Genomic DNA, 137,666 nt, shown 5'->3' on the forward strand with positions numbered 1-137,666 from the left:
TTCCCTGATGATTAGCGATGATGAACATCTTTTCATGTGTCTATTGGCCATATTCATATCTTCTTTTGAGAAATGTCTGTTCATGTCCTCTGCCCATTTTTTGATCGGGTTGTTTGTTTTTTTGTTGTTAAGCAGTGTGAGTTCTTTGTATATTATGGAGATTAACCCTTTGTCGGATAAGTGGCTTGTAAATATTTTTTCCCAATTAGTGAGCTGTTTTTTTGTTTCAATTCTGTTTTCCCTTACCTTGAAGAAGCTCTTTAGTCTGATGAAGTCCCATTTGTTTATTCTTTCTATTGTTTCCCTCAACTGAGGAGTTACAGTGTCCGAAAAGATTCTTTTGAAACTGATGTCAAAGAGTGTGTATGTGCCTTCTTAATATTCAAAATATAAATGAAATTTTAGGCAACTGTGAAAAGGCTACATTGATATAAAAAACAATCATGACATTGTGAATGTACTGATTTGTTCACTTGAGAATGAACAATTTTGATCTATTTAGAATAAACAATTTATATTATGTGAATGGCACTTGAATTTAAAAAATTATTAGATTCTTTGAATAAATAACAAACCGCTCTCAAAAAAAAAGGGAGAGTTTTCTTAAGTGGTAAGCTCTGCTCATCTTATTAAAATATTCCAATATACACATTGAAAAATTTATTGACAATACATTTTTTGACAATCTAGTATAAAATAAGGTTGCTTATAAATGCATCTTTCCTGCCAGGCAAAAGAATACTTTCACTTGTAAGGAATGTGTTTTGAGAACTCACTGGCCCTTGCAGGTGGGTCTCTGATTTCTTAAAAAAATTCAGAACTCTGAAGTGGAGGGCCTGCCTAGTCCCCTTGAACCGAATTCCAAGGAAACTGATTACTACACATGGCTCTAATAAAGTTTTGCCATAAACATCTGTGGGAAACCTGAGGGTAATCTTGTAGAGCGATATTAAATTTGCAGGGCCTGTTAGCTGTTTACCCCTGAAGTGTTAGGTCCCCTTCTGGTAAATGAGGTGAGTTCTTTGACACTTTTTTCCTAAGGAGGCTGGAGAGCTCTAGGGATTGGTAAAAGGGCTGCCTTTCACTTTTTAAGCTCTGGTTTGAATCTAATCTGGGTTAACCTTGTGACCCTGAATTGTTCGTGTGAAATGAGGTGGTGATCTCAGTCCTGACTTAAGGAAACGCCTTTCTCTTAGAAATTGGCACTAATTGGTCTCTCTGTTGACAGGCTTAGCTGAGAGGCTCATGATTGAATGGGCAGTGAGAACAGAAACTGAATCACCCCAGTCAGCTCAGCGTGTTGGCTGGAGGACACGTAGGGCAGCTACCAGTTCTCCTCTCTTCCAGCAGCATCCAACATGTAAAGCAACTGGGTTGGACCAGGAGGCCTACCATTTGTGCACTAAGAATACTTTACAAATATCTGGCCCTGTTTAGTAAAGCAGTCTTGACACTTGACTCTAGACCCAGGGTCTGCAAACTTTTTCTGTAAAGGACCAGAGAGGAAATATTTTAGGCTTTGCAGACCATACAGTTTCTGTTGCAACCATTCAACTCTGCTGACAAAAGCAGCCATAAAGAATACATACATTGGGGCCAGCCTGGTGGCTGAGTGGTTGGGTTTGCGCGCTCCACTTCGGCGGCCCAGGGTTTCACGGGTTCAGATCCTGGGCGCAGACATGGCACCGCTCATCAAGCCATGCTGAAGCGGCATCCCACATGCCACAACTAGAAGGACCCACAACTAAAAATACACAACTATGTACCAGGGGGCTTTGGGGAGTAAAAGGAAAAATAAAATCTTAAAAAAAAAAAAAAGAATACATACATGAATGAGTGTACCGATATTCCAGGAAAACTTTATGGACACCGGAATTTGAATTTCATATAATTTTCACATGTCAAGAAGTAGTATTCTTCTTTTGATTTTTTTTCAACCATTTAAAATGTAAAGATTATTCTTAGCTTGCAGGCTATACAAAAACAGGCCATAGGCCAGATTTGGCTCCCCAATGTGTAGTTTGCCAACCTGTGTTCTAGACCAAGAGTTAGAATCTCCCTCACTTCCACTCCTGGCTCCACCACTCACTAGCTATGGGACCCTGGGCACTTCTGTGGGCCTCAGTTTCTTTATCAAGTGTGTTTGGACAGAATGGGGAGGAAGAGGAACAGATGAAACAAAGTTCCTTTTAGCTATAACAGATTTCCTGATTCTATTATAGGAGCATAAGTCAATTGAAGCAAAGTTATATATGTGGAATGGACATTGGTTTACTCAAAGGAAACAAATAAATCTTAATATTCTCAATGTTAGTCTTTGTCCTAATATGAGGAGCAATGTCAATTCTGATAGCAAGAGCAAAATTTGTAGCCTCCTGTCTCTATTTGAAGGCTCATACTACTTCTTTCTGTTTTTCCCGTGCTGTTCTTTTTTTTTTCCTGATTTTTTTCTTTTCTTTTTTTTTTTTTTTTGGTGGATAGAGAGAGTATGATGCCAGAGTTTATTGGAAAACAGACACTTTTCTTTTTTTTCCTGTGAGGAAGACTGGCCCTGAGCTAACATCTGTGCCAATCTTCCTCCATTTTACGTGGGATGCTGCCACAGCATGGCTTGACGAACAGTTCTAGGTCTGTGCCAAGGATCTGAACCTGCAAACCCGGATCGCTGAAGTGGAGCACACAAACTTAACCACTGTGCCACTGGGCCAGCCCCCAACATTCTTCTTCTTCAAAGATGTTATTTAAAAATATTAATGTTTTGAGTCTTATTGGCAAGTATACTTTATCAGCACCCTGCTACACAGGTGTACCTTATTGTAAGAGGTGATGACTGATGGTTAGTAATCATTTCACTGAAGAGCAGAAAAGAAAATCCCCAAACAACTTACCTAACACACTGATTTTTTTTAAAAAGGTGGACATATTTTAAGAGCATATGCTTTCTTCATAAGTCACATTTTGTATATCCCTTTCCTTTTATTCTTTATATCAAATGTCCAGTCAATGTGGAAATTTCTTACGAATTGTTTTACATTTGATTTGTTCAAATTAGGATCCAAATAAGGTCCACACTGTCTATTGCATTGGTTGACATATCTCTCAGTCTTTTTAAATTTATGTTCTCTCCTCTCCCCGCTTTGTTGTTCTTGTCGTGAATTTGTTATGAAGGCTCTGATGTTTTGAAAAACATGATTGCAAGATATTTGAACGAATGGAAATGCTTCTTTTATCTTTGTGTCCTCCTCTTTATCCAAAGCAGTACCTGGAATTTAGCAGGCTCAGTAAGTATTTGTTCTTGTTGTATTATAGGTATTTCTATAAAGCCTCACGTTTCATTTGGATCCTCTGTGGAATGTTGAATGAACTACAGCTGTATAGTCCTAAACCAGGGTTGGTTGGTACTGACTTGAACATCTAGGCCTCCCATAACACTTTTGTTCTTTACCATCTTGTTCAGGGAACAATTTTCTTGCTTTTGAGCAGTATTGTGGGGGCATTCTAGAGGATATTTAGATGAATAAGAGGTAATCCTGGATTCCTGCTGTTGAGAAGCTTAAACAACTGGTAATAGGTAGATTGTGAGAAGGGAGAAAGCAACAGTTTGTTTCCCAGGCCATGGTTATTCCCATGTGTGCGGAGCTGCCATGACATCTTTTCTCCCTTCCCCCCATACGAAAGCAGAGAGAATTGTAGCTTAAAGGCTCAAGGGGCCTCACTGGAAACAGAATTCCTTTGAGATTTGGGCACCTGGCGTGGGACCAACTCATTTTTGATGGGATTTGCATGTAAATAATGGGATATGAGGCCCAGCTTTACACTCTCTGCTGTGATAAAACTGAGGGGAAGTGGTTTCTCTTTTAAAATCCTGATACTGGGTTTGGCATCTTGCCTTAGGCCTTCATACTTTATTCTTTTTCTTTTTTTTTTTTTTTTTGGTGTCAGGAAAGAGTTAATCTGATTTTCCATGTTTCAAATAATAAGAATTTTGCTGACTTGGCTCTGGCTCCAGGGCACCTAGTTGCATGCCTGTTTGAGAGGCTGGTTCTCCAGCTTTCTTTCCGGAAGTAATTTTTCCAGCTCTGAGACCTGCCCTCTAACCTAGTTCAATGGGGGCTGGAGTGATGGAGTCTCCTCATTTTGATTAGAAAGCTTATTGGCTTTGATGCCCCCAGTGCAGAAGAGCCAGCTGCCTTAACTTCCTTTAAATCAAAAATTATTGGGGCCTTTTTTTATTACAAAATTTTTGGAAAGTAGAGAAAAGCTCAAAGAAAGAAAGAAAAATTGCTTATAACCTCACCATCAGGAAATAATTTCTGTTAACATAATGATAATCATTCCAGTTCTCCCCTCCCCAAATGAAAATGGGATTATGGGGTATTTTAAATGCTTAATGGGTGACGAGTATTAGTTCCTTTAATGAAGTGGGGAGGGGCAGAGTGAGGGGAAGTTTTGTACGGCTCCTGACAAAGACTCTCCTTGACCAGACTTTAGTCAGGCTCCTCTGAGCCCTGTTTTTGGACTAGGCCTTAACCTTAGGCCCCATCCTGTCTTCTGCCTACCCAGCCTTAGCGAAAATCTTGCTGAGTCAGTTTAGTGCAAGCCCCCCCGCCCCGCACATTGATATCTGATCAAGTTCTTCATTCCCACATCTTTCTAAAAATAATTTTCTCTCCAAAGTCCCAGTACATTGTTGTATATCCTAGTTGCAAGTCATTCTAGTGCTTCTATGTGGGATGCTACCACAGTATGGCTTGATGAATGGTGCATAGGTCCTCTCCCAGGATCCAAACTGGCGAATCCTGAGCCTCCAAAGTAGAACGTGCGAACCTAACCACTGGGCCACGGGGCCAGCCTCCAATCCATCTTTGATGTATAAATCTTTGACCTGACTCTAGCAAGAATCCTGTTAGGTCAGTTTAGTAAGAATCCCCTTACTCTTGATGTCTCCTAATAGAAATTTTCTATCCACCGACTCCCTTACTCTGCTCGTTGGCAAAAATCCCTAGCTTCTTTGCTTTCTTCGCTTTAGCTGGCTTTGCTGTCTAGCCTTTGCAATAGTTTTTGAATAAAGTCTTCCTTACCATTTTAACAAGTGTCAGAATAATTTTTTCTTTAACACTTCCCACATCAGAATCATGGGGTTTCTAGTATTCTTAGCCTTTTAGTGTTCCAAGCGAAAGGACCTTTTTTCTCCAGTATTTCTTTCTTTGTTGGCCTCTTGCCATTGGGAAAATAAAGAAGTGAATTGTTTAAAGAGAAATCAGACACAGCTTTGGGAATATCTGGCTCTCAGGTTCTGATTTTGCATCCCTTCGTACCTCAGTGGACTCAGTAACTGTTTAAACTACGTTAGGGTTCCTGTCTTTGGGTGTGAAAGTGGCGGTGTAGAATCATGAAGCTGGAAGGGACCCTAAGAAATCCTTCAGGTCGGCTACGTATTTTTACTCCAATTTTACAGATAATGCCACTGTGGTCCAGAGTCTTGTCTAATTTCAGCAGCTAGAATAAAGGCGGAAATGGTTTTTTTAATTTAAAGACATGAATATTAAATCTCCTCCCCCGCCCCACCTCCTTTTCTCTGCCCTTTGAGTCAACACAGTTGCTTAGCAAAGCCTCACATTTCCCTTTGAGAAATAGAAACAAAAGTCTCCAGGGCTTTTTCCTTTTCTTTTTTCTCTGTTAAGGGAAGAAAGGTGCTATAGAAGCAGAGATGGTCATAATAAAGAAAACACAGATAGGAAATGCCTTCTAAATCAGCCTTAAGTATCAAGACTTGATTTTCTGAGTAAAGGGGAAGAACTTCAGCCTGATAAATTTTGGTGTGGAAAAAATTTTGAGGCAGTTAATCCAAACATCATCCTTAATATAACATGTGTGCTGTAAGCAGACTCCAGAGACCAGTGAAATCCAGATGCCCGAGTGTGTGAGGCCTGGGTTGGCCTGTCCTTGAGGCTTTGCCCCTCTGCCCTGCCATTGACTTGGCTAACCAGGTCTTCCTGTGATCCACCCTCAAACCATAAATGCTTTCGTGTATGGTAACATCAGGCTAGTGAGGAAGCAGCAAAAGCAGAGTTATCCTAGATCAAGTACTAGTTAAACTGAATTTAATTCAGGTGGAATGAACCTATGGCCCAGGCATGGGGCTACATGCTGGGTCACAGAGTTGAATCAGGCAGGAGCTTGGCCCTTAAGGAATCTCACATTGCCCAGTGAGAAACATAACTTAGTATTATAGCCCTTAACACACCTGTTACAAAAGGGTTAACAATGTGCTCTGAGAACAGATTAAATCTTCCTGCATGTGTCATAGGTTTTATGAGCTAGGCTTTGGAGAATACCACCTGGTGGAAAGAGGAAAGACCTTCTAGGCGGACTAAATAGTGCGAGCAAGACATGGGAGCATCTGTTTGGGAAGGTGTGTAATTTTGGGTAGCCAGAACACAAGGTCCTTGGTGAAGATTGGAGGAAGATGGTAAGAATGGAAATGGAGATGAAGCCAGAAAGACAGGCTGTGGTCGGAGTGTAAAGAGCACTGACTGCTCCACTTAGGACAGACACCTGGCAGATGTGAGCATCAAATGACCATGTTTATCATCTATAGCGATTATCATGCAGCAGGCATGCATTTGTTCCCCTTCAGGTTCAGTTTTCTAAACCAAATAAAATCTAACTCTAAGCTCCATTTGCCAGAGTTGGCCAAAAATGGAATCTTGGCTATGTTTTGGGAAATCTCCTTGGAGTTGTCAAAACAACTTGGGGGTTTACATGGTACCCAGAAAATGGGGAAAGGGGGCCTGGTGTTTTTCCTGGGGTCTTTATTATAGCTACCTTAGCACCTGCTGCCACACAGTCCTGATGTCAATGGCTGCTCCTCCACCTCCACTGACTACCAAGCTCTGAAGCTCTAAGTTGGCTCAGAGAGGCCTCTGCAATGGTCCTAACTGTGTTGCCTCAGAGACCCTCTCACTGTTGCTCTCAAGGCTGATGCCTTGGAGTCTAGTCTCCAAAAGCATGAGCAAAAATCCCTCCACATGGGGTACTCGAGAAAAGTACCTCCCAGTAGTGCCACTCCCTCAACTCAATCAAAGGCACTAGCTTCCTTTCCTTTCTCTCTAGGACAAGCCATCTTAATCTCCCTCAATGGTCCTGAAGCCCAAAAGCTCTTTACAAATCCTGTGACCTGTCCCATGAAAGACCACTGTACTTTTGAAGTCAACAGCAAATTGGATGAGCTAAATAAATCTTCATAAAAATGTGATAATGAGAGGGGCAATGTATGTGCCCTTAACAGTGACTTTGGAGGCATGGTCTTTCCTAAAGTGGGATTATCTGGGCAGGAATTTCAGGCCTGACAAGGTGGGCAAGGGAGGGATCATCTGTAAATAGGAGACAAGGAAAGTGAAGTAAGTCATTAGCCATTCTTTACTCTGGAAGGAATAAATTGAATGGTTGTTATCCTATTTCTCAAAATGATCAGAGCTAATCTCTTATTGTCCTGATAGATGTTTTTAAGAGTATTTTTGGAAAAAGTATTTGCACATGGTAGTCACAGTGAAAAAAGAAGCCTCCCTTTCACCCCTGTGCCTCTCTCTAGTAACCACTGTTATCCCCAGCTTCTGACATACCTTCCAGAGATTTCCCAGCCACACGTGAATATACATGCCCTTTTTTTCGCTTTTTTAATACAAGTAGTGGGGATAGCATACTAGACCTATTATTCTATTTGCCTTTTTTTTTTTTGGTGAGGAAGATTAGCCTTGAACTAACATCTGTTGCCAATCTTCCCCCCTTTTATTTCCCCTTCTTTTCCCCAAGGCCCCCCAGTACATAGTTGTATATTCTAGTTGTGAGTGCCTCTGGTTGTGCTATGTGGGATGCCACCTCAGCATGGCCTGGTGAGTAATGCCATGTCCGTACCTGGGATCTACACCGGCGAAACCCTGGGCTGCCAAAGTGGAGTGCAAGAACCCAACCACTTGGCCATGGGACCGGCTCCCAGTCTTCCTCTTTTTTGCTTGAAGAAGATTGTCACTGAGCTAACATCTGTGCCAGTCTTCCTCTATTTTGTATGTGGGACGCTGCTACAGCATGGCTTGATGAGCAGTGTGTAGGTCTGAACACAGGATCTGAACCCTGAACTCCAGGCTGTTGAAGTGGAGTGTGAGACCCTAACCACTACACCATTGGGCAGCCCCTACTTTTCTTTTTTACTTAAAAATATATCTTGGTTATTGTCTTGTATCAGTACATAAAGTTCTGTCTCAATCTTTTTAACAACTGCATACCATGCTGTTTGAATTTGTATATAATGTTAGAATTACTTTGTTCTTTCTCAAGCACAGGGTCCACTGAAAATTTTTAAAAAACTCTCGAGATTTTTTTTTTGAGGAAGATTAGCCCTGAGCTAACATCTGCTGCCAATCCTCCTCTTTTTGCTGGGGAAGACCAGCCCTGAGCTAACATCCATGCCCGTCTTCCTCTACTTTCTATGTGGGACACCTGCCACAGCATGGCTTGACAAGTGGCGCGTAGGTCCACACCTGGGATCCAAACCAGCAGACCCTGGGCTGCCAAAGTGGAACGTGCGCACTGAACTGCTGCGCCACCAGGCTGACCCTCTTGAGACTTTCTAGTGTAGTGTTTAGTTTGACCACTCTGTGCCTCTTTAAGGGGAGAATGATACCAAATCTGTCTTCTAAACTGTTTCTGTGTCTGGTCTGCAGAGACCACAAAGATGGAAGACACTTGAGAAGTTCCTGTTTCACTAGTTTTGCCGTGTAGTACAGGACCATTCAGGTTCGAGGCCTACAATATTCCGCTGAACTTTTAAGACGTTCCATTTTGTAGGAGTCTGGGAATATTGGGGAGTAGTTGACCCTTTTGGAAAACAAATGGATAAGTATTTGGCTGTACTTGAAAATTTTCTCCTTACATTCTTTCCTCCTTTTGTTAATTGGACTAGTTTAAGTAAAATGATAAGGGGAATTTTGTACATCTGAACTAAAGTTTCCAAGTTTAAAAGAGTTCTAGCTCCTAATTTCAGGTCATGAAACCTCATAGCCAGGTCTACCTTGCAGCTACAGGCCCTGCTATTAAGGGCCTGATTGCCTCTGCATTTCCAGTTCAGATTCTTGGGAGAGAATCAAGCTCAGACAACTTTGCACACCAGGCCACAGCCCTAAGGAGTCTGGGCATGGTCTCCTGGGCTCCCCCTCTGGCCAGGTGTGAGGGCAAGGAGACGCCGAGATCTTGAGATCTCTGCTTCACTATCTATTAGCTTTGTCCTCATGGGCAAGCTGCCCAAACTCCCTAAGCTTTTGTTTTTCTTGTGTAAGATGAGACTCAACAATATTACCTGTTTCAAAGGATTAATTTTTGAGGGGCCAGTCCCGTGGCCAAGTGGCTAAGTTCGCGCTCTGCTTCGGCAGCCCAGGGTTTCGCCGGTTCAGATCCTGGGTGCAGACATGGCACCGCTCGCTCATCAGGCCACACTGAGGCGACATCCCACATGCCACAACTAGAAGGACCCACAACTAAAACGTACAACTATGTACTGGGGGGCTTTGGAGAGAAAAAGGAAAAATAAAATCTTTAAAAAAAAAGGATTAATTTTGAGGCTAAAATTAGATGACTCATGTAAACCTCTTAGTACAGTTCTAGGCACAGTCTGAGCTGAGAGTAAATGGGAATTATCATCATCCTTGTTATTCTGGAAAAGACTGTACTAGATGCTAGAGATATGGAGATAAAAGTCATAGTTCTCTAGGATGGGAACGTGGGAAGTTTACCTTCATCCTGCAAGGAGAGGGCCATGATAGCGAGAACTCAGAGGAGGAAGCCCTGCCCTCCCATGGAGATTACACAGACATCGCAGTTCAGTTCATTTGGGCTCTCTGCTGTATTTACCCATCCATCCATCTCAGAGTCAGAATTCAGGTGTAAGACGGTTGTCTCAGGTGTGCATGCTTATTTGAACTGAAAATTGTGTCAGACTTTTTTGTCATAGGGAATCCTGACTTAGTTGTCTGACTCCATTTCTTACCATCTGGGTGATTGGGAAACACTTCTGAATCCAACCTAGCTGCAGTTTTCTCATCTGTAAAAAACACCAAAAACCAAACAGAGATGATAATAGTAGTTAACACAAAGTTGTGAAATTAATGCCCCCAGCATATAATGTTCAATAAATGTTAGCTATCATTATTTAATAACATCATCTATCACTTATTGTGATAATGATTTACTAGAGGCAGGGTTCAGATTATCTCACATTATTATGGTTGTTATTGATGACTGATGAGCCGAGGGAGTGGGAATTTTGGAATGACCCCCAGGTTTTGCCCAGCACCGCTGCTCCCTCTTATAGTGCCGATTTCTGGTAGAAATAATGCCCTACCTCTCCTTTTCCCCACTCTGTCCTCGAGGAGCTCTCAGTGCCACAATCAAGGTTCCAGATTCTTTGTCCCTCAGCAGCGGAATTGTCCCTCACTGCTCCGAGGCCCTGGCAACAGTCTGCTGGGACAAATCACAAGCTCCTCTCCCTTCACTCCTGGGGCAAGATGGTGCCTCAGTCTTTTCGGAACCTCGAAATCCAACCCAGGGCTGAACCCCACGGATTTCATTTCTGGGCCTCGCCAAGCGGGGTGGTGCCTCCGGAACTTTACTTCTTTTACCGCTTAAGTGAATGGGATATCCCAGGGGCGGGACCAGATCCTAGAATCTCAGAAAGTGACGGATGAAAAGGTCCTTAGAATTGAGTCCTAACTCATTTTACAGATCAGTAGACTAAGACTAAGAGGGGAAGTAGCTTGCGTAAGCAGATTAGGAGCAGACCGTGACTCCAAACTGGGTCTCCTGACTCCCGGCCCGAGCGAGGTCCACGACACGCCAGACTGTCCCTCGCGGCCTCTCTCACTGAGGGCGACCCCAAAGACAGGGCGACTGCAGCGATCCTGGTCCTCCGGGCTCTGGGGACCCCTGGTTGTGCCGCTTGCGCCGCGGTTGGAGGGGGCTGCGGGGCTCCCTGAGGACTTGGAAAAGCCCCAGTGCGGGCCCACCGGGAGAAGGGGAGCCCCGGGCTGCCGGGGGCCTGGGGAGTGAAGAGAGTCGCGGGGGCGGAACAGAGCCCTGGCTGGTGGGTGGAGAATGACCTGGCAGCTCAGCCCTTGGAAACCCCGTTGGGCGCCACACGGGGACAGCAGCGGCCGCCCCCGGGCTGCAGTCCCGCCCCAGACCCGGCCCCGCCGAGCCCCGTCGGCCCCGCCCCCTCCAGCCCCGTTCCCCCGGCAGCCGGCGCGGCGCGCAGTGAGCCGATCGCTCCCGCCGGGCGTGCGGCGCCCCAGCCGCCGCCGCCGCCGCCGCCGCCGCCGCCGCCGCCGCCCCCGACGATGCGCTAGGCTGCGGGCCTCGGCCGCCCGCCGCAGCATGGCCCGGCCCGTGCAGCTGGCGCCAGGCTCGCTAGCGCTGGTGCTGTGCAGGCTGGAGGCGCAGGAGGCCGCGGGGGGCGCGGAGGAGCCGGGGGGGCGAGCGGTGTTCCGCGCCTTCCGCCGCGCCAATGCGCGCTGCTTCTGGAACTCGCGGCTGGCGCGCGCCGCCTCGCGGCTGGCCTTTCAGGGCTGGCTGCGGCGCGGGGTGCTGCTGGTGCACGCGCCCCCTGCCAGCCTGCAGGTGCTGCGCGACGCTTGGGGCCGCCGTGCGCTGCGCCCGCCCCGCGGCTTCCGCATCAGGGCCGTCGGTGAGTGCGGGTCCCGGCGGGGAGGAGTGCCCGCGCGAGCTGCGGGGACCGAGCACTGGCCACAGGGGTCTGTGCTGTCCCGGGCTCAACTCAGGGGGCGGGAGCGAGTGAGGGGATGGGGGGCCAGGGGCGGATGAGAGGCCAGGCCGAGTGGCTGGAGGAGGACTGGCCTCCCAAGACATTCCCTTCCTCTAGGACACTGAAGCTTTGGCCCCCAAGATGTGCCTGTCCGCTGCTCTGGGCCGACTCCAGAATGTCTCCATTCTTCAACTCTTTCAGCCAGTGGAGCGCACAGGTTCTTGGCCGAAGGAACTTTCTACGTGGAAAAGTGATGCTCTGGGGAGAGAGGGTTTGGGCCTGGGGAGCCAGAGCTGCGGTCAGGAGACAGTGGCCTCTGCCTCAGCTCCATGGGGATGCTTAGCAAGGGGCTATGAGTCTGCTGATTCTCAACTGGCTGCTGTTTTGTTTTGGTATTTAACTGCAGACTTGGAGCGGCCAACAGTCTGTGATTTTCATGTCCTTCTGTACTGGGTAGTTGTGGTCTTGGATCAGGATCTAGTGGAAAGTTTGGGGTCTTTAACTCCTTGGGAAAAAGAAATGACAAAAGGCGCTCTGGACACTTCCATCCCCATTAGCCAAGTAGAATTCTGCCTTTCCAGTTTTTTCAGAGAGCCCGTTTGTTAGAAGACAGCAGCTTTTTGCCTGCAGATAGCTTCTCATTTGAGAAACTAAACGACTGCACCAGTGAGTGGTCTCTGACACCCGCCACTAAACTCTCTGGCCAGCGTACCAGCTCCCTGTAACAGCCTGGTTCTGTCTGTCTGTATTTACATGGAGTTGTGAGGCCATTTGATGGTGTGCTGTTGACAAGTCACCAGTTGTTCCAGCCTTGAGTTTTGACTCCTATCAAGGAACCCCTCTCTGTCTTAGTCCATAAATCACCCTCCTCTTCCATCTGAGGAGGAGGAGCAGCAAGTAAAAAAACATTTAGTCCCCAGGGGGAAGGAAGGCCAGCAAGAGGCACTTAATGTTGTGTATATCTACTGAGAGATGATGTCTCCACAGCCAGGGAGCCCAGGCCAGGAAGTTAAACCTGGCTTCTCACCTCCATGCATTCCCATTCTGTCTGCATCCCGCCTCAGCCCCGCTCCCCTTTTTCTTCCCTCAAGAGCAAAAAGAGCTCATCGCAAAGCCACATACACGTGTGTCGTCTCCTTTTAGTTGCAAGAGTGAGGCAAGAAAATAGGTTTCTGGGTCTGAAAGCAGTGAGCGCGATGGCTAAGCCAGAGTTCTTACGGGGGAAGGGGTCTTTCCGACAGGCTGGATGAAAAACTCCTGTCAGTTCTGTGTCCTCGGTTTTTCTGGTTTGAATTAGCGGTTGCATTGTCTGATTCCCCCACCCCCTTTCAAAGGGGGAGCATAGAGTATATTGCAGAAAGGGAGTGGGTGGAGTGGGGGTCTAGACCTGAGAGTGAAATAAGAGAGGGCTTGTGCTAAGCCAGAGGCAGCCATGATGCCCCCACGGGGTGGGGGGTTGGGGGTGCAGTGAGCAGAATGCTGGTTCCTGGGTTGGCACTGTTGCTGCCCCCTGAGAGATGCGGTGGACAAAGTGAACATGTCACCAGGTGCTCCAATTCTCCACCCAGTAGGTAATGCTGCTTCATCACACAGCTCAGGATGCAATGGACACTGTATTCTGTGGAGTGTGTGCTTCAGTGGCCTTTACTCTGGGAGATCACCTTTGACTTGGATCTCTTGGCAGGAATGATTTTGAGGTTTTTTTAACAGAGTCCTGATAAGAATTTGGACATTTAGGTGGAATTTGTACAAAACCACCTCTTGGGACATTTTGAGGAGCAAAATGGGGAAAGATCTTATTTGATGCAGGTCATTCGATGCACGTGGGGAGGGGGGTTTGTTTTGAATAGAGTTGCTAATTACTGGTCTAACTTGGGGTCCCTGAGTCAGATCAAAGGAGAGAAGGCGTCAGGGCGGCTCTTGGGCCATCTCAGAGCCCCAAGAAGGTAGTGAAGGCAGGCAGAACTCCCTTTCCCCAAAGGAATGGGAAGTTTCAGTCCACTTGCTTTCCTGAAGCTGGTAGCATTGGCTTCCAGAAGCTAAAATAGGCTTCCAGGAAGGCAAGGCAGGAGCAGCTGTGCGTATTGCAGGGTCTTGCTCCATTCTTGCTGTTACTTTGTGGGAAAGAGCAAAATGCTAGGAAAAGACAGAAGGGATCAATTTGGTTTCTTTGCTGTGGATTTTTTTTTTTAAAGGCTCATTTGCTCCTACATAAAAGCGATTGGACATAGGGGATGTTGCTCGCCAGCTCAGACAAAATACAGGGAGGGAGGGAGGACCACCAGCTTTATAAACCCACTGTGCCCACGTGAGTCTGGGCTTCTGGGCCTCCTGAGGCTTCATAAGATAAGAGGAGGGTGCGCCCTGGCCAAGCAGGCAGGAGTGACTCGAGCCCCGGGTGCAGACCTGAATTTAAGGCCTGCAGAGTTGATGTTTTCTCTGTGTTTTGCGCCTTTTCTTTCCCTCTTCACTTTCTCTACCTTAGCTTCCCTCTTGTGAGAAAGAGAGTTCCCAGGCTGAGAGCATTTCATTGAAATGAGGGACACAGGATCCTTAGCATGATAACCAGGAGCTGACTCTTATTTTGTGCTCTAGTCCGCAAGTGTTTTCTTTTTTTGGCAAATGACATGAACACATGAAAGGGGTGAGCTCTGGAAGCTGAAGGGAGCCGTCAGTCTGTTTCCCAGGCTGAGCAGCTGCAGGTGGTAGGGGTGAGGGGCACCTCTATTCGTTTGGGTGAATGAGTTGTTGCTCTGGGACCACACCTACTGGGGAGGTGAAAGGTTAATGATAGCTTCCTGGGGTAAGGGAGGGAAGGCCACTTGGCCAAACAAGTTTGTTCCCTTCTGAAATTTATAGCTGAGCTATCCCTACTCTTTTATCCCTAGCGTGGCCTTCTGTCTTTTCTCATTGAATAAAAAGGCCTGTGGCTCTTCTTTTTTGAGGAAGATTGGCCCTGAGCTAACATCGTGCCAATCTTCCTCTGTTTTGTATGTGGGATGCCACCACAGCATGGCCTGACGAGAAATGTGTAAGTCCGTTCCTGGGATCCGAACCTGCAAACCCCAGGCTGCTGAAGCAGAGCACATGAACTTAACCACCATGCCACTGGGCCGGCCTGCCTGTGGCTCTTTTTAAATACTTGCTTCATGAATTCATTCATGTGCCAGATTCTTCTCTAGGTGTTTCTGTGTTTTAGTGCATCTTTCATTTAGAGTTGCATGTGCTCAAAGAGAAAATGGGAGTCAGCTTGTTTCCTCCATACTCAGTTGAAGAGGGGATGGCTGAGGGGAAGGCTGTGTTCTGGAAGTCGGCTGGTTCACACACAGTCCTCTCCATCCCACGATGACGTGTATGGGCACCGCAGGTTCTGCCTCTGGTTTAGTTGGCTGGGCAAGAGTTCCCTGCTGTGTGCTTTGGTGGGTGTTGAAGATCAGGCAGTTCAGGCTGGTGAGGGGGAGGTGATGAGAGGATCTTCCTGTTTCTCCTCCTGTCCCCCCTTCCTGCTCCCTGCGACATCTCTGAGCACAGAGAGATATCAAGGCAAAACTGCAAGTGCTCCAGAAGAGTAGAGGCCAGTCACTAATTTATGCTAGGTGTGAATGACTGATTTCAAAGTCTGTTCTGAGATCTGGTTTGGAAGAAGAGGAACAGCTCAAGGGTACCTGGTGCCTGATGATACAAGAGTTGGGCCAACATCTGATATGTTCTGACTTATCCTGTGATTTAGGGGATGGCGTGGGAGTGTGTACAGGTGACAAGGAGAGGGAGTGGTCCAACTCCTATTCTGCCTTGTTTCTGAAGTCCTACCTTGAATTGGGCAGGAGGACATCTTGTAGGGTTTAGTAGCTAATGGAATTTTTAAGGTGAAATTTACATTGTGAATTTGTGAAATGCATAAATCATAAGTGTAGCATCTGATGCCTTTTTCAAATACATACATGAGTGTGACCCAAATTCCTAACGGGATTTAGATCATTACCGTTACCCCAGAAAGCTCCCTCTTGCCCCTTCCCAGTCGGCTGTGCCCCCACCCTAAAAAGTAACCACTATTCTGATTTTTTAAATTAATTTTACCTGTTCAGGAACCTCACGTAGGGGCCAGCCCCGTGGCCAAGTGGTTAAGTTCACGCACTCCACTGTGGTGGCCCAGGGTTTCACTGGTTCGGATCCTGGGCATGGACCTAGTGTCGCTCATCAGGCCACGCTGAGGCGGCATCCCACATGCCACAACTAGGAGGACCCACAACTAAAAGAAAAATATACAACCATGTACCAGGGGGCTTTGGGGAGAAGAAGGAAAAGTAAAAAATAAAATCTTTAAAAAAACCCTCACGTAAATGGACTCATATAGTTTGTACTCTTTTGTTTGAGGATTCTTTCACTCAGCTTGATGTTCCTGAGATTCATTTCTATTGTGCTAGTAGTTTGTTCCTTTTTACTGCTGAGTAGAATTCCATTGTGTGAATATAACACAGTTTATCCGTTTTCCCTTAGATGGACACCTGGGATGTTTCCAGTTTATAGCTAGTATGAATAAAGCTTCTGTGAATATTTGTGTACAAGTTTTTTTGTGCTTTTATTTCTCTTGGGTCCTTACCTAGGGGATGAATTGCTGACTCATTGAGTAGGTTGTGTTTAGTTTTATGGAACATTTTTCCAAAGTGGTTGTACCATTTTACATTCCTGCCAACAGAGTGAGATGGTTCTGGTTGCTCCACATCTTTGTCAGCATCTGATGTTGTCAGGCTTTCTAATTTTAGCTATTCGGATGGTATCTAGTGATATCTTGTAGTTTTAATTTGCACTCGCCTGGTGACTAATGATATTGGTCATTATATTGGCACACTTTTTCATGTGCTTATCAACTTCCTTTGTGAAGTGTCCAAATATTTTGCTCTTTTTTTATTGGATTGTTTGTCTTTTTATTATTATTTATTATTTTATTATCTAATTTTAGGAGTTCTTTATTATTCCAGAATACCAGTCCTTTGTTAGACATATGCTTTGTGAATATGGTCTAGCTTGTGGCTTGCCTATTTGGTTTTTCAGTGGTCTCTTTTGGAGAGAAGTTTTAAATTTTAAGTCTAATTTATCCACTTTCCTCCTTCAGAGATTGTACTTTTTGCATCCTCTATAAAGAAATTTTGCCTAACTCAAAGATTTTCTCCTGTGTTTTCTTCTAGAAGTTTTATAGTTTTACTTTTAGGTCTATGATCCAGTTTGAATTAATTAATTTTGGCAATTAGTATGAGGTGTAAATTGAGGTTTATTTTTTTTGCATATGGGTGTCCAATTGTTCAAGAATAATTTGTTGAAAAGAGTAGCCTTTCTCATTGAACTGCCTTTGCAACTCTGTTGAAAATCAATTGCCTGTGTATTTGAGAGTCTGTTTCTTTTCTTTTCTTGCTGAGGAAGATTCACCCTGAGCTAACACCCACTATGAATCTTCCTCTTTTTGTATGTGAGCTGCCTCCACAGCATGGCCACAGAGAGACCAGTGGTGCAGGTCTGCACCTGGGAATAGAACCCGGGCCACTGAAGTGAGGTGTGCTGAACTTAACCACTAGGCCACCGGGGCCAGCCTGGAGAGTCTATTTCCATTGATTTTGAGTCTGTCCTTTCATCAATACTGTACCATCTTATTGTACTTTATAGTAAGACTTGAAATCAGATATTGTGAGTCTTCCAACTTTGTTCCTCCTTAAAATTGTTTTGGCTGCTTTAGGTTTTCTGTTTCTCCACATAAATTTTGGAATCAGCTTGTCTATTTCTAAAAAGAATCCAGCTGGGATTGATTGGGATTGTGTGGAAACAATAGATCAGTTTGAAGTCAGATGAGAAACTAACGGTTTTGGTTTGCCAAATTCGATTTGCCTGAGACTGCCCTCGTTTTAGAAATGATAGTCTTGCATCTTGGGAACCCCCTCAGTGCCAGGCAAACTGGAACGATTGGTCACCCTAGTTTGGGGAGAAATGACATCTTAACGATCTATGAACATGGTATGTGTCTCTGTTTATTTCAGCATTCTTACTTTCTCATTGCAGTGGTTTGTACTTTTTAGTATACAGGTCTTGAACATCTTTTGGCAAATTTATGTTCCTAAGAACTTTGTGTTTTTGGGTGCTATTATAAATGGAATTATTATTATTTTATTTTTTTGAGGAAGATTGGCCCTGAGCTAACATCTTCCACCAATCCTCCTCTTTTTGCTGAGGAAGACTGGCCCTGAGCTAACATCTTTTCCCATCCTCCTCTACTCTATATATAGGATGCCTGCCACAGCATGGCTTGACAATCAGTGTGTAGGTCTGCACCCGGGATCTGAACTGGCAAACCCTGGGCCGCCAAAGTAGACTGTGTGAACTTATCCACCGTGCCACTGGGCCAGCCCCATAAATGGAATTATTTTAAGATAAATTTTTTATTTTGGAATAATTTTAGATTTGCAGAAAAATTGCAAAGATAGTACAGAGTTCTGTATTCATCACCCAGTTTCCTATAATGTTTTTAACCTTACCTTTTTTAAAAATTGAGATATAATTCATATAACTTAAAATTAACCGCTTTAAAGTGTACAGTTCAGTGGGTTTTAGTATATTCACAATGTTGTGCAACCACTACCATTATCTAGTTCCAGAATATCTTCATCACCCCATAAAGAAACCCTGTACCCACTAGCAGTCTATCCTTATTCCACACTCCCCAGCCCCTGCCAACCACTAACCTATCTTCTTTCTCTATGAATTTGCCTATTCTAGACATTTCAAATAAATGGAATCCCACAATATGTGGTCTTTTCTGTCTGGTATTTTTCACTTAGCATAATGTTTTAAAGGTTCATCCATGTTGTATCATGTATTAGTACGTCTTTTTTTGGTTTTTTTTTTGAGGAAGATTAGCCCTGAGCTAACATCTGCCGCCAATCCTCCTCTTTTTGCTGAGGAAGACTGGCCCTGAGCTAACATCCATGCCCATCTTCCTCTGCTTTATATGTGGGATGCCTGCCACAGCATGGCTTGCCAAGTGGGGCCATGTCTGCACCCAGGATCCGAACTGGTGAACCCCGGGTTGCCGAAGCAGAACATGTGCACTTAACAGCTGCACCACCGGCCCCAGTACTTCATTTTTATGGTTGAATGATATTCCATTGTATGGATATACCACACTTGGCTTATCCATTCGTCAGTGGATGGTTATTTGGGTTGTTTCCACTTTTTGGCCACTATAAATAATGCTGCTATGAACATTTCTGTGCAAGTCTGGGTGGGGACATATATTTTTGTTCTTTCATAGAGTCTGTTTGGAAATCTCATCAGAGAAACAAATTATTCAAAAAATAACCAATTTGTTCATTACCAGTGTCTTTTCTTTTTTTACTCTTTCAGCGTAGTTATACCAGATTCTTTAAAGTCCTTGTGATTCTAACATCTCAGCCATCTTGCGTCAGTCTCATGGGTTGCCTTTTGTTTTGAAGGGGTCGCATTTTCCTGTTTCTGTGTTGTTTAGTACTGTGGATTCTCTCTCTGTCGTCATGAGTGATGTGTTGTGGAGACTCTGGGGTGTGATGTTACTCTGTAGAGTGCTGATTTTTTTGTTTGTTTATTTTATCAGGCAGTTAATAAAAGCTCTGAACTCGCTCTCTCCTGCAGTAAACGGCAGCTAAAATTTCTTAAGTAGGCTCCTTGTGCCCTGTGCATGCATAGTTCACAGTTCAGCCATAGAATCAAGCTGGGTTTATATGCAGAATTTGGGGTTCTGCCTCTGCTTCAGCCCTTGCCAGCATCACTTCCCTGCTATTGCAGCTGTTCTAAACTGTGTCCTTAGATTCTTTAAGCCAATAAGACTGTGGGTTTCTACCAAAGTTTTAGTCTCCTGGCCTGGCTCCTACTGGTGCCTGCCCTTAGGTGAAGAGCTGTAAAAAATGGGAAACTTACCCAGTGCCATTTCCTTCCGAGAGATCCTCCCCTTCACTTTCTACCTGGTTTTGGTTGCTTTTCAGTATCTTTAGGTAAAGGTTTTTATATTTTTTCCAAAGTTTATAGCTATTTACAAGAAGGTTGGTATAACAGGATCTCATTGACCTTTATTAGAAGCAAAACCCCTTTAATGAATGTTTTTAATTCCTGTCTTTTCCTCTTTTAAAATGTCATTCTTTTGGTGAGAAATGACTAGCCCATAGAGAAATTAATGGTCATGACAAGATCACTTAGATAGTCACCAAAACCAAATGCCTGTGTTCCATCCCTTAATTCTCCCAGATGGATCTTGGGTATCTCCCCAGTCTTTTCTAGCTTGATCATCCCTTTTCTTCTGTTGAGTGGTAAGCTGGAATAATTCTGCCCATTTTGTAGACAGGAAATGGAACCAAGGCTGTCCTATGATGCCTCTGTGATGCAGTTGGTATTGCTTGGGTTTCTTGCCTTCCTCTCTATTCGCCGCCAGTCCTCCCAGGGTTCCTGGGAAGCCTCTGGTATTTTTCATCAGCCAGTGCGCCGGTACTCATACTCCCTGTGAGGCTATCAGATTCCCACCAGGCCTTTGGTCCACTCCAAGGGCTGGAAAATGGCAGAAACAGCTGCTCTGACCATGCCCCTGCTCTCACCTCCCTCCTTTCTACGCAGGATATTTCCAGCCACGTTTCTCTGGCTTTGTTCTGCCAGATGTTGCCCTTTACCTTATTCTATGCAGGGGCGGCCGAAGGGTTCCTTCTGAAAGAGCCAAGGGGTTCACACCAGGGTGTCTTGTAGGCGTATTGTCATCAAGCTGGATGATCTGTATGTATCATCTGGGTGCTTAATAAGGGTCCCTGGCTCCATGTTTTGATTTGGCAGCTGGTGGATCAGAGAAGACACCTCTAGTTGCTGCCATATAACATTGATGTCCAGGGGGATGAACAGAGCCATTAACTTGAAAATCAGCTTGGATTTATCTGCCCTCTCCCTCATGCCCCAGGCCAGTAGGTCACCAAGTTCCAAGAGGCTTAACTCCTCAGTGTCTCTCAAACCCATCCCTTTCTTTCCATCTCCACTGCTAGGAATTTTTCCACCCAGGATCTCGCCATTTCCTACCTGATTATGGCTCCAGCTTCCTCCCTTTTTGTGGTGCCACCTCCTGTCTGGTCCTGTACGTTCTGGTTCATTCTCTACCCTACAGGTGGGCAGACTCACAGCATCTAAAATGCAGCTCTAATTCTGCTCTTCATCTGCTCAGATCCCTTCTGCTGCTCCCCTTGGCTTTTCAGGAAAAGTCTGGAGCCTTAGTGTGCACTGCAAGGCTCTCTAATCCACTTCCAGCCTGAGCTCTTCATCCTCCCTAGCTGCTGAAAGGTGCCTGCCTTCCTATATCTGTCAGGGTTCAATCAGCAAAACAAACCAGTATAAGATATAAAGAGATTTATTGTAAGGAATTGGCTTTGTGTGATTATGGGGGCTGGCAAGACAGGTCTGAAATCTGTAGGTCTGGCCATCACGAAGGGCGGGCTGGAACTCTGAGGCACAAGCCAAGGCTGCTATGCAGAGGTGGGATTTCTTCTTTCGGGAAGCCTCAGTTCCGGTCTTACGACCTTTCAATTGATTGAAACCTAGATTATGTAGGATAATCTCCCTTGCTTAAAGTCAACTGATTATAGACTTTAATTATGTCTATAAAATAGCTTCACAGCAATGCCTGAGTTAGTGTTTGAGTAACAGGGGCTGTAGCTTAGCCAGGCTGACCTAAAAGACTGACCATCACACTTCCCTTCACCCAGGCCTGGGTGCTGTCCTCTGAACCAGCTGGGCTCTTGCACAAGCTGTCTTTGCATGCTGTTCCCTCTGCTGGGTGCCTGAGATGGGTGCTGTTTGGTTTCTCCCATGCTTGCCACTAGTAGAGTCTCCCACCACTGGGTGTACTTACATGTCTGTTGCTCTTCCAGGAATAGCAAATTATTGAGTCATCCTTGAGTTTTAGATGCTTCAGTCTTCCCTCTGCTGCTGGCTGAGAGGTGAATGTCCCAGAAAGTTTGGTGGTCCGCTCCAGGCTATTTGTTTGTTGATTTTTAAACGTGGTGATGACTATGTTTCTCTCATTGCACCATGCGTTGAGCCTTTTAAATATCCTTGTGAATCTCACGTGCGTCACTACTAAAGAACACCAGTGCAAAATTATTTTTAATTTCAGACCGCAAAACTGAGAATTGAAGCGTCACTGAAAGCTGTAGTTTAAAGTTTCCAGATCACTCAGAAACACTCTAGTTAGGGGAGAAAACTCAGGTTCAAATTCCTGCCTTGCCTCCTACTAGCTATGTGACCTTGAGATAGTTACTTAACCCTCAGCTCTGTTATCTTCATGGGTACAAATGAGGATACAATAGCTACTTTGCAGGTTGTTTTGAAGATAAGGTTCCTGAGAGCACTCGGCCTGTGCCTTGTCCAGAGTCAAAGTCAGGAAAACAAGAAACAGTTGGCAACCCCCAGCATGGAAGGAGAAGAAGACGTGTCTCTGGGTTCTCTTTCTCCAGATAGCCTGTCTCCACTGGGGCCTGTGCTAATCATTGCTTGTCCGGCGCATGTTTATGTTCAAGATCTCGGTCTGTCCTTTTGCCCTGTCCTTCCTATTATCTCCCAGACTCCTTGGTGCTGGTCAGGTCTTCAGCCCTTTGTTATCCTGGGCCTTAGATCACATCCCAAAGGGTGCCTGGTGCTGTAGAAAGAGCCCTGAACTGGGATTCCGATGCCCGAGTTTGGAACTAACCCTGCTGCTAAGTTGTTGGGAGCCTTCAGGTGAGCCATCTCACTTCTCTGGACCTCTGGGTCTTCACTTTCGTTCTCCTGACTGCTGAGGTCTCCCAACTCCTGGCTTGGCACTATTCTGAGGCTTGATCAGCCTTTCTTAAAACTTAACCTGTGTCAGGAGGCCCAGGGAAGAACAGGTGGAGGCTCAAATGGAAGTTGCTTAAGATATTCTCTGCCAACAGGGAAGCTGCACCTTCCCCTTAGTCCCGCCCAGACGTCTTGTTCTCTAATGCCCTCCTCCCATTGTGAGGCATCTGAAGTATCGCTGCTGTCAGAGCACCCACACCATGCTGGGTCCCCCTTGCTCGCACAATCATTTGTTAGGTGTGCATTTAGCATTTATTGTGTACCTGGCCCTGTGCTGGCCGATACAGAGAAGCAAAAGACTCGTGCCCTGACCTCAAGGAGCTCATAGCATAGAGGTCAGATGGATGAATAAGTGAGTCATAGGGAGCATTAGAAGGAGAGCTGACCCAGAGTCCTGTGCGTGCACAAGTTTCCAAGGAAGGCTTCCTGGAGGAAGTGATGCCTAAACTAAGATAGGAAGAACAAATAGATGTTAGCTTGATGAGAAGCACATTCTAAGCAGAGGGAGAGGGCATGTGTTCCAGGGCCTGGCCCGCATGGGGAACTACCGGCAGCTGAGCACAGCCAGAGCGTGGAGTGGGAGGTGGGCAGTGGCGTGAAGGGCCTGGAGAGGGACTGGCCTGTGACAAGCCTTGACTGCTATCCTGAGGGGTGTGGATTTGAGCCTGAGGCCACTGAAGAGTATTAAGCAGTAGTGTGCATATATGTGTATGTGATTACATTTGTAATGCTGTTTAATATGATACATGGTAGATATTTCCCAGCCTTATGTGTGCATTCTCTTCCGTCGAGATTGTTGCCTGCAGTGGCGGCACCTTTGAGGGGTTACAGAACCCCTGTGGACCTACTGCAGTTTATGTTGTTCGTGCTTGCTAAGTGTGGTCTGTCATCTGAGCAAGGCTGTGGAAAGAGCCCACGGGCCATGCAGGACACCCAGGATCTGATTCCTCTGTCACCGGTCAACTGAGTGACCAGCCTCTCCTCCGGTCCTCTTGGGGCCTCGGTTGCCTCATCTTTTGGCAAGCATTCTACCTGCCTCTGCTTCACAGAGTTGGCATCAGGCTCAAATGAGATGCTATCTGTGAAAACACTTTGAAAAGTAGGAAGTATAAGCACCAAGATGTCTTTTCCATTTATTATGTCTTCTTTATCTTTCATCAATGTTTTATAGTGTTCAGCATACAAGGCTTTCCCTTCCTTAGGTAAATTTATTCCTAAAGATTTTTATACTTTTTGATGCTGTCATAAATGGCATTATTTTCTTAATTTCCTTTTTGTGTAGTTCCTTGTTAGTGTATAGAAATGCAACTGATTTTTGTGTGTTGATTTTGTCTCCTGCAACTTTACTGTGTTTGTTGATTAGTTCTAACAGTTTTTTTTTGGAATCTTTAGAGTTTTCTACATATATGATCAGATCATCTGCAAATGGATAATTTTATTTCTTCCTTTCTGATTTGAATGCCTTTTATTTTTTTTTCTTACCTAATTTCTCTAGCTAGGACTTCCAGGGCTATGTCGAATAAAGTGGTAAGAATAGGCATCCTTGTCTTGTTCCTGATCTTATAGGCAAAGCTTTCAGTTTTTCCCCATTGACTATGACGTTGGCTGTGGGCTTTTCATACATGGACGTTATTATGTGAACTTAATTATGGTTAATTTAAGGGAACTTTATCCTGTGTTCATGGATTGGAAGACTTATTTTTTCAATGTCCATCCTGCTCAAAATGATCTACAGATTCAATGCAATCCCTATCAAAGTCTCAATGGTATTTTTTACAGAAACAGAAAAAACAATTTTAAAATTCATATGGGATCACAAAGGACCCTGAATAGCTAAAACAGTCTTGAGCAAGAAAAACATAGCTGGAGGCATCACACTTCCTGATTTTAATATGTTACAAAGCTACAGTAATTCAAACAGTATGGTACTGGCATAAAGACAGACATATGCACCGATGGAACAGAATAGAAAGCCCAGAAATGAACCCACACATATATAGTCAACTGATTTTTGACAAGCGTGCCAAGAATACATAATGGAGAAAGGATAGTCTCTTTAACAAATCATGTTGGGAAAACTGGATATCCACATGCAAAAGAATGAAGTTGGACCCTTTCCTTATAGCATACACAGAAATCAACTCAAAATGGATCAAAGACTTAAACATAAGACCTGAAACTATAAACCTCCTAAAAAAAACATAGAGGAAAAGCTTCATGATATAGGTCTTGGCAATGAATTCTCGAATATGACACCAAAAAACGCATGCAACAAAAGTAAAAATGGACAAGTGGGACTGAAGTACAAACACTAAATATGAACAGTGGTTATGTTGTCTCTGGTGTTGATTATGGCAGGGTGTTTGTGTGCGGGGTGTGTGCACGCGCACTGGTGAATGTTGTTATATTTTTAAAGTATTGCTTTTTTTAGTACCTGTTTTTTTAATTTGATTTTAATTTAATGGTTGCTTAGGTAACATACTCACATGGTATAAAAGGGTATACAGTAAAAAGTCTCTCTTTCCCCTGCTCCCAGCCACTCATTTCCCTTCTCTGGAAACAGCTGCAGTGAACAGTTCCCTAATCCTTCCAGAGAGAGTTGACACATCTGCAGGCAATATGTATGGATAGATCCTCCCCCATTTTTATGTAAATGTTAGCATATTTCATGTATCTTTTTTTCTTGGAAACAAAAGTTTTCTTAAAAGGCTGTTAAAAAAGGGAAAAGTATAAATGCAAGGAAGTTAACATTGATCTAAGTGTGTGCAGAAACACGAGCTCTGTGGCAGATAAATAAATATTATATGAAAGAGAGTTTCCCGGCTAAGTGAGTTTGGAAACCACATCTAAACAGGTTTCGATAGTGCAGAGACTTCTGGGAAACCTTAATATGCTGATTGTCTACATCCAGGAGGCAGAAATCTAAGTTCTCTGAGCTTATTCTAGCATGGAAACCCCTTTCTAGAGGAGATGTTTGAGGCGTTCTTGGGAAACTCTGGGTTCCTGTGGAGCATCTTCCTGTGGAAAGAGCTGATCAGCTCATCGAGTGGGCACAGCGGCCTGCCCTACAGAGGACCACTGTCTCAGAGCAGTAGTGATGGTGGGATGGAGAGAGACTAAATAAAAACTTCCAAAGAGCCCCTCTCCCGGGGAGGTGGGAGTATTGGAGGATGGGGCATGGGGAGCGTCGGACAGAGTCTGGCTGTTTTTAGAGTATTAATCGTGTGGCCTGGGCAGGGTCTTCCCAGCACTCTGCTCCTGCTGTCTCCCATTAGAAATGGCAGTTGCCGTGCTTGCCCTGCTCCGGAGTTGTGGTGGGACTTGGGTGTGGAAATGTTCTCTTCAGAACGTGTCATCCCCCCTCACACACACACCATGGAGGTTTCAAGAAGGGGTAGAGTGACTTCCCCTGAGTTCACAGGTTTCCTAGATTAGAGGCTTTTCAAAGGCCCCCTGGAGGTTCAGCTAAACTATGCTAGTAGGAAAGTCAGACTTACGCTTTAACCACGCACAGAGCTCTTTGGTCAGCTCACGTTTTACAGATGAGGAAACAGAAACTGCTTGCGCAAGATCATTTACAGTATTAAGCTCATTACATGATAATTGACTTTAAAAAAAATTTATCTGTTGGGGAAAAAATGTGTGAAATGATCCTCTTCTTGTTGATGCAAGGCACCTCTCTACGGCTCTGCCTCATTTCTTTCGCAGTTAATTAAGGATCAGGAAGTCCCTTGTGAAATTCTTTTTAAATCAAAACAGCTCTTGTCCCTTCAGGTCTAAAACCATCAGTTGTAACTTTATTCATTTGATGGAAGGGTCACAACAGATTTTTCCATAGCTGATTAGTCTTACATAATTGCAATTACCCATGCTTTTAAAATGAAATATTTGGCTTCTTTTTTGGAGGTTTAGTGAGGTATAATTTATATATGGAAAAATTTATCCTTTTTAGGTACACAGGTCTGAGTGTTGACAAATGTAAACAGTGATGCACCACAACCACAATTGAGATATAGAATATTTCCATCACCCCAAAAAATTCCCTAGTGACCCTTTGTAATCAATCCCATCCTCCTACCCCTGACCCCTGGCAACCGCTGATTTGATTTCTGTCCCTATCCTTTTGCCTTTTCTGGAATGTCATCTATGAATCATACAGTATGTAGCCTTTTGTGTCTGGCCTCTTTCACTTTGCATAGTGCTTTTGAGATTCATCATTGTGTGTATTAGTCATCCATTCCTTTCTGATGCTGAGTATCCCATCACGTAGGTGTTCCACAGTATGTTCATCCATTCACCCAGTTGGTGGACATTTGGGTTGCTTACAGATTTTAGTGATTATGAACAAAGCTGCAATAAACATTCACTGACAGGTCTTGGTGTGGACATATGTTTTCATTTCTCTTGGGTAAATACTTAGGCATGGGGTTAGAGGGCCATTTTCCAAAGTGTCTGTACCATTTTGCATTCCCACCAGCAAGATATCAGTGTTTCAGTTCAGCATTTGATATTTTATTTTTATTTTTGGCTATTCTAATAAGTGGATAGTAGTAGTTCACTGTAGCTTTAATTTGTATTTCCCTAGTGCCTAATGAGTTGAACATCTTTTCATGTGCTTTTTTGCCACTTGTATCTTCTTTGATAAACTCTCTGTTAAAATCTTTTGCCCAGGGGCCGGGCCCCTGGCATAGTGGTTAAGTCCTGGCGTAGTGGTTAACTTTGCACACTCCACTTTGGTGGCCTGAGGTTCGTGGGTTTGGGTCCTGGGCGTGGACCTACACACCACGCATCAAGCCATGCTGTGGCAGCGTCCCACATACAAAATAGAGGAAGATTGGCACAGATGTTAGCTCAGGGCCAATCTTTCTCACACACACACACACACACAAATCTTTTGCCCATTTTTAAACATTGGTTTTTTCCTCTTGAATTGTAGGAGTTCTTCATATATTTTGGATGCAAGTCCTTTATCAGACGTGTTTTGCAAATGTTTTCTCCCAGTCTGTGACTTGTCTTTGTATTGTTGTTATTATTTTTACCAGCATCTTGTGAAGAACGGAAGTTTTTGGTTTTGGAAGTCCAACTTGTCAACTTTTTCTTCATTGTTTGTGTGTTTGCTGTGTCCTATCTAAGAAATCTTCATCTAACCAATGTCTCATAGATTTTTATCCTTATGTTTTCTTTTAGAAATTTTATATTTATAGGTTTATATTTAGATCTATGATGCATTTCATGTAAATTGTTGGGTTTTTTTCTTTTTCTCCCAAAAGCCCCAATACATAGTTGTATATCCTAGTGGTAGGTCATTCTAGTTCTTCTATGTGGGATGCCGCCACAGCATGGCTTGATGAGCAGTGTGTAGGTCCGTGCCCGGGATCCAAACTGGTGAACCCCAGGTTGCTGAAGCAGAGCATGCAAACTTAACAACCTGGCCACGGGGCTGGCCCGTAAATTTCTGTATATGGTGTAAGTGGGTTAAAGTTCATTTTTTCTGCGTATGTGTCCAATTTTTCAAGAACCTTTGTTAAAAAGACTGTCCTTTCTCTGTTGAGTAAGCTAGACCCTTTGTTGAATATCAATTGCCCACGTATGTGTTGGTCTATTTCTGGACTCTCTTCTGTTCCTTTGATCTATATACGTGTCCTTTCACCAATACTACACTGTCTTGATTACTGTAGCTATGTAGTAGTTCTTGAAATCAGGTATTGTGAGACCTCCGACTCGGTTTCTTTTTGTTTGGGCTATTATACGTGCCTTGCCTTTCCATACCAGCTTTAGAATCAGCTAGTCAATTTCTACAAGAAAAAATCCTGCTAGGATTGTGTTAAATCTTAGATCAGTTTGAGGAGAACTCGCATCTTAACAGTATTAAGTCTCCTGATGTGTGGACACCTATCTCTTTCTATTAAATCTTCTTTGTTTCCGACTGTGTGTTACAAATGTAAATTTTGACCTTTGACTTTTGGAGCCTTTGAAAGCCTTCTGTGAAACCAAATGCCTTCCTAGGAGGAGTGAGCAATGCAGGTACACAAGGAAGCAGAGAAAATGGAAACCCCCGAAGACCCATTTAAATTCTCGAGCGGCTCAGGGACACTGAGGATCAAAAAGGAACAAATCCCTTGGGAAAAATTAGAAAATCCATATCCACTGAGGGGAAAAATATTTTGAAAGGCAACAAGAGATGACCCTGGTTTAAGTGTTAAGAGCATCAGCAGATACGTGTTTATCGTGGTGGGGAGCTTGTTTTGTCTGGTCGGGGTGGGTTTGGGGATTAGAGGGTAGAAGTTTTCCCAAGTCTTCTCTTCTCCTGCCTGCACCCTGCCTGGAATTATCAAGGCCTTTCCGTTAGTGGTTGATCAAGAACCATGCTCAGCCAGCTCCGCCTGGGTGCCAGGGAGGGCACAGTGAGTGAGGGGTGCTGGCTCTCCTCGTCCCGCAAGCATGGCTGAGCGGCATTTCCTGTACTGGAAAACATATCTGTTTCTTTTCTTCTCATATCTCCTTCAGGGCAGAGGCAAGGAGCCTGACCCTAGTCCCTGCTAACTGGCCGTAACTGAAAGGTGCTAATCCAGCCAGACCTCCTCAGCCAGGTCAAGCCCCACCTGGCTTCACTGCTGCCTGCCACCTGAGTCCGGGTGGCCTGCAAGGCCTCCTTTCACCTGTCCTTTGCTTGGGCTCTTCAGGGGCCTCTGATGCCACTGGTCAGGGCTGATGTTTAAGAAGTGGAAAGAGGGATTTCAGAACTTAGCATTCAGTAAATATCAGTGGTCAAGAGCGCCAGCTCTGGAGCTCGACTGCTGGCCTTCAAATCCTGTCAAGGCTGTTAACTGAGACAGTGGGAGTTTACTTAACTCTCCATGTCTCTGCTTGCCCTTCTGTAAAACGTAGATAATAGTACTACCCTGGGTTGTTGGAGGAGTAAATGAAATGATAAGGTACTTAGCAGAGTGCCCAGCAACGTGAGCTCTCAATAAAAGTTAGCAATTTATTACTATTGTGGACCTTGCAGGATGCCAGGCATGCTACCTGCATCTGCCATCTCAGACTGTCCTAGAGGCCTCGTTCTGTCACTCTGGAGAGAGTACTTTGGCCATCTTGATTCCACATGCTGAAAAATCACTACAGTGTTAAAACAGACGCAGAAACAACTTTCTTCTTCTTCACTGGGACTACACTAGTGTGACCCAGGCTTGGCTGTTTCAGATTCAACTAGGCATTATTGGCCTATGAGTCCATGACACCTGGATTCTAGTCCTGACTCCTCCTGCCATGGGCCAGTCCCTGACCGTATCTGGACGTCAGCCTCAGTCTGTGGAGTGGGCTTGTTCCATACAGTAATGGACTTCTCTCATCCCATTGAATCACTGAATGATTCTCATAGGCTGGTAATTCCTGACCTCTTCCTATTGTTTAACTTATAAATCACTATTTCCTAAAAATATGGAATAATTCATATTATTTTTAATTTAGAGTGAAAGAATTATATTTTGAAAAATTGAAAATTGTGTGATTTCCACCCATTCCCCATCTAACAAAGGCACTTTCAGCCTCTGGGAGCTGAGGTAGGAGTCCTCAGCCAGAGGAAGCCCATCTCTGGGTCAGACTGGAGACCCAGGCGCTGGTGGCATGCCCCCGCCTTGGCCTCTGGTGTGGGAGGCCTCTGCCATCTGGCTCGGCCGAGGGCCCTGTGCACAGAAGTGGAGAGCCGGTCAGGGTGGAACCCAGCAGGACAAGGTGTGCGTGTTTGTCCCTCAGATTCCTTTCGTGATTGTTCTTTCATCTCTGTTCCATATTTTGATTCCTATTGGAATACAGGTTAAAAAATTACCTGCAAGGTGCAGTGCTGTTTTGTTTTTTTTCCCCCACAAGGAGCAGTTTGGATGTTTGCTTTTGTCATTGTTTTTTGTTGTTGTGTCACAGCCTTTGCCGGAATCCGTTTCTCTTACATTTTCCGTCATCTGGCTCTCCACAACACTGAGAAAGAATAACGGGATGGAGTGCCCTTTAAATGGTAACTGTGAGGCACATGAAATGGCCTGTCTCTGGAGAGCAAGAGCATTCAGTGATTGTGCTTTTCAGAAAGCCCAAGGCCATGTTTTTTGTTTTTAAACTGAGCTTAATTGTCTAGCCCTGCAGCTGCCCATAGTTATATTTGCTGGTTGAAAGCCCTGGTAATAAAAAGAACTTTTTTTTTTAATGTTCTGCTATAACTGAGTCGAAGCACTGTAGAGGTTGGTGGTTACTTGATGTGCCTTTAGAAGGAAAGTTGGTGACAGTCTTCCCAGAAGGAAGCCTGGCTCTCAAACCCAGGGCACTTCACAAGGACAGCGCCTCTGTTTCGCTTCTTACCCTTTCATCACACACAGTGGGTTGGGGCGTTCTCTCTCAGAGTGTGGCTGTATAGCGTTGGTGGTGGCACACAAATTGATTTAGATGTACATTAAAATTTTCTTTAATGTAAGAATTTATATTACTTTAATTTACTTTAATTTAAGGTATACTTTCTATTATAGCAAATGGTACTGATTTTCCACTTAAAGTAAGCACATAAAGTTTCATCAGTAATGATATTAGTACAGTTGATTTGAAGATAAGCATTATGTATGTGGGTAAGTCCCAAATCTCAAAGGTGACCCAAATGATTGATGTTTAGGAAACAATGGACTAGGGTTTCTAAGACACTAACTTTTCAACTGCCCTAAACTAAAAGGAAATTCCTGGTGGGTTTTATGTTACAAAAGTTTCCTTGGAGTTGAATACTGTGTTACACACTCATTTTAAAGTTGACACTTTGTCCGTAGCTGAGAGTCCATGACATCTTATTTATACTTAGACTTTTGTCTGGTTTTGCCAGGCCTCTTGGAGGAGGGGCCCGTGGGGAGGGCTGCGATTACAGGACATTACTGAATTGGACACCCAGCTTTGATTACGCGGGGTGGAGGCGTGGAGAATGAGGGGAAAGCAGAAAGGGTGAGAGGAGTTTCTTCCTCCTGACACCTACTCATTCTCCATGCATATGCCAACTGCGTGTCCTACAGTTCACTTCTGACACTAACGACTTGGAGTTAGTGTCAGACTCCAGGTTTAAGGGTTCACTCCCACAAGACTGTCCCCACTTCAGGTGCCAGTTGAAAGTATTGGATTTTCAGGTTACTGACACTTTTGTCCAACTTGGCTGCAGGGTCAGGAGTTCCCACAGCCACCCTCCTCATGTTCAATAATTTACTAGACTGACTCACACAAGTCAGCAAAGTGCTTTACTTGCTGCTGCCAGTTTGTTATAAAGGACGCAACTCAGGAACAGCCAGATGGAATTGATGCACAGTGCAAGGCATAGGGGAGAGGGCTTCAGAGCTTCCATGCCCTCTTCAGCACCTTGATATAGTCACCAACCCGGAAGCTCTCCCAGCTCTGTTGTTGAGGAGTTTTTATGGAGTTTTCGGTACATAGACATGATTTATTAATGGTGATCAATGCAATCTCCAGCCCCTTACCCATCCCTAGAGACTGGGGAGTGGGGTTCCAAGCTTCCAATCAGGGCTTGGTCTTTCTGGCAACTGGCTCCCATGGTGAGGCTATCTAGGGGCCTGCCAATCACTCTTATCACTCAGGAAATTCCAAGGCTTTTAGGAACTCTATGCCAGGAACTGGGGACAAAGACCAAATATCTTTCCATGATACGATAAGGGGAAATAGATCTCCACACAAAGTCAACACAACTCCATCCTTGCAAAAAGACTGAGAGGAAGAGGGAGCCTCAATTTTCTAGAAAGTTTGAATGCTCCTTGAGTAAACTTAATCATATGGATCTTAACTCACTTTCTCATATAATTGTCCTCCAACTGTGGCAGTAAAAATTCACTGAATTTTAAAATCTTTTAATTAGAGCATTGTAGAGGTTTTTTTTTTTTTTTAGTAAGATTAGCCTTGAGCTAACATCTGCTGCCAATCCTCTTTGCTGAGGAAGACTGGTCATGAGCCAGCGTCTGTGCCCATCTTCCTCTATTTTATATGTGGGATGCCTGCCACAGCGTGGCTTGACAAGCGGTGTGTAGGTCTGCACCTAGGATCTGAACCAGTGAATCCAGGACTGCTAAAGTGGAACATGTGAACTGAACCTCTGTGCCACTGGGCCAGCCCTGCATTGTCGAGTTTTTAATATTCATCTTTATTAGATTGCACACATGAGGTATTCTGGATCACAGACAAAGTATTTATTCTTTTATCCCCTTAAACATGTTATCATGCTGCCTTCTGGCCTCTAATGTTTCTGGTGAGAAGTCAGCTGTTAATCTCTTTGGGGCTCCCTTGTATGTGGCGAGTTGTTTTTCTCTCATTGCTTTCATGATTTTCTTTTTGTCTGCGGCTTTCAGTGTTTCCATTTTGGTGTGTCTGTGTGTAGCATTATCCTGCTTGAAGTTCTTTGAGCTTCTTGAATGTATAGATTAGTGTTTTTCCAGCAAATTCAGGAAGATTCTACTATTATTTCTTCAAATATTTTTTATGCTCCTTTCTCTTTCTCCTATCCTCCGGTATTTCTTGTTACACGTAGATTGGTGCATTTGAAGGAGTCTTGTATTTCTGTGAGGCTCTGTTCGTTTTTCTTCATTCTGTTTTTGTTCTTTGGATTGCTTCTGTAATCTCTATTGATCTATCTTCAGGGTAACTGAATGGTAGCCTCAGGTCTTCTCAGCTTGCTCTCCCAGGGTGGAACCCGTGCCCTGTGAGTGAGCTAGGGTGAGGGGGGTTGGGGTTCCAGTATTCTTCGCCTGCTGCTGCTGGAGTAGAGCCAGGACTACGTGGGTTGGGACTGAGTGGGGAAAGGGAACCCCAAATCTCTCAGCCACACTCACCAGGAATTTAAATTTAGCCTCTTCAGCTCAGAGTTGGAGGGGATGGAAAATGCTGGCAGCCTGCCCCTCCCAGTGAGATGTGGTGAACCCTGATTGGGAGCTGAAGGAGAGGGAGCCCTGACTTCTTGGCCGTACTCGCCTGGAGTGGAGTTTTCATCAAATTGAGCTGGAATTGTGGGAAGGGGAGGGAGGGGGAGGGTGGTGGCTCAATTGCCACAGACTCTCATTGTTCCTACCAAGATTTACTAGATTTTCTTGAATGAGTGTTCCCCATTTGGTGTATGCCCTGGGAAGAATTTCCAGAGACTTTGAATGTTTTTTTTTTTCAATAGTTTCCACCAGCTTTGTTTTGCTAGGAAGTGGTTCACAGAGTTTCTCACACTTACATCTCGAAGTGGAACCGTATTAGTTATTACTTACATAAAAACTACATCAGTCCTGGGGCGACGCCATGAGAAGCAGTTGGAAAAACCTCCCGGACAAGTGGCTGGACTATTCCAGAGGCATGGGACTGAGAAAAATCAATTTTCTCTGCTTGTACACAGGAGAAGGGCAGTTGCCTCCCCTTCCTCTCCCAAAAGGAGAAGAACCTCTGCTACTTGGAGACAGGATGGAAGGCATTCTGGGTTCTCTGACCTTTTGCAATGTAGACACATCTCTCTGGGGCTCAGATAACCTCTGATTTTTTTTTTTTTTTTTTTTTTGAGGAAGTTTAGCCCTGAGCTAACTACTGCCAATCCTCCTCTTTTTGCTGAGGAAGACTGGCCCTGAGCTAACATCCATGCCCATCTTCCTCTACTTTATATGTGGGACGCTTGCCACAGCATGGCTTTTGCCAAGTGGTTCCATGAGTGCACCCAGGATCTGAACCGGTGAACCCCAGGCCGCTGAGAAGCGGAACGTGTGAACTTAACCACTGTGCCACTGGGCCTGCCCCAACCTCTGAATTTTGACCTAGAGATGTATACAAGGTCTTGGGCCTCGTTTTCCCTAAAATATAAACACATACCCCCAGAGCTGGGTGAATCTGTTTGGAATTTTCTATCTGTACAGTTGCAAATTAGTTTTCCAAGACTTGCTCTTAGCCTAGGATCCCAAGTTTTCAATAGATTTATTCAGAAAACCCCAATTGTACAGAAACACAAAACTCTTTTCTCTCTATCCCATGATTCTACCTCTTGTGTTTCTCCATAGTTGGCTACTGGTAAGGTTTTCCATAATATGCCACTTTGTGGGTCATTTTGTTTTAACCTGACCAGTAGGAGCTAGGACCAAGTCCATTGGGCTCATCTTAAACAGCACACCCAGCTATTGCCAGCAGGACTCCAAGGGCGGGATGAGCTCAGTCCCTTGTGTTGATCTTGGCCTCAGCCTCCAGGGCGCCTTCTGGTTTTACTCAGTTGAACAAATCTCATTTACCATAAAGGTCTACCTTAGAATGCCTGGTGGCTTCCTCAGGTTTCTGTATTAACCTTGCCCACCTGGCCTGAGGCATATATGCAGGTACAGCTGGTTATATTAATACTTTGCACGAACTTTGCCATGGCCTGTAAGAAAGAAATCTGTGGCAAATTCTGTCATCCGTGTAACTGGCCCCAGTGAGCTGGAGCTGATGTGAATACCTGTGAGGCAGGGCCAGGCCATGAGTCACATCAGCTCAAGTGAGGGACAAATGTCACACCGTGGTGCTCAGGACACCAGTTCGTGTGTTCCAGAGGTGTGCGTGGACAATGCAGGAGCTGGGGCTATCTCCTGCTGTCTGTGGTCAGCTGTCAGGCAGCAGGAGCGTGCTTCGCAGTCCCTTTGAATTTGGAGTGCCCCCAGCAACAAGGAAGGCAGTTAGGAAAAAGGGCACAAGGCGGCAGGTCCGGGGTGCAGCGCGTGTTCCCCTTCTGGGAGGAGGGCTCCAGGAGCAGATTCTGAAAAACAGATTGTTAGCCCTCTGTCTTCTGCCCTCCATCTCCCGAGTCTGAAGTTTTCCCTTCCCTGGAGCCTTGCTTTTTGCTTTCCTTCCATTGTTACAGGGTCAGTAACTTCACAGGTTTTTTCCATCAACCACTCCTCTCACCCAGACCTTTCTTCCAGAAGGGTTGGGTGCAAGAGAGACAAAAATCCTCTTTACAGAACATTTTCACACAATTCGAACAGACTTAATTATTGAGTCTAAATTTCCTAAGACCCTTTTCAGGCAAGCTGATCTGGGATTTTGGTTAGGGGGAGAGAGAGAAAGATATGCCTTGTCCAGGAGAATGGTCAGGGCAGAATTCTGAATTTAAGTTTTTTCTGAAATAACCCTATACTGCTCCTGCCCTGATTGCCCTGACCATGACCCAGTGAAAAGCCTCCAGAGAGGGTCAGCCCTCCCTGGTGACGGCTGAGTTGCACAGTCAAGCTGCCTCACTGAGGTGTGTGTACCAGGCGAAGGGTGAGTCAGATGTCCTCCGCCACAAGCAGAAAAGGCACGGATTGCCTGACTGCAGAAGTCAGAAAGGCTGAACACGGAAGCCAATAGCAGTGACATCTCCCCGAGAGACGGCCCGAAGTCCCATCTGACTTAGTCTGCTGAGTGAATGGAGGGGCCACACTGGTGATTTGACCTCCTCAGCCTTTCGGCTTTCCTAGGAGTCCCTCCATGAGAGAGTCAGGCTCCAGCAGCACGGCCTCCTCAGAACAGCCCTCTCTGCAGGCATCAGCGTGCGGTCCAGACAGGCCCACCGGCATTCATGACCCATTTCCACATCTCATGGCGCCACAAAGAGGTGTCTTTCAACAGTCTCAGAGTCAGAATTCTGCTCAGGGAGCAGGGCAACCATGCCAGTGTTCAGCTTAGCAGAGCTGAAGACCATGACAGTGAGCCAGGCCAGGCAATTAAGGGAGACCTTGTGAAGCTAGGATTTCCTCTGACTCCCCCAAAAAAGGCAGCAGCTTTTCCTGGCGTGGGACAGCAGAAGGGGATAGCTGCCCCTTTCTCATACCAAGCTGAGACACTGCCTAGCTAGCAGGGCCTTTCTTGCAAGGATTTTTTAAGAGCTCCTTTCGCCTGTCAGTCATAGAGTCCAGCATTGACCTGTTCCACAAATGGGTGCCTCTGATTTCCACAAGAGCTCATTAGCAAGCTTAAAGACTGCTTTTCAAAAAGGCACATGTCTAGTAACCACGTCAAAACCTCCTAAAGTGTTCCTTAATCTGGAAACCGCCTCCCTGCCTTTTCATGCTGTCTTGGCGTCCTACCTGTCCTAAGGCAAACGTCACAGCAAAAATCCAGCACGGGGAATTGTTCTGTCTCCCACATCTAGAGTCCAGTAACATGTCAGGCCTCTAATTTGATGGTAAGAAGCCAACAGTTTTCTCCTTTATTGCCAGAACCTCAGGGTTAGGAGTCATCTGTGCCAGCCATAGTGGCAGAAAGCAAGGGAGTCCCGCTAACAGTTCTCTTTGCAGCTTTCCCTGATTGGGAGGAGATGAGATGGTCCCTCTTGAGCACTTATGACAAGCGTGTAACATCCAGATCAATTTCTGCCATACATTCAGATGCAGAAGCACGGAAAACAATACAAAGCTGTTTTTAAACTCCTCTTCTCAGTGCAAAGTTTTGCACAAACTGCTAGCAGTTGAAGTCAGCATTTACAGGGATAAAAATCACAGCTGCGGGGAGAAGCTGTTTCCTCCCTGGTGGGGAATGCAGAAATGAGGCAAAATGCGGGCTGGTGGGAGGCATTTTAGAACAACTCTCTCCTTCCCCCTCCCGTTTGGCCTATGTGAGAAAGCCCCAGGACTTGCTCACGGAGGTGTCGCTGCACACTCCTCAGCGTCTCCATCAACCCTGTGCTCTGTGTTCTCTCTCCACATGGGTACATGGGTGCTACTATCCAACAGAGCCATCCACATTCAAATCTCCCATACACCCCCCTCTTTCTGCCTGTGTAAAGGGACTAGTGTAGTGCCTTCTGAAACAGGAAGATCAGCGGGCGTAGAAAGGGAGCTGAGGATCAGAGGGGAGAACAGAGGTGCCCCCAGGATGGTAATGCAGACACCTTCCCTGCACTGTTGAGCACTTTAGCTCTGCACTCCTCATAGACTTGCTCTGGCTGTGGGGCTAATTAGGGCTAATTAACTCTCCTCTCACCTGTAGGAGAGAGAACCAGAAGCGTCCCTTGTCCCACCTAAAGCCCACCTTTAAGAATTTCTGGGCCCACCCAGGGGAGAGAGCAAAAGCCAGAACTGCCATTTGGGCTGCATTTTCCAAGCCTGTCTCCTAATACCTGGCTAACAGATTTCCCAGTCCTTTCAACAGGTCTGCTGCTGGTTCCCATGGATGCTCTTGAAATCCTGCCCACCAGCCTCAGGGCTCTCATCCGTCTTTCCCAGTAAACCGTGTGACAAACAGGATCCCGTTATCCTTGCTGCTGTAACTGTTGGACTTTTAATATTTATCTCTATTAATTTTATTCTGAATGCACATGAGATGTTCTAGATCAGAGAGATTAGTTTTTACTTACACAATAATAAAAATATGTAAATAATTATAACTGCATCAGCACCCCTTGTCCTGGTCCTTACCCCTGGGGTGATGTGATGGAAGCCAGATGGAAAAATCTTCAGCATGGACAGTCAGACCCTCCATAGGTGAGGGATGGAGAAAAATGAATTTTCTTTACTTATATACAGGAGAAAGGGGCAACTGCTTCCTTCCCCTTTCACCGAAGGAGGGGGGAAAAACCTTTGTTGCTTAGAGACAGGATGAAAAGAATCCTGGGTTCTCCCTCTAACATTTTGGAATATAAATACATCTCTGCAGGAGCCAGAGCAGCCCTAGTATCTCCAGCTCTGACCTAGAGCTGTCTTCAAAGACTTGGGCCTCATTTTCCCTTGAAATGCAAACACACCTTCAGAGTTAGGTCAGTCTCTTTAGAGTTCTCTCACTATATGGTTGTAAATTAACTTGGCTAAGGATCCCAAGTTTTCAGCAACATTCATCCAGAAAGCCCCAACTCTTCAAAGCTTCTGCTCTCTTGCTAATGATTTACTCTTTTGGGCCACGTTGAGAGCAGGACGGATGCATGACTCCCAGGACCCAGTGGTCTGTGCCGCTCTAGGCAATTCCACAGGAACTGGCTTTGCTCTCTAAGCTGAGTTTAGGCACCATGCGCTGGGCTGCCAGGCTAAAGGGGGAGGTGGCAGTGGAAAGCTGAGGAGGTGGCTTGGACAAGTGGGTTGGTGAAGTGAGTAGAAGTTGAGACAACCTTTGGCATGTTGGCGGTGGGAGTGGTTTCTGTGTGATCCTTGGGAGAGGGTGTAATTCAGGAGTAAATGGAGAATGTCAGTCTGAGACTCCTAAAAAGAAGAGGGGACTAGAGTAGCAATAAGCTAGGAAGCAAGTGTGTTTAAAATATATGTTGGGGGGCCAGCCTGGTGACATGGTGGTTAGGTTTGTGCGCTCCGCTTTGGCGGCTCAGGGTTCGCAGGTTTGGATCCTGGGTGTGGACCTACACACTGCTCATCAAGCCATGCTGAGGCAGCATTCCACATACAAAACAGAGGAAGATTGACAGTGTTTAGCTTAGGGACAATCTTCCTCAAGCAAAAAGAGGAAGCTTGGGGCCGGCTCCGTGGCCAAGTGGTTAAGTTCGCGCCCTCCGCTGCGGCGGCCCAGGGTTCGGATCCTGGGCGTGGACATCGCACCGCTCATCAGGCCACGTTTAGGCAGCTTCCCACATCCCACAACTAGAAGGACGTGCGACTAAGATATACAACTATGTACAGGGGAGGATTTGGGGAGATAAAGCAGAAAAAAAAAAAAAAGAGAAAGCTTAGCAACAGATGTTAGTTCAGGGCCAATCTTCCTCACTGAAAAAAAAAAAGGATACGTTCGAGCCCCTTTCTTGGGTTGAAACCCAAGAGAATGAGGAGGAGACAATGTGCATTTGTTTTGGGTGGAGTTTGGGAGCCAGGTCTGTGTGGAGGGCAAGGGGAGAGGTCAGACGACCTCTGCAGATGGACCCTGGTAGTTTCTGCCTGGACACACTCGCAATATGATGTGCATAAACCTGCATTCCTTCTATCAGAATGTAATCTGAGAAAACGTTCTGGCTGCCTTGGGTCAAAGGTGCAGTAATGGACGGCTTCGAGTGCAGCAGGTGGTTGGCTCCTGGAAGCAGTGATCAGACGACCCTCACATGTAAAGATCAGAGCCACTGATATTGAGCAAGACCTACAGCCTCTTTTCAGATTTCTCAGGGTGGTGAACTTTACATTTCATTTCTAAGGCAATGACCGTGTGAAAATATGCACAAGTCCTGCTGAGGCGCAGTCGCATCTGCCCAGATGTAATATGAAGCCTTCTATGCTGAAGAAAAGGGAATTCACAATCTTAAAATTGCAGAGTTTGTCTTTAAAGTTTCTGTCAGCCTAGAAGTGCTTCTCAGTAAATCTACATTTATGTGAATTGTATCCCTGGAGTGGCTTTTATCTTTTAAAAGTTAATATTTCAGGAAGCCAGAAGAGTCTGTAATCAACTTGAAAGCAGCCGGAGCACGGCAGACAGTCTGGGAGGAGAGAAAGAGACCATTGATGCAGAAACTCAGTGATGCTTTCCAGACTGGGGAAGAGTGGTTCAGAGGTGGGAGCGAGGGCGGCTGACTGGGCAGAGCAGCCCTGCTGAGAGGGCATGGGGAGCACCTGTGGGCGTGCACCAGCCTCCCTGGGTTCCAGGGCACGTCCTGTTCGTTATTTTGGGTCACCCAACCCCCCGCCCCCTTCAGTAGGAGAGGAGTTGGCAAGGCTGCAGTTTTTGTGATGCTTTTTGGTAAAGTGTATGTGTGTGTGTGTATAGTCTAGAGTAAAAGGCAGCATGATGTGTGTTTATCTCATGATGCAAAGTAGAGTCCTCTCCCAGTTTCCGTCTTCACTGGAGCAGGCGGCCTCTGCTGGGCTAATCCACCACCACGCAGACCCAGCTGGAGAGACCTGGGGCCCAGGTGGATCCAGGCTCTTTCAGGACCAAAGGCAACTTTCTTCAACAAAAGGCAGGGATTATCCACCCCTGAAATAAGAGTGGGGTTATTCATTATTTGCCTCTTTAAATCCTGAGTTAATCTTACGTTGATGTTAACGGTGATACTGACTTATTGGCTCCATTTCACAGGCCTTCCTTTCAGGACAGATTGAAAGGCATCCCATTCTCAGGGCTGTAACTGTAGATCCCCATTTTGAGAGCGAGCTGTACAGCTGTGACTGTTCTTATCTTCCCCTATGTGATTTGTACATGCAATAAGAAATCCTCCTCATTCATGGGAGAGTGCCTATTGTAATTTTTTTAGTACAGATTTCCCCAAGCAGTTAAACATTAGCAATACTAGCTAAAGCTTCTGCATCTTGTTCTTTTCCCAGCGTATCCCAGGCTGGAGATGACATGGGTAAAGCAGCAGGAACCCTGACACCTTTTCTGTAAATACCATCAGTGTGGCATTCTAGCTTCACAGCAGTTAAGGGGCTGAAATAAAAGCATCCAGCTGGTGTAAGATCCAGAAGCTTTAATCAGGCCCTCAGCAAGACAAACATTTTACTCACAGCAGAAAATATGAAGAGGAAATAAATGTCAAATGCCCTTGACTAAGTATTTTGGTTAGAGATGTGTTTTGTGGCAGATTATAGAAAACCTTCTAAAAATGGCATGAAGAAATGAAGGGTAGATTTGTCTCATGACAAGAAGTTTGGAGGTTGGCAGCCTGGGGCCAGGCACAGTGGCTCAGCAAGGCTGTTGGACACCTGGGTTCGTTTGTTCTTTCTGCTTTGCCTTCCTTGGTGGTCTTTTGACATCATGCATGTCACTTCATGGTCACAAGATGGCTGCATCCTCTTCATAAGATGAAGGAAGGCCTTTTTCCTTGTGAGGTCTCTTCTCCTGGCAGTGGCAGCTGACTCCCTTTATTTTCTTGACCACAATGATGTCACATGTCCACTAGTTTTCAGTAAGTCTGGGAAATTGAGTATTATGCTTTCTTGCCTCCACACTAGAGGAAAGCAAGGAAAAAGGTGATTGGGAATGTGTGTTAAATGTGCCAACCTACAGTAGTTGTCACAAGGAGTCATGATAAAATATTATTGAATAGAATAGACCGCTGAGGTATGCCTCTCAGAAATGATGCAGGGCTAGCAGTAGGCTTTACCAACATAAATTGTTTTCTCCCGGATGGAGAGAAGATCATGGGCAGGACTAGTGTCGGGATTTGGGAAAAGAAAAGTCAGGATTGGCTGCGGAATCTGTCCATGTGCAGAATCAGTGCCCTAAAAGTACTAATACTGACATGAACAAGGGATGATCAAGTTTAATATCCCTAATTTGGGAAGAAAAGTTAGAGTGCTGATATCAATAGAAGAACTGATGTGTGTCAAATCCTATTCCAGGTACTTCTGGATGTTTTCCCGCAATAACCTTTGAGCTCGACACTGTTATTTGTCTTGAATGGTTGAGGTCACTAATGAATACTCGAAGAGGCCACACAGTCAGTCAGTGGACATGGAGGATTTGAGCCTGACCAACTCCAGGGCTCCTTTTATCATCCCGTGTTGCCTTAGGTACTCCAAGGCCCCACAGGGACAAGCCTGGCTTTTCTTCCTCATGATAGTCCTGCCCAGGCATCCACAAACTTCTGCAATTGGCATTCAGGAGAGGGGCCCAGGAATGCTAAGTCCCAGGCCTACCAATTACCGCCCTCACGTTGAGCTATGATTGCCTCCAACCACCACTCTTCCACTAGAATAGGAGCCCCTCGAGGGCAAGGACTGTGTCCTGTTCACCGTTGTATCCCCAGTAAGTGGCATATAGTAGGTACTCAATAAATATTTGCTGGATAAGGAATGCTTGAAGGACTGTGCTATTATACTATCAATGTACCGTGAGTGGCCAAGGCTAAACTGTGGCAGCCACTCGTTAAGTGTTTCTTAAGTGTTCTGTGTAGGAAGGAGAATATATCTTCAGCTGATGGGATCAGAGAACAGTTCATGGCATTTGAGCCAGTCTTCGTGACAGGACTTCATGACAGGAAACACTGAGGTGTGGGAATAAGTGCTTTCGGTGGAGGAAACGGACAAGGTCACAGCAATGAGAAAGTAGACTATTCAAGGAGAGGCCAGGTGTTTTTTTTTTTTAAAGATTGGCACCTGAGCTAACATCTGTTGCCAATCCTTTTTTTTTTTCTGCTTTTTCTCCCCAAATCCTCCAAGTACATAGCTGTGTATTTTAGGTGTGGGTCCTTCTAGTTGTGGCATGTGGGACGCCGCCTCAACATGGCCTAATGAGCAGTGCCGTGTCCGCGCCCAGGATCCGAACCGGTGAAACCGTGAGCTGCCGAAGTGGAGCGCACAAACTTAACCACTCGGCCACGGGGCCGGCCCAAGAAGAGGCCGGTTTGAATGGAGAGATGTCACAGCTGAAGGGTAATAATGGGTATTGGCAAAAAGAGATTGTTGCCAAATATGATTGAGGAACGTTGGCGTCAGTAAACTAGGTCGTCTGTCACAGCTCTCAGAGCCTTTCACAAGGCCGCTGTGGCTCCAAGCAGCATTTCTCAAACCTTTGGCCTTGGGACCCTTTTCTTGCAGAGCATTTCGTGGAACGAATTTTCCACAGAACACGTTTTAGGAAATGCTGATCTAGCCCAGCCCTACACTTACAGACAAGGAAACTGAGACCCAGAGAAAAGCGGTGGCTTCCTCACTCGGAGCCACATAGCAGGATCTGGGTTAGTCCCAGGTTTGCCTGGAGGGCAGAGAAAGGCTGTTCTCCTGCACAGCCACGGAGACGCAGGGCCGACCGGTTTACCACCTGTGCCTCTCCTCCGCTGTTCCTGCCCCTTTCATTCCTGCTGTGGTAGTCAGAATGCCCCCGAAGATGTCCACCTCCGGATCCCTGGAACCTAGGAATGTGTTCCCTTCCACGGCAGAAGGGACTGTGCAGATGTCATTAGGTTATAGGTTTGAGCCAGATTATCCTGGATTATCTGGGTAGGCCCATCTCATCACGTGAACTCTTCAAAACAGAGAGCTTTCTCTGGCTGGAAGCAGACACACAGCAACAGGAGAGCAAGTCAGAGAGAATTGAAGTGTGAAGAAGACTTGGTGCTGTGTTGAGGATGGAGGGGGCAGCGTGACAGGAAATGCAGGTGGCTTTAAGTTGCTGAGGACAGGCTCCCATCTGACAGCCATCAAGAGAATGGGGACCTCAGTCCTCAGTCCTACGAACACAAGGAACTGAATTCTGCCAAAAACCTGAATGAGCATGGAAGCAGATTTCTCCGCAGAGCCTCCGGTCACAGCCAGACTGCGAGACCCGGCAGAGTAACCCACCGGACTTCTGACCTGTAGACTGTGGGATAAGAAATCTGTGTTATTTTAAGCCATTAAGCTTATGGTAATTTATTTTGACAGCCTTAGCAAACTAACACACCTGGATAAAGTCGTTAACGTATCCAAAGTGGAAGTTTTGGGGCTGGAGGGCTTTGGGGCTGAGTGTGAATGAGTTTTAGTGTTTTTAAAAAATCAGCTGATTTGAGTCATTCGCATCCTTCCCTCCCAGCCAGGTGTCCCTGCCTCTCTACCCGAAGTGAGGGTGGTGGTCGTGGGGGAAGGATGCCAGAGGCTGGAGGGGCTCCCTGAAGCAGAGCCATCTCTGTGTCTTTTCCACATATCCACGTGTCTGACAACCAAATCGTGGGGTCCCGTCATAAATGGCCCAAGGCCTCTCCCCCTCAACTGATAGTCGACATTAGTGGACGTATTGCTTGAAAAGAAAAGGCTGCTGATTTACTAATCCTGACAGGTTGAAGTGTGGTTATTAAAGAAGGTAGCGCTAAGGGTTCCTGCTGTTTAACAGCCCAGCCTTCTGAGGGAAGCCTTTAGCTTTATCAACAGAGGGCATTCCCAGAAGGGAAGCCGTCTGTCCAGGAGTCCAAAATAAACACACTGTGCTTGAGAAGGGATTTCAGCCTCCGTGGCAGATAACCGACGACCCTTAGATCTACAGCCGGTTTCTGAGTCTTGGTACTCTTTTGTTTCTAAATGCGGAGGAAAGTGTTTGCATTCTTTTATTTTATTAAAATAAAAGGGAGGCATGGAGAGGGGGCTTGGTTTTGCTGGCCTGAAACCTTTCTTCTTTTTGTTCCCATTTTGTTTGCTTTTCTGAACCTATTTAAAATTATAGCACAATAGATCTAATTATTTAAAGCCATGGAAATTTTTGCACAGCCTCTTATCTCTGATAAGATGCACTTTGTTACAAGATGCTTTCATCTTTTAAAAAGTTCCAGATTAATTTTAATGTTAAAGAAACTTGGAAATTCTGTATTGGGTGAAAGTGTGGTTTAAAATCAGGGAAGCTTCTTGGGTTACTTAGAACAAAACATCCTTTTTGATTAAACATGAGTGTATCTGCAGGCTGTTTCATTCAGGCTCTATTGTCATCTCTAATGCACGCAGATGATACCTTTCCCACAGTGATTCAATACAGGTGCCCAGAAAGACGGTCTCGGATTTCATGTGTCCGGGTAATTAGCTGAGTTTGAGCGGCTCAGTTAAACCGTTTGAAGGTCAATAATGCATGAATTTCTGGCAGACTGCCCAGCACAGAGTCCGTAAACACACTTGTATAGGGACTAAACATTTTTATAGTGGAGAAAATTTTGTTTTGAATGTGAAATAAGTAATGTAAGGATTAGTTTTGCCTAGAATTTTATTGCAAATTCACATTTTAGTATGACACAACAAAGTTCTCATGTGGATGCTTTCCAGATTTCCAAAGAAATCTTTCCTCTGTTTTGCATATTTGGTAGCACAGTCTCTTATGGACCTTAAAATCAAATGCGACCCCCTGAATTCAAATGTCAGAATTTAGATTCCATGAGGGGGCCCTCTTGGAATTTGTTTAGATGCCTTAAAAATATAAATGAAAGTACTGCACGATAGTTAGTGATTTTGTTTCTGCCTTTCTCACCTGGACACCTGAGGTCACGTGCTTTCTTGCATCTGGCTGTTTCCTCTAAAATGGTTGTGATACCAAACCTCACCTTAAACTAATTGATAATCACCTTCAAGACGTGGAGTGAATACATCATTTGAACTCAGGGGTTGCTGCCCTTGCCTCAGATCTTCACTAGGTGCTGGGACCGATCACTGTCACACCTCTGTTGGCCTGTGCTCCCCACACCCACCAGCCCTGGGGAAGATAACCTTGCTGGACAGGCCACTGTGCTGACACCAGCGCTCCCATTTATGACAGTGCAAAGTTTAGGCTTGCTTTAATTTTCCTAAAGCTTCCAGCTGATGCTCTGTAACTGGCAGATTTAGGAGTTCAGTGGCCCTGGTCGAAGATTTCTCTGCAGTCTCAGGGAGGGTTTGCTTGGTCTACCCCAGCTGCCTTCTCTAGGCCTGGTGAAAGGCAATCTTGCTGTATCCATATTTGTCATGAAGGTCCCTTTTACCATTTTGCAATGGGGCATGAGTATTCACGACTCATGAATTGGCCAGGAAATGTCTCTTTCAGCCGCTTTTCTTCGCTGATAGAAAACAGCCAGGATAGGGTATTATTCTAGAGGCCTTCCACTTGAGGCATATGGAGGAGGCCTTTGTGCCCTGACATAAGGAAACCACCCCTTTTCCTCAGAATTTTGATGAGGTCTTTGATTGCACCGGGTTATTGTTGAGCTATTGTCACCAACTCCAGGAGCAAAGCCACACTTTTCCAGGGTTCTGCTCCTATTGGCCAGGGGCCTTCTAGGCCACTGTCATTAGGCACCAGGGGGCCGGGATTGATTGCCTGGGTTATGTGAATTTATGTCCCTCACACAGGAGGCTGATTGTAGTCACATTTTAGGATCCCAAGCTATAAGGGGCCTGCCCTGGACTTTACTGAATGTCATCAGCTTTTTTTTTTCCTTCTGCTTTTTCTCCCTAAATCCCCCCAGTCCATAGTTGTATATTTTAGTTGTGGGTCCTTCTAGTTGTGGCGTGTGGGACACCGCCTCAGCATGGCTTGATGAGTAGTGCTATGTCCATGTCCAGGATCTGAACTGGTGAAACCCTGGGTCGCCAAAGCAGAGCACGCGAACTTAACCACTTGGCTGGGGAGCCGGCCCCTGTCATCAGCTTTTTTTTTTTTTTTTTTTTTGAGGAAGATTAGCCCTGAGCTAACTACTGCCAGTCCTCCTCTTTTTGCTGAGAAAGACTGGCCCTGAGCTAACATCCATGCCCATCCTCCTCTACTTTATATGTGGGACGCCTACCACAGTATGGTTTTTTGCCAAGTGGTGCCATGTCTGCATGCGGGATCTGAACCGGTGAACCCTGTGCTGCCGAGAAGCAGAACATGCGAACATAACCGCTGTGCCACCAGGCTGGCCCTCATCAGCTTCTGATAGTTAAGAGCTTTACGTTTTCATTTGCTGGTTGGGTGTCTACATGCTACATACATTTGCCTTCCACTATTTTTTCCTCCCAAAAAGGTGGACTTTTAAAGAAAAATTGTTTTAAAACTCATCGTAATTTGCCTCATCATAGCTTGGAAATTAAAAAAAAATTATATACCAAAATATTTTTAACTTTGGAAACACAGCAAGGTATCAATAAATTAACAAAAATGTCCTTTGCGAAAAGGTGGCGTTAAATGTAGCAGGCCCAAATCTATATGGTTCTCCTTTGTTGGTATTTTTTGTGAAACCGGTCTTTCAGCCTAAACACTTTTCTCATTTCCCCAGCACCAAGAGTACAAGACTCTAAACAGAGAGCACATTGTTGTGAGCTGTTTACTCTGCCCCACAGCCTCTCCTAGCCTTCTCATCTCCGCTCCAGCTCAAGGGTCAGACAGAGGTCCACAGCAGGCTTGGACTTAAGGGTGCTCTTCCGTTACTCCATAGTGGTTGAGGATAAAGCCAAAAAGCTAGCCTTCTTTTATTGGGAAGTCTGGTTACATCTGTAAGTGGGATCTTTAACAGAGAAAGTTAATTTTTGTATTTTAACTATTCCAAAAACCCAAGAAATGCAGAAGTAACTGAAACAATCTGTGGCTGTAGCTTAAAAATGATTCCCCACTCTGTCACAAATGTTCCCATCAGGGTTTACTCTGCTTTTCTGCACAAAAATCTCCTGATGATTTACGCACCTGAAGACGTGTCTTAGCAACGGCTGTGAAGGAGACACGTTGAGAACCTTTCTCTAGGCTTTGTCTAGAGGAAGCTCCAAAGCAGAGGTTAAATGCAATTTAACATGTTCTCTAAAATGCAGCTGACATATAGTTGTATTACTTTTAAGGAGAAAAAAGGGCAATTTGTCTTTCTAGTTGATAGATTTGTTTACTCTTTTAAAATCACATCTCACACCGTGGTAGGAATTAATGAATAAAATTTCTAAGAATGTCTTTGGATCTGGAAGCAGTGTTAGGATTCTTTTTAAAAAGTTATTTGGAATTTTAAAAAAATGTAGGAAAAAAGTTGTTTCTCATACATTTCTGCTTGTTAACTAAAAGTAGTGCTTTCTGAAAATGTTTTTAACTTTTATTTTGAAATAATTATAGATATTGTTAACCTAAAAATAAAGAGCCAAATGAGAGGCAGAGAAGCATTTATTTTGGGATGAAAGAATTGCAGTTTAGGGAGCACAGATTCAGGTAGAAACCCAAATAGTGTCCTGATTACAGGAGAGGGGCTCAGGGTTTTTATGGGGAAAAGGGAGGAAGATGAAGTTGTATTAAAGAAAAGTCCACTGGTGCTAGATGAGTTAAGGCTAGATTTGTACTTTGTTGATTGGCCAGTGATTCAGTCATCAGCTAAAGTCCAATTTCATCAGTCCTCACAAACAAGATATTCTTGTCCTTATTGACTTCTTGGAATGTTGGTGGTTTGGTCCAGTTTGGAAGAAAACAAGATGTGCAAGACAATTCCTCTGAAATGGCTGCTCCAGCTCTGTTTTAATATGGCTCCACTCATGTCATCTTTCACATTTTTCCCTTTTGATCAATATCTTTCCAAAAGCATTGCTGATCAAATACTGGGAAGCATTGCTGATCAACTGTTGGAAAACATTGCTCGTCAGCCATCAAAGCATCACTGGTCCCTCATCTCCAGGAAGGTTCATTCCTGGTAGTCATGTCCCACCCAGGAGGGAACGTGGTTTCCTTAGGAGTTTTTAGAACATGGTTGAGCAACAAGAGCGCAGAGCGGAATAAAGCTCTCCTTTCAAGTCTTTTTAAGGATAAACATCTTCTGTCGTTCTGTGAAGTTTCATAAGCCTTAGTAATCATTTCAAAGTCCTGAGTGTCCATTATTCGAGTGGTGTTTTTATAACATCGAGCTATACAGAGGAGACAAAGTTTTACAATGAGAATTACTATAATAACAAATGAAATGCTAAGTCCGAATTGAAGAATGGACCTGAATCAAGCAGCTAAAGAGATGAGGGCAGCCAGCTAAAGAGATCAAAGAAAGACTGGATGTCAGTGGGCTCTGCATTTAACCATTTGGCTTGTGCCTGAATTCTGTTCTTACTCTAGCTTGCCAAAGGTGTTTACCCAAGCAAACCAAGAAGTATTTACAACAGTTACAAATGTTCTCTCTTAAGTCTCTGGAGGTTTGATTAGTTAGGTGAGAAGTTCTAGACACATAGCACAAGGAATTGGGGAGGAATGGTAGACAGATTGGTAATTAAATGCACTAAAGGATTCTCTAGATTCATGTACAGAATGAGGCTACTGATGACAAATTCAATAGTCAGAAAGATTTTCCCCTTTTTTAATAGATTGGGAGATGCCAATAAGAGTATTATCTTTCCAAGAAAGAGAGGGAGAAAATAAGGTGAGAAGCAACAGTGATTACAAAGTATAGACCTGGTCCAGCCATCTTGGGAAAGCTGTCTGCCTCTAATGTCGGCTGCTTTTCTTCCTCATCAATTAGATTTGGAGGTCTCCAGCATTTATACAGGAGCAGATCTCAGGTGGAGCCTTCATTAGCTGTGAGATGTGTCTCCAAGGTTCAATGCCTTCTAGTTCTGCAGGAGTGCCAGTGGTCAGGAGCACTTGGTAAAGTCCTTTCCTATGGGGCTCTAGGGCTGTCTTCCTCTGATGATGCTTCCAGAATACCCAGTCACTAGGCTCTAGACTGTGCCCAACAGGATCCTTCAAATTGGGATCCAGGAAAGCTTCTTTAACCTGTTGATGATAGGCTTGAGCATAAGACATTAGAGAGCTGGTTATACTAGCATAAGACAACAAGGAATCAGTAGAAGTTTGCATACCAATAGACATTGATCTGCAGGTGACTTATGAGTGAATTTATGTTTTCCAAAAGGGGGTACCGTGAACAGTCAATGAGAGTCCAGTCTACAGGTAGATAATGAAATCTCAAAGGCAGTTAGTGGAACTGGTGTCTAATATCTACAGAGGTGCAAACATAATTCTTCTCTCTACAGTTACCCTCATTTTTTTTTAACCAAAGATAATCACAGTAAAACTAATTTGTTTGTATTAAAACTTGGCCTGATTATTTATATAAATGAAAATAAGAATATTCACTCAGTTTCTGAATTCTGCAGGGATCAGGTAGGGAGAAAAAGTAAATGTTCCTTCTTTGTTCACAAAGGTATATCTTACCAAATTGTTGATAGCCTAAGAGAAAATATTACTTTAAGTTTGGAAAAACAAAACATTAGCATCCTCCTCAGTTCATGTAGTCCGACGTAATTAATATTTATTCTTGATCTTTTGTTAGCAGTTTTATGAAGCCATCAGTCTCTCTGTTAGAGTTCTGTAATTTCTTACCCAGTTCAGTTTTATGATCTGAAAGTTTATCAGAAACCTGTGTTCTGGAGTAAGTGTCACAGTCCTTTCCATGAATCTCCCTGAAGATGAAACATTTTTGCAAAGGGATCATTAAACCGTAACTATCCATAAATGACAAAAGACTTAACATTATAATGCAATTGACAAACTTGGTTATTTTTATGACATACACATTTTGTTTTTAAGATTTTATTTTTTTCCGCCTTTTTCTCCCCAAAGCCCCCCAGTACACAGTTGTATACTCTTAGTTGTGGGTCCTTCTAGCTGTGGCATGTGGGATGCCACCTCAGCATGGCCTGATGAGCGGTGCCACATCCGCGCCCAGGATCCGAACCGGCGAGACCCTGGGCCTTCGCGGCAGAGCGTGTGAACTTAACCACTCGGCCATGGGGCCGGCCCCTATGACATACACATTTTAAGATAGTAACTAGACTTATAAGTGATAATATTATACCAGGACATAGGAGAATTTTTAAAATTTCGTATAATTTCTAGAACATTGATATTAATAATATTCACCCACACAATATAACCCAAGAAGGTTTATCATCACTTATTTGACAAAGCTTCCCATGTAATTTAACATATCAGATAAGCCTAATTTGTTTAATATCCTTCTTTTTTTTTGAAAAGTTTTTTGATGAGGAACATTGGCCCTGAGCTAAACACGCCCAGGATCCAAACTGGTGAACCCCAGGCCACCGGAGTGGAGCACATGAACTTAACCGTTTGGCTGTGGGGCTGGCTCCTAATATCTTTCTTTTTATAAGGAGAGAGAACAAATCTTATGAGATGTTTCAGGGATCCTCTGAAAAATCCCAAAGTTAGCAAGAAGTCAAAAAGACTTTATTTAGAATCTGATTTTGGGAAGTTCATAAAAAATATCAAAATGTTTTAAAACACTTGGTCAAATAGGATCATAGTTCACTGTGAAACAATGTTTAGTTATCCTTTTAACCATGGTGAGAATTAAAGACTTTCAGGCAAATTCAGGAAGTTACATGGTTGTAAGAAAAAACTTAGCTCTTGTAATTAAAGATCTGATCAAAACAATACAGGAAATTATTTTGATAAAACATAATATCCCTCCATTTAGGTAGGCCACTCAAAGGTAAAGAAAAAACTTTCATAATCTCTTTATCAAGAGCAGACTAAAAGCCCAAGAAAACCTTACAATTTTAATAGAAAACCAAATTCTAATTTTGCTCCAGCTTACTTTTGATGTTAAAACTAGTTTACTTAATTAAATTTGTTCCTATCTTAGCCACAAAACTCTTTTCTCAGGGTTCCTCTTCCACAAACCTCCCATAACTTTCTTTTTTACATTCAGAATTTGTCCTTTCTTCTTTTCCACAACTTTTTACTTTAGAACAAATTTACTTTTTTAACAAAAATATTTCCATTTCTTTTGCCCCTCCTTTTTTTTTTACTGAAAACACATTTTCTCATAGCGTAACTTTTTTTAACATAGTACAAGACATATTTACTAATAGATCTAAACATCTTTTAGTTTTTCTGTAATAAGAAGCCAATAGGGGCCAGCCCCGTGGCCAAGTGGTTAAGTTCATGCACTCCACTTCGGCGACCCAGGGTTTCCCCAGTTCAGATCCTGGGTGTGGACATGGCACTGCTCATCAGGCCACGCTGAGGCGGCATCCCACATGGCACAACCAGAGGCACGCACAACTAGAGTATACAACTATGTACTGGGGGGCTTTGGGGAGAAGAAAAAGAAAAAGAAAAAAAAAGGAGATTGGCAATACAAGTTAGCTCAGGTGCCAGTCTTTAAAAAAAAAAAGCCAATAATGCTTAATATTTTATCTCATCTGGAAATGATCTAGGAATTTAGTGAATTTCCCATCATTTAATTTAACTTAGCAAAACTCTAAATTTCAAGTTGCCAAAACGTTTTGAAGTTATTTTTAAGTATACATACCACAAACCATAATTATTGCAATTAAAAATTTTTACTGCATTAACGTCTATATAATTCATTTGTTCTTGACAATCGTACTTAGATTATTTATGAAATTCTCATGGGACATTAAAGCAGTTCGCCATCGTCTTAGTTTTTCCTTGCTGGCAAATTCTGTAACAGATAACATGAGCTTGTTTGACTAACAACCCAGGTAGAATAAAAGTTGCATGTTTTCATTATATCCAATATTGATAACTTTGAAGATGTGACTATTTTAATAAAACTGACAAACTTAAATTAGCTTTAATATTGAATATTTTCCTGGATCACGTGATCCTGAAATTCATTTGCATTAGTTTCTTTTTTTTTTTTTTGTCTTGAGGAAGATTGTTGCTGAGCTAACATCTGTGGCAGTCTTCCTCTATTTGTGTATGTGGGATACCACCATGGCCTGGCTTGATGAGCGCTGCATAGGTCTGCACCTGGGACCCGAACTCGTGAACCCCGGGCCGCAGAAGCAGAGCATGTGAACTTAACCATTATGTCACTGGGCCAGCCCCTGGATTAATTTCTGTTATATATATACTTTTAAAAAATTTTTTTAAAGATTTTATTTTTTTCCTTTTTCTCCTCAAAGCCCCCCAGTACATAGTTGTATTTCTTCGTTGTGGGTCCTTCTCGTTGTGGCATGTGGGATGCTGCCTCAGCGTGGTTTGATGAGCAGTGCCATGTCCACGCCCAGGATTCGAACCAACGAAACACTGGGCCGCCTGCAGCAGAGTGCGGGAACTTAACCACTCGGCCACGGGGCTGGGCCCCTCAGTTATATTTTTGAGAGTATACTCAATTTATATAGTGCTTATTTGTTTTTAAGCCAATTAAGTAGAGCTCTCTACAAATTAAATTTGATAATACCATCCAGAGGTAGAAAAATATCACACATTTATAACATATGTATATATAGACACACGTACATAGAGACACCATAGCTATTGTTTTAAAATTGCTGTAAATCAGGTACAGTAATCCAAAGCTCACTAGTTATAAAAGTATAGTTGGATCCAAATTTTGTTTCTGGCAGATGGAATAAATTAAGATTACCTGTTTAGGTGGCTAAAACTTTTTTTTTTCCAACTAATATTTGTGGAGGAGACTTTAAAGATGCTCAATTTTGGGCAAGGGCACATCTATAGCCATTTGCCTCTCTGTCCCCCTTCAGTCTTGTGAATTGGGGTTGGTCTAAGTAAGAGTTTCTAGAGAGGCTACAGGCCTTTTGAGATAAATGTAGGAGGTGTTGGAATTGGTGAGAGGGAATGGGTAGAATCTGAATTGCTCTAGAGCTGCATTTCCAGTTTTGCAAATATTTGTAAGATAAGGACAGTTGCTCTCAATTCCTCAGAAATTGGGTTGTAGCTTAAATGACATCATAGGTTGATCTGCCTGTCCAACTACATCATCACCAATTTGCTTCTCTCCCTCTGAGTATACAGTTTATTTTGGCCTAGGCAAGAAGGCCTATAAAAAATTCCTATCAGGTTCTGAATATCAGATTTTAATTTGGCCAATTTTTGACCATAGAGCTACAAAAAAATAAATCCTTCTAAATATCTTACCAGTTTTCAGCTGGGGTCAAACAGTAAATATTTCTGGCAATATTAAACAACTCTAAAATTTTTAATTTTAGTTTCCCCTTGGCTGTTTAAGCATTTTATCAGAAAAAAATCTCAAGAGTTTCATTAACTCTGGAAGGGGCCCATACGGAGACTTCCTCTGAAGGTAGATATGGGGGTGTCTGTAAAGTTGTTAACTTGATGGACTTTCCCCCCAGGAAGATTAGCCCTGAGCTAACATCTGCCAATCCTCCTTTTTTTGCTGAGGAAGACTGGCCCTGAGCTAACATCCATGCCCGTCTTCCTCTACTTTATATGTGGGATGCCTACCACAGCATGGCTTTTACCAAGCGGTGCCGTGTCTGCACCTGGGATCCAAACCTGTGCACCTCGGGTCCCTGAGAAGTGGAACATGCAAACTTAACCACTGCACCACTGGGCTACCCACTGGACTTTTATTTACAGTTATGTAGTCTTTTCTTTCAGGTACCTCTTATATTTTTAATTTTTCATGATGAAAATACTGGATTAGGAGTCAAAAGACTTATTTCTGTTACTTCATTTGCATTTAGACCTTGGGACAATTACTTGAGCTTTCTATGGCTTTTTTTTTTAAAGATGGCACCTGAGCTAATAACTGTTGCCAATCTTTTTTTTCCTGCTTTTTCTTCCCAAATCTCCCCAGTAGATAGTTGTATATTTTAGTTGTGGATCCTTCTAGTTGTGGTGTGTGAGATGCCACCTCAGCATGGCCTGACGAGTGGTGTTGTGTCCGCGCCCAGGATTTGAACTGGTGAAATCCTGTGCTGCCAAAGCGCAGTGCGCGAACTTAACCACTCGGTCACGGGGCCAGCCCCTCTATGGCTTTATATATTTTAAATAAAGAAATAATTCCATCCTTGCCTGTCTCTTATAGCTAATGTGAAAAAAATGCTTTGAAAGATGTTAATTGCCATACAAGCATTGTCTGACCTGAACTCTGAGAGCACTTTGTGCCTTTCATATGGAGACTTACTATCTCTTGCTTGTAAAGTAGTGACAAATACTACAAACTTCTTAAAAGTAGGGACCACAAGGTAAACCTTTTTCTTCCATAGTTTCTATCACTGTGCATGTCATGTTAACAGATTCTGAATAAAGACTGAGGAGAGAATAGCAATTCCACCTGCTATTCAGTCTTTATAACTATCCTCGATTCACTAATTCCAAATATTTTATACTACATCAAATTTATCACCTTTCCTGTTTTTTTTTTTAATCTCCACTTTAGGTGATGTCTTTCCAGTGCAAATGAATCCAGTCGCTCAGTCTCAGTTTGTACCTCTGGCTGAAGTTCTTTGCTGTGTTATATCTGATATGAATGCCGCTCAGATTGTAGTAACGCAAGAATCACTGGTGGAGCATTTGATGAAACATTACCCAGGTAGAGTATTTGCTCTATTCATTGCATGTGTTTGGTTTCTGTTTACAAATTATCTTAAACATATAATAAACTGGGTGATATCCAATTTTTTTTCTATTATAGAACTATATATTAGAGCCATGCCAGGCAAAGGCCTACATCAACAAACTTGATAAGGGTATTTCTTTTACTTTCCATATGACCTTTTTAAAAATAATACTTATGGCAATAAATAAATCAGACTCTGTAGAAGGGGGTGCAAAGCCAAAAAGGAAATGTTCGTCTTCTCCCCCCGCCTCCTATTCTTCATTGCCACTTCCCCGAGATGACACCTTCTGTTGTTTATAGCTTCTTATGTATACTTTCATAAATTGTATTTGAGTATATGTATCCTTTTTTATAACATAAGTTAGATCATTCTATACATTCTCTCCACCTTTCCCTTTTTAACTTAAAAACATATTGGAGGGGCCGGCCTGGTGGCGCAGTGGTTAAGTGCACACGTTCCACTTCGGCATGCACATTCCACTTTGGTGGCCTGAGGTTCACCTGTTCAGATCCCAAGTGTGGACATGGCACTACTTGGCAATCCATGCTGTGGCAGGTGTCCCACATATAAAGTAGAGGAAGATGGGCACAAATGTTTGCTCAGGGCCAGTCTTCCTCAGCAAAAAAAAAAAAGAGAGAGAGAGAGAGAGGATTGGCAGCAGATAAGCTCAGGGCTAATCTTCCTCAAAAAAAATCCACAACATATTGGAGATCTTTCCACATTAGCATATGTTGATCTCATTCTGCATGAATGTAGAACAGTATTTTTTATTTTTCCCATCATAACACAAATATATTTATTGTAGAAAAATCCAGGAAATATAGAAAAGTAACCACTTACAGTACCACCACCCAAAGGAAACCTATGTTAACATATTGATGTATTTTTTTCCAGTGTTATATAAAACATTTTTAACATTATTTTCACAATACCAATATAATTTTGAATCCTGCTATTTGGAAAAGCGAATTTCTTTTAAAATTATTTGTTACTGTCTCAGTTTGAAAAACCACTGTAATCCACATGTTGGGTAGTTTGCCCTCACCCAAGCAGATTGGTTTCATTTTCTCTATAGATTCCTGTTAAGACTTAAGCTGTGAGACTGGTTTTCAAAAACTCCCATGGTTTGCTGTCAAGAATGCTTTCCTTAGTCAAAATTTAAATTTATAATGGGGTTGTATAACTTTGTGTTTGTATTTGAGTGAACTCAGATTTTTTTCCTGTACTGAAACATTAACCTAGCCATGTGTTTTGTGTGGACAAATTATATTCCTATTATTCAATTAAATTATGATTATTAATGCTTCTTTGGCATTGTAATTATAAATATTGTGTTACAGTTAGCTCTGTGTTCATCAAACAAATGTGTGGTCATTTCTGAGTTACTGATTTCACTCATTAACATGTTTCTTATTCAAAATCTGTCAGTTTTAAAATTTTTATTTGTTTTAGGCATTGCAGTTCCATCTCAAGATATTCTCCATACCACTCTGGGGATTCTGATTAAAGAAAGGAAGATTTATCACACTGGAGAAGGATACTTCATAGTTACTCCTCATACTTACTTCATCACAAATACAACCCCCCAGGAAAATAAGAGAGTCCTGTCAGATAAAAGTCACCCGACGCCAACTTGTATTACATATCTGGTGAGCATGGAGAGCTGTGCAGAGTTAGCCAAAGAAAATGTTGCTTCCGTGTCCCATTGTCAGTCTTGCCGGTGTTTCCCTGAAGTGTGCACTCTAGAAGTACAGGAACCACCAGCTGCTGCAGAAGTGACTAGAAAAGGCCAGAAAGGTCTTGGGGAATCCAAATCTTTGGTACAGAGTCGAGTGGTTTCACTGTCTGAGGAGAATCACGTCTGTGAGAGAACCAAACCTTTACCATACACAAAAGACAGAGAAAAAGGCAAGAAGTTTGGCTTTAGCCTCTTCTGGCGCAGTATATCCAGAAAGGAGAAGTCCAGAACAGAGCACAGCAGTTTCTCTGCCCAGTTCCCACCAGAAGAATGGCCTGTCCGAGATGAAGATAATTTGGACAATATCCCTCGAGACATCGAACATGAGATAATCAAACGAATTAATCCTGTTCTGACTGTTGACAACTTAATCAGACATACCGTCCTAATGCAAAAATATGAAGAAAAGAAAAAATATAATAGTCAGGGCACTTCCACTGATATACTGACAGTCAAACATAAATATCCTTCAAAAGAGGGAGTTAAGAAGAGGCAGGGCCGGTCTGCAAAGCCTCAAAGGCGGGGCCATTCTCATAGGGATAGACACAAAGGCAGGAGTCAGGGAAGTGAGCCTCAGCCAGGAAGCATTAGGCTGGAGAAAGGCCCCACGCTCCTCCCTACACAGTCCACCCCCAGAATTAAGAGCCCAAATGAAGCAGGAGTTCAGAAACCACTTGGTGAGAATCCTTCAGTGCTAGGTTCCCATTTGATTTACAAAAAGCGAATCAGTAATCCTTTCCAGGGTTTGTCTCACCGAGGGAGCTCAGTTACCAAAGGGCACACCATTCGGAAGACCAGTGATCTGAAACCCAGTCAGGTTGGACTGAAGGGGGAGCCTTTCCAAAGGTCAGGGTCTTTAGATTCCTCGAGAATCTTGGAAAGTGAAGCCAAACAGCTGTGTGCTGAACAATGTAGTGATAAACTGAGGGCAGAATCCATTTATGTGAATAATTCTACTGTCAAATCTATCAGTGATGACTTTCAGGATTGCCTCTTAAATTACTCTCAGTGTGGTGTTTTGCAAAATGATAGTAAATGCTGTTCCTTTAGGGAAAGCATGTCGAGATATGATGTGTATGGTGGAGAAAATGAGGTAAACCCTAAAGTTTTAAGAAAAAATTATTCTCACTTTAACACATTAGAGGAGATAAAAGAAACAGAACATGTCCTGCCGTCACAAGGTTCCTCCTCTTTAGACCAAGCATCCTCTGCTTGTAGATTAATTGATAAAACAATGCATCAGTTCCAAAATCTTGGTCTTTTGGATTACCCAGTTGGTGTGAACCATTTGAGACACCCTGAGAGACAAGACACAGACTCAGAAGAAACACTAGTGAGAAAGGCATTTGTCCCGAAAGCAGAGACTGTGAGCCTAGAAAATGAATGGCCCTCTGATGATGACCAGGCCTTGTATCAGAATGAAGTGGAAGATGATGATGGTGCCTGCAGTTCATTATATCTAGATGAGGATGACTTTTCTGAAAATGATGACTTATGTCAAATACTGCCTGGCCACATTCAGTATTCCTTTCCAGGGAGAAGCAAGTGGAATCATTTAGGAAAACAAAAGGTGACTGACCGATCTCTGACTGAGTACAACAGCAAAATACATAGGTTTGAGCCTCAGGTACTTAAGGGAAATGAATGTTACAAACCCACTGGATTGCTCACTGACCCAGGTGAGAGCCAAAAAGCTGATCTCTCTGCTGAAGGCTGTGGCCTCAATTCAGGGACCCGGTCCAGTTTTAACTATGGTGAGGAACCTAGTGTTGCTAAATGTGGACAGGCCTCAGCATCTGCTAATGGAAGTATATTTGATTACTATAGCACAAGGAAGGCCACTTCTGAAGCTGAAACCCTGCAAGATTCTGTTGGTGACAAAGGAAAGAAACCAACTAGTTGGAGTCAGAGTGCTCAGAATCAGGAAGTGAGCAAACAGTTCACACAGAAGTTAGAACTTTTCAACACTTCACGTATGCCAGTGTTGGCTCAGGATACCCAGCATGAACATAGTCACTTGGAAGGAACAGAAAATCATAGCATGGCAGGAGATAGTGGAATAGATTCTCCACGGTAAGTGCATACAAAAGTGTTTGATTAGCCACTACCCCATAGGAATTATTGAAATTAAGGGTATAGTGAGTTACCTAGAGGGAGGCCCCTGAATAAACTTTTTATGAGACAATTCTGCCAGCCTTTACTGAATAAATTGTATAAAGTTACAGTGAAATCTCTTATATAATAGGGTAGAGTTTATTTTTAATGTGAACCAAAGTTTGCACCACTTACTACTAAGCCTTAATAGGAAAGAACTGCTGTAAACCAAGCACTTCCTGAACTGAGCGTTGGAGGAGTTCCCGTAGATTCCTGATTCTGCACAGGTTGAGAAGAGATATGGCTACTTTCCACTAATATTTTCCATACCAATTTGTTTAAATAACATTGTTCAGATTATAAAAGTAATATGATCATAATGGAACATTTGAGAAGTACTAAAAAGTATTTTTAAAAACACCTATAATTACCCTACCATCTAGATATTTTTTAAAAATCCTTTTTTTTGGTATATTTACAACACTTCAGTCTGAACGTATTGATCTATATATTTTGTCTATTGGGCTTAGACTGTAGTTACAATTAACAGTATATCATGAACATTCCTCTCATGTTATTAAATAGTTTTCTAAACGGTCATCTTGAAGTTTGGCATATATCTTTATTAGTTTTTTTATTATATAAAATTATTGTGTACTTCCTTTTGAAAAAGTAAAGTAATACCAAAAAGTAAAAAGTAAAACTGGAAGTCTTTATTCCCTAACCTTTTCTTTTTTTTTTTAAGATTTTTCCTTTTTTGCCCCAAAGCCCCCCAGTGGTGCGTAGTTGTGTATTTTCTTTTTTTTTTTTTAGTTGTGGGTCCTCCTAGTTATGGCATGTGGGATGCTGCCTCAGCATGGCCTGATGAGCAGTGCCATGTCCGCACCCAGGATTCGAACTGGCAAAACCCTGGGCCACTGAAGTGGAGTGCGTGAACTTAACCACTCAGCCATGGGGCCGGTTCCTCCCTAACCTTTTCCATTCCCATTCCATAGAGGTGACCTAAACATTGTTAACAGTTATGGTTTGGTATATAACCTTTCAGAATTTTTCTGTGCATTTATAAATATAATAGTCATTTTTTTTGTGTGTAAGGAAGATTGGCCCTGAGCTAATATCTGTGCCAATCTTCCTCCGTTTTGCATGTGGGACACCACTATAGCATGGCCTGACGAGTGGTGTATGGGTCCATGTCCAGGATCCGAACCTGCGAACCCTGGGCTGCTGAAGCAGAGTGTGCGAACTTAATCACTATGCTACCGGGCGGCCCTGAATGTAATTATTTTTTAACAACTCATACAGAGCTGTGGCTTTCCTTTTTCGCCTAACTTATGGATATCCTGCAATCAATACATATAGATCCTTCTTTTTCTGTTGTTGTTGGGGAACATTTGCCCTGAGCTAACATCTGTTGCCCATCTTCCTTGTTTTTTTGTTTTTAAAGATTGACACCTGAGCTGACATCTGTTGCTAATCTTTTTTTCCTTTTATTCTCCCCAAAGCCCCCCAGCACGTAGTTGTATCTTCTAGTTGTAGGTCCCCTGGTTGTGCTATGTGGGACGTCTCATGAGTGGTGCCATGTCCTTGCCCAGGATCTGAACCAGTAAAAGCCCATGATGCAGAAGCGGAGCATACAAATTGAACCACTCGGTCATGGGCTGGCCCCTCAATCTTCCTCTTTTTGCTTGAGGAAGATTTGCCCTGTAGCTCATTCTTTTTAATGGCTGCCTAGTATTCTAGTCTGTATATAATAACGTATATAACCAGTATTTTCCTTCCTTTGACATTTAGATTTCCCAATTTTTTGCTATAATAAATCAATCTCCAGTGATTTTTTTTTTTCCATATAAATGTTTTCAGACATTTCTGCTTGTTTATAACTTAAGCTAAATTTCTGGAAGTCTGCATTTTTAAAACATATCTTTACTTCTTTATTGGGGAACAGATCTTTTCTGCTTAAAACAATAGTTTAATTCATATTAAGTCTTTGAAGTATCAAAACATGTTGTCTCCAAAGTAAACAATGGTGGTGTAACCCAACGAGCCATGGATTCCCTTTCTTTCTGTCTGGCAAGATCAAAAACAAAAACATGGGCTGGCCCTGTGGCCCAGTGGTTGAGTTCTCGTGCTCCACTTCAGCAGGGTTCCGCTGGTTCAGATCCCGGGCGCGGACATGGCACCGCTCATTAGGCCATGCTGAGGTGGCATCCCGCATGCCACAACTACAAGGACCCACAACTAAAATATACAACTATGTACTGGGGGGACTTGGGGAGAAAAAAAGCGGAAAAAAAAAGATTGACAACAGTTGTTAGCTCAGGTGCCAATCTTTAAAAAAAAAAAAAAAACCCAAATCAGATGAGGGAAATTACTCCTTGACATGCAATTGAGAATTTAAATTTGCAAAATCTTGAGAAATTTAATTTCTCAACAATTGCTTATAATTTGGTTTTCTTGAAAGACTTATAACTATAATCCTTAAAGACAAGTAGAGGAAAAGGGAGGGAAGATAGCAGTTGAATATCAGTTATGTGCCATAATTGTTATAAAGATTAGGGGGACAGAGATGAACAAGATGTTGTTGCTACCTCTAGGAGGCTTACAATTGAATGTAGTTGAGGAGACGAATAAACAATAAACAGACAGATTAAACTCAAGAACAAAGCATAGACGCTTCATAACTGCGAAAGAGATGTAGAGTTGAGTGATGGGCTGTGTGTGGGAAGACTTATTGGAGGACACATTTTTGAGACATAGCTTAATGTAATGGACAAGTGATGGAAAGGAGGTAAGGTGAGAAAAGAGGAATGTCAAAAGCAAAATGCCGGGGCCGGCCTGTGGTGCAGCGGTTAAGTGTGCATGTTCCGCTTTGGCGGCCCCAGGTTCACCAGTTTGGATCCTGGGTGTGGATGTGGCACTGCTTGTTGGGCCATGCTGTGGTAGGCGTCCCACGTGTAAAGTGGAGGAAGATGGGCATGGATGTTAGCTCAGGGCCAGTCTGCCTCAGCAGAGAGAGGCGGATTTGCAATGGATGTTGGCTCAGGGCTAATGTTCCTCAAAAAAAAAAAAAAGAAAAGTGCCCAAACAGTTTCATGACCTGGCTGAAGCAAGACAGATGTTAAATAAGGGCCTAACATAGCTTACAGCTCCTACGAAAGGAACATAGTGAACAATATGAAAAATATAGTTGTCTTTTCCCTTCTGTATGACTTCTCGAAAAAGGAATAAATTACACAAGATACTGGTCTCTTCAGTTGTATAGAAGAGTTTTTCAGAGAACTTATTGTTTCTGACTAGATTGTACTTGATAGTGCATCTGAGAACAGATGTTCAGAAAATATGAACTTCTTGGAAAGCAGCTGGCAAATAATTGAGGTGCTATTGAGAAGCTTTTAAAATGTAAAGAGCACTTTAGATTTTTAAAGGTTAAGGTATTTGATCAGTCCACCTTAGTGTTAGTAAATGTTATATTGCTTCAAAGTAACAAATGAAGGTATAATGCCTTGATTAGAAATCCAGGCCCCTTCTGAAGAAAATAATTTTATTATTTTTAATATCTTTAGGACACAGAGTCTGGCATCTAATAATTCACTCATTTTGGATGAACTAAAAAGAAGACAGAATTTTCTGCAGAACTTTGAAGGCACAAAGAACAGTCAAACACTCACATCCAATCCCTTACTACAACTAACTCCAGTCATAAATGTTTAATTCTTATTTTCCTTTTAGAAGCTTTTGTTTTGTAAAAATGTACAGCTTTAATTAGGATGTTTTAGTCAATTGAGTATATAAGAATTCTCTAAAGCCAAGCATATATGCTATTAATCTCATTTCATATTTTGTTCTAGTTACTGGCTTTTTTCCTTTTTTGAGATTTTAAAGCTTTTTTTTTTTAACCTTATCTTACTAGGAATTTATTGGGAGTATGTAGATTGTATGCAATTAAAAAAATGGAATCCTTGGTCCTTCTCCAATTAAATGTAACTAACTCGAATTTTCAGACATTCATTAGCTTCTCAAATTCGTAGGATGTTAATTTACTACCCATTAGTGAATTTCTCTACCCACACTAATGCTGAGTTCTTATGTTAGGTGGATCTCACACAAAAATCCAGAAAATAGTTTTCTAGGGTTACATAGATACTTTGTTTGCAACTAAAGTCTTTTATCATTATCAGAAAGAATTTATGTAGATGTGTTAGGTACTTTGCAACAAGAATTCCTTCCATCCAATCATGGCTGCCAAGGATCTTCTCTGCGACCAGCTTGAACATGAACAAATGGCTCCACATTGTGACTGACTAACAATGTCCAAAATACCTGTGGCAGTAGGCATCTGGCTCTACTGTTTCTCTGGTTCCTCCTCACATTTGAGGCTCTCTCTATAGCATGGCAGTGAGAAGTCAGGATGTTCTCAGAGGGTGGAGATCGAAGGGAAGCAGAATGGCTTGTGAGTGAAAGGGAGGTTCTGAATTAGAGATTTAGAGAAAAGATGGAAGATGGCCGATAGACAGTTCATCTACGTTTGATCCGTTTCCGCTCATGATAAGGTCTACATAGCTTTGCCAGAGTTTTTTCTAGCAGGGCTTTTCAGACCAAATAGTGGAATAGGCAGTTGTCTTGGTTTGGGGAACGTGGAAAAGTCAAAACTGGTTTTGGCAAGTTGGGTTGATGCTAATGCTGACTATGGTTGAAGGGATGTTTCTTCTAAGAGGTTTCTAAGGATTCTCAAGGCCTTAAATCTCAAGGATGATTGAATAATTGGAGAGTGCCTCTTTCCAACTCTCACCAAACTGATAACAGTGAAGGCCAGAATGAAGCTCAGCGCAGTGGAGAGCTGCCTCCAGGCCCTAAGGGTGTGCATAGGTGGGGAGGTCACATTCACTGCTCTGTTTTGCAGTGGTTGTACCACTCTCTCTTGTTAGTTTTCAGTAGCCCTGATAACCTACCATGGCATTCCAAGAAGATTAGTTGTGATCATAAGGACATTCAAAATCCTAGGTAAAGTACCAAGAAGGGTAATCTTCAGAGAAAAGTCTTGTAGGGGAGGCATTGTTTTAGGGGGTCTTACAGCTAGGAATCAGCATCAGTGAATGGAAGTTAGGACAAAGATATGAAGAACTTCGCATTAGACAAAACCATCTGTAGATGAAATAGACATGTTTGTAAAGAAATGAATTTCCCATTATTTAGGGCATTCAAGCAGAGGCTTGCTGATCCCTTGACGGGTATGTTGCAGAGGTTATTTCCAGTAATTAACAGAGGGGCTGAACTAGTTGATTTTGAAGATTCCTTCCGACTGTAAGGTTTTGTGCTTATAAGATTCAGTGAGAGTTATATGTTAAATATATCTCAATAAAAAAAAATTCAGTGAGGGTCCTGTGAAATACTGAACTCATGCAAGATTCCTGAGTATTGCTTCCAGTTCTCCATTTCTGCACCTATCCTTGCCAATCCTTGGAAAAAGAAGCACCAGCAACTCTGTTCTATCTTTGATTTTGGACCTGGACAAGTTTCTTAGTAGAGTGAGGAATCCAAAGGTTTTTGTGGTTCTAGCCACATCTAGGGACCAAATGAAATCCATCTAATTTTGCCACTGGATGCATTATGACACTCTCTAAATGTATTAAGCCTATTATGAAACCAATAAACTTCCCTTCTACAAAACACAGCATATGACCACAGATATTAAAGATGGGTATATGTGTTATTAAATTGTTGTTTGGAGATTATTCTCTAAGTGATTTGCATTTTTTCCCAAAATTAATTTTTGTGTGTGGAAACTTTAGTTCTTGATTTCTCCATTGTAGTCTGTTCTTTAATGAGAAAACTGTTCTGTGGAGGCAGCATGATGACCTGAGCTTAGGAGTCAGACAGGTTTGAATCCCAATTCCAAGTCTTGGTAGCTGTGTAATGGAGAAAGTTACTAAACTACTCTGATTCAGTTTTCTTATCTGTAAAAGGGAGATAGCAATGACATCTACCTTACAGGATTGTTGTAAGATTTGAGGATAATCTATCAAAAGTGCCCAATGCAAAAGGCACTAATATTGCTATAAATGTATGTGTGTATATTTTTATATATTTGTATATTCACAAAACTTGCCTGATAGGTAATACAATATAGGCCTACTATACAGGTCCCCTCTTTTTGCCAGGTTGTCTGGAATTCCTTCATTTAGAGATTCAGTCCTTTATGTTAAGATTATGGACAGTATTGGCAATCAAGATCCAAATATGCCTAGGGGAGGTATTATGCCTTTGGCTAACAAATTTGCAGTTACTACCTTATGCTATAAATAGGAATAAAATATGTAAAGCATGGGCTTATTGTAGCCATTCATGCTATGTGAGATCTGATTCATCCTCTTTCATATGTGATCTTAGACTCCTCAGAATGCTCAGAGAATAGCTGGGTTCTGCAAACTATTTTCACTATTTCAAAAATCCTCATAGAAATTGTTCATTTCCTTTGCCTAACTCTCTGCTAACTAAAATGTCAAGTTTCTTTTGCAGTGGCTGAAATTACACCAGCTCAATAATGAAAAACTATCACATGCTGTATGACATTGTTAAGCTGCATCTGTGTCTTATTCACAGAAGAATGACCATGAATCAATTATTACTAAATGCAATTTAGCACAAAAAAGGTTTCAAAATGTCAGATCCATGAGAAACAAACAATGGAAAAACCCATGGTAGTGAAAAGATTGGGAGCAATTGTGTTTTGAGAATCCATCCTACAAGCTTCCTGAGAAGGCTTGTGAGGATGGGGAAGACAGCCTAGTGCCTAAAGGGAGTGGGGAAGAGAGACGTAAGAGTCACGAAACAAGAATAGGTGTATCAAAAACAAACTCATGATTATCCTGTGGGCCTCTACAGATTTTTCTCCCATTTTTAGGCCCTTAGAAGCATGTTCCCTTTTTAGCAGTAGCAGATACCATTTCTTGGGTAATGGTGCCCTCTTCTGGGATAACTGATGTGAACTACTCCCTTCCATCACTTGATTCAAAACATCTACAAAGCAATTGACTAAAGAAACAGACCTCCCTCCAAAGGTTAGACATTTAAAAAGCTTTTCCAAATAATTTGAATTAGGAGCTAGATACATACATAAGTATACATGTGCTAAATGTGTTCAAAGGTGTCTCTTAGCTCTAACACTGTCAAAACCTGGAGCTAAAGGTAGAAATGTAAGCACCTTTGTACATTATCTCTGTAGTACTGTTATATCAATTGATCCTCCCAATTTCCCTGCACTTTCAGCAGGGAAGGCATTTTTGTTCCCACTTTAATAACAAAAACCAGGTTTTAGAATTGGGTTGACCAAGGTCATGTGTCTAGCAATGGCAGAAACATCCCTCCTGTTCCCTCTTTCATTTTCTCCTTACTTCCTAGTATTCTCAACACTCATTCTCTGCCTCTAATGTCTCTTGATCAATTTATAGCAGCCCCTGAAACTATTGCCATGTCATAACAGTTTAAAATAATGGTTCATTGGGCCAGTCTGGTGGCGCAAGGGTTAAGTGCACACGTTCCACATAGGCGGCCCAGGGTTCGGCGGTTCGGATCCTGGGTGTGGACATGGCACCGCTTGGCAAGCCATGCTGTGGTAGGGTAGGTGTCCCACATATAAAGGGGAGGAAGATGGGCAGGGACGTTAGCTCAGGGCCAGCCTTCCTCAGCAAAAAGAGGAGGATTGGCGGCAGATGTTAGCTCAGGGCTAATCTTCCTCAAAAAATAAAATAGGGCTGGCCTGGTGGTGCAGCGGTTAAGTGCGCACGTTCCGCTTCAGCGGCCCGGGGTTCGCTGGTTCAGATCCTGGGTGTGGACATGGCACTGCTTGGCATGCCATGCTGTGGTAGGCGTCCCACATATAAAGTAGAGGAAGATGGGCATGGCTGTTAGCTCAGGGCCAGTCGTCCTCACTGGAAAGAGGAGGATTGGCAGCAGTTAGCTCAGGGCTAATCTTCCTCTAAAATAAAATAAAATAATGGTTCAATTCCTCTTGTAATATAAGATTGACATAAAGAGGCAAAATGATGGCTCTTTTTGCCTACTTTCTAACTATGGAGTAAAAATTAAAATCTAGCACTGTAGATTTGAGAATGACGAGAGAGAGGCAAGTTTATAGTCATCTTGTTTTTATGTCTTAAGGTCATAAAGTTTAATGAACTGAAGCCAAAGGCAAGGGAAATCTTTATAGAACCTTGGAACAGAGCCTCATCTAGGCACCCAAACTCTTAAATTTTGAGAAAGAAATTGTATCAGTGCCTCTGGTAAGATGTGTGGGAAATCAAGATGTTCTAATAAGATGATATTTTGAGTTACTTGTACATTTTAATTATTCATGCTACCCCTTCATGTTTCCCCCAATAAATTTCATCAATAAATCTCTTGAGATTTATAGAGGGAAAAATATGAAAAAAATTCTCCATTCCCTCATCCCCATTCCCAAGTTTTCTAGTTCATACCCATTGAGAACACACATGTAGTAGTACCCACATTTTTTTCAGCTAAGCTCCAGCTTGATCAAGTTACTTATGATTAGCTTTAATTTACACACAGTTGCTCTTTCCACCTGACATAGCAGCCAGAGATTTGAGTCAATGAATTTGGGGCTTAGAAAAGCAAGGTTTGTAGAATGTCTCTGTCACAAGAGGTCATTCTGTAAAACACTATATATTCATTAGCCTCTTGCAACGGGAGAATCGAACAGTCTAATCCTTTCCTTTTTCAGACCTGCTGTATGACCTCCAATATAAAAATGCCAAAAATAGAAGCTTGAGGAGCTAAAACTTTACTTAATCTGTGTTTGATCTTCAACCACAACATATTAATATCTTTTCCTATTATTATCCCAATTTTGTGTGTGTGATATTCTTAGCCACATCCACTCCCGTGTTCTATGCACATCATACTGTTGTAGTGCTACGAAGACTTTACAATGGCAGACTTGGGGTGGGTGTGAGGGCGTGGGGCAAAAAGATTTAGAAAAGCACCGATCTAGAGACGCATAGCTATTCTTATAATCGAGAGAGAGAGATGCATTTTCCCACCTTCGCTAGCTGAACACTCCTTTTGTTCACAGTATTGGATCCATATGGTAGCGTTTAGATAAACATATAGCCCTTGACTTCAGGCCAAGCCATCCTTATGCAGAAGGCCTGCTGCAATCACATATTGGACATTTGTGGTTTCAGCTATTCAGGACCAATCCTCAAACTCAACCCCATGTAGCAAGTAGTAATTTTGCCAAGACACAAGTTTGATGCTCTGGTTACAAGGCTGGTGTGCTAGACATTGTCAAGTGGTGGTGAAGTGCCCCTGCACCTACATCTCAGTTTGGTTTCTTGCTGTCCACTCAAGAATAGCTGGGTTGAAGAGATCTTGACGAGATAAAGAACGGCTTCTGAAAAGAAAGCCAACCAGCTGGCAGCAGTCATGTAAGAGAGTATATGCTAAGAAATTAACCCTTTGTATTATCAAAAGCTTTCCACTTTTGTATAAGGTGGTAATTTAGGGGCAGTTAATCACCATCAGTAAAGTAAAATCCTTTTCTAGGGGTTTAGTTTCCTCTAATGTCCAATGGGGAGTGTGGGAAGGACCCAAAATGAACCAAGGACCAAATTCATGATTAAAACGTAAGACTTGAGGGTTTGTCCACTCCCGGCCTTTACCTCAAGCCCACCTGGCCCACTCCAGACCCCACGAACCCCCTTCCCACAACTCAAGCCTCCGGCCTCGCGCGAAGCCGTTAGACGTTAACGCTTCACCTCGCAGTGGGCGGGGCCGAGGCCTGCAGCTTCCGGCGGCGGAAGGCGAGGGGGCACGTGGCGCTCCCAGCCGGCATGGCCCGGCACGGGCCTGTCCAGGCGCCCGCCCGCCGCGCGCAGGCCCCAGTGCGCCGCCGTTGAGGGGCTCTTCGAACTGAGCAGCGACTGCTGACGGCCCCGAGCGCCTCCGCGGTGCGGAGGAGAAATGTTTGGGGTGGGGGAGGGGGACAAAAAAGAGAAAAAAAGCCCGAATCATTTTATGCTAATCAACTCGCGCGTCCTTTATCGTGATTGGCCAGGGTTTTACTCTAGGAGCCAATCACTTCAGAACAAGGGTGGACCCGTCGAGGCTGCTCACACTCATTGGCTGGGAGATTGCGTCGCAAGGGAAGAATTTAAACTGAGAGGATCCAGGATTATTTTCCCCCGCCGTGCGGTGCGTGTCCCGGAAGTGACGCACGGCCCTGGCCGGGCGGCCGCCCTGCCCCCGCTTCCTTTCACGCTGTCGCTGCCTGTAGGTGGTTGTGGCCACCGAGCCTAGAGGGAGGCGGCGGCGGCGAATGATGCCTGGGAAACTCCTCTGGGGGGACATTATGGAGCTGGAGGCACCCTTGGAGGAGACCGAGAGCCAGAGGAAGGAGAGGCAAAAGGTGCGCTGAGGATGGGCCGCGCCTCCTTTTGGGGCTGCGCCGGCTTGGGCGGGGAGGGGAGCTGTCCCTGGAGGCCTGTCACAAGCGGGCCGGAGCATCCGAGGGCCTCCCCGCGCGCCGCCCTCGTCCCTCTGAGGTCGCTCCTGGACCATTCCCACCTTCACACCCTGAACCTGGAGAAGGGCGGCCCTGGGCTCTGGCCCGGCCTTCCGTGGCCCCTCAGCCCTTCCCGTCGGCGCCTACGAGGTGGGCAGACTCAAGCTCCCATCGCGGAATCTTTCTTTCCTCTTCTTCCTTAAGCTGTGAGGCCTGTCATTTGATTCTCGCTGGCTGTCTTAGAAGATGATTAAGAAAAATGATTCTCTTGAATATGTATTACTTCTCCGTCACCCCGTCCTGTGTGCAAGAATCTTGGGGAAAGCGATCTTGGCTTTTCAAACCTCGATAATTAGTCTTTAGAGCTTAAGGAAAAGTGTCACAGCCAACGGTGCCAGGATTTGGTTGTGATGGAGATCATGTGGGTTGTATTATTAATAGCCTTTACTGTTAGTATTTTCATTCAGTCCACAAGTAGTATTTATTGAGCTTTAGCTGTGCCAGATTCTTTGCTGGGCACCAAGGAGCCTGTAGAAGAGTTGTAGAAACTTCCCACCCCACCCCTCAAAAGAAAGAGAGACTTAGAGAAAACAGAGCTTTGGAGGGTAAGGAAGCAGTATTTGAAAGCTGGCATTTGATAAAAGCATGAAAATATTCTGTATAGCCCCAGAGAGCGGAATCTGCTCTTCCACCGTATCACCAAGATAAACTTGCCATTCCAGCAAGCTATTAAATTTTTTATCGTGGTAAAATATACATAACATAAAATTTACCACTTTAGCCATTTTAAGGTGTACAGTTTTGTAGCATTATCTACATTAACATTGTTCTGCAGCCATCACCACCATTCATCTCCAGAACTTTTTCATCCTCCCAAACAGAAACTCTGTGCCCATTAAACACCAACTCCTCATTGCCCCCTCTCCTCAGCCCTGGCAACCACCATTCTACTCTCTGTCTCTATGAATTTGACTATTCTAGATAACTCATGTAAGTGGAATCACCAAACAGTTATTTTAGTTTTGTCTCCTCCTGAAATACTTGCCTCTCCTTTTGCATCCAAATTCTATCCGTCTGTCAAGGTTTTTATGTCTGTCCTAACCTCTCCAGTGTACACATACAGTAATCTTACTCCCCTTTGAAGTCTTGTTTCAGTGCTGTGTTTATCATTCGATTGGCATTTATTATGTGCTTCCTTATAAAGTTAGCTCATTTTTCCTGTGTATGTCTTACCCAAGTATTTCCCAAAGATTTTTGAGGAGTAATGACCATATCTTTGTCTATCCTTACATTTCACTATATTCTTATAAATTGGTGGCTTTCACGTTGTAGATTCTTCACAAGTGCTTGATTTTCCTTTATCTGTGAAAGATAACTAAAGATTTGGAAACAGATTGGAGTACCAGCTAATAGAGCATTCAGATAGTGATGTGGCACTAAGATGAAGATGACTTTGGTTCTGGATATGTTGAGATATGGAGCTGGGCCCTAGGTACTCAGAACTGGAGTACAGGTGAGGAAGGATGCCTGGAAGTGTATTCTGAAGCCATGAAAATTGTATAAAGTGTGCATAGAGAACAGAGACTTAAGGAATGTCCACAGCAGGAGGAGGGAGAAGAACCACTGAAGAAGACAGAGGTAAGAGGATAAGGAGGGAATATAGAGTGTTGTGGAAGCCAAGGAAGGGGAGAGTGTCAAGCATCGTGGATCTGATGTGGAACAAATTTTATCACCTTGGGATATTGCTGGGCTTGGACCTAGAGGTCTCACTTTACCTTGCTTCATCTCCCTGAAGTGCAGGGCCCAGGAGCAGTTCAAGCCCCAAGGCTGGCTCTATAAATAACCTTGTTTTTCTGTAGAACCTATTGGTTTGGGGAGATGTAGGCTAGTTCAGTTAACTAAAGATCAAGTGTTGTAGCATATACCTATAATTTACGTTAATGAAAGCTCTAATGCTTTACAAATGTCACAAATGCTTTATTTACAAAGCATTTTCACAACTCCTATTTTACGGATAAGAAAATTATATATGAAAGTACTCTGTAAAAATTGTGTAAATTATAGTAAAAATTTTGGTGTAGTTTTTATCATCACTAGTCACTAATATCTAATTTATTTTGTCTAATTTATTTTGAACATTTAACTAAGTGATTTTGAAGTGCTAAATTTCCCAATCATTTCTTGCTGTCTCCAGATATTAAAACACTGGTCATCAGTTTGGTGTTTTAAAATTAAAGTTGCAGAATAGTCTTTTTTTTTTTTTTAAGTTCTATTAACTAAATTTTAAAAACCTTAAAAACTTTTCCAGGATTACTAATATACTTATCCTTCCATGGGAATATAACAGTTGGAGTTTTATATGAATTATATGGTTTTGTTTGGTTTGGTTTTTCTTTAACCTGTTAATTATCAAAGTTCAGAGAGGAAGCTGATGTGAAGAGATCTTGGGCTTTCAAGTCAGACAGGGCTTGATTTCTAGCATTTCTACTTGCAAGAAATCCCATGTGTGGGTCTTTGGCAAGTTACTTACCTCTAAGAACTTCTATTTCTTCCTTTGTAAAATGGCAAAGGTAATACAGGTTCGCTATCCCTTATCCAAAATCCTTGGGGCTAGATCTGTTTTGGCATTCAGAATTCTGGGGCTCTTTATAGAAAGGTAACACCCCAGTAGGGTTTGGGGCCCCCAGCTTATAATCAAACACCTTAATATTAAATATGAATATTTGTACTAAGTGAAATAAATAAAAATTATAAATAGACTCACATTAGTTCAAGTCAAATTTTGCCACCAAATGAGTTCAGGTCAGGTAAGGTTTTGTCTCCAAATAAATTACAAAAAAACTTTCGGTTTTCAGAGCTTTATGGATATCGGAATTTCGGATAAGGGATTGTGGACCTGTGCTTCCCTTATAGGGTTGTTATGAAGATTTAAACAAGATAAGCCGAAAACACATAACACAATGCTGGGGTAGGTACTCAATAAATATTAATTTTTTTCTCTTGGAGATATTGGAAGTTTTTGGTTGTTTTTTAATTTATAAATCTCAGTTCCTCATTCTTTTTCTGAAAAGGAGCTATTTTAATTTCCCTTAAATCTTATGATGGGATTAAAACTAGAGGCCAAGTTTTGAGAATGTGAGAGTTGGGATGAGAAAGCAAGCAATAGATGAGGCTCAGGCTTGGCGTTAGCAACCAGTCTGGATTTTACCAGGTAACTTTTCAAGATAATGGTAGACTGAGCTTTGCTGGTTGAGGAGTCGTGCTCTAACTTCTCTAGAGTCTTAAAAGGAGACCTTGTGACCTTTTTGTCCTTGCTTCCTTGTTTTTCCACAGAGTGATAGAAGGAAATCAAGGCACCATTATGACTCAGATGAGAAATCAGAAACGAGAGAAAATGGTGTTGCAGATGACCTGGATGCTCCAAAGCCCAAAAAAGTTAAAATGAAAGAGAAGCTAAATGGAGACACTGAGGAAGGATGTAATAGACTTTCAGATGAGTTTTCTAAAACTCAGAAGTCGAGAAGAAAAGATTTGTCAAATGGAGATATTGATGAATATGAAAAAAAATCAAAGCGAGTGCCATCCTTAGATAGTTCTACTCAGAAATCAAGTGATAATAAACTAGAAGAGGTATGGATTCTTTTTGTTTTGCATTTGACATTATCTTTAAAATGCAGGTTAATTTGATTTTTTAGACTAGTTAGAATTGATTCTATATTTCCTGCTTAGTGTCCAGTACTGTCAGTTGGACCAGGGAGTCTGTAAGCTGAAGCCCGAGTCTTTTTTCCTTTGTCCCTTGTTTCTTTCATTGTACTGCCTTTTTCTTGGGGCGGAGGTGGGGAACGGTCAAATTTAAACCTTTCCTGTACTTTTGGTTTCCTAAACAGTTTTTCCAAATTGCTTATTGATGGTCACCTACTTGCATTTCTTATGGTTATTTCATTCCCTACCAGTACTCATGAATTGACTTCTGACTTCCCTGAAACAAGGTACAAAAAGCCTTTTGACTTTGTGTATTGTGCCTCCTGCTTTTTCTGCTTCTTTAACAATAGCAACTTTAAATAATCTTTAGATCTTGTTGTAATTCAGTCTTAAAGCTGTTTGCATTTTTAAAACAGAAATTGAACATATGAAAATGATCAGAAGAAATCTGTTGTGTTGGGTGTTAATTTTTTGGGAAGTGTAGAAAACATACTTAGTATAGGATCTGCATTCCTGGACCCATTGCTTTTGCCAGTATCTGTTAGAGTAGATATTTACTTGCACAGAATTTGGTCACTTTGTTCTTGCGCTTTCTTCCAGCAGAGCTCATAGGTTTATCTAGGTATTATAAATTGTCAGTAAATTACTCAGGCTTTCAGAAAGAAACAGCTTTGATATTCTTAATAATTCTTGGTAATTAATAATTCTTCATATTTTTAAAATCTGATAGTTGCTGATAATTTAAATACATTTGAGCTTAATTTAATGTGTAATCTTTGGGGAAAGATGTTGAATCCTTGCCTTACAATGTGGTGTTTTTTAATTTGTGAATTTGCTATTTCTTGGGAAGCACATATGTTAGAGAGTTGATCTAAAGGCCCTATAAATCTGTATTGCTAGTAGCTGAATGTGTGGGTTGCTTCTTACTCTGTTGGGATTTTGCCTGGTACAGTGCTCTGTACTGTAATAGGCTTAACTATTTATTATTTTACTTAGATCATGTGAGGGGTCAGGAATTCCACTTTTGGGAATTTATCCTCCTAAGGACATAATCATGAGGTGTGCAGAGATGAATAAGTACTCTTATCACAGTGACATTGTTGATAACAGCAAAAAATTTACGCATCCTAAATGTCTGATAGTAGGCAATTAGTTTAATAAAATATGCTATATCCATGCAGTAGAATGCATCTATCCTAAAGGGCATAGAAGAACGTTAGAAAGGTATTTAATGTGTCTTATTAAACGAAAAAAGCATTATTACAAAACAGTGTATATAGTATGACCTTTTTATTTTAAAAAATTTGTGTGTGCATAGAGTGAGGATTGGAGGAATATGTGTTTCAAATGTGGCTTTAGTTGACTGGATTATAGATAACTTTTTAATTTTTTTCTGTTAATATGTGGTTTCTAAAATTTCTATAATGAAAATTTATTACTTTTGTAATAAAATTTTTTAATCTTAAAAAGATAACAGCATTGAGGTTTGTTTAAATGGCATACAGTCTGAATTTGATACATGTCTTTTATCTGGTTCCTGGTTTGAAAATTGCTATTTGTGTGTTGTTTTTAACTTCTTTCTTTAAACACACCACTAATAAAGTTTACCAGTAGATACACTGTCTTTGTTCTGTATATACATTGACTAGTACACGACGTTTTCAGTAGATAGTAGGTGATGGTGTCATGCTAACCTGTATATATGTTAAAGAAATTTTCAAGCTTACAGGATCTTTTCTTTGTATTAGTGACCTAAAAAATGCTTTTTAGAGCCATAGAACAACTTTTTAACTTTTAATTTTGGAAATAATTTACTTTCCTCATTGTGTAATTTCTTTTAGGGCTGGTTTATAGGCTTGTGTTAATCTTCGTAATTAATATTGTCTATGTCTGTGAATATGATTTAGATTATTAAATAGCTCCTTTGTAATAATGAAATGGAAATATATTTTGATTTATGTAGTAGCTGTATTTCTAAAGTGAGTTATGTGTGAATTAACCATTTTTAAATATATCATGGGAAAATGTAGTAAGCTTACTATTTAAAGGGATACTTCTGAAATTAAAAGAATTTCCCAGTAATTTCTCTTGTAAGTTAATATATACAATTTTGCAAGTTGACTGACTAAAGTTGATGTGTTAGCTCATTTAGTAAAAGCAAAAACAGTAAATGAGTAAAAGATTCTAAATAGCTAGTCGAATATGAACTATATTAGTTAGAACTTTGATTTCATTTTGACAGACCCTAACACGAGAACAGAAAGAAGGAGCCTTCTCCAATTTCCCTATTTCTGAAGAGACTATAAAGCTTCTGAAAGGTACTATGAATTTTAATGGATATGCAATTGAAAATCTACAGCTAGATTTTATAAAAACTCTTGTGCCTTTTCTGACCAAAAGTAGAATATAGAAAACATAGAGAAATAGCTTTTCTTTAATTGCAGTTATTTCTACATCATCCTTTTTGGTATTCTGATCTATTTTAACTTTAAAGAATTATACGTATTTGAAAAAAGTTCAGATCAATTTTTTTTTAACAATTCACCATTGGGGTAGGAATAACTGTAACTGTTACTAGGTGGTGCACCTTTAGGCAGATGTTGAGGAACCAGGATTGTCATTTTCAAATAAATATATTTTTTCCTATTGCAAGTCCTAAATATTTCAATAAAATCTCATTTTACAGGTCGAGGGGTAACATATCTCTTTCCTATTCAAGTTAAGACCTTTGGTCCTGTATATGAAGGAAAAGATTTAATTGCTCAAGCACGGACAGGAACAGGAAAGACATTCTCTTTTGCCATTCCCTTGATTGAAAGACTCCAAAGAAATCAAGAGACAATTAAAAAAAGCCGCTCACCAAAGGTAACCATTATAGGGAGTAAAAGATTTAAACATTACTTTAATGGAAAGAGAAAGAAAGAGTATACTGGTCTTAAGTTCAAGTACTCCCAAGGTAGAAAAGTTGGCCCTGTGGCATAAAGTAAAAATTTGGGTCCCAGTGGCTGGCCCAGTGGCATCGTGGATGGATTAACGTGCTCCACTTTGGAAGCCTGGGGTTCGTGGATTTGGATCCTGGGTGCGGACCTACACACCGTTCATCGAGCCACGCTATGGTGCTGTCCCATATACCAAGTAGAGGAAGACAGGCAAGGATGTTAGCTTAGGGACCATCTTCCTCAAGCAAAAAGAGGAAGATTGGCAGCAGGTGTTAGCTCAGATCCAGTCTTCCGCACACACACAAAAATTGGGTCTTAAAGCAAAAATTTGTTGATTTTTAACATAAAGAAATCTCAAGTAGGGGCTGGCCTGATGGCACAGTGGTCAAGTTCGTGCATTCATTTTTGGTGGCCCAGGGCTCACAGGTTAAGTACCCTGGTGTGGACCTGGCATGGCTCATCAAGCCATGCTGTGGCCACATCCCATGTAAAATAGAGGAAGACTAGCACAGATGTTAGCTCAGCAACAATCTCCTCACAAAAAAGAAAAAAGAGAAAAGAAATGTCAAGTAAAGCTAAAGTGAAGTAGTTATTGCTTATGAATGTAATGTGTATGGATCCTAGATGTCTTTGATGACTGTGTATTATGAAGCCAGCAAATCTAATTTAGGAATATTTACAATTAGTATATTTAGTGACCTTTTCCTTCTCTTTTTTCAATTCTGACCTTTGCTTTTAAACAGTCAATTTGCTAGATAGGTATTCATTTATTTGTTCATTTAGTAAATAATATGATTTATTTCACTGGTTGATTTTTTAAGAATATAGAAATGGTATTGCTAGTCTCTATGTTATTGTGGTACTGGAGATCTGTCTTAATTTATCAGTAGTAAAGAACAGAGAGGACCTAATGAAATTTCAGCCTAAAATTTGACCTTTTTGAAACTTGTGTTCACTTTAAGGTTCATAAAAGTGAAGAAGAAAAAGTAAGCATCAAAATTTGAACAGATACGTGACTAAAAGTAATTTGTTCTTTGAGACTCCTAACTGATATTACAGTATAAAAGTAAATTTACATACAGTCATGTGTTACTTAATGAGGGGGACACTGGGGACACATTCTGAGAAATGTGTTGTTAGGCAATTTTGTGGTTGTACAAACATCATAGGGTGTACTTACACAAACCTAGATGGTATAGCCTACTACACACCTATGCTGAATGCTACTAATCTTATGGGACCACTGTCGTGTGTGCTGTATGTGGTCATATATGTTGGTTGTCATTGACCAAAATGTTATGCAGTGCTTGACTGTATATGAATATATTTAAATCATAATGGTCTTGGATTAGGTTAGACAACAGGACAGATATTTTTTATAGAGTTCTCTTTCTTAGGTGAAATTAGGAAAGACCTCAAGTAATAGAAATAGGACACAGTCCCAACTCTGCCTTAAAAAAACTTTTAAGTTAGAAGGACGTTGCTGGAGATTGCAGCTCCACCACTTCTAGCTGTTTGATCTTGAGCGAGACTTTTAACTTCTCTAAGATTCATGGTCCTCATCTATAAAACTGGAATAATAATGCCACCTCATAGGGTTTTTGTAAGCGTCAATTTAGATAATTCACGTAAAGCACTAGTGCCTGGCACATGGTGAGCATTGATTCATTCATTTAACAAATATTTTTTGAGCATCTGTTCTGTGCCAGGCACTGTTTGAAGTGCAAGGAATATAGCTCAGTCTGACATAAATCCCTGCCTTCACGGAGCTCACATTTTAGGGGATGAGACAGAAAATAAACAAATAAGTAAAATGTAATTATTTTATATGGTCTAAATACTAAGGAGGAACAGTTAAGTAGGGGTGGGAGGGTATGAAAAGAGGGTTAGGAACCTCATTGAGAAAGTGAGTTTTGGAAAGAGACCTGAAGAAAGTAAGGGAAGATATAATAAATACAAGCCATTGTTCTTGTTATTTGTGCTGTCTGTCTTTAAATACTATGACATTAATGTTGAGATTCCTAGCTTTAAATACACCTTAAAAAAAGGTCTTCTCAGTTTGAATAGACATCTGTAGAAAAGTGTCTTTTTTTTTTTAAACCTCTTGCTCAGGTACTTGTTTTGGCTCCTACAAGGGAACTGGCAAACCAAGTAGCCAAAGACTTCAAAGATATAACTAGGAAACTCAGTGTGGCCTGTTTTTATGGTGGAACATCATATCAAAGCCAAAGTGAGTAAATATGTGTGATAGTAATGCAAAGATTTATTTGCTACTTAAATCTAAAGAAATAATGCAAAAATATATATTTGATTTTTACATGTTACTGATATTTCTCTCTTCTCATAGTTAATCATATTCGAAATGGTATTGACATCTTGGTTGGGACTCCTGGTCGTATCAAAGATCATCTGCAAAGCGGCCGATTAGATCTTTCTAAACTGCGCCATGTTGTGCTGGATGAAGTGGATCAAATGTTAGATTTAGGCTTTGCTGAACAAGTTGAAGATATTATCCATGAATCCTACAAAACTGGTATATCCTAATTCAAAATAAGCACGTTAGCAATTCTCTTATCTAAAAGCTTATGAGTTTATTTCATAATTTTTATTACATTATCCCCAGTTATTGCATGTATTATTATATTACATTGTCCCCAGTGGTCTAACAAAATTAAAGTTATTTGATATCTGTTCTCTTCCTGAACAAGAAGTACAGTAGTATACTTTCTTAGCTTTCTATGCTTTTTTCCATGTATTATTTTTTTATAGTTAGTAGTTAGATTTACTAACATATTTTACGATTTCTTTGCTCATTGTTCCTTCTTAAATTCTCACCTTCCTTCTGGATTCAGTTTTCTTGATATTTTCCCCTAGTTTTGAAAGTTGAAAATTTTAGTAATTGCAATGAAGTTTGTATGTTCAAAATTCACTCCAAGTTTTAAATTTTTCATTATTTCTTTGAAGCTTGGGGGGGATTTTTGAGAGCTGACTACATCCTGGGATATGAAGAAAGCATTTGAATTCTTTTTGTTTGTTTAAGATTCTGAAGACAATCCTCAGACTTTACTTTTTTCTGCAACTTGCCCACAGTGGGTATACAAAGTTGCAAAAAAATACATGAAATCCAGATATGAACAGGTTGACCTTGTTGGAAAAATGACTCAAAAGGCTGCAACTACTGTGGAAGTAAGTAGCTTTCCAGCATGATAGATTTTAGCTTTTAGTTGGTATTTTGAATTTTGTTGAAGCTAAACTTATGTTTTAGGTACCAGTTCAGACCACATCTCTCTTTTTTACCCTTTATCAGTAAGATACCTTTGTATTTCTGTAGTCTGAGACTGAGGAGCAGAATAGAATACAGGGGGGAAAGTATGTGAACAGGCAAGTCCTCACAGGAGACATAGACTCAGTCTGATTTCAGAGACAGACTTAGAGTATGGAGAATGTGACAAAGGAGGCAATTCACACCAATTCGAAAAGAATAGTGCTGGAATAATTGTTAAAGCTTAGGCCAAAAAGGATCCTCATCTCATACCCTATACCAAAAATATTCCCAAAAGATTTTTAAAAATTAAGTCATAAAATAATTCAAAGCAGATATAGAAGAACAGTTATTTGATTTCAGGAAAGGGAAGGCTTTTCTAAACAGAAATTCAGAAGAGGATGCCATAAAGGAAAAGGTTGATAATTTGACTCCATTCAAATTTAAATCAATAGTATGTTTTTTAAAAAAAGAGGTAAAGGTGAATGTTTGTATTAGTTACAAAGTCAGGTGTGTACCGTATATGTACTTTTCCATTTAATACAGTTAATAGATGTACGTACATGTGCATCTAGATAAAAATAAGTTAAATGAACAATAGTATAATTTATAAATACAATGTAATGGTTAAAAAGAATGAATTTGAGTGATAAAAACCAAATTACAAAATCTGTACAGAATTATATTATTTTTCTAAAAAATGCACAAAATGGTAAATGAATTCTTAAGGTAATTATGTAAATGTACAAAGATAGGTTGGAAGGATAAACATCAAACTAATATAATAATTAGTCTGGGAAAGAGGACTTCTATAGTACATGATGGTCAAAGGAAGCTTTGTATCTTTTGTAATGGCTGAAGGTTTTACAATAAGAACATAAAACGCATCAGTGGAAACAATTTATGAAAGACATTTTCAAACATGTACAAGAATTGAATAGTATAAGGGGTCTGATGTACCTATCACCAGGCTTTAACAATGATCTTTTCTATACCCCCATACATATCCCTGCATTCAAAGCAATCCAGTCATCATTTCATCTTCATGTAATTGTATATATTTTTTAAAGGATATGGGCTCTTTAAAAACAAACAAAAAACCTCAAAGTTACTATCACAGTAGAAAAAAACTTTAGTAGTAGTAAAGAACAAAGTAGTTCTTTAATATCATTAAATATCTATTGTCCACATTACCCAGTTGTCTTTTTTTTTTTAATAGTTTGTTTGAATCTGGATCCAAATAAGATCCTTACATTGCCACTGATTATTTATGTGTCGTAAATCTTTTATAATCTATAGGTTCCTCTGTTCCTTTTTTTCATCTCAGTTTTTTCTGGAAAAGAACCATCCTTTGTCTTAGAAGTTTCCCACTGTCTCAGTTTTGCTGATTTGCAACCCTGTGGTGTTACTTAACATGTTCCTCTGCCTTCGTTTTCCTGTGAGTTAATGGTTAGATTGTGAGGCTTGATCAGATTCAAGTTTGTTTTTCTCCTTTCAGAGTAGGAGAAGCAGCAAGACTTTGTTGTAGGTAGTACAGATGATTCTTAGTTTTCTTCTTTGTGCTTTTCTCTGTTTTCCAGTTGTTCTATAATTAATATGTGTTACATTTTAAAAATAATTTTATTGAGATATATATTAAAATGCACAGATATAAAATGTACATTATAACCACCAGCTAGATTCTACCATTAATATTTTACTATATTTGTTTTATCACATATCTACCCGTCCCTATATCCATCTTTTTTGTTTATTGAGTTCATAATAGTTTACATCACTGTGAAATTTCAGTTGTACATTATTTTGTGTCTATCACATAAATGCTCCCCTTATGTCTGTCTTATTTTTTGATTCATTTCAAATTGCAGAAATCAGTATACTTTACCGAAGTATTTTAGCATGCACATCTTTAACTAGAGCTCAATATTTACACATTTTTTATTGAGGTAAAATTCATATAACAAATTTGCCATTTTAAAGTGTACAATTCAGTGTCATTTAGTATGTTCACCATGTTGTGCAACCATTGCTTCTGTCTGCTTCGGAAACACCTCATCACCCCAAAGGGAAACCCTGTAACCGTTAAGTTACTCCGCATTCCCTCCTTCCCCCAGCCCCTGGTGACCACCAATCTGCTTTCTGTCTCTATGAATTTACCTATTCTGGATATTTCATATAAATTGTGTTCATACAACATGTGACTTCTCTGTCAGGCGTCTTTCATTTAGCATAATGTTTTTGAGGTTCATCCATATAATATTAACGGTTTTCAAGGTAAGATTTACATACAGTGAAATGCAAAATCTTAATTGTACATTTGCTTAGTTTTAACAGATTCATAAATGTGTGTAACCCAAATCCCTATGAAAATATAGAATATTACCATCATCCCAAAAAGTTCCCTCATACCCCTGCCCAGTCAGTCTTCATCCAGAGGCACCAGTTGTTCTGATTTTTTCCACCATAGATTAGTTTTGCCTGTTCTAGAACTTCATGTAAATGGAATCATACTGTGTGTACTTTTTTTCTATAAGGCTTCATTCATCCAGCATATGTTTTGAGATTCATCCATATTGTTGCATGTATCAGTACTTGGTTCCTTTTAATTACTGAATAGTTTTCTATTGTATACACATATTACACTTTATTTATCCTTTCACCTATTCATGGCCATTTGTATATTATTTTTTTAAATGATTTTATTGAGGTCATATTGGCTTATAGCATTGTGTAAATTTCAGGTGTACGTTACTATATTTCAATTTCTGTGTAAGCTGTATTGTGTTCACCATCAATAGTCTAGTTTTTATCTATCACCGTAGATATGTGCTCCTTTACCCCTTTCATCCTCCCCTCACTCCCACTCCCTTCCCCTCTGGTAACTGCCAATCTGTTCTCCTTATCTATGTGTTTATCTTCCACATATGAGTGAAATCATATGGTAGTTGTCTTTCTCTGTCTGACTTATTTCACTTAGCGTAATACCCTCAGGGTCCACCCATGTTGCTGCAAATGGGATGGCTTTGTCTTTTTTATGGCTGAGTAGTATTCCATTGTACATATATACCACATCATCTTTATCCATTCATCTGTTGATGGGCACTTGGGTTGCTTTGACATTTTAGCTGTTGTGAAGAATGCTGCAATGAACGTAGGGATACCTGTATCTTTTTGAATTATTGGTATCATGTTCTTTGGATAAATACCCAGTAGAACTATTAATAGCTGGATCATATGGTATTTCTATTTGTAGTTTTTTGAGAAATCTCCACACTGCTTTCCATAGTGGCTGCACCAGTTTGCATTCCCACCAGCAATATGTGAGAGTTCCCTTTTCTCCACATCCTCTCCAACGCTTGTTATTTCGTGTCTTGTTAATTATAGCCATTCTGATGGGTGTAAGGTGATATCTCATTGTAGTTTTGATTTGCATTTCCCTAATAATTAGTGATGTTGAACATCTTTTCATGTGCCTGTTGGCCATCTGTATATCTTCTTTGGAAAAACGTCTGTTCATTTCCTCTGCCTATTTTTTGATTGAGTTGTTCATTTTTTTGTTGTTGAGTTGTATGAGTTCTTTATATATTTTGGAAATTAGCCCCTTGTTGGAAATGTGATTTGCAAATAATCTCTCCCAGTTGATGGATTGTCTTTTCATTTTGATGATGGTTTTCTTTGCTTTGCAGAAACCTTTTAGTCTGATGTAGTCCCATTTGTTTATTTTTTCTTGTTTCCCTTACTTGAGTAGACATGGTATTTCAAAAGATACTAAGACCAATGTCAAAGAGTGTTTTCTTTGAGGAGTTTTATGGTTTCAAGTCTCACATTCAAATCTAATCCATTTTGAGTTAATTTTTGTGTATGGTGGAAGATAATGGTCTACTTTCATTCTTTTGCACGTGGCTTCAATAAATCCACCATTTATTGAAGAGACTTTCCTTTCTCCATTGTATGTTCTTGGCTCCTTTCTTGAAGATTAGCTGTCTGTAGATGTGTGGTCATTTGTATATTGTTTTTAAATGAGGTTGGAGAGAATCGTTGTCTTATTGTTTCCCAGGAAGGCCAATTCTGGAACAGGTAGAAAAAAATGTACAAGAGAAATCTTTTTCAGTAACTTTAATGAAACATACTTGACATTTTCTTTCCTCAAAGCATTTGGCCATCCAATGCCATTGGTCCCAGAGGCCAGCAGTTATTGGAGATGTCCTTCAAGTCTACAGTGGGTCTGAAGGGAGGGCTATTATTTTCTGTGAGACCAAAAAGAATGTAACTGAAATGGCTATGAACCCGCACATAAAACAGGTAAGTCTGTTTTATGATTTCTCTAATTGAGATTATAGGGGTGAATCACTGAACAAAATAATCATTGTCCTCTGTGAACCAGGTTCGATAGTCATTTTTAGATTGAGTCTAGCTCAGAAAGAAGCTATAGCCAGCCTCTCATAATCTGTTAAATCAGGATGGAATTATATCTGTTTTCATCAGAAATTTTTTCAAGACTTTGCAAATGTGATCTTCAAAGTATAACGGTTGAAACAAAATGAGTTTCTATGGGAAAGAGTGGGTAATATTTTAGAGTTATAGAGAATTTCAGAGTTTAGAGAATGTTTAGAGTTGTGTTATAAGATATTTTAGAGTTGTGTTATAAAATGAATCCAAATATTTATTGAATGAATGGATCAGAATACTAAATCCATGTCTCTTTTTTCTTTTAACTTTTTATAGTAAAGATTTCAAACATATACAAAAGTTGACATCTAGTAGACCCCTACGTATTCATTCTCCAATGCAATAATTAATCTGTTTCATCAGAATGCCCACACACTTCCTGCTCCTGAATTATTTTGAAGCACACCCTAGATAACATTAATATGTTCATAAATATTTGGCTTATCCTTAGATAAGGATTAAAAATAATCCTTAAGAGGGCCTGCCCAGTGGCTTAGCAATTGGGTTCGCGCACTTCACTTCAGAGGCCTAGGATTCGCCGGTTCAGGTCCCGGACACGGACCTGGCCCACTGCTGTTTGGGCCATGCTGTGGTTGGCGTCCCACATATAAAGTAGAGGAGGATCGGCACGGATCTTAGCTCAGGGCCAAGCTTCCTCAGCAAAAAGAGGAGGATTGGCAGCAGATGTTAGCTCAGGGCTAATTGTCCTTAAAAAAAAACAAAAAAATCCTTAAGGTTTAGAACAATCCTTGGAAAAGGATTATTTTCAAAAATGCACAATGCTGTTATCACATCTAATTAAGAGTAATTAATACTTCAAATATCATTAGTGTTTAGATTCTCAATTGTGTCATAAATGCTTTGTTTTTTCTTTTATAATTTATTTTCTTGAATCTGGATCCAGATAAGATTCTTATGTTCTGTGATTTCATTAAATCTCTTTAATATGTGGATTCCTCCTTCATCTATTTTCTTCTTGTAGCTTTTTTTATTGTTGTTTAAGAAACCATGTTTCCTGGCCAGCCCAGTGGCATAGTGGTTAAGCTCGCTTGCTCTGCTTCAGTGGCCAGGGTTCGCAGGTTTGGATCCCGGGTATGGACGTACACACCGCTCATCAAGCCATGCTGTGGTGGCATCCCACATACAACATAGAGGAAGATTGGCACAGATGTTAGCTCAGCGACAGTCTTCCTCAAGCAAAAAGAGAAAGGTTGGCAACAGATGTTAGCTCAGGGCCAATCTTCCTCACCAAAAAAAAAGGAAAAGAAAACCATGTTTCTATAGTCTAGAGTATTACTTTCCTGTGATATCATTTAAAATGTTCCTTTGTCTTCTGTATTTCCTGAAAATTCATGTTTGTTTATTTAGGGCAAAATTTTCATGACTGATATACTTCCATTAGGAGGTATATAATGTCTAGTTCCTTCCCTTTTTGTGATGTTAGTCCATTGATAATACTATCAGTCCTTATGTAAGTGTCTCTCCAAATAACACCATCTCTCCTTATTGTCTGTCCAGTCATTTTTGTTGTCTGTGACTTGTTATCTAGTAGATTCCTAAGGAAGGGCTCATGGAAACATATTGCCTGTTGGTAATAGCTTGTTTGTAACTCTATACCTGAAATTCATTTTGGCTGGATATAAAATTCTTGGTTAACATTTTCTTTCCTTTAGTATCTTAAATGTTTTTCCATTGTTTTTGGAATAAAGCATACTATGAAACATCTGATAACCAGTCTGGTATTTTTTTTCCTTATAAGTGATTTGGTCTTTTGCCTGAACGCAGAGGACATTTTTTCTTTTTTAAAAAAAATCTGGAGTTTTATTAGAATATATTTGGGTGTTATTCTAGGTCACTTTTTCTGGGTACACAGTATGCACTTTCAATTTGTGGTTTCATATATATTCTTTTTAATTTCAGTAAAATTTTCTTGAATTATAGCTTTTTGATATTTGGTTTGTCTCATTACTTTAGTTTTTGTCTTTAGGGACTCTTGTTATACATATGTTGACTTTTTTCTTCTCTCCTTTGTCACGTTATCTCAAATCCATTTCATCTTTTTCTTTGTTTCAATTTTCAGAATTTCCCATTTTCAAGGCATCATCCTTTGTGCTTACCCAATCTTGTATTCTTTCAAGTCTAGTCTTCATTTATAAAAGTCTTTATCTTTTATTTCTACTTCTTTCTTGAGTCATTTCACCTCAGTTTGTAGTTTTTCTCATTCTGATTTTTCTTGTTCTTTCATATATCATTTTAAAGTTTTCTTTTAGCTCATTCAGAATTACAATACTGTACTTTTCATCTGTTTTGTGGGTGTGCCTTTCAAGAGCTCTTTTATTATTTGTGGAGATATTATTCTGCTTCTTATTCTTTTGCCCCCTAATTACTTTCTATGGGATTTAACCATGATCTTTTCTGTTGCGTATTTTTAATAATGATGAAATACATCTTTCTGAACTTTAGATGGAGAGGCATAGGTTGGAATAATTTTCTTGCTTCACTAATATTTTTGTTAGTGTTTAAGAATACGGTCTGTAAATTAAATCTCAATAAAGCTGTTAAAAAAAAAAGGTCTCACTTTCTGAGCTCTGGCTGTCTTTTCCCTCGCTTTTATTTGGATCTGCTCTTTCCTTCTGTCGTTCCTGGCATCCTCAGTTTGGGTTCTAGGTCCAACAGTTTGTCATCACTGTGGGGCTTTGTCCTGGCAAGGGAGCATTGGCTTGTGAGTTTTCAAAGTTCATAGAGGTCTCAGGCTGCTCCATGCTCTTTTAGACCTTACTTCTGGCTCCTCACAGTCACCCTTAAATATGCAAAAACTCTTCTGGTTTCAGTTGTTATTGTCAAATCGGCCCATTATGCTTTCCAGGGACTATCTGTTCTTAGGACTAGCAAATCCCCCCCCATACATACAGGTCTTGTCCCTACCTGTTTTGGAAGTCATGAAAATGCCTTGTCACTTAGTTTTGTCATAAATATTTGTGGATTTTTAGTTTTATTATCCTAGTTGATGTGTTTGTTTTTATGTGAGAACTGGAAATTAGAAAACTGTGCTGTCACCGTCTTCCCCAGAGTCATTTTAACTGTGTAGCTTTAGCTTTGTATCCAGTATAAGCAAATGGAGGCTAAATAGAGAAAGGGTTTTGGAGGGCGATTGATGTGCCTTTCCTGTTACTGCTTTAGAACAGTCAGCAGCTGTCTTGTGGAAGCTATGGTTTTATGTCATAGGGAGGAATTGGCTTGCTGCAAAGGCTTGGTGAGAGTTCTCTTAGTGGACGAAATCAGTTTCTATGGTTGGGAGTAATGTAGTTTCTCCTCTGCTGGGTGACTGCTACTTAGGTAAAAAGTAGTAGTAGCATCTCATTATGGGTGGTATGGGATTTTATGGACTAGCCAAGGAAGTTTAATGGTTAGTTTATTTTTATTTTTAAATTTTAATTTAATTGAACTTTTTCCTTAAGGTCAGGTTATATCAGAAAAATGCCTTCTTAATTCTAAACAGTTAAACACACAAACTTTTGGAAAATGATTTATTCATAAGTTGGAGACCTAGAAACCATCACTGGTATCAGGAATGTATTATGTGCTCCTTAGGACTAATTATCAAGTAAAAAATCTATGCTGTATCCTTTTTTTTTTGGTGAAGAATATTGGCCCTGAACTAATGTCTGTTGCCAATCTTCCTCTTTTTGTGTGAGGAAGATTGTCGCTAAGCTAACACCAGTACCCATCTTCCTCTGTTTTGTATGTGGGATGCCACCACAGCATGGCTTGATGAGTGGTATGTAGGTCTGTGCCTGGAATTTGAACCTGCAAACCCTGGGCCACCAAAGCAGAGCACACAAACTTAACCACTACACCACCAGCCGGCCCCGTGCATCAAATTTTTGAAAGATGAATTTGAAAAATTCACTGTGAAAAACTCTCCAATTTATTTAAAGTATTTTTGCTTATACTTAAAATATATATATATATATATATATATAAAATAACATTTCCTTTCTTGAAATGTTTCTCTTAATTTGGGTTCCACGATATGACAGGTTTTCTTCCTTGTCCTCTGGCTGACCTTTCCCCGTTTTGTTGAGGTCTTTTGGTATTCTTACTTATTGGCATTTCTCACAGTTCTAATCTCTGTACTTATTTCTTCTCACTCAACATATTCCTCCTGAACATAGTGATTAGTAGCACAGGCTTTGGAGTCAGATCAGGGTTTAGATCCCAGTTGTGTTAAGCCGTGTAACCTTGAGCAACTCAATATTTCATTGCCCATGTTTCCTTTTTAAAAAGTGGTATCAGGGGCCAGCCCTGTGGTGCAGCGGTTAAGTGCACATGTTCCACTTTGGTGGCCTGGAGTTCACTGGTTCGCATTCTGGGCGCGGACATGGCACTGCATGTCAAGCCACGCTGAGGCAGCGTCCCATGTGCCACAACTAGAAGGACCCACAACTAAAAATATACTACTATGTACCTTGGGGGCTTTGAGGAGAAAAAGGAAAAAATAAAATCTTTAAAAAAAATAATGAAAAAATAAAAAGATTTAAGTGAAATCATTTATTTAAAGCATTTAGTACAATGCTTTTCTTATAGCAAGCAGTCAATAAGTGTAGAAATATAGTTTAGCTATGTATATAGATATGTGTATCTAATCACTCCTATGACTCCAGTCATTGTGTATATGCTGATGATGTCCAAATCTTTTTCCAGGTTAGCTCAGTCTCCAGATTCTAGACCTGTTTTTACCCTACTGGCCACAGACATCCCAATCCATTATGTACCCCAAATTGAATTCATTCTCTTCTGCATTCCTGTATCCACTCTGTCTCCAACATTCCCTATTGTTGAATGATACATTTACCCATAGCCTAAGCCAGAATTCGACATATCGTCCTTGACTTTTCTTCCTTATCATTGCCATCCAGTTAACTATAAAGTATTTTTGGATTCTGTCTGCCCTGGTTTAAAATGGTCCATTTTTTTCCTACTGCCATTGCAGAAGCTCAAAATCTGGGAATCATGTATGATATGTTTCTTTACTCTCATACCTCATTTTTACTCCCAAGTCCTCCCAATTTCATCTCATAATACTTTTTGAATTCATTATGGCCTAGCCCTTACTTCCCTTTCCAGCCTCATCTGATTACCACACTTTCTTCTCATTTCTGTACTCTCTCCACACATGCCATGTTTCCTCTCACCACGAGGCTCATAAACTTGTAGTCTGCCTTACCTAGCAACTCCTACTCATCCTTCAAATATCAGTTGAGAGCACCACTTTTCAGGGAATTCTTCCTTGCCCCAAACTGGATCAGATTGTCCTCTATAAATGTCCTTTGCCTCTTAGACCCGTGCATCATCCATTACACTTGTTGGCTGAATTTATTTGTGTGCCTAATTATTTGATAAATCTTCATCTCCCTGACCAGAGTATAAAGACCATGAGGACAGAGGCAGTCTTATTTTTGTTTGCCATTTTATCCCTAGTACCTGACATGTTGTAGATTACTAAATTTTGTTGAATGAATAGATACTTATTGCTACTGCCTTGGCGAGGCCACTGATAGCTCTTCTGAATTTTATAACAGTCTGCTACTTGGGTCTCCCTAGCTTTTGCCTTGCCCTTTTCTAATATATTCTATACATTGTAGCCAGAGTGTTCCTTCTACAATGCAAATATGTTCATGGTAATCTTCTGCTCACAATCATTCCATTGTTCCATATTGTCCTCAGCATAAAATTCATATTCCTTTCGAGCTTCATCTTTCACCACTTGCCCTTTTCACTCTGTGCTTTAGCAATACTTAAATATTTGTAGTTCTTTAGACACACTATTTATGTGGGATATTTCTTCTGCCCAGAGCTCCCTAGCCTCCTGCTCCTCCTTTTACCTGACTACTAGTTCCTTATTTTCTGTCAGGTTTCGGCTTCAATGCTGCCTTCACCTCAAACAAGACTGAGTTGGGTTTCCCTCTTAGGTATTCCTATAGCACCCTGCACCTTGTTATCGCACATGTCATACTGTATTGAAAATGCCTGTCAACTTGTCTGTCCCAGGGCCATTTTTTGTTTGTTTTGTGTGTGTGCTTGAGGAAAATTGGCCCTGAGCTAACATCTGTTGCCAGTCTTCCTCTTTTTGCTTGAGGAAGATTATTGCTGAGCTAACATCTGCGCCAGTCTTCCTCTATTTTGTATATGGGACGCTGCCACAACATGATTTGATGAGAAGTGTGTAGGTCCATGCCCAAGATCCAAACCTGTGAACCCTGGGATGCCAAAGTGGAGCACAGGAACTTAACCACTCAGCTACTGGGCTTGCCCTCCCCTCCCCGGCGCTGTTTCTTTATGATTATTTCAGAACCTGGCAGAGTGCCTGGTGCATAGCAAGTGCTCAGTGAAGTCACTCGTGAATGCATTAGGCTTAAATACTATGGTTTAGATACATTTGGGGTTAAATCATTGTTATGAACTTTTAAATTTTAATAGTGGCTAGGAATACTATGAAATTTAAGTATAATACTAGAAAAATTATTTGCAGCACAAATGGAAGATCAGCCCAGTCTAAATAGGTTTAGCTTCACTAAAAATTACAGAAATGGAAATTAAAACAACATTGGGAAATTGTTTTTGCCTATTAGATTCACAAGGATTATAATGATATATAATATACAGGGTAGGTGGGGTAAGATGAAATAAACACTCATAGAATGTTGAAGAGTAAATGGGCTCAACCTCTTTTTATACTTCAATTTTGCATAGCTATTAAAACGTTAATGGTTCATAATTTTTGAGCCAGAAATTCAACTTCTAGATATGTATCCTACGGAAATATACATATACTGAGGAGTTCAGAGATCTAAGTACGAGGTTGTCCATTGTAGCATTGTTTTTAGAGGTGGAAATTTGGATACGAGCCAAATGTTCATCAGTAGGATATTGCTAAAATAAATGGTACTGCATACATGTGAAGAAATCATATACAGTTTTAAAATATTAAGTAGAGTTATATCTAAAGATGTGGGAAAATGGCTAAGATATAATAAATTTATAGAGCAGGTTACAAAACAGTACCTTGTAGTATGATGCCATTTTTATAAGTAAATATGTAAAATTATAGTATATGCTAGTATATGTGAGTAGTGTCTGTATGTATATTTAAAAAACAATATCTGGAGGAATATTCACCAGACTGTTAGCAGTGAATTAATAGGAGGCTGATATCAAGGGAAGCTTTTACATTTTGTTTAATATTTTCTGTAATGTTTGATTTTTTTAAACAATAAGCATGCATTATTATAATTATCAGAAAATAAGAAGATTAAAAAACAACCAAAAAAAGATCACAGACTATATGGTGTTAGGGTGCTATCAATTGCAATTATGAGCTGGACACTTACCTTTCTCTTTTTTTCAAATAGAATGCCCAGTGTTTACATGGGGACATTGCACAGTCACAAAGAGAAATTACACTGAAAGGCTTCAGAGAAGGTAGTTTTAAAGTTTTGGTAGCTACCAATGTGGCTGCCCGTGGTTTGGACATTCCTGAGGTTGACCTGGTGATTCAAAGTTCTCCTCCACAGGTAGGAAATGAGGTTTTTCCCCCAGTTTTATTGAAAAATAATTGACATACATCACTCCATAAGTTTAAGGTGTACAGGTAAGATTTGATTTACATATATTGTGAAATGATTACCACAATAGGTTCACCTAACATCTATCTTCTCATATAGACACACTAGAAAAAAATGAAGAACAAATTTTCTCCCTGTGATGAGAACTCTTAGGATTTACTCTCTTAACCACTGTCCTATATATCGTACAGCAGTGTTAGCTATAATTATCACGTTGTACATTATATCCCTGGTACTTATTTTATAACTGGAAGTTTGTAGCTTTTGACCACTTTCCTCCAATTCCCCCTCCCGCTACCCTCCGCCTCTAGTAACCATAAGTCTTATCTCTGTTTCTATGAGTTTAGTTTGGTTTTTTTTTTAGATTCCACATGTGAGGTCAAACAGTATTTATCTCTCTCTGTCTGACTTATTTACCTTAGCATAATGTCTTCGGGGTCTATCCATGCCATCACAAATGGTAGGATTTCCTTGTTTTTTATGGCTGAATAATGTCATCATACACACACACACACACAGACACACACACAACTTCTTTATCCTTTCATCCATTGATGGACACGTAGGGTGTTTGCATGTCTTGGCTATTGTAAATAATGCTGCTATGAACGTGGGGTGCAGATATGTTTTCGAGTTAGTGTTTTTGTCTCCTTTGGATATATTCCCCCAACTGGTATTGTTGGATCACAGGTAGTTCAAGTTTTAAAGTTTTGGGAATCTTCCATACTGTTTTCCATAGTGGCTGTACCAATTTACAATTCCACCAACAGTGCACAAGGGTTCCCTTTTCTCCACATCCACGCCAGCATTTCTAATCTCTTGTCTTTTCGATGATGGCCATTCTAAAGGTATAAAGTGGTATCTCATTGTGGTTTAATTTGCAAGGACATGAGATATGATTTAGGGAAAATAAGAACAGCTATATAGACTGCCATTTTATTTACAAGATATTGCTCGGGGTATGAAAAATATGTTATCTGTTCTTCCTCTTAGCCATCTTTTGTTAGTACGGTGTTAAATTGATCAGAAGGTGATGCCTTTGCAAATGATTAACTTCATTATTTGGATTTGAAGCATGGAACCATGCAAGGGAATTATAAAAAGTTGCCATATAAAGAGCCCTGGGATGAGGTGGATAAAAAGGTTTTAAACCATATCCCCATTATCCAAAAATTCAAGCAAGAAAGTTCTTTGGGATGTTGAAAAGAGTAATAGGATTGAAATGAAAATATTGTTATTGGTAGTAGTAGTTTTGTTATTATTAGCATTATTATTTGGATGCTGGAATGACTGTGTAATTTGCCAGAATTTTAAAAAGTATTACCTTTTTTATATTTAGGATGTTGAGTCCTATATTCATCGCTCTGGACGCACAGGTAGAGCTGGCCGGACAGGAATTTGCATATGTTTTTATCAACCAAGAGAAAGAGGTCAACTAAGATATGTGGAACAAAAAGCAGTAAGTCGAGTTAAATTATTTCAGGCTTATTATCTAAATGGTGACTTAGAAAAGAGCTCTTTTTCTATTTGTTCTCACAAATAGATCTTTATAACTTTTCTCAGTTTAAGCTGCATTTGGATGTGAAGCATGCGAAGAGCTAAATTTGTGTTAGCTGCAAGACTTTGTTTTAATACAGCTTTTATTGTGAAGACAGAAGAGCTGACTTTCTCATTTTTCCCTTGAATTTCTCCCTTGATACTAAGATCAGAAGTGCATTGTGATTTCAGTACCTCTTAGTCTAGCATTGTAAATGGGTGACTATGACAGTGTCTTGGTGTAATAATTCAGATTATATTGAGTAATGGTACAATAGCCAGTTTCTATAAGAAATTATACATTTTTTGTGGTCTGGATTTTTTGTGGTATTTCACATTTTTTCCTATTTTTGTGATGTGTGTTTTTATACACTGTTTCATATACTTTGCAAAATGGGAGTAATAAGAGAAAAAGTCAATAGATGTAACCAGCATTCTTTTACTTTTTTTTGACTCAGCTTTATTTTGCAAGTGAAATTCCGTCATTGTAATTAAGGGGCGATTCAAAAAATTTTTTTCTCTTTCTAGAATTTGTAATTGATGATTTATTAGAAAAAGCAGATCTTTTGATCTGCTAGGGCTTGGAAATCTTTAAGTCCAAGAAATGGAAATTCAACAAACATTATTAATTTAGAAATTAATTGTAAAGACTTCCATTTTTCTTTAATATAATTCTTTCATTTTCAGGGAATTACTTTTAAACGTGTAGGTGTTCCTTCTACAATGGATTTAGTTAAATCTAAAAGCATGGATGCCATCAGGTATGCTTTCTGACCTTGCTGAATAATTTTTTCTTTTGTATTAGGCTATTCATCTTTAAGCTCTCCTAGTTCAAATAATCAGAAAATTTAATCACCAGTTTTTACCTGCAGACATTTAGTTATATTAAAATATGAAAATGTTGCTCTTTCTTTTCCCATTCATTCTTTTATCTTTAATTTTTTCCTTTTGTCTTGACCAAGAAAATTTACTATTTTTAAACCATAGGTCTTTGGCTTCTGTTTCTTACGCTGCTGTTGATTTTTTCCGACCGTCAGCTCAGAGACTGATAGAGGAGAAAGGGGCAGTGGATGCATTGGCTGCAGCATTAGCCCACATCTCTGGTGCATCAAGTTTTGAACCACGATCTTTGATCACTTCTGATAAGGTAGAAATCTGTGAGAAAATTGTATGTTGAGAAAGAGTAAAACGGAACCATAGATATCTGTCTATCCGGAAAGAAATATAGGAAACTTTCAGTTTGCACAGTACTGTTTTAACTGAAACTTGCATACCAGAACCTATTCTTCATTTTGTAAGTTGCCATGGAACCATGCAAATCAAAAAATAGACTCTGCAGTAAACACAGTACTGTGCATAGTATGTAATCCATGTAAGGATTGCCTGTATATGCAGAGGGAGGGTGTGAGGGAGTGTGTGTGTGTCTCTGTCTGTGTCTCTGAGTCTGTGTGTCCTGCTAGGTTGGTATGAGATGTCAAAACAAACCACACCAGAGCTATATATTCCCATTGTAAAAGTATATTTTATAATTAGTAAGTAATCTGCAGGGTGATACTTTAGCGCTGAGAAAATACCCTATATCTAGTAACCCACCAAATACGTCTTAAGAAAATATTTAAACTATAATTCTTAAGAAAATGTTAAGGTAGAATCTTAGAGCTAAGTAAGTACCTAAGAGGTCATTTAGTCCTTGCTTTTATCTAATAAAAGAATCCCTCTTTGGCAGATAGGTCATCTACCTCTGATTAAATATCTTAGAAAAAGAATGTTAGTGGCTTGAAATTTCTTTTATGGTTTAAACCCAAATCCAAAGTCTTTACTGTGAATGTCCTACAGGGTCTTTCTGTTGCTATGTCTCTTTCTTTTGTGAGGAAGATTGCCCCTGAGCTAACATCTGTTGCCAGTCTTGCTCTTTTTGCTCAAGGAAGATTGGCCCTGAGCTAATTAATATCCATGCCAATCTTCTACTATTTTATATGTGGGATGCCACCACAGCATGACTTGATGAGCAGTATAGGTCCGCACCCGAGAGCCAAACCCCTGAATCCTGGGCCGCCAAAGCAGAGCACATGAACTTAACCACTATGCCACTGGGCTGACCTCATCCCTTGCTACCTCCCTGACCTCATCTCTTATCATGCTCCCCTTGCTTGTTTTAGCTACCCTGACCTATTTGCTGTTACTCAAACTCTCCCCTGCACAAGGCCTTTGCACTTACTTGCACTGTTTCGAGTGTTCTTCCCTTTTAATAACCACATGGCTTCTGTCTTTACTTCATTTAATTCTCTGCTTGAATATCACCATATCAGAGAGGTCTTTCCTGATTGCTCTAAAATAGCTTACATCTCCCTTTACTCTCTATTCCCTTCCTCTGCTTTATTTTTCTTCATGATGCTTATTATATATGACATTCTATGTGTTTCCTTGTTTTTTTTTTTTAAAGACTGGCACCCGAGCTAACATCTGTTGCCAGTCTTCTTTTTCTTTTCTTCTTCTCCCCAAAGTCCCCCAGTGCATAGTTGTGTATTCTAGTTGTAGGTCCTTCTGGTTCTGCTATGTGGGACGCTGCTTCAGCATGGCTTGGTGAGCGGTGCTAGGTTTGGGCCCAGGATCCGAACCAGCAAGGCCCTGGGCCGCTGAAGCAAAGTGCCCGAACTTAACCACTCAGCCACAGGGCCAGCCCCCTTCCTCATTTGTTTGCTCTCTACTCCTCCCTACTTAACATGGCTCCCTCCCCTACCCCTAGAATGTAACCTCCACGAGAGAAAGGACTATTTACTGCTGAATCTCTAGCACCTAGTACAATCTCTGGCACATACATCGGGATACTCAATAAATATTTGTGAGATGAATACCTCCCTGTGTCTTCTTCGTGTTGATCCTTTTGCTGTCCAGTGAAGTTTTACAGAACAAGTAATTTTCACTTATGTAAAATTCCTTCAGAAGTTTAAAGAGGTTTTTGTCCTCTTGTTTTTCCACTCAAAGCTAACTTTTATTCCTTCAGCATTTCCCTAATTCTAAACTACCTTATCTTTTTTCTGATGCTCTAGTTTTTAAAATTTTCTCATAAAGCATTATGGTTTGAATTAAATGTAGGCTTTAGAGCAATGCATAGAAAAATGGTACTTTCAATGATCTATAAACAGTAGTCTTCCATTAACATAGTTTCAGAGAAGTTATTTTTTAAGCAGTTATGTTACGCACTTGGCTCATAAGAAGTGCACAGTTAAGTCATGAAGGGCTGTAGAGTTAGAACTTCATTCCTACTGCTGCTACTTTTTTGCCAAACAAAATGTGACTTTTATTCCTTAAGGGGTTTGTGACCATGACTCTGGAAAGCCCAGAAGAAATACAGGACGTCAACAGTGCTTGGAAGGAACTTAACAGAAAGCTGAGTAGTAATGCTGTGTCCCAAATTACCAGAATGTGCCTCCTAAAAGGAAATATGGTAGGCTTTTCTAGATAAGTAAACAGCTTTTTACTCAACTACCGTAAATGTTTATAAAGACTAGCATATTTTATTACTTCTTCGCTCTTTTGAAGACTAAAGGGATGAATAATACTGTTTTCTCCGTGTGTTAGTTTGTTTCCCGTTGTAAATTTGGGGAGTTATATAAATAACCATCCTCTAGAAAGCTGTAAGTCATTCTGCTTAGTTTGACTACCTAATACCCAAGTTATCTAAGTTTCTGCCCTTGTACACATATTAAGTGTAGTTGTATGTGTTTATTTTCTAAGACTAAACAGCTTATGATTGCAACAGCTAAACAGCTCTATTTTTTAGAGAATACACAATATTGGTTATTAAGTGTCCTGCTATTGGTTGTTAATGAGGATAATTTGTGAAGTATTTTAATACATTTATGAAATAGCAAAGTTAAAACTGTATTAACTTTTTTTGTTGGAAATAATTCTCTCAAAGTTTAATATTGCTTATCTTCAAAAAATATTTGTAGCAAGTATGAGACAAATAGACACATTCAGAAAAAATGTGGAGGGGAGGGAAAATATAAGAAGATCCTTAGGGCAAACTAGTTGCTGTACTTGATTATTAAATTAACTTTCAACTTATTGGCAACCAAGACTAAAGAGGAAACATCTTGGGTTATATCATTCTCATTATCTGATAAACATTGCAGCTCTTTAGGAGAGAAACTTTCTGGCACTAAATTTTTAAAGGAACATATGATCATTTTACAAGGGACATGGAACAACACAGTGTCTACAAAACGTTTTTAGAAGACACTTTAGATTCTTAGTAGTAGTAGATTCTTATTAGGTACTGTGTTTAATTACTTTTCAGGTTTAAAAAATACAATAAGCAGCCACTGTGTGTCATGCATTGTTATATATTAGCTGTCTGATTTCTATAAGCAATCATGGGACACACCAGGTTTTTTTTTTTGTAGCTAATATAAGATTGCCAGCAAGTATTCATGTATTAGTAAAAAAAATCAACTCATATGCATCTAAATAAAAGTGTTTTCATTTTGCTTTTAGGGTGTTTGCTTTGATGTTCCCACAACGGAGTCAGAAAGGTTACAGGTATTTTTAAAATTTTATCTGTTAATAGTTGAGTATCTTTCTCTAAAAGATAGGGATTTAAAAAAACATAGTCACAATATCATTATGATGCTTAAATCAATTAAAAATTCCTTAATATAAAATATCCAGTCTGTATCATAATTTAAAACATTTTTTTATCATAAGTAATTTTAAACATATAAAGAAATAAAATTGCTTACTGAATCCTCCTGTTCCCATCATCCAGGTTCAGCAGTTATCAACTCATGGCTAATTCTGTTTCATGTCTACCTCCATCCACTTCCCCACTCTCCTGTGTTCTTTTGAAACAAATTCTAGGCATTCTGTCATTTCAACCATAAATATATCCATATACCTAAATATTAAGATCACTTTAAAAAGACATTCTGTCATTTCAACCATAAATATATCCATATACCTAAATATTAAGATCACTTTAAAAAGACATAATTGGGGTCAACCCCATGGCCCTAGTAGTTCAGTTCAGTGTGGTCCACTTCAGGAGCCCAGGTTTGGTTCCCAGGCGCAGAACTATACCACTTGTTGGTGGCCATGGTGTGGCAGTGACCCACACACAAAATAGAGGTAGATTGGCACAGATGTCAGCTCAGGGAAAATCTTCCTCAGCAAAAAAAAACAAGAAAAGAAAAAAAAACCATAATTATAATACCATAAACAAGCCCCTCAGAATAATAATTCCTTAGTGTCATCCAATTTTGTGTTTAAATTTTCCCTCGTCTAAATATTTTTAAATATAAGGTCCATAAGGTTCACACATTGTAATTTGATGTTTCTTAAGTCTCTTTTAACTTATAGGTTCTCTCTCTTTTTAAAAATTTTCCTGGGGCCGGCCTCGTGGCCAGCTGGTTAAGTTCACACGCTCCAGCGGCCCAGGGTTTCGCTGGTTTGGATCCTGGGCGCGGACATGGCACCACTCATCAGGCCACGTTGAGGTGGCGTCCCACATGCCACAACTAGAAGGACCTGCAACTAAGATAATACAACTATGTACCAGGCAGGATTTGGGGAGATAAAGCAGGAAAAAAAAACAGATTGGCAACAGTTGTTAGCTCAGGTGCCAATCTTTAAAAAAAAAAATTTTTCTTGTATTTTATCTGTTGAAGAAATTGTCTGTTGCATCCCTGTGCATAGTTATGTACATATTATGAAACAAGAATAGGATTATTCTATTTTTTTTTCTTTTTTTTTTTGAGGAAGATTAGCCCTGAGCTAACATCTGCCGCCAATCCTCCTCTTTTTGCTGAGGAAGACTGGCTCTGAGCTAACATCCTTGCCCATCTTCCTCTACTTTATATGTGGGATGCCTACCACAGCATGGCTTGATAAGTGGTACGTAGGTCTGCACCTGGGATCCAAACTGACAAACCCCAGGCAGCCGAAGAGGAGCGTGTGAACTTAACCACTACACTACCAGGCCAGCCCTTGTTTGTTATCTTTTTAAAAATTCAGAATATATTGTGAACACATTTCTTTGTCAACTATACAGTTACTTTTAATAACTCTTTGGCATTTGGTCATATGGGTGGCCAACTTTTCTTAATCGATGTCCTATTTTCTGACATTTAAATTATTTCCAATAATTTATAAACAGGTCAGCCCTGAACATTGGTATAGCTAACTCTTTATGCACTGCCATGTTTATCTCTTTAAGAGGAATTTTTTAAGATGACTGCTTGGCCAACAGGTTTGTGCATTTTTTAAGGCTTTGGTCATATATTGCCACAGTGGTGTGTGAGGGTCTTTGTTTCTGCTCACTTTTACCAACAGGGTATTTTAATGTCAGTTTTCCTTGGTAACTCATGATCACTATGAAGCACACTTACTGTAGCAGGATATGATGTAGTGATGCTCTTACGAGCTGCTGATTTGTGTATCTTGAGTTTACTCTGATACCAAATTGTTTCCTGTAGCTACATTTTAGTCCCCAGCTGGTGTTGACAGGTTGTTAATCTCCATTGTTTGTTCTCACTTCTTGCTTCTGTCTATATACCTACCATACTTGCTTCTTTCTAATATTCCTACTGAAAGCAACCACTACTTATTAATGGTCTAGTTGTATTCTTCTGAGAAACCATGTTCTCTTTTAGAATGTATAATTTATACATTTCTATGTGAATTTAGAGTTTCAAAATGGGCCTGAGAGTTTCTCCTGAGACTACAACTTAGGAACTTTAATGAATGAGCTTTGAATATGTTTTTGTTTTTGTTTTTTTTCTGGTTTTCAGTTTTGTTCCAGATATTTTGAAGTTAATGGATAGATGGCCTTTAGCTAATAATGGATATGAAAAAAGTCTCTTATACTCATGTGCTTGCTTATGGTTTCTATTTTGCATTTCTATTAATCCTATAAATTCCCCCAACAGGCAGAGTGGCATGATTCAGACTGGATACTCTCAGTGCCAGCCAAGTTACCTGAAATTGAAGAATATTATGATGGAAACATATCTTCTAATTCCAGACAGAGAAGTGGCTGGTCAAGTGGCCGAGTGGGGAGATCGGGCCGGTCAGGTGGTCGATCTGGTGGCCGGTCAGGTAGACAGAGTCGACAGGGGAGTCGGTCAGGAAGTCGACAAGATGGTAGAAGACGAAGTGGGAATAGAAATCGATCAAGAAGCGGGGGCCACAAACGGAGTTTTGACTGAGAATTTGATAGTTAATCTACCAGTGTGAGCTTGCCTATTTCTGCCTAATCATGTACATTATCCACCAAAAATTAGGTCATCATAGTTGAGGTATGTGTCTGCTGTTGGCAAAGAAGTTGGTCGTATTTTTTTAAAAAGTATTTCACAAGAATGGTTGTAAACAAATCTACTTATCCAGTTATACCTTTGAATAAAAAAACCTCCTTTTATTGTCTCTTTTCACTATGTCTTAAGAATTTTCTCAATGTAACCTTTTAAAATTTCTTTAAAACATGGCAGTCAACTTAATCTTACATAAGGTTACTTTCATTTTATAAAATTTGGTGTATTTGTATTCAGATCATTCCTTCCACAGGCTATGTGGTAGAAAATAAGAAATCCCTTCCACATTAAAGGGCTGTATAAACTGGTGACATAATTGGTTAGGTGTAGTACTTCAAATTCTAGATAGTTAATTAAAAGGGTGTGCAAGCAGTGCACACTCACTAATTTATTCAACAGATATTGGTTGAATGTCTACTATGTGCCCATCACTATACTAACAACTAGGGATATAGTGGTGAACAAGGCAGCTGCTATCCTCAAGGAACTTAGTCTAAAGACAAGCAATTATGAATGAGACTAATACCTAAAGGCTAAAATGAAGGTAGGTATGGAATGCTAAGGACTTAGTTGGGGTGTGCCTAACCAGTCCTAGGAGTCAGGAAGGCTTTTAGAAGAAGTGAGACCCAAAAGAAGTAAAGCAAAGGTATCAGTTGATCTAGCCAAGTATATGTGTATGGTGGGAGGAGGAGTTTAGAAGGGAGAGGGTTTGCAGGCAGAGAGAACGGTATGTGCAGAAACCCAGAGGCAAAGAATAGCAGGTAAGTATGAGGACCTACAATTAGTTCCATATGGTTTGCATGTGATAGGCAGAGGACAGGGGAAAAAAAGGTAAGGATTTAGTATTTAATGGGGACCAGATTTTAAAGGCCTTGTGTGCATTGTTAAAGAGTTTAAATGTTCTCTTGAACACAGTGCGGGAACCATTAAAGGGTTTAAATTAAGGAGTAACATGATGACATTCGTGTTTTAGAAAGGGCTTGGATTATGCTGAGGACACTGGATTGCAGAAAGGCTAGAATGGAGGCTAGGAGACTTCTTAAGATGCTGTCAGGGGCCGTCCCGGTGGCACAGTGGTTAAGTTCGCACATTCTGCTTCTCCGTGGCCTGGGCTTCGCTGGTTCTGATCCTGGGTGTGGACATGGCACTGCTTGGCACGCCATGCTGTGGTAGGCGTCCCACATGGAAAGTAGAGGAAGATGGGCATGGATGTTAGCTCAGGGCCAGTCTTCTTCAGCGAAAAAGAAGAGGACTGGCAGTAGTTAGCTCAGGACTAATCTTCCTCAAAAAAAAAGAAAAAAAAAGATGCTGTCAGAGTAATCCAAGGTGGAAGTGATGGTGGTCTGCACTAATGATAGGTAACACGTTTTGAGTGATGAGAAGTGAGGCACTTGAGAGGTTGTTGCTTGTTCATGTCACATAGCTGGATAATATGTAGTGGAGTGAGGATTTGAACCAAGATAAGTCTAGCTTCTGAACCAGCACTCTTAACCACTGTGCTAAGTAGTGGCAGTGGACACTGAGAAACATGGATAGATTTCAGAGGTTTTTAGGAAATAGAATTGTTACGATTTACTACTTTGAATTGGAAGTTAAGAGAGAGGCAGAAGAATGAAACCTAGAGTTTTGTCACTAAGGTAAGGTACAAGGACGAAGAGCAAGAAAAGTTATGTGGGAATGGAGTGGGAATATAATTAGTTCAGGATTAGATATATTTTAATATTGAGTAGCCCATGAGATATGTAAGAGGAGATAAACAGCAGGCAGTTGGATTTATAGGTTTGAAGCAGGAGAGAGATCTGTTCTAAAGATCTGGGAATAATAAAAATGGTACTTGTAGGTAAGGTAGTAGATGAGATTATCTAGGGAAAGTATAGTAAGAAAAGAGGACAGAGAAGGGAACCCAGAGGCACACCAGTGTACTTACTGCATAGCAGAGGAAAGGGGGTCTCATATGAGAAGGGATGATGAGAAGAGGGCAGAAAGCCGAGAATTATGAGGCTTTCAAAGGAACCAGAAGACAAGCCTGAAATGGCCACTGAATTTGTCAAAAAGGGGACATTTGATGTGGGGAGCAGCCATATTAATAGAGTATTAAGAGTAGAAGCCATTTAGCAGTGGGTTCAGCAGGAAATGGGAGTTAAAGAAGTAGGGACAATAGTCATGAACATGTCTTCCAGAAATTTGGCTGTGGATAGGCAATAATAAGCTGAAGCGGGATGTAAAAGAAAGGACATGAGGTTGCAGTGAGAATTTTGTGTGTGTGGCCTGGGGGACAAGGGAGATGAGGGAAATTTGAGCATGTTGAAATACTAATTGGGAAGGAGCCAGAAAGGAGGAAGGGGGAAAAAGAATATATGATTGAGCAAAATCCCTCTGAAGACCCAGAGGGATGAGATCAAGGACACAGTGGAGAGTTTTAGCCCTAGATGGTAGGAGCACATCTCTAACATTTTGTCAGGAGCAAAGTGATTATTACTGTTAAGGTAAAAAGTTGAGGGAGTGCCTGCCTAATGTCTTCTATTTTTTTCTGTGGTATTCTTGCATTGTCATCTACTGAGAGTAAAGAAGGAAGCAGTAGGTTAGGAGACTTGAGGAAAGTGGAGAAATGCTGAGGTATCAGCTATGGAACAAGATGGAGAACTCACCAGGTAAACCATGGGTCACAGGCAGCTTTGGGGGCCCACTTGAGCTTAGAGACTGATTTTGTAGTGGCAGCAGTTAGAGTGATTGAGTGATTTCCTACAGCAACACTCAGCATTCTGTTGTAGGAATGGAAATGGGAGACAGTTGATTGAGGATTAGGGTTTTGCTCTGTGAGATGAAAGGATGACAAGGTGAAGAGGTTAAGAACTCCACAAAAGTGATTGGAGTGATGGTCCAGGGAGTCTAGAATGCCTAGGGATTGAAGTGGAAATGGGCTTGATAACAGGGAGAATGCAGAAGGGGCAAGGGACTGAAGATCAGTGGGGGCTATCTGAATTTGAGATTACAAAAGTGGAGAGGTTGGGGAGAAGACAGGTGCACAGTATGGTGGTAGGGCTGTTGGGGTCAAAGGTTATTTCAGTTGAGGTGGTCAAAGAGCCAAGAAGCCAGGTGTTATATGGGTGATTTTCATGGGCAAGGAGGTCTCCTAGAATGAAGACAAACTAAGACTGAAGAGAGAAAGGAAGACTAAGCCAGGTGCCAAAATATCAAAGAATGGTGGAGCCTGGGAAATTACCTGAATTGGGAGGGAAATAGGGTGATATTACCACATACCTGCAAAGGGACAAGGGTATTTACATGAAAGTAAACGAATAATAGTTTGGAAATGGCTTTGAGGAAAAGAGGACATTGATACCAGGGTACATGGAATATGAAGGAATGAGCAATATATGGATGAGATAGCTACAGGGAGAGTATTTTTCAAGAAAAGTCAGATTTCATTTAAGCCAAGGAGGGAGGAAGGACTCAGTGCTGGATTGAGAAAGAGGGAAATTTTGATTATGGGGAATGGGGTTCCAGATAGCTATGACTGGGGGGAAAATCTCAGTTGGCTCTGTGTCTGAGTAATTGTGAGCTCTAGATTTATATCCAGGATGAAATAGGGGCTCCATTCCTACTAGAGTGCATGAGTACTAGTACTTCAGTCATAATATGTTGTCTAGCTGCAATGTCCCAGGCACTATGTTTGGGGTACAAAGGTAAATACGGAGTGCCCAGTCTCGGCCCTCAGCTCAGAATCTAGTGAAACAGATGGACACATAAACTTAGGTCCATGGCAATGATTAAATGCAATGATTTGAAATTTCTACACAAGGGCACCCAGCCTAGCCCAGGAATGTGGGTGGGGGTTCAGAGAAAGTTTTCTGGATATGATTGAACATGAATTAAGTCAGGTAAAAGAAACAGGAAAATGGCAATGGGCATGCAGGCAAAGGCACAGAATAGCTCATAAAACAAGATCTAAATACGGCAAATGATAAGTAGCTCTTGTTGCTGGGATCTTCATGAGGAAAGCAGTGGTGCAAACATGGCAAGAGTCCTATCTTGGAAGGTTTGTAGGCCTTCTGTTGGACAACCATTGAAGAGTTTCAGGGAAGAGAGTGAAACAGATAAGCACGTAGGTAAATTCCAGCAGGTCAGAGATGGATTGAAGGGGTCCACTTGCTCGAGGCTGGCTTCTCTGTTAGCAAGGAAAGTGGGGCAAGTCCTAACAAGGTGAAATAATAACTTCCCATATCTTCCGGAAGGAGAACCCAGGGCAAATTCCTCACCAAATTCTCAGCTTTGGGCTGCATTCAGCCACCTATCTTTCCTCCTCCCTCAGAGCCCAAGCACCTCCACGACTCCAACTGTTGGCTCTTCAGAGCCTGTTTGTACTCTCTGCCCTAGTGTGGTCACTTACCAGCTATTTGAATTTGAATCAGTTACCCTGATCTTCAGTTTTTGAATTTGTAAACAATATCTTTTATTCCATTCAGCATTAGAAATCTGAATAATGAATTCACATTTTGGTGTGAATGTCCAAGAGCCTCCTCTCTCGTTGTTTTTCTTTTGTATATTTTGGAGGCAGTGCTTAATAAGGTTTTTTTTGGTGAGGAAGATTGTCCCTGAGCTAACATCTGTTGCCAATCTTCCTCTTTTTGCTTGAGGAAGATTGTTGCTGTGCTAACATCTGTGCCAATCTTCCTCTATGTTGTATGTGGGGTACCACCACAGTGTGGCCTGAATGAGCAGTGTGTAGGTCCACGCCTGGGATCCAAACTGGCGAACCCAGGTCGTCAAATTGGAGCATGCAAACCTAACCACTATGCCACTGGGCTGGCCCTGCTTACTAAGTTTTTTTAAACCACATTCCTTTTTTTAAATATTAGTAATATATGTCCACTGTGAAAAATTTGAAAAAATAGAGAAGCAAATACAAGAAAATAAAAACCACTCATAATCACATCGCTCAGAGATAATTACTGCTAACATTTTGTTGTGTAGACTTTTGAATTCATTGTGTGTATACATACTTTTTGAAATAGAAATTCTGCCAATTTTATGAAAACATATTACATCATCTACATCAAAGAAAACTGGTCTGGCAGAATCAATATTCAAGCACAACTTCACATTTCCTATCAAATGTTATAATTGTTACTGAATTTTATACTGATGACTAGGTTTCATACAGTAATTTGGCTACCTTTGAACCAAAAAACGGCCTTTTGCATGCTTCCTCGTGGAATATTGGCCTCGTGCCTATGTGCAGTTATGTTAAAAAGGAACTTATATAATTTATAAGCCTTGACAACAGTTTTCCATTTAGTAATGTTCTGGGCTTACTCTCTTGTTGAACATCTGTTGGCAATAAAAATGTCCCTGTACTGTTTACAGCAGTATCATGTTCAACAATATCATGTAGTTTTGTGGTTTATTAACCAGACTTCAGGTTCCTAATACCAGGATGATTTAATTGCTTTCCTACCTGGGCACATACCTAAAATTTATTTCAAGGGGTCCCTTCTTTTCCCCACCCCCCACATTGCCATTTTAACAATCAATCAACTTTTAGTGACAGGCTACTACGTGCCAGGCACTGTCTGAAGTCTTAAGGGTAGAATGATAGATAAATCAAGGCTCCTGGAGCAAGGATGTCACAGAGTTAAAGTGTTGTTGTACATTTACATGAATTTATCTGTTAAACTGAGACTGTGAAACATCAAATAATAGTTTATGTGAAACGTGAAATTTTTCCTTTAAATGGTCAGATTAAAAAATGTGCAGTAAAAACTAATCTTATGAAACAGAGAAAGCCAGCTTCTGGCATTTTCCTTTGTCATAAAATGACTACATTTTGAATTGTCTTTCTAAACACCTGTGAGTTTTAAAAGCTCTCGTTTATTGTGCTCTAGGTGACCAGGCACTGCTAAGCCCGTTTCATTCATTATCTTAATTTTATCAACTGATGAAGGTTTTCTTATCCCCATTTCATGCATGAGAAACTCAGGTTCAGATTAAGGTAACGCGACCAAAATCACAAAGCAAATGGTGCAGGTTTTCAAAGCCAGGCCTGATTTCAACCTATGTTTAAAAACGATTCTATGATAAACTGGCTCCCAATTCTTTAGATCACTAGTTCTTCAGAGGAAATTTAGCAACATTGTCATAGACCATTCAATGGACCACTTTCCTTCAACTGCTTGAATTAGTGTATTGTCCAAGTTATGCAAGACTAAGGGCCCCTCTATTTTCTAATAGAGGTCTATGTGGTCTGGGGCCCCCTTCTCCTGGTCTCAAGGAAGGTTTACGTGCCTCTCTGTGCTTTTAGAACAACTGACACTCCTCTATCTCCCACCAATCTATAAAGCTTCTTGAAGACTAAGGCTTGTGTATGATCTGTTACCGAATCCTAGCCCTGTTTCTCATACCTGACACGGTGAATGCTCAGGGGATGCTGGGTGCACGCGTGAAATGAATGACCAGGCTCAACTGAATTCTAGTTCTTATCCAGGCTTGTCAGTCTGGGCGTCTCCTTTCAGTATCGATGTTTCCACAAGACGATCAAGAATACACACCTCGCGCGTGTGTGCGTCAACGGATTTTGCAAACTCGAGCAATCTAATATAAAGCACTGAAGAGGGGCCACTCAAAAGCAACTACAAGTCTTCACTTTCAGGCCGGGGCTAGCGAGAATCTGGTCAGTGTTTGAACGAGAATACAAAGCCACCCTTTGTGGTTCCTTCCAGTTCTACCTTTCGGTAAGTGCCTCCTAGTCCCAGCGTCTTAAGCGGTCTATTCGCTAAGCGCAGCAAGCGTGAGCAGCCGGTGCTCCGGGCCTACACGTGGACCTCAGCCTCCTCCGAGGTTTCTGCTTCCGCAGGAAATGCTTTGCGACAGGAAGTGACGAAAGCTGGGTGGGCTGAAGGGGTAGGACTGTCTCTTCCTCTCCACGCGGTGGACGAGACAGTCGGCCGACACACCTTGTGCTGAGTGATGCCGGGGAAACTCCTTAGTGACGCGGATTTGGAGTCAGACGCAGCCATGGAGCAAGTGGAGATACCGCGAAAGCAAAGTGAGAAGGTGCGCTGAGAGGAGCGGGGCCGCGGGGCACTGGAGAGGAGGGGTGCCGGCGCTGGAGCGCGCGGCGCTGACCCGGCTCGTCCGGAGACCCGCGTAGGTCTCGGCCGGGGTCGCCCGGAGTGGTCTCTCCGGGCGCGGTGGGCGCGGTGGGCGCGCTGCCCGCCCCACGGAGCCCGCGCCGCCGCGCCCCGGCGTCTCTGGCGGAGACGCCGGGGCGGATCGGAACTGGGCAGAGGCCGGGTGTCCCACGTGGTCCCGGAGTCGGGGCGCCGGGTACCCGGGACGCAGTGTTGGACGTTCACGGATAGGCCCTACGTTGTTGGCTCAGGCTCAGACCTAACTCTGGGCGTGAGCGTGCGCGGAGGGCGATTGTAAGTCCGGTCAAGACGCTTTAGACGAGACTGGCAAGACCTTAAACCCATCTGCACACGTGGGCGGCGTCTGCGGTGACATGCTTTTTACCCTAGTAAGGAAGTAGAGTTTGTTTTCCGGTAAGCAGCCCTTAGAAGAGGAAATAATTCAGTTCCCCTTAAAGTTTATTTACCAGATTTCCCCTGGAAATATGAAGACGTGTTGTGGTGCTAACCGTACGCCACATTTTTGATAGAGGCCAATAGTGTGCGTAGTCTTAAGTGTCCTTGCTACCTGACTACCTCCTTCCTGCCGCTTCCTTAGACAGTGATTTAACTTGTGACTGAGTCTCTGTTCTGAGTGAGATAAGGTCCGTGGAAACAAAGATTGTCCCTGAACTTATGTTGTACATGAATTAGAATTTTTTTCCCTTGCTGTTTCTGGGTCTTTTTGATGGGGAGCTTTTACAACAACATTTTGGTGTTGTAGGAACACCAAAGAGATCGCAGATTTGTCCGCTCAGTTGGGGAGGAATTGGTCCTGGTTTACCTGCACCGCATCAGTGAGCCTGTTCACTTGTGCGATGCTCCAATTAGGAGAGACATGACCAAACTCCATCACATTCCAAAGAGTCCACCAGAATGGGAAATCCACTCTTGTTTGATGGAACCACGGGATGAAAGAACCGAAGTCTTGCAGGGGAGACCAGATTTTTTTCAGATGCCTGGAGGACCATCATGTGGGAGAGATTACCTTTCATACATGATTTGAGAGCAGAGAGCAGGCCTGAAGTTTCAGGGAGGTGGAGTTCAGCTAATGTAGTAGTAGTAGTAGTCTCCATACTTCTGGGATTGGCCTGGGGCTCCGCCAGAGATTTGAACAGAGACTGTAACACTTGTCTAATTGTTTTCAGTAATATTAAGTACTTAAGTTTTCAGTAATATGAAAAGTTGGGGAAGGTCAGACATTTTGGGTAGTCTGGTTTGGTTTTGAGGTTTTACCCATTCCATTTCCTTGTAACTTGTGCTTTTTTCCCCCTTCTTTAAATTAGGTACATCTTTTTTACACGGGGGTTGATAGATTGTGGGTTTTTATAGCTTTTTGGTTCGTAAGATGTCTCTGTAAATCCATTTGCACTTGTGAGATAGGCGAGACAGATATTATGAATCCTTGTTTTACTTGTTCAGGAATTCTGCAGAAAAAAGAAATCTGCTGAACATCCTCCATCTGTGACACATATGGCATGTCACTCTATCAGAATTACATTAAACTGTACTTGCTCACTCTTTAGGAGTACTTACTTTAGAGCCTGTCGGAGCATCCCACCAGCAACCCCAAATCCATTATGAAAATTTGATTTCACCACTTGTTCAACCAACATGAATAGTTACCAAGAGGTATTCTCTTTCAAGCTAATGAAATTATTGATATACACTTATCTCCATATAGCCAAAAAATGGTATTAAGAAACATACCGTTTCATTTTTGCCTTATTGCCGGGTGAAAGTACGAATGTTGAAAAATGGCCCCAAATTGTGTTCTACATATAACTGTGATCTTGAAATAATCCAGAATTGATGTGCCATACAAATGTATAGATGCCTTTGTTCACTGTTTGTATTTTCTTGATTAACTTTTTAGAAAGGTAGAAAAGAGAAGCCAAAATCTACTAAGACTCAAGAGGCAGCAGAAGAAAAGGAAGAAACTATTTCCCCCAAAGCTAAAAAAGTTAAAAAGAAAGCAGGGCCTTCTGAGGTTGACATGAATTCTCCTAAATCCAAAAAGGCAAAAAAGAAAGATGAGCCATCTGAGGACGACATTCTCTCTCCTAAAACCAAAAGTGTGAAAAAAACAAAGGAGCCCTTTGAAAAGCAAGTTGTTTCTCCTAAAACCAAAAAAGTAATAAAAGATAAGGATCCTTCTGAAGAAGAAACAGGTGCTCCTAAGCCCAAGAAAATGAAGAAAGAAAAGGAAATGAATGGAGAAATTGGAGAGAAAAGCCCCAAACTGAAGAATGGACTCCCTCATTCCGGACCTGACTCTGACTCCAGTGAAGCTGCCAGTGAAGAAAGTAACAGTGAGTTAGAGCAGGTGAAGTTGCATTTTTATATGTGGAGTGTATCTTTCATTGTTGTTTGAGAAAAATGAATGGCTAATCGCTGCACATATCATTTGGTAACGGGAGGCAATTGGATGTCCACATTTCACGGGGGTCCCTTGAGCTGCAAGGTGAAACTTCATCTTAAAAATTGCATAGTGTCAGAATGCCTCCGTTGCAAATAAGCAGATCTTTCCAAGTTTAGGGAAACTCCTCCCCACACTTGGTCTGCTCATTTGCAAGTCAGAAATCAACAGGAGGGATATAGTAATGCAAATAGCCCCCCTCCCCTGGAGGGGGTTTCACCAAGGTGCATTGTTAGTGAAAAGGTGTTGGCTTGATTGCGTGAGTCTTCTTCTTCAAGCCCCTTAACTAACTTGAGTTGAACTGGATGAGTAAATGTCCACTTGGAAACTAATTCTCTTACCTTTCAGAAAATCAGTCATCAAAGAAAAATCCTGATTCTAATAAAAATAATTTTCTGTTTGCCATAGGCCATGATCAACATTTAAAAAATTTTTACTGATTATAAAAAATACGTGATCTAGAGAATTTAGAAAATATAGGAATTTACCAAAAAGAGAAAAGCTCCCTAGAATTTCAGCATTCCTTAATTCAGTAAATACTAAACATTTTTCAGGTACAGAGGTAACCTGTTGCTGAATTTGATATTTCCTTACAGTACTTTTAATGTATACATGTCTACAACTATTATTTTTTGTCAGATTAGGGTTCTACTATATGCAGTCTTGTATCTTACCTTTTCTATTTTTATATAAGCATTTTCCCCACTTTTAAATATTAAATACTTTTAACGGTTACATAATCCATCATATAAATGTCTAGAAATTCAATTAATTATCCTTCTATCAAATAATGCCATGGTGACCAGTTTGTCGTAAATGTTTGTTCTTTATTTTCTGTGGAATTATGAGAGATGTTGCTGTGGAAAGGCTAATGACCCATTAAACAGTATCTTGCTGGTTTGGAATGGCTGTGGAATAGTTCTTAGTTGAGACTGAATCTGCCTTCACTAGCCACACATAGTATATGTGCAGTATATATTTGCTACAGATTTTGCTTTTGTTAGAGTTTTATAGATTATTAATGATATATTTCCTTTTCAGATGTCAATTTACCTACCAAAGTTTTTGTGTCTTTTTGGTTGATTTAGAAGAGATATAATAGGTTCTTTTGTTTCTTTCTCAGAAGGCTTCTCTGTATTAACCACTAGGGATAAAGTTATTAATTTCTCTCTGTGGCCCTTTACTTGATAGGAAATACCTGTGGAACAGAAAGAAGGAGCTTTCTCTAATTTTCCCATATCTGAAGAGACTATTAAACTTCTCAAAGGTAATATTCTTGGAAATATTGTATAATGTTAGAACATATTATTGGAAGTGCTGCACTCTTTGAGAGGAACTAGGACATATTCTTATTGGAGGCCAATATATGCGACCTTACACTGAAGTGTGTCTGTATATTCGGTATAGAACTATCCCACTGATGGCCTTTGCTGCTTCTTAAGCGGGTGATTAAAATTTATTCAATACTATATACATTCAGAAGTAACAACTGATAGTGCTGGTGCAATTAAACAGCGGATGCCTTGTTTGTATTTTCTTTTTTATCTTCTACTTCTTGAGGCATCTCTAGGTTAATGATACCGCCTTGACTCAGAACTCGTCTGAGCAGTGTTCCTGTGAATGAGCTAGGTAGTCACAGATGCTGAACTAAGTGTTTTCTGAATCAGGTGCAGCACAATCTGGACTGCAAAGCACCTGATTTTCAGGCTTATACTGACCTGGGGGCGGGGTTTCATGACAAGTAACCTAATCTCTTAAAATAATAAATATTTACTATAATTCAGTGCTTTAAAGTTTGTTGATATTTTTTAATCCAGCAGATTCTTCATTACCAGAATGTATTTGAACCTGACTTTGTAAATGTTGACAAGAGGGTAGAATTCCTTAATTCTGCAGGACCAGGAACATGGATATGCTGCAGTCCTCCAGGAGGGCTGGGATTTTGAGAACTGCGGTGTCAGATAACACGGTTAATGTGTTCACAGCCCGTGGGGTGACCTTCCTGTTTCCTATACAAGCGAAGACATTCCACCATGTCTATAGTGGGAAGGACTTAATTGCACAGGCACGGACAGGAACTGGGAAGACATTCTCCTTTGCCATCCCTTTGATTGAGAAACTTCAGAGAGAACTACAGGACCGGAAGAGAGGCCGTGCCCCTCAGGTAACTGTAACAGAGACCCCAGGGCTCCAAATCCGCCCAGGAAAGAACATTGCTTAGGCAATGATGACATACTCTCTTGTTTTTTATTGAGTTCTCCTTAAAGCCTTTTTTTGGTATTTGCTGTAGATTTGAAGGTAAACCAGAATAATTCCTTTAAGACCGTTGGCCACAAACCCTGTATATTTAAATATTGTAATCTGGCCCATGGTTGTGATCACCTATATTATTAATGTTCATCATCTTCCTTTCAAACTGTTAGATGTCCCTGGGGCTCACAGGTTTGATAAGTGTCTAACCATTTTTGCCTAAAATGGAGAAAGCACTTTTAGTAGAGATGCATGAATAGAAGGAGGGGCCCTCAGAGAGGTGCAGAGGCCAAGCCCCCTTACACGATGGTGCTCGTTGAGCTCATTTCTGGAGAACCTGGCATTTGACGAACCTTAACCCCACTGAAATGCCTATGTTGTCTCCTTGGCTGTGGGTGCTTGCCCCTTAATTTTTGGCCCCACCTCACTAGTTTACTGGCCTTCCTGTGTCCGTGCTCCCTCCTCATTAAATCATTTAACATTTAAGTCTTTTTTTTTTTTTTGAGGAAGATTAGCCCTGAGCTAACTGCTGTCAATCCTCTTTTTGCTGAGGAAGACGGGCCCTGAGCTAACATCCGTGCCCATCTTCCTCTACTTTATATGTGGGACGCCTACCACAGCATGGCATGCCAAGCGGTGTTATGTCCGCACCCAGGATCCGAACCGGTGAACCCCGGGCTGCCAAGAAGCAGAACACGTGAATTTAACTGCTGTGCCTCTGGGCCGGCCCCTCATTTAACATTTAAACAAATAGAGCAGTAAACAAATGAATTATTCTAGCACCTAGACTAGTGCCTGGCACATAGTGGATGTTCAGTAAATATCTGTTGGATGAATGTGTTAGGTTGTTCTTAAATCATGTTTGTTTCATGCTGTTACTTTACTTGAGGATCTGTAGTGGTTTCGTGCTGTATGTCCTGTTGGATCAAACTCAGACTACTCAAGAGTTCAAAGCCCCTCCCTATGTTGGTCCTGCCTTACTTGTCTGACTGCCATTCGACTTCAACTTCTCTGTAGCGTAGGGGTTCAGACTACAGCTTTTGGAGCCTGACTGCCTGAATTTAAATCCAGGCTCTGCCTCTTAGCCTTTTGGTTTTAGAAATCTGTTGTGTATTATTGTAGGCATTACAATACAATTGTAGGTATTGCAGGTGAATAACCTGTGAGAATTAAGTGAGAATAGTGCATGTTAAGCATTTTAGTAGAGCCTGAGACATTGTAAAAGCTCAAATGTTAGCTGCTGTTATCATCACAGTAGACTCCTTGCACAAGGTGTTCCTTTCCTGGAATGCTGTTCTTTAAGTACTAGCAGCTCCATGCAACCTTCCCCAAGTCCTCCAGCCTGTTCCATGCAACCCTCCTGAAACACCATACATTTGGGCATCTACGTCTCCTCTGATAGGTAAGATCACAAGCTTTTCTTCTGAGTAGATAGGAACCATATTATATTTATGATCCTTCCACACCACAGTACATTGCAAAGCATGTAATAGATGTTCTGAAAATAATTGTTAGGATGAGTTGAACCTTTGGTAAGTTCCAAATTTGTTAAGAAACAAATACTGCACATAACTTTGAATTTAATTGTTAGTTTTTCCTTTTCAGGTACTGGTTCTCGCACCCACAAGGGAGTTAGCAAATCAAGTAAGCAGAGACTTCAGTGACATCACAAAGAAGCTGGCAGTGGCTTGTTTTTATGGTGGGACTCCCTATGGAGGTCAAAGTAAGTAAGTCCAAAAGTTAGAGAAGGAAATGCCATCCATTGTTGGATGCTCTGATTGGCTTTCTTCTGACCTTGACATCTGGCTTTACCAACTAGAGTACAGTCTAGTCATTTACGGTCATTTTCTCCTGTCATTATTGTTAAAGATGGTCAAGAACATGGTCCTGCATGATGATGTGTCAAATCCTGTATACAGTTCTTAGGATTTTTGTATTATCTATGTTTGTCTAAAGGCTTCAGAAGTATCTTACTGAACCCAGGAAGACAGTCCAGTTGGGCCCTTGGAACTAAAAGTCAGAATTCAGGGTTACTCTTTTTATGTCAAGGGCCTTGGGTCTCTGCCTCTTTTTGCGTTAGGCAGGCTTTCTTTTCTCTGGGTCCAAGGCCAAGTTTTGCAGCCCCTACTGTAGTATTCCATTTCTTCCCAGTTCAGACCTTGAAGCTTTATTATATAGAGCAGATACGTAATTCAGGAAGGGACTTAAAGCATTAAAAAAGTCTTAGCATTGGCACACAAGGCTTGTGATTATTTCTTTCCAGCTTTGCTGAAACGAAGGTAGGCTTTGGCATCAGAAAGGCCTGGGTTTGAATCTAGACTCTGCTCATAGAATAGCTGTGTGATTTTCAATTCAAGTTGCTTGATTTTTCTGCTCATGTATAAAATAACATGAGGAGAAGACTCACCCTGCAAGGGTGTTGTCATTGGGTTGAATTGGATAGTGTATGTAAACGGCCTCGTGTGATCCCTAGGCTGCAGTAGCCCTGCAGTGAAAAGCTGCGTCATTACCGTCTCGTCTCGGCTATATTGAACTCCATCTTCCTGAATGTGTCTACACCTTCGTGGAATACTTACCCTTCGCTCCTGTCATTCTTTCTCTATCTGCTTACCTCATAGAAAGTTCCTGTTTCTGTAAGATTCTTATTTTTACTTTGTCTATGAAACCTTGACACTTTCCACCAGCCAGGGGAGTCATTTCTTTCCTGGTGCTACCATCCCCCACTGGTGTATTTTTCTGTTATGTCATGTGATACACTGGACTGTCCTTTCTTCCGAGTTTCCCACACTGGATTAAAGAGTTCTTTGAGTGTTTTTATCTTCAATACTTAGCATCTTACCTTGTACTTGTAGTTAATAAATATCTTAGAATAAAAATATCTTTAAGTGGTACCCAACACTAATAAAAGGACTTAAAAACCCAGCATGTCTTTCCTTGGTGTTCTTTACAGTTGAACGCATGCGGAATGGGATTGATATCCTGGTGGGGACGCCAGGTCGTATCAAAGACCACCTGCAGAATGGCAAGCTAGATCTCACCAAACTTAAGCATGTTGTCCTGGATGAAGTTGACCAGATGTTGGACATGGGGTTTGCTGATCAAGTGGAAGAGATTTTAAGTGTGGCATACAAGAAAGGTAAACTCCAAATTCAAGGAACTTGTCATCGAAGAGTTAAATGAAGCCTAAGGAATTTGGGGGGTGACTGACTTTATTCAGGAAAACTTAAATTAAAAAAAATTCGTGATTTACACATAAACTACAATGGAGAAGATTGGGGAAAGTAAAAGAACAAAAATTCCATATTCTGCCAGCTTGGTGTACTTTGCTTTGGTGTATTTTTTCCTGGCTTTGTGCTGTTGTGTGTATGTTAATTTTAATCTACTGTACCTATAACAGTTTGGCATAATACTCCATGAAGTGGTTGTGCCATGATTTAATTCCATCTACAGATTTTAATTTTTAGGTAATATAAATAATTCTGCTCACATATTTTTATGCAGGCAGCTTCCTTCACACCTCAGTATTTGGAATTAGTTCTGTTCTGAAGAGGTGAAATGACAGTAGTACCCCCCTTGTCCATGGCTTTGCTTTCCACAATTTCAGTTACCTGCGGTCAACCGAGGTCTGAAAATATGAAATAGAAAATTCCGGAAATAACCAATTCATAAGTTTTAAATCTTATGAATGCGATGTTTTAAATGCGATGTTCTGAGGAGCATGATGGAATCTCGTGCTGTCCCACTGCGTCCCGCCTGGGAAGTGAATCGTCCCTTTGTCCAGCGTATTCATGCTGTATATGCAACCCTCCTGTTACTTAGTGGCAGCCTCAGTTATCAGATTGACTGTCATGGTATCGCAGAGCTTGTGTTCAAGTAACCCTTACTTTACTTAATAATGGTCCTAAAGCGCCAGAGTAGTGATGCTGGCAGTTTATTACAGTATACTGTTATAATTGTTCTATTTTATTATGAATTATTGTTATTCTCTTACTGTGCCTAATTTATGAGTTCAACTTTATCATAGGAATGCATAGGAGAAAACATAGTATATAGAGGGTTCAGTACTGCCCGTGGTGTCAGGTACCCACTGGGGTTCCCAGAACGTACCCCCCAGATAAAGGGGGAACTCCTGTCCTGAGATGAGAGGTATAAATAGTTTATACTCCTCAAAATACTTTGTCAGATTGCTCTCCAGAAGGGTTCTGTCAGTTAACACTGCCATTTGAAATATATGAAAATGAAATGGTATTCTAAGAGCAACTGGAAAAAAAATTGAGATTGAGGAGCTTTTTGATACCTGACTTCAAGAATGAGTAGACTGAAATTCTCAACTCAAAATATTGAGGAAATGCTAGAGGGAGTATAGATGAGTACAGAATCTGTTCTGGTGTTTATTATAGGTTATTTGCTTAAGTGCTATAAACTGGTTGGTTACTGGGCTTGACGAATTGGTGTTTTCCAGTTGATAGGTCTCATTATAATGGACAGATTGCCCTTCATAAAGGCCAGTGGTCAGAAAGCAACATAAGTTTAAAGTACTTTGGACATTTCAAGGATCCTTTACGTAAATTATTTAGGCAATATTTCTTTGTCCATTGGGAACCTTCGTGTCTTTCGTTTTTGTGTCCTCAATGTTTGGCTTCGCCTCAGTTGGTTGCGGTAGAATGTTATGGACCCTGGAAGAAATGGGTGAGGTGTGGATACTATGTAGGCTTGTTTGGGTTATTCATACTGACTTTCTTTCCCCCAAAGATTCAGAAGACAATCCCCAAACATTGCTTTTTTCTGCAACTTGCCCTCATTGGGTATATAATGTTGCTAAGAAATACATGAAATCTACATATGAACAGGTGGACCTGATTGGTAAAAAGACTCAGAAAACGGCAATGACTGTGGAGGTAAATGATTCATTCGGTTGCTGGAATTAGTAATAAATTGTGTATCATTTTTTTCCTGTCTGATGGTATTAAGGCTGACAAATACAAACTTTTTCCAAATAAATACTAAGTTTATGTGTAAAGCTAAGTAAAGATATATTTCTATTGAGTTGTATATGGTATTTGTGTTTTCTAAATTTCATCATCTGGTAGGCTGATTTCAGAATCTTTTGGAACCTAACTAACTGTCTGAATTATGTAAACTGAAAGAAATTACACCTAGAATTTAAACATCAGAGGGCAGCAGAGAAATCTAGTGTTTGTGTTGAAGCCATTTTTATCTTAGGTTGTTTACCTAGATGAACTCATTTCACCCAAGGAATAGGTCTGTACAGTAACTGACTGCTGATTGCATTTTTAAGTGGAAAGGACAAAACATCCAGAGACTTTCCTCTTGTCAGGTTACTTGGTTTCCTGTAGGAATCTGAGGAATGGCATTTCTTTCTATATTTACCTGGTGAAATCAGAAACTAAAGAAGGCAGATGCTCCCTGGAGGAAGGGGAAAGGCTCTCTGCTTTGATGGTTTACTTCTTCCTCTGGCGGTGGTGGCAACAGTCTGCTGCAGTCAGGCTCAGACAATGCTTCTGGTACCCTTAGTGCTGAGCAGGGGATTTCGATTTCCAGCTGGGCTTCACTAAATAGATCTTTTTTTTCCTCTCTCTCTTTCAAGCATCTGGCTATCAAGTGCCACTGGACTCAAAGGGCAGCAGTTATTGGGGACGTGATCCGAGTGTACAGTGGTTATCAAAGACGCACTATCATCTTCTGTGAAACCAAGAAAGAAGCCCAGGAGTTGTCACAGAGTGTGTCCATAAAGCTGGTTGGTCCTTCCCCTCCCTTTCTTTTAGGGAGAAAGCATCTTTCAGTTAATAGAGTGTAGGTGTTAGGCTCACCTAATCTGTCAGTCTCACAGATGAACAAAGGGTGGCTCAAACCCAAGGTTACACCGACAAAGTAGGTTTGATCGGTCTCATCCGCTGTTGTTTACCTTCTCAGTATAGTGGGTGCAGTTGATGTCATGACCAGGATTGGAAATAATTTGGAGGCTTGTCCATGTAAGGCACGTGTTTTCTCCCCTTTGTGTTATTTTCAGCGGAAGCCTCACCACAATATGAATGCCTTTGACAGACCTAACTGGTGCTCCCAAAAGTACCTGTCTTCTTGGGTCTGGTTTTCTTAGGCCAGTTTATTTCTTTGACAGGATGCCCAGTCATTGCACGGAGACATTCCACAGAAGCAAAGAGAAATCACCCTGAAAGGTTTTAGAAATGGTGATTTTGGAGTTTTGGTTGCAACCAATGTTGCTGCACGTGGGTTAGACATCCCTGAGGTTGATCTGGTTATACAAAGTTCTCCACCAAAGGTAAGTCTTTTTACTTAAATTTTATTTTGTTGTTTCTTTTGGGTACTGAAACAAATTGGAAGTTGTGTCATTTACCTTCATGTGATGAGTGAGAGCTCTGTCTGGAGTGCTAGGATGCTAAGGATGATTTTCAAACGAACCTGTCGTGAGGCCCCCCTCAGACCTGACGGTTGAGTAGAAATGCAGTGAGTGGCCGGAGGTTGGGAAGATATTTTCTGGTGAGAGAGGAGTCCTGGAAGCCTTCGTGGAGGTAGTGCAATTTTGAACTGTACTTTGAAGATGGGTAGGACTTAGATGGGATGAGATAGGATAGATAAACTCGTGAGCTCGAGGACAGAACGGAGAAAAGGCCTGAGGTTAACAGCCTCCGTGGTTAAAACTGCTTGGGTTTGTGGGTGGGAACCTCTCAGGGAGGGTCCTGGAGCACAGTTTATGGGGTGTGGATAGTGCTTCATGTAAACAAAAGTTGGTTTGAAGGAGCCTATTCCCATCACTTCAAGGGTGAAGATCCTACAACCTCCCCCCAAACTGGCAAATCCCTCAGGATTAAAGGTTGTTTACAATGATGGAGAAAAATACCTAATTAGTATGAAGCCACCAATTCTTATAAAGGAAATCCCATAGTGTGTGGCATAGATGCGGTGTAAATGACCCGGTAGGCCTGTGCTCTCCAGTCTGATAGCCACAGCCCAGTGGAGCTGTAGAACACTTGAAAGGCAGCTAGTCGGGGTTGGCCTGTGTACTCTAACTATAAAACACACATTGGAATTTTTTTTGGTTTTGAACTTTTTATTATGCACACTGGATTTTGTAGACTTATGATAAAAGAATGTAAAATATCTCATTGATAACTTGTTTTATATGGATAGCATATTGAAATGATAAAATTTTTGGATATATTGAGTTAATTAAAACTAACGTAACTTTTTCTTTTTAAACCTTCTTGTGTGGTTACTAGAAAATTGAAGATTGAAATTACGTATATGGATCTATTGACAGCACTATTTAGATGATGCTTTTTGGAGATTTGCCTGCAGAATAGGGTCCACTGTTCTAGAGGTTTTTAAATTCTTTAATTTTAGTAGTTCTTTAAATTGAACGGCTAGGGAACCTCCTCCCTCATACGCCCTGGGTATATCACCGTCACCCTTGCGTCTGCGTAGACTGCCCAGGTCTCTCTCTCCCTTTGCTGTCAAGTGTCACATGTTTTACTTCCATAGGATGTGGAGTCCTACATTCATCGTTCTGGGCGCACGGGTAGAGCTGGAAGGACGGGAATTTGCATCTGCTTTTATCAGCACAAAGAAGAGCATCAGTTAGCACAAGTGGAGCAAAAAGCGGTGAGACGATTTCCTGAGTCTTTATGCAGCCAGTGTTGGTTTCTTTATTCAATTTTTATTAACTTCAAATTATTTATTTCTAGCGTGTGGCCCTAACTGAAAGCTTGTTGTTAGACACGTGTTTTGGATGTTGTCCTATGATAGAAGGCCCATTTTGAAATAACTTTGCATTTAAAAGCAGTGGTTTTTTATATTTATAATTACATGGGGCATTCTTAGGTTTGAAAGGCAGTTTTCAGACAATGATGACATGACCACACCAGAAACATTTAAGCATAGATTAGGGAGTTACAGGACTTGCCTAAAAACTGAAAGGACATGAATATGTCAAAAGGATGAATTTAAAAATGGGAGAGAAGGGACTAGTTTTCCTTACAGAAAAACTCTGTAAGGAGATTCTTATGTAGGTGCTTCTCCTCCTCCAGGAGGTGGAGCTTAACCTCCCCTCTTCCCCTTTAGTGGACCGCACTTAGTCACTTGCTTGCAAAGAATAGAGTAGGGTCGGGGTGGGGGGCGGTGAGGACTTCACAGTGCGGAAAGTAGGCAACCACCACCTAGCCAGGTGATCGTGGTTAACATCAGCCATGAGCACGGGCTCCTGATACAATGTGACGAGACAGGCATTCCCTTCTGGTCTTCTTCCCCAAAACCCATAAGCCCAGTCTAAGCATGTGAAAAACATCAGACAGCCTCAAATTGAGGGACATTCTACAAAATACCTGACCAGCACTCCTTAAACTGTCACGGTCATGAAAAAGAAGGAAAGACAAACTGCCACAGATCAGAAGAGACTAAGAAGATGTGGTAACTAAATGCAATGTGGTGTGCTGGATTGATACTGGAACAAAAAAAGGATGTTAGTACAAAAACTTGTGAAATTCGAATGAACTCTGGAGTTGAGTTAATAGTAATGAAGCAATGTTGGTTTCTCAGTTGTGACAAATGCACTATGGTAATAACAATAGGGAATTCGGTGCACGGTATACAGGAACTCCCTGTGCTGTCTTTGCAACTTTTCTGTAATCTAAAGCCATTCCAAAATAAAAGGTTTATCTTTTAAATATGTAAAAAATACATTTGGTAAATATAAAAAAATCAGAGGACTACTAATCTTGATGGAAACAGTTGATGGCTACATTGCACATTAAAGTATGGTTCATTTTCTTGTAGGGAATTAAATTTAAACGAATAGGTGTTCCTTCTGCAACCGAGATAATAAAAGCTTCCAGCAAAGACGCCATCAGGTATGCTCTCCACCCTCGCTGTGGGCTGCTTCAGTGCTTGTCCTGTTTCCTGCATGCCTTTGTGAAGGAATGAGATTTGGCTTTTAAAATTTATTTTGTGGGGCCAGCCCCGTGGCCGAGTGAGTGGTTCAGTTCACACGCTTCGCTGCGGCAGCCCAGGGTTTCGCCAGTTCGGATCCTGGGTGCGGACATTGCACCACTCGTCAGGCCACACTGAGGTGGCATCCCACATGCCACAACCAGAAGGACCCACAACTAAAATATACAACTATGTACTAGGGTGATTTGGGGAGGGAAAAAAAAGCAGGGGAAAAAAAAGATTGGCAACAGTTGTTAGCTCAGGTGCCAATCTTTAAAAAAAATTGTTTTATTCATTATTTTTAACAGTTTATAACCTGCTTGTTATAAAAACATTCAGACTGTAGTGAAGTGAAATTTTACCAAGAACAAAGCCTCATTTTTACTTATCCCTGCCCACTCAATCCTGTTCACCAGAGGAAACCACTGTCACTAGTTGGTTTGTCTTGGGCATTTTAAGGAACTGCATCTTAGATAGGGTGTAGGTGCTTCCCATCTGGAGGTTGAGTAGATGGGATCACACATGATATCCCAGATCTTCATTAATCCAGTCTGCCACCCGGTAGGAATGAGAGTTGATTATTTCTTGAAGTTATAGTAAATATCTAGATGGTGAGGATCATACTGGTGTTGGGGGCAAGAAAATTATTTATTGTGTGGAATTGTCCTACACATTGAATGATATTTAGCTGTTTAGCATCCCTGACTGTGCAGTATATTCCTGGGGGTGAGTGGGGTTGGCATTATGAGAATCAGAAAGGTCCTGGCTGTTTTCCACATGTCTCCTAGTGGTGAGCTACATCCCCTGCTTAAGAACCTGAGTCTCAGCATCATGTTTAAAGTGCTTTCCACAATGACTATTGTAAATACGTGAAGTGCTTATTTAAAAAACAGATGGGGTGGGGGTTCATGATCAAAAGATGCTGAATATTAGCTTGGGAAAGTTCTGCAAATGAAAATAATCTAAGTGTCCTGCAGGCAGGGTTTCCTGTGACACTAGTTAAGGAAATTTGGTGTTAGGTGGCCAGGAAGGAGAAAAGACAGATGCTGGTGGTGTATGAGAGACAGCCTCTAGAGGGGGCAGCCTTGCCCAAAGAAGCTGCCTCACATAGCCTTGTTCATCTTTGTCCTGGGTGATCTTTTCAGCTTTGGGATGTGACATTTATTATCACCAGGATAATAGTGACTCCCTAACAAATGTATAGTCTCATAAAGGTCTTTATCATTTTCAACCTGATTTGGGGGTGTTTTTCTTTTATTTCAGAATGGAAATAGCTGTAGTATTTGATACCCATACTTATTATTAAAAATATTCAACATTTATTAACGTCACTTTTTTTTTTTAAGAGTTCTTTTTATTTTTCCTTTTTCTCCCAAAGCCCCCCGCTACATAGTTGTGTATTTTTAGTTATGGGTCCTTCTAGTTGTGGCATGTGGGACACCGCCTCAGCATGGCCTGACAAGCAGTGCCATGTCCGCGCCCAGGATCCAAACCGGCAAAACCCTGGGCCGCCTAAGCAGAGTGCGTGAACTTAACCACTCGGCCATGGGGCCGGCCCCTAACATCACTTTTAATGCCAGTATGGTGTGTCATTCTATCTGTTTCGTGGTTTATTTAATCAGTCCATATTGATGGCACGTTTAAAAATTGTTTATACTTTTTCTATAACACTGTGGTGAATATCTTAATATTTGTCTTATTATCTCCTTAGGATAAAACATTTTTTTTTGGTTTGATGGTAAGTTAGGATTAGATACACTCAGAGGAATGGATTTATTACTATAGAAATGTGATTGTGTCCATTGCATCTAAATGATCTTTTACACATGGAAGACTTGGTTTGGAAGTGATTTATTTATCTTGAGAAGCTGTTGTCTTGAAAATGAAATCTGTCCACTTCTACTATCCTTTCTCCTAACGAATATACTCTCAAACTGTAGGCTTTTGGATTCTGTGCCTCCCACTGCTATTAGTCACTTCAAGCAGTCGGCTGAGAAGCTGATAGAGGAGAAGGGAGCCGTGGAAGCCCTGGCGGCAGCACTGGCCCATATTTCTGGTGCCACCTCAGTAGACCAGCGCTCCTTGATCAACTCGGATGCGGTAAGGGTCCCTGTTGAATTTCGGACACTACTTTGCAGTTTGAGCTGGATTCAAAAGTGTTCTGTTTAAACTTTCCAGTTGTTTTAACTGCATGAAGGTAGATATATATAAACAAATCTAGAGAGACAGAGTAGATTGGTGGTTGCCACTGTCTTGGTGGAGGCGGGGAATGGCAGTGACTGCTGATGGGCACAGGGATTCTTTTTAGGGTGATGAAATGTTCTGGAATTTTAGATAGTTGTAATGGATGCGAACTTTGTGAATATACTAAAAACTCTGAATTGTACACTTTAAAATGGTGAATTTTCTGGCATGTGAATTATATCTTGATTATTTTAAAATCCTAAAATATATATTTTAGGGTCCTATATATATAGTCATGTGCCACATAATACTCTATGATGTTCACACAATGATGAAATTGCCAAATGATTCATTTCTTAGAACATATCCCCGTTGTTAAGTGATGCATGACTATTTATATGCATATACACACAAATGTGTGTAGTACACTTAGCCAGCGTACCTAGACACTTGAGCAGGTGTATGCTTTTCTTTTTTTTTTTAATATTTAATATAATTGTAGGTACTCATGTAGTTCTAAGAGATACTATAGAGAGATCCCTCATATACTTTGACCAGTTTCCCCCAGTGGTAACATTTTGCAAAACTATACTGTCACAACCAGGATATTGACATTGGTACAATCCACCAGTCTTACTCAGAGTTCCCCAGTTGACTTGTCCTAATTTGTGTGTTGGGCTGGGAGTGGTGTATGATTTTAGGAAGAGCTTTCCCCAAAATATTTTAGAAACATGACATCAGGTTTTTATCAGTTAGGTTTGTTTTTGAGACTTTAATTTTGTGCCCCTTTCTTCGCTAGGGCTTTGTGACCATGATCTTGCGGTGCTCAATTGAAATGCATAACATTAGTTATGCTTGGAAGGAACTTAAAGAGCAGCTGGGAGAGGATATTGATTCCAAAGTGAAGGGAATGGTCTTTCTCAAAGGGAAGCAGGTAAGGAAGGCTGGGGCCTCTGTTGTGAGCTTGCATTGGTTCAGTAGCTTTATGTGGGCAACTAAACACTGCACAGGGGTGTCTCCCTGGTCTGTGGGGATGCTGCATCTTTGCACTGTATAGTCTTCGCTGGACATTGTCATCCATGCCCCTCAGTTGCCACATAGTCACTGACAACCACTCTCCTGAATCTCTAACCTGAAGCATCTGCACCCAGCACTGGACTGGAACACCCAGCTGCTTCGCTGACACCCCCACTCACATGGGGTTTATTAAGCCACTTAAAACAAACTTACTGGAAACTGAATTCAAATTTAAAGTCTTGCCTTCCAAACCTGGCGTTCTTTCTTCTGAGTTCTGTTCTCATTTAATGGCATAGATTAGCCTAGCAGTTCTCAAACCTTTTGGTCTCATGACCCCTTTACATTCGTAGCAAATGTTGAGGACAGTAAAAAGCTTTTGTTTATGTGGTTTATATCTATTAATGTTTACTGTATTAGAAATTAAAAGGAGCTCCAGAAAATAAGAATGTCATGTTCCATTAGCTGTCAGAGCAATGGTATCATCCCCTGTAATGCAGTGTCTGCGAGACTCCACTGCCCCCTTAGGAGAGAATGAGAGTGAAAGGACAGATAACATTTTAGTATTATTATGAAAATCATTTTGACTTTGTGGAACCCCTAAAAGGCATGGACTATACTTGGAGAACCACTGCCTAGAGGACCAAATCAGGTTTATCTTCAACTCATTGTGTGGCCCACCATGTTGTTTACCTCCTTAAGCAACTCCACATAATCTATGGGATAAAGTCTTTCCAATGGGGGATAAGATCCTTCATGAGCTGACTCCTGTCCCCCTTACCAACTTCATCTCTGTCTCCTAACTGCCACACCTTCCTCTCCAGCAACGCCAAGTACCCCTTGCTTTCTTATCCCAAGTGCACACTCAACTCGCTGTTTATATAGTGTTTCTTCCCTCTACGGTATCCGTTATGACTTGGCTTAGCCTTGAGTCTCCCTGTGGAGCTTTCCCTGGCCGTATGGCAGAGTTGGGGGCATCTTTATCTGTACATCAGAGTTCTTAGGCCATACCTTTATTCAGGTAAATTTTACCTTGCTGTGCTTGCTTATGGCTTAGAGCTTCAGGAACACTATAACCTACTCAAGGGCAAAAACTGCTTTCTAGTTATCTCTATACACCAATGAGTGCCTGATTTGAATACTTAGTAAACATGTGAATGAAGATTCCCACAAATGGCAGAATCCATCAGTATCTGATGCTGCCTGTGGTTATAATTGGGTAACTTATTGGGTGGAAAGGGTGTTCCTCATAAAATGTTGCAGTTAAAGACAGCCCGGGGAGAGGCGTGCCTCTGTCACTTGCAGGGGTGGTTAGACTTTGTTTGTGGAGGCCAAGAAGCAGGAGGACTTCCTTAATTGGAGATGGTGCACTGCTTATCCTCAAAGATAGTGTCCAGTAAAGTATTTAATTTTTTAAAAAACTTTTTCATAGGAGGCTGAATTAAGAAAAACTGGAAAATTAACAATGGAAAATCATTTATTTTTCTGCTTTTACTTAGGTCATCCTGAATAGTTGACATTCTCTTTGATGGAAGGCAGTGTATTTTACTGGTTTTAGACCATAGGTTTTGGGGCCATGCAGACCAGATAGTTTAACATTCTGCCCTACTTCCCAGCTGTGGGGCCTTCGACAAGCCAGTCAGCCTCTCCAAGGCCCTGTTTCCTCGGCTGTGAGATGTAGCTAATACCTGCTTGAGGATTAGCACAGTGTTGTAGCCGAGAATGATCTCTAGTCAGTTCTAAGACGTTTTGAGTCCTTTTTTTAAATATCCTTGGCTTTTTGGTATTGTACTTTTGGGAGGTATAATGTGTTGGCCTTGGCCTAAAGTTCATCTAAAATTGATACCTCTGGGGTTTTTTTTCATAGTGCCTGGTCTTTTGGAGTATCTCTTAGTGTGCATTTTGTAATTCTAGTCCAAGGCGGGTTTAACTTGGGTTTGTTTTGCTTTCCAGGGTGTTTGCTTTGATGTCCCTACTGCGGCCGCAGCAGACGTGCAGGTATTCTTTCTCTTGGGTTTTGAAGTTAACATATCCAAATCGTAAAATGTTCATTATTGAAAATACAGAATATAGAGGGAAACAACAGCTCCCGTCCCTTTACTAAAAGACAAGAATTAAATTTTAGTATTTTTTATTCTGATATTTTCCTTGTTCAGCCTGCCTGTTTTCCCTTTCTACAGTTGTGAGCAATATCCAGCATTTTTCCCCAGTATGTTACACAGGGTTTACGTAGACACTTTTCATTGCTCTATCTTTGTTCAGTACTGCTGTGAGAAGTGTGTTTGGGCATGCTATATTTCTATGTTTACTACCTGGCGGCTGTGGATACCCCGTAATTGAATTGAATCAATGATGCAGTGATGAGGGTACTTCACATACCGAAACTTATTTCCACACACTTCAGTGACTGGCTTTTGGGTCATGAAGGTTAGTATTATTTTTGACAAGTGAGCTTTTAGGTGATTAGGTTATCAATCTGGCTTTTGTCTCATGCCTTTTTAAGCCAAATTCAGTAGAAATCAAAGCAGATAAAAACAAAACCATCTCTCATCAGGAAAAATGGCATGATTCACGGCGCTGGCAGCTCTCTGTGGCCACGGAGCAGCCAGAGCTGGAAGGACCACGGGAAGGCAGTCGAGGCTTCAGGGGACAGCGAGACGGCAGTCGAGGCTTCAGGGGACGGCGGGAAGGCAACAGAGGCTCCAGGGGACAGCGGGAAGGCAACAGAGGCTCCAGGGGACAGCGATCAGGAGGTGGCAACAAAAGTAACAGATTCCAAAACAAAGGCCAGAAGCGGAGTTTCAGTAAAGCATTTGGTCAGTAATTTGAAGTAGAGAACTTATCTGGCAAAAACAGAACTATGTTTGGCAACATTATTTTTCATACAAAGTGAAAAGCACATTGTGTTTCCTTGCTGACCACTTGCCCAGTCCCCTTCTCTTCCAGAGAGACAAGTTTCATCTAAATTATTTCATCTGATTATTACCATTTGTTACCTTATTGCTACTTCTGTATCAGGTTTTCCTTTTGAAAAGGTGTATGGATTCATTACATTTTTATTCTAATGTGTTGTCTGTACATTACGAGATAAAGTCAAGCGTGTGTTTGTCTAGACTTTTCAAGTTGACCTGACTGTGTACGTAAATGTCTGTTAATAGTGTCTTTCCCTAAATGCCTGTGGGGAGTGCCATAGTGTCTGGAGAGCACTTTGAGCAGTCAAGGCCGTCTTCTGTGTTTGGCATTCCTCAGCCACCTGCCTAGCAGTTACCCGTGTGGTCCCATAGCATGTCTTCTGAGAGTTAATACTGAACCAAGTTTTGAAGCAAGATTTCAGATTTAGCTGGGATGTAACACAGTTTATACCAGCATATGCTGCAGGTTTGGAGGATAGTGATACATTTGATAGGAGACATTGTAATGGTTAGCAATCATTATGTGCATTTTGATACATTTTTAGCTTCTCAATATTAAGATGATTCATCCGTCAGTGAATTCTTTACAGATTTTATATATCTATCAATATATATGTAAAGAAGTATTTTAATAGAAATCAAGTGTCTTCAAAGAATTCCAAATGTAGAAGATGGCCCCATAACTTTCTTCCTAAGTAAGGAGGCTGATAAATGGTGCTTGATGATAATGTACTCCACTTACTATTGGAAGATTAACATTATTTACCAAGAAGGAATTAAAGGAGTAGGGGCAGATTTGCATTGCTGAAGAGTCAAAAAACCATTGAAAATTTTTTTCACATGCAAGAAGGAAACATAGCTGTTGAGAGCAAAGAGAAGAACAAGTGAAGATACATGATAAAGTGCTTTTATTTTTTTTCTTTTTTGGTGAGGAAGATTGGCCCTGAGCTAACCTCTGTGCCAATCTGCCTCTATTTTCAATCTTCCTCTATTTTTTCATATGTGGGATGCTGCCACAGCATGGCTTGATGAGTGGTGTGTAGGTGTTAGTCCATGCCTAAGATCTGAACCCACGAACTGCAGGCCACTGAAGGGGAGTGTGCAAACTTAACCACTACACCACCACGCTGGCCCCAATAAAGCATTTTTTTAAATTGTGAAAACTTAATGGGTCATTAATGTTTCTAGAGGTTAACTGCTAATGGGCAAACTGGGGTTTTTAGGTAGAATGATCTAATTTAGTTTTTCAAAGGCCTAGTTCCTATAGCCACAGTATGGGATCTGTTTCTTTCTATTAGATTACTACTCCATTGAAAGGGTTTTTCTTTCTTGAGACTTCCTTTTAAGACAAACTCTATATGGCTATTTTAAATTGTTGCTCCGAGGGAACTGAAGAACTTAGTATAGCCCCTGGCCAGATAACTGTCAGTTCTCGAATATTACTTCTGGGAAACTTTCTGCATGGTGCAGGAGCTTAAGTGCGACGTTGTCCTTTCGCCTTAATTCCTAGAAATTCTGTACGGAGAATCCCAGGGAATAAACTGTGATGGGAGAAGTTAAAATACATGGCCGGTCTTGTTTTCATTATTTTAAACAACTGCAACCTTTCTAGGCCCTGGTTTCTCTCACTTAATCGGCTCTTTATCTGTCTCTTACTCAGCCACCTTGCAATGAGGGGCTCAGAGAGTCAACTAAACTCTGATTCTTGAGCGACGTCCTTTTTCTGTGTGGACTTCAGTCTGTCCTTGAATCCTAACTGGATGTCTCTCTGTTCTCAGCAGTTCTCTTGGCTTTTATTCCTTGATCCACTTGTTGATTTTCTCGCTTTTCCTCCTCCTCATGGTTTCCTGTCAAGCCGCAGGGACTGAGGGGAAGGCATTTGATGACAGACAACTCACGTGTCCTGTGGATTACAGTTTACTAGATTCTGGGTTTTTTTCAAATACTGAGCAGCAGTTTATTAATAACCAAAACATTTCACAGTTTGGATAGGAATGGGTACCTTATCAAGCAGATGAAAAGGACATGGTACCTGTCCTTTAGGAAGAAACAGCTAAAACCTTGATGTGGATTAGCATAAAGAAAAATAATAAGGCATGAGTAAGAGGGAAAACTAATGGGAATTTCACTTTACGTAACTTAATTTTAAGGAAAACATGGCTGTTTCAATAAGTGAAGCTAAAATTTCTCCTAAATCCCGGAATTCAAACCATATTTATAAATGTATAATGCAGCTACTGTTTGGTTTAAATAGGCTCGTTGGGCTAGCCTTGGAAATGTTATCATTTTTACTATTTTCTATGGAGAAAATATTTTCCACTTTCTGTGTCAAACAACTCAATGAACTTTTAAGATAGAACCCATTTTTATGTTGAACTATCTGTACAGCGGTTTCTTTACAGTTGTACATAAAATGTTTTTACTGTAAAATTGAGTTCATGTATAAAATACTGCTTTGCACCATAATAAAGATATTAGTACTTACCTATTTACATTTTTGTTATTTTTTTCCTAATATTGAAAATAGCTTGAAATTTTTATTGTAAAAAATAATAAATGATAGCTGTAAAAATCCAAACATAGGAGAAAAAACAAGCAAGTAATAATGTCGCAATATCTATCATTTTTGTGAGCATCTCTTCCAGGAATGCATTTACAAAATTGGAATCATTCATTCAGGTTTTTTTCTTTGTTTGTTTGAGGAAGATTAGCCCTGAGCTAACTACTGCCAATCCACTGCCAATCCTCCTCTTTTTGCTGAGGTAGCCCGGCCCTGAGCTAACATCCATGCCCGTCTTCCTCTACTTTATATGTGGGACACCTACCACAGCATGGCTTGCCAAGCGGTGCCATGTCTGCACCCGGGATCCGAACCAGCAAACCCCAGGCCACCGAGAAGCGGAACATGGGAACCTAACCACTGTGCCACCAGGCCAGCCCCGATTCAGTTTTGTGTATTGCTTTTTCCCCCTCAACATGTTGTGCATGCTTTTCTGTAAATACAAATCTACAACTTTTTTTTTAAAGATTAGCACCTGAGCTAACTATTGCCAATCTTTTTTTTTTCTGCTTTTTCTCCCCAAATCCTCCCACTACATAGTTGTATATTATTTAATTGTGGGTCCTTCTAGTTGTGGCATGTGGAATGCTGTGTCAATGTGGCCTGATGAGCAGTGCCATGTCCGCGCCCAGGATCCGAACCAGCGAAACCCTGGGCCGCCAAAGTGGAGCGTGCTAATTTAATCACTCGGCCACAGGGCCAGCCCCAAATCTACAACATTTTGATGACTGGTATCTCAGTAGGGATATGCCACCATATATTTAACCAGGACTCTAGATGGCTGTGTTGGTTATTTGTGATTTTTCACTATTATAAACAACCCTAAGATGAATGTCCTTGTATAAATTTTTGCTTGCTTGTCTGATTGTCACTTTAGGATAAATTTTCTAAAGGTAGAATTGCAGGGTCCACATAAACACGTTAAATTTTGGTGCAAGTTGCTCTCCTAAACAGGACCGGTTTACATTCCCACCCTACGGCACAGGCAAGCCTGTTTCCCACATCACCATAAAACTGGATTTGGCTTCCTTTTCTCAGTTTGTTAGGCACAAAATAATACTGTATCATTTTTATTTGCATCTTTTAATTGAGTGAGGATTAACATTTCAAATGTGTTGGGCATTTGCATTTTTTAAAAGTTACACTAAACATTTGTCTTTCTATTGGGGTCTGACTCTTGTTGATGAGAGCTCTAAGTTTATTAGTAATAAACATCCTGTAGCAAATACTTTTTCCAAATTTTCATTTGTCTTTTAACTGTGTGGGGTGTTTTAAGAAAGTTTATTTTTTTATGAGGTGGTAAGTATCAGTCTTTTATCATTTCTGGCTGTCTTATGTTTAGGAGAATATTCTCTACCTCCAAGGTTATAAAAATATTCACCCATATTTTCTTCTAGAACTCTTGATTATGTTTCAATCTTCAGTTCATCTGGGATTTAGTGTGAGGATCAAGAAGTGATCTACCTTTATGCTCCCCACCTCCCTCCCACGTGACTGCTACTAATTCCACACCATTCAGTGACTAATCCATCTTTTCCTCAAATTTTTAAATTTTTATTTTAAAATAATTGTAGACTTAGAAAAGTGTTGCAAAAATAGTAGAGAGTTCCTGCATACTCTCCACTCAGTTTCCACCAGTGTAGCAGTATGTCCTGGAGATGGCTCCATATCAGTTATAGAGATCTTAACTCATTTTTGTTTGTTTTACAACTGCATCATACTCCATTGTGTGGGTAGTTTATTCAACTGTTTTCTTATTTCCTATGTCTGGGCACATAGGTTGTTTCCAATATTTTGCACCTACAAGCTGCTGCAGTGAGGAACCTCGTGTGTATGTATTTTCATACTGTTGGAGGTGTATCTTCAGGGTAGATTCCTGGAAGTGGGATGGCTAGGTCAAAAGATAAATGCATATGTAGTTTTTTGTTATGTATTGGCAAATACCCCTCTGCAATGGGAATCTTTCCCTGCAATTTATTTTTTGAAGAATCCAGGCCATTTGTTCTGTAGACTATGCCACATTCTGAATTTCACTGCTGCATCTTCATCTGTCATTTAACAAGCTCTTTCCCCCACCCCAGACTTAATGTAAATTGGTAATTAGATCTAGAAGGGTACACAATGTCCAGTTGTCCCTCTGTCTTAATAGCAGCAAGAGATTTTCATTTTCTAAATCCATAATTTCATTAGGGTTCTTGGAAAATGGTGATATTCTATCATTTCTTTTTCATTCATGAGCTGGAATACCTCTAAAGAAGGAAACTTGCCCTAATCAACACTTGGGTTACCCTGAATGCTGTTCCTACACAAAGGACAGAATAAGTGCTTGATTCTTCCCCTTTATTTGTGTACCAGATTTCAGAATTATGACTGGTTCCTTGCTTCCTTCAAAGGTGGCCAATGAGTTTTTCATTGTTACCACTGATTCATTATAAATTTGTGGATTTTAACGTTTGATATACTTTAATCTATTGCATTTATTTTATTGATGCTCAAATTTTCCCATCTTTGGCCAGCAAAAGCCTGTTTTTAAGTTGACACCTTCTCAGTCCTTCTGACCTGACCCTCATCTTTGATAGTTTCGTTGATTTCTGGTGTGACAAGATATCCGGACTCATCCTGCCCCAGAACCAGAATCATTTTCTCCAAGGAACTCTGTTTCCTTATAATAGGTAATGCTATTTAGAGCCTACAATCTGGGAACCAAGGCTTATTTTATGTCCTACATTGTTAGTATTATTTTTGTCTGGCTCATTAAATAGTTTAAATTTGTGCTAGATTTTCATTGTTGTTGCTACTATGAAAGTGATCGTTTACTCTATTGCATCATTCCTTTAATAAAAAGTTGTTGATTTTGCATATTTGTGACTGACCTACTTACTGAACTTTTTAACTTTTTCCTGTGTTCAGCTGTTTTACTTTGCTTTTTCAGGAAAACAGTCACACCATCTGTAAATAATGATAATTTTCCCATCTCCTTCCCAATCATTATACCTCTTAATTTGTTTGTTTGTTTTTTTGTCCAATTGCTTTTTCTGGCACTTTCAGATCAATATTATATAGTAAAGATGACATAGTCACCCTAGTCTTATTAATGAATTTTCCATTAAGTTGGCTCCCTGACATAAAAGACAAAAAAATTAGTGCTCTTATTAGTGAGCTTTTTTTACTGGAATGAACAGAACTGATAGACATTAACTGTGCTCTGACCAAACAGGTTAATTCCCTTTCCCCACAACACGCCTTGTGCTTTTCTGTGTCCTCTAATTGTTATCTTCCATGAGGTAGATCTCAGGTCACTGCATCTGGTCATCTGTACTCTATTCTGTTCATTGGACAGCCTCCACAGGGACTGCTTTATAACATCTCACAGGGATCTAAGAATGCACAACCCTCAAAATACTGATATAAAAAGAAGGCCAAGAGAGGGGATATGCTCCCCAAATGGCAGCTAGAACTCTTCCATCTCAAGTTTCCTAGTCCCATGCCTTTGTATTTCTTAGGTGTGTCTAAGGATTTTTCAAAATCCCTATTTGAGTTTTCATCTGGGTATTCTGCCAGTGAGATCTTTAGAGGTCAGCACCATGTGTCATGGTTTATTAATTTAGCTCCTACTACAAGACAGTCTAGCATAATGCTCAAAATTGTGGGCTTTGGAGGAGTGATGTCAGCATGATGGCAGAGTGAGCTCTCTCCCCTAAGATACAATGGAAAGGACATTCATATACCAACAGAGGACATTGACATGATCACAAAAGACATCTGAGAGACCCACGCAGCCATATGTCTGAAGGAGGAGGTGCTGAACCCCCAGAGAAAGTAGAAAGAGGTAAAGAGGTCTCCTCTCCTTCCTGAGTGGCAGTCACCCTGGGACTGTACGCAGCTCTGAGAGGAAAGGGAGGAGGGGGCGGCCCTCCGTGGGAACATCTTTGCTCTCCAAGTTCCCTCACAGCCCACGGGAAAGCCCCATACAGAGGTGACTAAGTTATTGCAGGGTGCAGCTTCATCAAGCTAGCACCCCAGGAAAGCAGATATCGAGGGCAGAGTGAGAACACCCTGGGGATTGCACAGGTGAAAGAAATCGCCCTCCCCCACCTGGTGTCCAGGTCAGCTGGTTGGTCAGAGCAACTGCACAGAGAGAAAGGCAGTGACTGTGAGTGAGTGAGCCATGGATCGTGGTGGGCTCAGAATATACAGCTCTTGACTCCCACTCAGTGGCAGCAAGTGGAAGCTGTGACCAAATACTATCACTATGCAAAGGCACAAATCCATGGACTCAAACAGCATGAAAAAATATATTAAATCTCCAGACCAGAAGGAAAATGACAAGCACCCAGAAATCAATCCTGAAGGCACAGAAATCTATAATCTAAATGACAAAGAATTCAAAATAGCTGTAATTTTAAAAACTCAACCATGTGCAAGAAAACACAGACAGTTCAATGAAATCAGGAACTTCACAAAAGAGCTTGAAACTATAAAGAAGAACCTATCAGAAATTTTGGAGATGAAAAACACTTCGGATGAGCTAGAGAAAAATCCAGACTCCTTGAATAATAGAGCTGACATTGTGGAGAAGAGAATCAGCAGCCTAGAGCACACAAATATAGAAATGCTTCAGATGGAGGAGAGAGAACTAATACTAAAAAGAAATGAAGAAATTCTCCAAGAAATACCTGACTCGATTAGGAAATGCAACATAAAGATTATTGGTATTCCAGAGAGAGAAGAGAAGGAGAAGGGAGCAGAAAGCTTGTTGAAAGAAATGATAGCTGAGAACTTCGCAAACCTGGAGAAAGAGCCGGAAATACAAGTGAAAGAAGCCAATAGATCTCCTAACGATGTCAATGTAAAAAGACCTTCTCCAAGGCATATAGTAGTAAAGCTGGCAAAAGTCAATGACAAAGAAAAAATATTAAAGGCAGCAAGGCAGAAGAAAATAACTTACCGAGGAACCCCTATCAGGCTTTCAGTGGATTTCTCAGCAGAAACCTTACAGGCTAGGAGAGAGTGGAATGATATATTCAAAATTCTGAAAGACAAGAACATTAAGCCAAGAATACTCTGTCCAGCGAAGATATCCTTCAGATATGATGGAGAAATAAAAACTTTCCCAGGTAAACAAAAACTTTTTGTTTGATTCCCTTAGGAGTTTATTGCCACAAGACCCCTCCTACAAGAAATGCTCAAAAAGGCCCTCATACCTAACAAAAAAGAAAGGGGTTACAAAGCCTTGAGCAAGGAGATAAATAGGCAAAGTCAGAAAATTATAGCTCTCCATCAGAACAGGTTAGCAAACACTTAATTATAACAATAAGGATAAAGAGAAGGAAAACACCAAAAATAAATATGGTCTCATCATTTTAGCCACAAACTCACAAAACAAGGTGGAATAAACTGTGACAACAATAATTTAGAAGGGGAAGAGGAAAGGGACTGAACTGGTTTAGTCTAAGGAAATTAGAGGCCATCAGAAAATGGACTATCTTATCTAGGAGATTTTTTTTTATACAAACTGCAGGGCAATCACTAAACAAATAATCAGAACAGAGACACAAATGATAAATAAAGAGAAAACTAAGAATACCATCATAGAAAACTACCTAACTGAATTGGTAGTCCAAAATACATGGGATGAGAAACAAAGGAAATGCAGAAGAACTGGAAAACAAGCAATAAAATGGCAGCATTAAGCCCTCATATATCAATAATCACTCTAAATGTAAATGGATTGAATTCTCCCATCAAAAGGCACAGAGTGGCAGAATGGATTAAAAAACAAGACCCAACAATATGCTGCCTACAGGAAACACAACTCAGTTCTAAAGATAAACACAGGCTCAGAGTGAAGGGATGGAAGACAATACTCCAAGCTAATGGCAAACAAAAGAAAGCAGGTGGTGCCATACTTATATCAGACAAAGTAGACTTCAAGACAAAACAGGTAAAGAAATACAAAGAGGGGCAGTATATAATGATAAAAGGGATACTCCACCAAGAAGACATAACACATAAATATATATGCACCGAACACAGGAGCACAAATTACATAAAGGAACTATTAACAAACCTAAAAGGAGATATTAACAACAACACAATAATAGTAGGGGACTTTACCACTCCACTCACATCAATGGATAGAGCATCCAGACAGACAGTCCACAAGGAAGTAGTGGATTTAAAATAAAAACTAGACCAGATTCCCTTTATGGATACATATAGAACACTCCATGCAAAAATAACAGAATACACATTCTTCTCAAGTGCACATGGAGCATTCTCAAGGATAGACCATATGTTGGGAAAGAAGGCAAGCCTCAACAAATTTAAGAAGATTGAAATCATATCAAGCATCTTTTCTGACGATAATGCTATGAAACTAGAAATGAACTACAAGAAAAAAGCTGGGAAAGGGACAAAGATGTGAGGACTAAACAACATGCTATTGAACAACTAATGGATCATTGAAGAAATTAAAGGAGAAGTCAAAAAATATCTGGAGACAAATGAAAATGGAAATACACCATACCAATTCATATGTAATGCAGCAAAAGCAGTCATAAGAGGGAAATTCATAGCATACAGGCACACCTTGACAAACAAGAAAATCTCAAATAAGCAATCTTAAACTACACCTAACAGAATTAGAAAAAGAAGAACAAACAAAGCCAATGCTCAGCAGAAGGAGAGAAATAATAAAAATTAAAGCAGAAATAAATGAAATTGAAACCAAAAAGACAGTAGAAAGGATCAACGAAACAGAGAGCTGGTTCTTTGAGAAGTTAAACAAAACTGACAAACCCTTAGTCAGACTCACTAAGAAAAAAAGAGAGGGCTCAAATAAATAAAATTAGAAATGAAAGAGGAGAAATTACAATGGATACCACAGAAATACAAAGAATTATTAGAGAATACTATGAAAAACTATATGCCAACAAATTGGGCAATCTACAAGAATATAAGGATAAATTCTTAGATGCATAAAACCTCCTAAAACTGAACCAAGAAGAAATACAGAATGTGAATAAACCAATCACAAGTAAAGAGATTGAAACAGTAATCAAAAACCTCCCAAAAAAATAAAACTCCAGGACCAGATGGCTTCTCTGGAGAATTCTACCAAACACTCAAAGATTTAATACTTATCCTTCTTAAACTATTCGAAAAAGTTGATGAGGACAGAACACTTCTGAACACATTCTGTGAGGCCAATATCACACTGATACCAAAGCCAGACAAGGACAACACAAAGAAGGAAAATTATAGGCCAATTTCACTGATGAACATAGATGCAAAAATTCACAACAAAATATTGGCAAACTGAATACAGCAATACTTTAAAAAGATGATATATCTTGATCAAGTGGGATTTATACCAGGGACACAGGGATGGTTCAACATCACAAATCAATCAATGTGATACACCACATTAACAAAATGAGGAATAAAAACCACGTGATCATCTCAACAGATGCACAGAGAGCATTTCACAAGGTCCAACATCCATTTACAATAAAAACTCTCAATAAAATGGGTATAGAAGGAAAGTACCTCAACATAACAAAGGCCATACATGATAAACCAACAGCTAACATCATACTCAATGGGGAAAAACTGATAGCCATCCCTCTGACAACAGGAACAAGACAAGTGTGCCCACTATCACCACTCTTACTCAACATAGTACT

General features: G+C 41.1%; 3 protein-coding genes and 1 long non-coding RNA gene across 20 annotated transcripts; 3 read left to right on the top strand and 1 right to left on the bottom strand.

The window, feature by feature from the left end:
• Positions 1–11,276: 11,276 nt before the first annotated feature.
• On the top strand, positions 11,277–64,876 carry STOX1 (storkhead box 1). Of its 3 annotated transcripts, none has more exons than XM_070564387.1 (5): positions 11,304–11,734; positions 11,930–12,029; positions 55,149–55,301; positions 56,782–59,140; positions 62,725–64,876. In XM_070564387.1, the coding sequence occupies exons 1-5, from the start codon at positions 11,555–11,557 to the stop codon at positions 62,870–62,872; spliced, it is 2,940 nt and encodes a 979-aa protein (XP_070420488.1). In that variant the 5' UTR covers positions 11,304–11,554; the 3' UTR covers positions 62,873–64,876. The 3 variants fall into 3 exon arrangements, with proteins under 3 accessions (XP_008528405.2, XP_070420488.1, XP_070420470.1); XM_070564369.1 differs by having other exon boundaries at positions 11,307–11,734; positions 11,930–12,062; XM_008530183.2 differs by lacking the exon at positions 11,930–12,029 and having other exon boundaries at positions 11,277–11,734.
• On the bottom strand, positions 48,122–68,935 carry LOC139074409 (uncharacterized). Of its 4 annotated transcripts, none has more exons than XR_011524004.1 (5): positions 68,842–68,933; positions 68,221–68,573; positions 50,162–50,409; positions 49,400–49,734; positions 48,122–48,867 (listed from the first exon to the last, which is right to left on the bottom strand). It is a non-coding gene; the product is annotated as an uncharacterized lncRNA (long non-coding RNA). The 4 variants fall into 4 exon arrangements; XR_011524005.1 differs by having other exon boundaries at positions 48,123–48,867; positions 49,400–49,720; positions 68,842–68,935; XR_011524011.1 differs by lacking the exon at positions 50,162–50,409 and having other exon boundaries at positions 49,400–49,720.
• Positions 68,936–68,971: 36 nt separating this feature from the next.
• Positions 68,972–100,626, top strand: DDX50 (DExD-box helicase 50). 12 transcript variants are annotated; one of them, XM_008530172.2, is made up of 17 exons: positions 69,385–69,587; positions 71,016–71,321; positions 72,597–72,651; positions 73,017–73,313; positions 75,628–75,703; positions 76,072–76,250; positions 78,437–78,554; positions 78,672–78,857; positions 79,365–79,510; positions 83,739–83,888; positions 91,448–91,609; positions 93,000–93,119; positions 93,884–93,957; positions 94,184–94,343; positions 96,510–96,644; positions 97,697–97,741; positions 100,126–100,626. In XM_008530172.2, the coding sequence occupies exons 4-17, from the start codon at positions 73,125–73,127 to the stop codon at positions 100,402–100,404; spliced, it is 2,019 nt and encodes a 672-aa protein (XP_008528394.1). In that variant the 5' UTR covers positions 69,385–69,587; positions 71,016–71,321; positions 72,597–72,651; positions 73,017–73,124; the 3' UTR covers positions 100,405–100,626. The 12 variants fall into 12 exon arrangements, with proteins under 12 accessions (XP_008528391.1, XP_008528396.1, XP_008528395.1 ...); XM_008530170.2 differs by having other exon boundaries at positions 69,394–69,587; positions 72,539–72,651; XM_070564462.1 differs by having other exon boundaries at positions 69,408–69,587; positions 71,016–71,196; positions 72,539–72,651.
• A 6,738-nt stretch (positions 100,627–107,364) lies between these two features.
• DDX21 (DExD-box helicase 21) lies at positions 107,365–129,910 on the top strand. The gene is made up of 15 exons (XM_008530167.2): positions 107,365–107,559; positions 109,552–110,001; positions 111,286–111,361; positions 112,080–112,258; positions 113,950–114,067; positions 115,295–115,480; positions 117,097–117,242; positions 117,953–118,102; positions 118,484–118,645; positions 119,866–119,985; positions 121,156–121,229; positions 123,249–123,408; positions 124,292–124,426; positions 126,460–126,504; positions 127,061–129,910. Exons 1-15 carry the CDS (start codon positions 107,473–107,475, stop codon positions 127,328–127,330), a joined length of 2,358 nt encoding a protein of 785 aa, XP_008528389.1. The 5' UTR covers positions 107,365–107,472; the 3' UTR covers positions 127,331–129,910.
• The last annotated feature ends 7,756 nt before the right edge of the window (positions 129,911–137,666 follow it).

Source organism: Equus przewalskii, chromosome 1 (genome assembly GCF_037783145.1).
Source record: "Equus przewalskii isolate Varuska chromosome 1, EquPr2, whole genome shotgun sequence".
Classification (NCBI taxonomy): Eukaryota; Metazoa; Chordata; class Mammalia; order Perissodactyla; family Equidae; genus Equus; species Equus przewalskii.

Excerpts from the sequence above, each read along its gene's own strand:
- DDX21 (XM_008530167.2), top strand. The coding sequence starts at position 107,473 with ATGCCGGGGAAACTCCTTAGTGACGCGGATTTGGAGTCAGACGCAGCC. Across the intron at positions 117,243-117,952 it reads AAACGGCAATGACTGTGGAG|CATCTGGCTATCAAGTGCCA; the intron begins GTAAATGATTCA and ends CTCTCTTTCAAG. Across the intron at positions 126,505-127,060 it reads CGGCCGCAGCAGACGTGCAG|GAAAAATGGCATGATTCACG; the intron begins GTATTCTTTCTC and ends ATCTCTCATCAG.
- STOX1 (XM_070564369.1), top strand. The coding sequence starts at position 11,555 with ATGCGCGCTGCTTCTGGAACTCGCGGCTGGCGCGCGCCGCCTCGCGGC. Across the intron at positions 12,063-55,148 it reads GGAACTTTCTACGTGGAAAA|GTGATGTCTTTCCAGTGCAA; the intron begins GTGATGCTCTGG and ends TCTCCACTTTAG. Across the intron at positions 59,141-62,724 it reads AGTGGAATAGATTCTCCACG|GACACAGAGTCTGGCATCTA; the intron begins GTAAGTGCATAC and ends TAATATCTTTAG.
- DDX50 (XM_008530169.2), top strand. The coding sequence starts at position 69,498 with ATGATGCCTGGGAAACTCCTCTGGGGGGACATTATGGAGCTGGAGGCA. Across the intron at positions 78,858-79,364 it reads CCATGAATCCTACAAAACTG|ATTCTGAAGACAATCCTCAG; the intron begins GTATATCCTAAT and ends TGTTTGTTTAAG. Across the intron at positions 91,610-92,999 it reads TTCAAAGTTCTCCTCCACAG|GATGTTGAGTCCTATATTCA; the intron begins GTAGGAAATGAG and ends TTTTATATTTAG.